This window comes from Sarcophilus harrisii, chromosome 2 (assembly GCF_902635505.1).
Source record: "Sarcophilus harrisii chromosome 2, mSarHar1.11, whole genome shotgun sequence".
NCBI classification, from domain to species: Eukaryota; Metazoa; Chordata; class Mammalia; order Dasyuromorphia; family Dasyuridae; genus Sarcophilus; species Sarcophilus harrisii.
This window is the reverse complement of record NC_045427.1, coordinates 571,376,006-571,520,184: the sequence shown is the minus strand read 5'-3', so window position 1 is coordinate 571,520,184 and position 144,179 is coordinate 571,376,006. Positions and strand designations below refer to the sequence as shown.

The 144,179-nt window shown below is 34.5% G+C and overlaps 1 protein-coding gene across 1 annotated transcript; it reads right to left on the bottom strand.

Moving 5' to 3' along the window:
- Window positions 1-92,834: 92,834 nt before the first annotated feature.
- On the bottom strand, window positions 92,835-122,418 carry TRUB1 (TruB pseudouridine synthase family member 1). Its single transcript, XM_031955916.1, has 8 exons — window positions 122,042-122,418; window positions 117,006-117,104; window positions 107,438-107,493; window positions 103,363-103,444; window positions 98,927-98,999; window positions 97,203-97,342; window positions 94,875-94,931; window positions 92,835-94,233 (listed from the first exon to the last, which is right to left on the bottom strand). Exons 1-8 carry the CDS (start codon window positions 122,355-122,357, stop codon window positions 93,974-93,976), a joined length of 1,083 nt encoding a protein of 360 aa, XP_031811776.1. The 5' UTR covers window positions 122,358-122,418; the 3' UTR covers window positions 92,835-93,973.
- Window positions 122,419-144,179: the final 21,761 nt, after the last annotated feature.

The following is a 144,179-nucleotide window of genomic DNA, read 5'->3' as shown; positions in this document are numbered from 1 at the left end:
AAGGACTGTTCTAGACAATGGGACTATAAAGGAAGGCAAAACCATTCTCTCTGCCCTCAAAGTGTTCAAATTTTAATGGGAAAGACAAGATACAAATAATGACATGTTGTAGGAGTGTCCCAAAAGTCTTAATGTAAGATGTACTATCTTGTATAATAGTGTAAATGGAAATAATCTAAAAAGGACAGCATTAGTAGATGTAAGGACCCAAAAAGTCACTACAGAAAGAAGGCTTTGAGTTATCTTACAGGAAGAAGATGAAAGTAGAAAGGGGTTCCAGCCATAGTACCCAGCAAAAGTTAAGAGTGTTGTACAAAGAACAACTAGTGTAATTGGGTCTTAGAGAATAAGAAGGAAAATAGAAGATGGAAATGAAAAAAAAAAAAAAGCCAGGTTGTGAAAGCCAAAAAGAGGATTTTATATTTGATCCTGTAGAGAATCAGGAACCTCTGAATTTTTATCAAGTAATAGTATGATATGATTAGACCTGCATTTGGGGTGAGAAGGGTTGGGAGGAGAGGCAATCAGAGTTAAATGACTTACCCAAGATCACATAACTACTAAGTGCCTGAGGTCAGATTTGAACTCAGGTCCTCTTGACTCCAAGACCAGTATTCTTTCTGTTGTACCACTTATCTTTTCTCCTCATATGCTATTATAAATCCCATTGTCAGTTCTCATAATATCTGTGCTTGTCTTGTAGACCTGCAATTTAGGAAGATCACTTTGGAAGCTGAGCAGATTAAAGTGGGGAAATATTAAATCAAGATGACCAATTTTTGGAATCATGGATGGTGTGAAATTTAGAAGGAGAATGTCCAAGGTACCAAGTACCAGGACCATCAAAGTGTTTTCCATGGTGTGTTAGCTATTAACTGACACAGTTGGGGTTGGGGTCCAAGTCTCCTGACTTTCAGGTCTTTCCAAAAACTGTGATGAAAGTAGGCACTAAAATTTAATTACTTCATATCATATTATGGGAACTAGATAGTTCTGGATATAAGTAGTCCCATTCAATACTTCTCCAATGCTGTTTACTGACTGTGCTTGGCATAAATCCATCCTGTAAATAGCTTTTTAGTTATATCAAATCTTTAGATAGTCTTACAAATAGCCTTTTAAAAAACTATGGGGGGAGGAGTTGAAAGTCTGAAAATGGAGTGTGGTGGAATATGCATATAATTCCAGATACTGGGGAAGCGAAGGTTAGCAGATCTCTTACACTCAGCAGTTCTGATCTGTAATGGGCCAGGCTGATGGCATGTACATACTGGATTGACACATGCATTACCAAAGCTAATTCAGTGTTTGAGAGGCTCCAAAGGAAAGTGTGTGAGAGAAGAGGTATTAGACTGACTACCAAACTACAAAAGATCTACAGAGGTCTTATGCTGATTTTATTGTTGTATACCTGTGAAACCTGATTATATTGTTGTATACCACATACCAGGAAACTGAATGGCTTCTTTGAATTGTCTTAGGAAGATTCTGAAGATCACCTGGCTGGATAAGATATGAGCCAATGAGGTCCTTTTTCAAACTAAACTGTCAGTCATTCCAACTGTACTGCAGAGAACATAACTCCGTTGGGCTGGTCACATTGTTTAAATGTCAAATATACTTTTGCCAAAAACTTATTTTATGGAGAACCCCACAGGGCAAACACTCACAAGGTGGTCAAAAAAAAAGCAACACAAGGATACTTTCAAGGTATCTCTTAAGAATTTTAGAATCAGTTGTATGACATGGGAAACACTGGCACAGGAACATTCAGCATGGTGTACCCTCACAAGAGAAAGTGTTGTGCATTATGGGAAAAGAAGAATTGAATTAGCTCAAAAGAAACATGAAATACACAAAACTAGAGAAGCTATCCGAAATGTTCATATGGACTGTTTATATCCATCATATTGGTCTGATCAGCCACAGTCAGGCACACTGTAACCTAATTCTAACATAGTGATGTCATTTTGGTGGTCTCAAAAACAAAGGATAACAGCTAACTAATTTTGCTACTAGTAAGGTGAGCCTTCAGGAAAGTGAATGCACTGGTGTTCTAAGGAGAGAGTAAGCCAACTCAGGTTTGAAACTGAGTTGGTCAAAGCTTTTATGTCAATCAGAGTGAAACTGGACTATTAATAACCACTAAGTATAAAGTCTAGATAAAACAGGGAGATCTACACTTTAAAAAAATTAATGAAGTTAAACTAAAAATATTATATATGTTATATAATAAAATTCCTGTACATCTCACATAAAAATTACTTTTTATGAGCTTTTACAGAATTTGAGTAGTTCTTTCTACATTAAGCAGAGCGTGAAATGAATTCTTAATATTAAATGTTTAAGTGAAGAAGAATGAATGAATAAAAATACATTATGGCTTTTAAGGTATTGACTAATTACATTCATTTCTGTATTAAAGTATGTGCTAATATCATACTTCTGTTTGCATACATGAAGGGAGCATTCTACTTTGCAGTCTCTTAAACTCAAATTGCTGTCAATATTCCCAAATTGTTAAGAAATAAAATCCTACCAGTTATAAAAGTTAATTTGAATTCCATAATACATGCTTTTTATTCTTCTAAAACTTAATGGTCTGAGAGGAAATTTTGCTTATGCATGAATGTAATGATTTTACAATTGCCACTCTAGTCAGCTCAGTAATCTGTTTGTTCTTAATAGTCATTAAAGATCCCATGATGGAGCAGATTGCTTTGAAGTTTCTAAAAACTTTCTGCAAAAAGTTTCCCTTGATTTTCTTAAGGGCAAGAATTCCTTGATCCCTAAAGTTCATCTCCTTTGGAAGAGAAGCTATTTGCAAAGCAAATCAAAAAAGCCTTTCAGGTTTCAGGTTAGGGATATCTCACCCCTTCATTTACATTCAAAAAACTGACTGTTGTGACAAGATTCAATAGTTCTTATACTGACATATGTAGGAGAGGAGCCTTATTATCAATTCCAGGTATTTGCTAGTTTTGAAAAGCAATCAAGACACAATATCTGACATCTCTAGTGTTGTTATTCAGACTTGGAAATTCACAATACATTTTTTTAAATACAGAAGGGGAAAAAAACCTGTTATATAGAAATTATACCATTTATGATGTACAGTCATTTGACACTTCTGTAAAGGGAAGGAAACATCAAAAGCCAAATAAAGTTTTTTCTAGTTGGATATGAAACTCCATTCTTTCTATTTTGACATTTCTTTCAATCCAAGAATTTCACTTAAAAAATCGTGAATTAGATAAAGATAATTAAAAAAAAAAAAAAACTTTAACAAGAAACACAATATGCAATTCAGGTTAAAAAAAAAATTTAGCCTGATTCTACAATAGGAGCCTTCCATAGACTGCAGTACTTCTTGAGAAGTCTGAAGTGTTTTAATCTTCCTTCATTTCATCTTGTACATGACAGATTTAAAATACAAGTCAAAACTTTCAATAGAATGCAAAATCACTAAATTTGGCTTCATCATTTGAAGCCAAAATTACTATATTTCTAGTGTTCTCTGATATGTCTAAGATAATATATACATTGAATTCTAATTTCAACATTCCTAATAACTTACACATTAAAAACAAATAAATCAAACAAGAAAAAGGTGCCTTAAAAGGTTTTTTTGTTGTTGTTGCTGGTTTTTTTTTGTTGGGTTTTTTTTTTTTTTTTTTTTGGTTTTCACTTATTGAACCAAAAATCTGGCTATAACAGTGTTCTTCAAAGTCATTTCTCTTTTCATCAGGCATTCCGCTGATCTTTGCCACAAGGACAATTCAGTGGATTTTTTTTAGTTGATTATGAAACTCTATCCTGTGTATTGTGGCATTTCTTTCAATCCAAGAATGACAAGATGAATGACAAACACTTGATGTCACAGTTTATGTTACAATAAGTAACAGATTTGCTATTTAATACAAATATAATGGATAGAAAAGACCAGATGAAACAGGCAACCTATAACCTGGCTATGCTTTTGTTAACGTTCTATTAAACACATCTTTTATAAAAGAAGATCTGTTGAGAAAGAATTACAAAAATTATTTGCTTTTATCTGTCGATGTTCTATGCCTGCTCATATCCTCCATAATTTCATCAGCTTCCCAGAACAGTGGTAAACCAGTGGTTTTATTTACATGCCACCATCAAGACCCAGCATGAGCTATTTCAAGCACAAAATTCAAGTCCCTGTTTTTTGTATAATGGTGCTATACCTTCCAAACTAGGTCCCTACCTTCTCAACTGTGACAGATAAGATTTATGCTAAAGAGAAGCATTTGGTAAACATTTTTTCCCCAAGGAGTTGAAACAGGTATTGATAATACGCCTTCCAGATGTATAAGCAATTAACTGTTTTGTTTACCAAAAAATATATCACTAGATGACAGTCTTCTTGCTAAATAATTTTTATCATCTCTTCACATATAGTTCTAGAAAATGTCTTAGTTCTCAATTTTCCTTCATTTTTATCATTTTATTATTTATAATAATGGCATGGCCATGTAGGATTCCTTATTGGCAACAATCAAAGCTTAGCAGTAAAAGTTGACATGATAATTCTACCAGACTACAACTCATTTAGAACAAATAAGGCTTTCTTCCAGGAAACATCAAAGGGAATGCACTTCATCCCTCTAACAACCATTATTCCTGCACTTTGTTATCCCTGTGTCTTGCCTAGCAATCTATCATCAACCTGGAATGTCATCTCCAGTGTCTCATCATCATGGTTCCTCTGCCACATGGCCCATCTTCCCCTTATTCTTCAATTCCCATAAGGAAAAGGTTGGATTCTCTAGGAGACAGGTGGCCCCCACTCCTAGAACAATTGTATGCAGTCAAACTGTCCTATTTGTCACTACCACCTCATTCCCATTATCTCCCTTGCTTCCATTCAATTGTTTTTTCCAAAGACACAAGAATTTCTAGTAATGCCTCTGAACCCTGCTTAGTTTTTGTAGTTTCCTTAGTTAATTTGTACAAATGGACTCCAAGTAAGGAATTTATAAAATTCCCTAGAGGGTGGGTATTTATGGTCTTTTTTCATTTGTCTATTTTCTTCACTGATTTAGTTCATTCAAGTCCTTTTATGTTTCTCTATATTCATCATATTCATTTTTTTACCACATAGTAATATTGTTATATTCATGTACCACAATTTTAGTCATTCTTCAAGTCAATCGTCATATATTTTTATTTGTCACAAAAAATATTGGAATAAATATATGAACCTTTCTTTTTGTCTACAATCTACCTGACAGTCAAAGATATGAATATTTTCACCAATTAACCTACATAATTCCAAAATACTTTGCAAAATGATTGTACTAAATCATAGTTTGACCAAAAATGCATTAGTGTATCTATCTTTCCACAATCCATGCAACGCTGATAATTTCCATATTTTGTCATTGTTGCCAACTTGCTAAAAGTAGTGTGATTTATATTTCTTGTATTATTTAATTTGCATTTTTCTTATTACTAGTGATTTAGACTATTTCTTATCATTGTTAGTAGTTTGTATTACTTCTTTTGGAAAGATACTCGACCTTTTTATGGTTTTTTATTGAAGCTTTTAATTTTCAAAACATATGCAAGGATATTTTTTCACCATTGACTCTTGTAAAACTTTGTGTTTCAATTTCCCCCTTCCCCCATCCCCTCTTCTAGATGGCAAGTAATCCAATATATGTTAAACATGATTTAAAAATATGTAAATCCAACATAAGCAAAACTATTTATACAATTGTCATGCTGCACAAGAACAATCAGATCAAAAATGAAAAAAAAAAAGAACATAAATAAAATTCAAGCAAACAACAACAAAAGAAGTGAAAATGCTATGTTGTGATCCACACTCAGTTCTCACAGTCCTTTCTCTAGGGAGAGATATTTAATCTTAATAGGATTGAAAGATCTTAGATTTAGAGCCAGATGGCACCTTGGTCATTGAATTTCTCCTCCCCTTTTTTTCAAATGAAAAAAAAGTTAAGTGTACTTGTATAGGTTCACACAGTTAGCAAGTGGCTGAGCTCAAGTCTGAACTAAAGTTTTGTTGAGTCCAAGTCCAACACTACACAATACAGTATTGCAAATGAGTTGTCTACATGACTAATATGGAAATATGTTTAAAGTGATTATACATGTATAACTTATATCATATTGCTTGCTGTCTTAGGGAGGGGAGAAATAAGAGAGGAAGGGAGGAAAATGGAACTCAAAATCTTACAAAAATGAATGTTGAAAACTATCATTCCATGTAATTGGAAAAATAAAATACTACTAAAGATTTGAAAAAGAAAAGAAAATGAGTTGTTCACCTGGCATAAAATATACTTTTAAACTTTACTTCCAAATCTTTGATTTTGATTCATTCAAATATTTATTACAGCATCTCACCAAAGCACTGTTCAAGGTGTGAGAGATTAAAAAGAATTAAAAATATTACATAATATATATTTCTTTCAAGGAATTTACAATCTAAAAGAGAAAAGGTAAATATACAGATAGCTATAATATAAAGATAAGTTATAAGCCAACAGATCAAAGCAAATTGTCATGAAATATTTAAGAAAGAAAAAATGAAAAGATCAGGAAAAGTTCATAGAGGAGATGGAATTAAGAAAGACAAGAAAAATTTCAATAGACTGAAATGGGAGAGTGAAATGGGCCCAGAAGATATCTTGAGCAAAGGCTCAGAAATGGAAGAGGGCAAATAAGAGTGAAGTATGATGGAAAGTATTTCCTTTCAGCTGAAATTTCTTTGAATACATAAAGGGACATAATAAGAAATGTCTGGAAAAGCAGATTCAGTGATACGATTTTTATGTGGTGCACAATAGAAAGCCACTGGAAGTTTATATATATATATATATATATATATATATATATATATATATAGGTGACATGATCAGAGAGAGGGCATAAGGAAGATTGCTTAATAAGAAGGATATATTGGAATAGGAATAGATAGACTACATACCATTGTAAAACTCAGGAAAGAAGAGTGGAAGGTTGATTAGATGAGTGGAAAATTGATTAGAGTAGGACAGGTCTTTAGAAGAAGTTAGTCATGTATATATAGAATTGCAAATCATATTCAAAGAAATGAATGTTCTACCTAGAAATAGGTAGAAATAGAAATAGATGAAATCACCAAAGGTGACTATAAAAGAAGAGAAGAGCATTTCTTCTCAGGACCATGATGCTCAGAATTTGGCATATAGGACAGTAAATCTGTCCAGGAGTTAGGGCTACCACAGAACACAAATATGCTGAGATCATTCTGTGCAGCTCAGTACGGGAGCCAGAGCTCTCCTGGCCATTCAAAGGTGCCTGCCTACTTTACACACACACATACATCTGCACTCACTCAAGGCTACTCTGGCTAAATCCAGACATGATTACTGAAGGTCCACACCCTAAGAGACTCTTCCTTCCCACACCCTTTCACTTATTTAGAAATTCTACAATGAACACTCACCCCTCCTAATTTTCTCTCCACTCCTTACATGTTAGAGCCTCCATTTTCTCAATTCAGCCCCAGCCTCCCAGGGGACTGGCTCACCAGCCTACTCTACCACAAACCATTTACATGCCACTTGAAACTCTTCTATAGCCTAGGATAATTAACCATAGCTTTTCTCTTCCTACCCCACCTCACTACCATCAGGGAATCATTTCCCATCATTTCTGGTCTCCATACCTACATTAAAGATGAAATCATCTCAATTCCCATCCCCCCATGTTTGGTGCATGTTTATCCACACAAATTTTGATGAGCACTTCCTTTACTTATTTCACTTTTTAGTAGTATTGATTAAAAATCATATATGGATATAAGGGAATCCACATGCAAGGCCCTCCACAATTTGATGCCATCTCGCTATTGCTTATTCTGCACCCCTTTAGACACACTTTTGCTAGTACACACACAGAATTTCTTCTTCTCCTCACCATGACCTTTAAGTGGAAAATCAGTGGGAAAGTGGCCACAATGCCAGACTCTTGAGTCAGAAAACCTGGGTTTCAATTCAATATCTGATACTAACTACCTGTATGACCCTAGATATATGTTTTAGGAGTTTTCTTCATTGGGGAAACCCCAGCTTGTTCACATATTCATGAATCTTTCATTAAGCTATTTATTAAGTTTGAAATACATTCTAGCTCTCCACCTACTTAATTCTTGCCCCTTTAAATTTAACCCAACTTTTAAGCCTAACACAAATTTCTCTAGGAAGTTTTTTCTCATCAGCCTCCTTTCCAAATCAGTAATGATATCCCTACTACCGCTTCTCAGATTGTACTTTGCACCTCTATAATGCATTTGTCATATATTCTTTAATTCTGGCATAGATTTCCCTGGCCAACTTCATCAACTATTAGTCATCCCTATAAGAACAAGGTTGGTCCTTGGATAGGATTCAGTCTGTTGCTGAAAATCATGCCAGCTTTTGCTGTAGTCAAAGCCTGCAAGACTCGCACTGAGTTGTTCTGGCCTTGAACAACTCAGAGTCAGGTCCACACCATATGAGGCATCTGACAGGGATTTTTGTATTATAATTTCTTAAGTATGCCTCGTTTCAATATATTGCATTGTAAGTTTCAAAGGATCAGGGACTGATTTCTCCCAGGTCCCAGGACAATTCTCTGCACTAGATAGGTGGTTAATACCTGTTTGTTGAATTGAATTGTACTGAGCCATTAAAAAAAAAAATCCAAGGTTCTGTGTTTGAAGGCCATTCCAATTTAAAGCAACTGAAAGTACTCCAGTTTCATTTTCAATTATATTGATATTTTTCCAAGTGACTTTTTTTTTTATTTTTTTACACAACATCCTTGAAACTGCATGCTTTTCAACATTCTTTACATTCCTTAACTAGGTTCAAGAACTGGCTTCAGGACCAGCTTTCATTAGTATGAGGCTGCCAACAAATAACATTCTTTCTCTTTTTTAAAGCACCAGTATTAGATTCCTTCAATAAGCTCCTCAAGGACAAGGTTCAAGGTGAAAAACATGTTATACTGAGTTTGATGACCTGCTAAAGACACATGTAGAGACCAGGTTATATTAAAATGTAAGCAGGTTATTTATTAAATCACATAATGAAACTGACCTTCCATGTCTAATCCACAGGACCAACATCCTTTTGCTTGAATTTATTCATTTACTTTGACCTTAAAAAGCTGAATACTTTCAAAAAAAATATCCCATCCAAGAATTCTCTGAATACTGTTAGAACGATTTACAAGTAGATTAGTTATAATACTAAAAGACATCTAATTGGCAAATTGAAGTATTTTTATTAAAGATTTTTACTTTCAAAATATATGCATGAATAATTTTTCAACATTGACTCTTGCAAAACCTTGTGTTCTAAATTTCCTTCCCTTCCGCACCCAATCTCCTCCCTTAGATGGAAAGCAATCCGATATATGTTAAACATGTTAAAAATATATGTTAAATCCAATATATGTATACATATTTATACAATTATTTTGCTGCACAAGAAAAATCAGATTAAAAATGAGAAAAAAAACAAAATGCAAGCAAACAACAACAAAAAGAGCGAAAATGCTATGTTATGATCCAGACTTATTTCCCATAATTCTATCTCTGGGTATAGATGGCTTTCTTCATCACAAGATCATTGGAACTGGCCTTAATTATCTCATTGTTGACGAGAGCCATGTCATCAGAATTGATCATTGGTTAATCTTGTTGCTGTGTACAATGATCTCCTGGCATTTCACTAAGCATCAGTTTATATAAGTCTCTCCAGGTCTCTCAAATTGAAGTGTTTTTTCAAAGCACTAGAATGATTTATTAAAATTTTAGAACGTCTTTAGAATATCTTGTGATATATATTCCCTCAATCTGAACAATCCAACTCTTTGATCATAAGTTTATAGAATATTCAAGAAGGGAAAGAGTAACAAGAAAACATTCTGCTGATAGGAAAACTAAGGATCAGTGAAATTAAGTGATTTGTTTTGGTGTTTAAGGGAGATATAAAAACTTTTATTTTACTACTCAGATGGGCTAAATCACCAAATTATACTGGTCTGGCAATTAAAAGTTTACTAAAAATCTTTTCTTTTCATATTTTCCTTTCAGGGGCAACTAGATGGTGCAATAGATAGAGCACCGAAGTCAAGAGGACTGAGTTCAAATCTGGCCTTAGACACTTAATACTTTCTTGCTGTGTGACTCTGGGCAAGTCACATAACCCCCATTACCTTGGGGAAAAAAAGAATTGATCATCATACTTTCCTTTTATATAGATTAGGAGCTGGAAAGGAAATCAGGAGCTATCTATTCCAACATTCTTATTATATAGATGGAGAAATTCAAGATAGTCAAGGTACTCTCACCCAAGCCACACAGATAAGTGTGACCTCCAAGCCAAAGGCTATTTGTATGAGACTCTCCTCAATGTTCAATGCTTGTATGCACAGCAGACTTAAGGAGAACTTGAGGAAAAAGAAAGATCCTAGTTGGGTAGCTTCTAAGTTAGAGAAAGACCTGTAATTGTACATTTTCTTTATAACCTTGAAGAGAGAGAGAGACTTTGGGAAGAAGATGATGTCTCAATCATGACCTCAGCTTGTTATGCTGGAAACTTTGGGGCATTTCCTCTTATGTGAGGGCTGGAATTCTGGGTTGAGTTGAGACATATCATTCCTAAAGAGAGTATTTATTCATTCTGTTTTATCTGGTATGTGCTCATCTGTATACCTTCCTCTGATTTCTGTTTGCTCCTGTATTTGATAAATGAGTTAATTTATGTATTTGCTATGTGTGTTCTATGTGGAGCTAGTATTTTGTGGGAAGATAATCAAGCCTTGGCTAAATAGCCTTGTGCATTTCTACCCTCTTAAGCAATAGTGATCAAGAGCTTAAACCTAGTCAAGCTTGGGTATTTGGTTACTAAGTCACAGCTTGAATCTAGTAATGATGTCCTTAGACTAACAATATGGGGATGGAAGGTAAGGGGAAATATTAGAGATATTTATTCATGCCTTAATGCAAGTCACATTTAGATAGAACCCCCTGTTCAAACATAACATACATGGGCAACATAACCATAGCACATATGCAACCCACCTTACATAAACAGCAGAGGCAGAATTTGAACTGAAGTGAAATCTAGCCTTTTCATTATGCAGATGAGGAAACTGAGACTAATATTATCATAAGCATTATATGAAGAATTTGAGACTAAGTCCTTGACTCCTGACTCAATGCTGCTACATTCAACTGAAATACTTTCTCCTTCAAGGGACTTTTCTCAATGTCCACAAGTTCTCTCCTGCTTAGAGATGCTTAATAAAAATTATTTAACTGAATTTAAATGCCTCATAAGAAATGATATTAATAACAACATGCATTTGTACAAATTATGCCAACGTAGAAACAGAGAGTTACTAGCCTGACTTTGTAGAGACTGAGAAGCTATCTACTAAGTTAAGTTGATACAAAATTATGCCTAACACATTTTTTTTAATAAATAAAGGATCAGAGAATCTGAAAAAGTCTTTAAAGATGAGTGATTATAGACTTAGGTTGAAAGGGAACTTTAAGGTCATCTAGTTCAATTCTAATTTTTTTTAAGATTAGGAAAATAAAGCAAGGACTACTAATTACAATGCCAAATTCTTTTCAATACATCATGCTGTCTCTTGTGATATGTAATTTTCTATAATTCCATTTTACATATAGCTAGCAAGTAGTTGAGGTGGGATTTGAATTCCAGTCTTTCTGACTCCCAAGTCCAGTACTCTCACCTACTGTGCCATCTTGTTGCCTCTAATTATATATATATATTAGTAGAACGATTACTAAACTAGGTTCAGAAGAAACCTACCTTCCAATTCCAGCTCTCACACTAGCCTGGGTTGCTCTGAGCATATTTCAATTTCTTGGACCCTCAGTTTCCCCATCTGTAGAATGGATATACAAACATCATAAGTTCCTACTTTGCAGGGTGATTGTGAGTTGTGTTTTGTAAACTTTAAAATTCCATATAAGTAAATATGAATTATTAATGATCTCTACAAATGATGATATTTTAGAAAATATCCAACTAGAAGTTATTATTATTGTTCTAGATTTTCCTAGAATTGGCTAAGTATTATAAATTCAATTTTAAATTGTTGAAAATATTGGTTTAAAATAAAGTATGAATTGAAATTACCCAAGCTCTCTCTACCCCTCCCCCTATTACCATGGAAAATTGATATAGTGCTAGCTTTTTTTTCTTTCCTTTTTTAAAAAAATTTTAATAGTCTTTTATTTACAGGTTATATGTATGGGTAACTTTACAGCACTGACGATTGCCAAACCTCTTGTTCCAACTTTTCTCCTCTTTTCCCCCATTGCCTCCCTCAGATAGCAGGATGACCAGTAGATGTTAAATATATTAAAATATAAATTAGATACACAATAAGTATACATGATCAAACTGTTATTTTCCTGTACAAAAAGAATCAGACTCTGAAATATTGTACAATTAGCCTGTGAAGGAAATCAAAAATGCAGGTGGGCAAAAATATAGGGATTGGGAATTCAATGTAATGGTTTTTAGTTATCTCCCAGAGTTCTTTCACTGGGCGTAGCTGGTTCAGTTCATTACTGCTCCATTGGAACTGATTTGATTCATCTCATTGCTGAGGATGGCCAAGTCCATCAGAATTAATCATCATATAGTATTGTTGTTGAAGTATATAAGGATCTCCTGCCCCTGCTCGTTTCACTCAGCATCAGTTCGTGTAAGTCTCTCCAGGCTTTTCTGAAATCATCCTGTTGGTCATTTCTTACCAAACAATAATATTCCATAATATTCATATACCACAATTTATTCAGCCATTCTCCAACTGATGGGCATCCACTCAGTTTCCAGTTTCTGGCCACTACAAAGAGGGCAGCCACAAACATTCATGTATAGTGCTAGTTTTTAAAGGCTTATCAAGTCTGACCTGAGTGAACCTATTATAACTACTCATACATGGCATTTTAAAAATAGTATAAGTTTAATATGTAATTGTCACATATCACCAATTAGTAGGGAACTCATACTAAACTAATGGAAGTCTCATCAGAGCCTGTTCAATTAAAATGATAATTAAAATACTTTCATTTGCAGTTTATAATGGTAGGTTAACTATTTGTGATGTCGGGGCTCCTTACCCTCTCCCACTCTCCATTCTTTAAAACACTGCTCTCTTCTTTCTCAGTTTGTCTTCTCTTTAAAACAGCATTTATTTCCTCTGAGTATTTATTTGGCTCTGCTCATGGGTGGCTCATCAATTTATAGTATCTCTCTGGAATGTTCATTTCATGCATGACTGAAAAGAGTGAAACTCATTGTATTTCAGGTACTTTCACCTCTTCCAAGTGCTTAGGGGCCTTACAAGTTACATAACTTTGAATATCTTTATGGTTCAGATAATTACTGTAGTGGGAAAGCCAAGCTCAGATAATATGTTTAAAATTTTATTATTATTTGTTGTATAAATAGGCAACATAGTATAGTGGGTAGGAAGTTACCAGGAGAAGCTGACTTTAAGTCCTATCTTGGTCACATCCTGGCTATATGACCCTTATAGGTCATTTAATCTCTCCATATTCTAAGTGATTTTTTAAAACTATAAATTGTACAGGAAAAACTGATCTGCACTAGTAGAGAGGATTACCTCACCTGGGAATTCCCAATACCAACTGAATCACAGGCTTAGACTTTATCACTATTTCTTGTTATGAATATTGTGACTCATTTATATAGGCCTTTAAAGTTTCAAAAAAACACTTCCTTGACAACATATGCCTATTCTTTCTGTTCTTCATTTTGTATTATTTCAAGAGAATTAAGATGATAGGCTAGTCAAAAAGACTCAATTCACATCTTAGCTTTACTTCTTACAAACTCGGTGATAATGAGCCATCACTTGATACTTCCGAGCCTCAGTTTACTCTGCAAAAAAATGGAGACAATCATATTTGCAATATCTTCCCCATAAAGTTGTTGTAAGAAATCAAGTGAGATAAGGTGTATATACTCTGAAGCCTTATTTGAAAGTAAACCGTTATTTTTATTATGAGGAAGCAGCCAGGCATAGAATAAAGAGCTTAAAAAACTGTGGACCTGATTTAGGCTGTTTTCTTATTCTTACCCTCCTGAATTTGGCATCATTACAAAAAATAATAATAAAAATCTATGCCTTCTAAAAAGCTCCTAGAGCATTTGCAATAGGCACCTTTGAAATTTTACTGGATGACATACATGATTGACTTAATAAGACGATTCTCTCTTTACAAGTGAGGGGCATCTGGAGCCAAATCTCTTCCACTCTCTCAGATCCCTGGAGGAATACTGTCATCTCATTTAAAATATCACAAATGCTGCTGCTGCTGAATTAGACTGCAACTTTGGCAACCCTTTGCACAAACCTTTCTATTCTGTTCTCTCCAGAGGATGCATTATCTTTTTTAGTGGACTAGTTCGATCTAAGGTTTCAGATGCAAAGTAGCAAGAGCAAAAGTATGGGATTGTCTCAAGATGCTAAAATGTTAAGAGAACAAGGTTTATGAATATGGTGTCTACATGGAAGTCCATTTTGAGGGGGAGGGAAGAAAAAGACCCTATCCTTGATGTTCTTTAACAGTCATAAAGGGGGCAAGGATGCACTAAACTCCTTTCATGATTCATCTCTACACTTAAGTAGTATGTTCTCAGTAGAGAGCATTTTCGATTGCTTTGCCCTTCCTTGCTTCAGTCATCGAAGACCTGTCTGCTCAGCAGGAACTTGAAGTACAAAACCTTTTCCAAAGAGCAGGATATAGAGAACTAAGTGGCTCATGGGAGTGTAGTTCAAATCTAAATCAAAAGTCATTACCAATATTTGAAAGCTATTTGGCAGCTTGAAACAAGTTGCTGGAATCCACCTACCCAATTGGTTGACAGATTCACCAGCAACATTGCATTCATAAAGCTGGTAAATGGTTTACACCAAAAGGTCATGGATTAAATTAGCCACAGATCAACTGAAGTCAATTCCGTGGAATAAACAAAACCTGATTCAAGCCATATCCCTCTCCCTCAGTTAGCCATAATACACACAACACTCCATAAATGATTAGATTAGCATCATCACCAAATGATATTTATTAACTATTTATGGTTTTAGGATAAATTCTCCAGAGTTTAATATAGAGAAAATTAATTTCCCTTCTCAGCTGTGTGAAGGATGAACTGAAGAGAGGAGAGATTTAAAGGACAAAGACCAATTATTCTAACGCTCTTATTAAGAGCGAAAGAAGGCCTGAACTAAGATGGTGGTCATGTGAGTGAAGAGAAGGAGAAAGATGCAAGAAATGTTGTAGAAGTAGAATAAAGAAGATATGGTCACTGAATGGATATGGGGAGGAGGAGATGACTCCACAATTGCAAACTTGAGTGAACTTAAGGATAAGTATTTATCTCTATAGAAAGAAAGAAGAATTTTGCAAGAAAAATAACAAGTTCCATTTTGTATATGCTGAGTTTGAAATATCATTGGGACATACAATGTGAAAAGCATATGATAAAGGGGTTTAAATGGGAGATAGAAATAATGGATTACAAAAGGTACATAAAACCACTCTTATTTCACTTTTGTTCTTTATGAAGGAAAATTGTCTTCAGATTGGGAAAATCAGAACAAAAATGATAGATAGGGAATTAAATTGAAAAATAATTAAGGAAGTTGGAAGTGAGCAGCAAGTAGCCTTTAACTTAATTTAATTAAATTCAACATTTATTAGTCATCTAACATGCTCAAGACACAGAATAATAAAAGGTAATAAAAAGACAAAAATGAAATACTCCCTGACCTTAAGGAGCTTATATTTTATTACCTTCAGGTGGATGAACTATATCCAAGAATAATTGTGTGGAAGGAACTTCAAAATTTAGAACCACTATTAGTGATTGAAAAATTGTACAGAGGACAACTAAGTAACACAATAGACATAGTAGAGCACCAGCCCTGGAGTCAGGAGGACTTGAGTTCAAAATCTGGCATCTTATCAGACACTTAACACTTACTAGCTGTGTGAATTGGGCATGTCACTTAAGCCCAATTGCTTTACAAAAAGAAAAAAATTGTGGAGTCTGCTCTTGGTAGAGAGATAAGAAACAAGGGGTTCAGAATGTGTACTAAGGTCAAATGTATTTGATTTTGCTTAATTTTTGTTATTGTTATTGATACTGATATAAAGGAGGGTTCTTAGGTGAAATACATCAGAAATTGTTGTTTAGTCCTTTCAGTTATGTCCAACTTTTCATGACTCCATTTTGGGATTTTTGTGGCAAAAATACTGAAGTGGTTTGTACTTCCACTCATTTTACAGATGAAGAAACTGAGGCAAATAGAGTTGAGTGACTTGCCACTCAAGTATCTGAGGACAGATTTGAACTCAGGAAGATGAGTCTTCTTGAGTTCAAGCCCAGTATTCTATCTACTTCAGTAACTATCTATCCATATCAGAAACTCCTAGGATGCAAAAATAAAAAGGCATTATTAAAACAAATAAAAAGATTCCATATATTATAAACTTCTGCTTTCCAACCTTAATTGGGCCCTCACTACAGCAAGGTAGTCCTTTGATTCCTTCCTAATTAATTTCCTATCTCACTTCCCATACAAACTATTTCAAACCTTATCATCCCTCTTCAAACCCCTCATACTCTCAACTGAGAATCTTGCCTATTAAATTACTGAAAAAAAAATTAGCACCATTTGATGTGTCTCTCTCCTCCCCCTTCTTTTGCCCCAAAACTTCTTGACATCTCCTCCCCTTCTCTCAGAGATCATCAACCTCTGGTTCCTTCCCTACTGGCTACTTCCCCCAAAAAGTGGAAGCAGGAGAAGAATTTATGCAACAACAATATTGTAAAGATAAACAACTTGGAAAGGCTCAAGAACTATGATCATCTTAGTGACCAGCCACAATCTAAAAATTCATTGGTGAAGTATATTACTTGCTTCCTGACAGAGGCAATGGAGTCAGAGTGAAAACAAAGACATATTTTTCAGATATCGCCAACATAGGGAATTATTATTTATTTCACTATGAAAATGTGTTGCAAGCACTTTTTTCTTTTCTTTTTCCTTAAATATAAAAGGGGGAGGGAGAAAGCAAACAGATTTTCATTATTTTTTTTAACAAAATATTTCTGGTATCAAACTGGCATACCCTTTGATCCAACAGTGTTTCTACTGGGATTATATCCCAAAGAGATCTTAAAGGAGGGAAAAGGACCCACATGTGCAAAAATGTTTGTGGCAGCTCTCTTTGTAGTAACAAGAAACTGAAAACTGAATGGATGCCCATCAGTTGGGAAAAGGCTGGATAATTTATGATATATGAATGTTATGGAATATTATTGTTCTATAAGAAATGACCAGCAGGATGATTTCAGAAAAGCGTGGAGAGACTTACATGAACTGATGCTGAGTGAAGTGAGCAGAACCAGGAGATCATTATACACAGTAATAACAAGACTATATGACAATCAATTCTGATGCCCGTGGCTCTCTTCAACAGTGAAATGATTCAGGCCAGTTCCAATGATATTGTGATGAAGAAAACCATCTGCACACAGAGAGAGAACTGTGGGAACTGAGTGTGGAATAAATATAGTAGTCTTATTCTTTCACTTTCACTCTTTCTGTTGTTATTTGCTTGCATTGTTTTCTTTTTCAATTTTTCTTTCTTACTTTCAAACTTAATCTGATTTTTCTTGTGCAACAAGATAACTGTATAAATAAAAAGAAAATAAAAAATAGTAAACAAAAACAAAAAAACAAATAAATGTTTCATGTATGGTGACATAGATACATAATCCCTGCTAGTGAAGTTGGAGAATAAGACAAGGATGAGACTGGTAGATCACTTGAACTCAGCAGTTTTGAGGTTTGACGTTGCTTAAGCAAATCAGTTAGCTATAGTAAATTTGGCACAATTTGGTGAGCTACTGGAAGTGTGTGATTAGAATAGAGTTGGCTGCCTCAGGACGAGACAACCAATTTAGGTCAGAAACAGAGATGGTCAAAACTTCCATACCAGTTAGTAGGGGGAGCTAGCCTGTTTACAAGCCTCCCACTGTACATCTAGCCTGGGCAGAGATCTAATCTCAAAACAAAAATAAAATTTAAAAATTTTAAACTATCACTAACTCAACTATCCCTGAAATTATTATCCTATATGTTTTCCAATTTGCTCAGCGAAATTCCTTTTTTAAAAGCCATCTGTATTTACTGTCTTTATATCTTCTCCTTTTGACTCCTGAATCTTTTGTAATCTGCCTTCTGACCTTATCATATGACCTTAGTCATAGCTGCTCCATCCATGTTACTAATTGCTGAATTTGTTTTCCCCTCTCAATAGTAATCCTTTTCAAACCATCTGCTACATTTGACACTATTGATCACCTCTTTCTGAAAAGTCATTTCTCTTTGCATTTTTCTTCTACTTTTCTTCTCCCTTCTGATCACTCAGTCTCTGTTGCTAGCTCATCATTCATATGTAAAGTAAACTGTTACTCTAAGGGCTTTTTCATATGAAGCAGTTTAATGATAAAAAAAAAAAGGTTAAAAAAAAGCATTTTGTAGAAAGAGAAATATTAACATTAATTTTCAAATAATGTAAGGTATTGTCATGGTTATAGAGGAACATTTTGATAATCAGAATAGAAAAAAGATTGTTTTAATATGTAGCACTAATATATGTATATGAAGAAAAAGTGATTTCAGACAGGATTTGGATGTGTATAGAAGAGAAATTGTTTGAGATATAAATACAAAGATTCAGATTTTCTTGAGAACAAAGAATGATGTCATACTTGTTTGAGAATGGTTTGATATTATAAAGAGGCAGAGAGAAACCTTTTATTTATTAAAAACTAGAAAAATGATTGCAAATAAACAGACTTAAGGGCAGCAAAGAGAAGGATTTCTGAAAGCATGATGGGTATACCTCAGCTCAATAGCATAAAATAGTTTTATGACTACAGAAGATAAAACTAAAATGAGAAAATTATATAAACATTTGAAGCCTGAGATGTGATTTTTAAAAAGACTATCAATTTGATAGGGGAATTTCGAAAGCTGTGACTTTTTAAGTAAAGAGGCTCTCACTCAAGTAATTAAAGGCAATATAAAAGAACCTAACATAAGAACCTAGGGAGAATTGAAGACCCAGCATGAGGCCTGAAGAAATCTGCTCTGTTGGAACTGCTTAAGGTAAAAACAGCCAGCTGATAGAAGGCTTCAGCTGACTGACTCCTTATTAGTTGAACAGAGAATTGACTTCATTGGCCTAGAGCTCCAGAGAGAGCTATTACTCTAGCTTCGGCTCCTGTAGGAGATAAATAAAGTATCCCACAAGGTTCTATTTCTCTCTACTGCCACATCTGGCTAGAAAAGACAAAGCAGAACAGTTTGTTTTTTTTTTGTTTTTTTTTGTTTTTTCTGGTGTGCTAGTTTAATGAGTCAACTTGAACTGGATTGTTGTGAGTTCCATTTTGATAGAATAATATAGTATCTGGATGAGTGCATAAATGACCTGGCTGGTTTATTTAGCCCAAAGATGGTCAGTTTGAAGACCTTTCCTGTTTTGTAGCTTAAAGAGAACTGCTGTTCACATTAAGAACCAACACTTTCTAAATTTTCTAAATTTGTTTCAAAGCTAATGATTAATTGCAAGAGCTTGTGGTTGTTCTTTTTTATTAAAGCTTTTTACTTTCAAAACCTATGCATGGATAATTTTCAACATTCACCCTTGCAAAATCTTGTGTTCCCAATTTTTTCCTTCCTATCCCCTGACAGCAAGTAATCCATTGTAGATTAAACATATGCAATTCTTCTATACATATTTCCACAATTTTCCTGCGGCACAAGAAAAATCAGATCAAAAAGGGAAAAAAAGAGAGAAAGAAAACAAAATGCAAGCAAACAGCATCAAAAAGAGTGAAACTACTATATTGCGGTCTGCACTTAGTTCCCACAGTACTCTTTCTGGTTACAGATAGGCTTTCTTCCCCACAAGACCATGGGAACTGTCCTGAATCTGGATGCTCTTTTTAAGTGTAAAAAAGGGTATTTTCCCAATTGAAGAGTAACAAGGCTCAATAGTCAAGGAGCAAGCAAAGAAGTAGGGTGAAAACATTCTTGAATGGATCAATAATATTGAAACCTAAAGTTCACAGTTGGGTTTTACCCCAAGCACATATGTTGATTTCCCTCATGTGTATCCCTGCCAGATTCCTGCAAATGAATACCCATTCTTCACCATAGATAATTGAGTTCATTGATGGGACAGTGTTAAAAATGAATATCTATAATATTATTATTTAATTTTGCTTTATTTTTAAGTAAATGGTTATATTCAAGATTGAAAGTATTATTGTGAGTACCTCATTATATACTGGACATTGCCTTGTGAGTAGTTATATAGACAGAAAATGCATTGCCATGGTGTTCAAAGCTAGAATGCGTGTCCCCTCGGCAGGGTTACCCCTAGAAACATGAGATAGTTCAATGTAACCATCTGGTTGTAGTCTGTCCCTGGAAACTCAGATCTATGAGTATGAGAGCATGTTGGAGTGACTAAACCCAACCCAGAGAGTGGGTTAACAATCCTAGATGAAAGGGTTAAGGTTCTTTCCTCTAGATTACTGCAATGGCCCTCTAATAGGTCTCCTTGTCTCAAGTATCTCCCTGCTAAAATCCATCTGATACATTGCTGACAAAGTAATTTTCTTTAAGCACAGATCTCACCTTATGACTCCCCTACTCAATCAACTCTAGTGGCTTCCTGGACAAAATAGAATCTCCTCTGGATAGTTCATAAAACCCTTTACAACCTATCTCCAAGCTATCTTCCCACCTTCATTGAATGTTACTCCCCTCCAACATTCTGTGATCCAGTCAAACTGGCTTTCACTTTGTTCCCGCTTATTTCTGTGCCTTTCTACTGACTGTTCCATATGGTTCGAATTCACTTCTTCCAAAGCTCAACTTCATAGAGTTTCTCTCTTCCTTTAAGGTGCATCTCAGGCACTATCCTTGAAAAGGAAGCCTTCCTTGATCCCTCCCTCCCAAATTACTTTCTATTTAACTAATTTGCATTAATGTACATTTGTTTATTTTTACTCATACTGTATATATTTATATAGGTGTTGACTGCCTTCCTTGTTAGAAGGCATGTTCCTTGTGAATATGGATTGTTTGATTTTTTTTGTCCTCATATCCTCAGTTTCCTACATAGTATCTACCACTTTTTTGACTTCATAGTTGGTTAGTTGGTTGTTGTCCTTTGTACTCGAAGAGGACCAAAATGACTTCACTATATTAGAACAGTTTCAGTGTATTCGACTGTGACTGATCAGACCAAAATGAGCTCAGAATGCTCTGCCACAGGATGGACATAAATAGTTTCTATATACATTTTGCGTAGCTTCTCTAATTTTGTGCATCTCATAACTTCCTAAATGCTAGCTGATTGATTGAAAATAAAGAAAAATCTAGGTCCTATGAAACTGAATTACATGGGATAAATGTTCATATTTCCAATAAAGGGGAAAGGATAGCATGTCCAAAGTATAAAATGAGCTTTACTTCAGTGATCTAGGAAAATTCTGGAAGCCTTTATTAAAGGAATGGTTTGTGAACATTTAGAATGTGAAATGATGCTCCCTAAGAACCATCATTACTTTATCAAGTGCAGGTCATGCCAGAATAGCTTCATTTCCTTTTTTGACAGGATAATTATATTGGTAGATCATGGAAATGTCTCTTCCAGTATACTTGGTTTTCAGCAAAGCATTTTACAAAGTTTTCATGATATCCTTTTGGTTAGAAGTGAAAGTTGTAGTCAAGATGATTACACAGTTTGATGGATTTGGAACTGGCTGAATGACCAGACCCAAAGAATAATGAATAATATAATTGATATCAACCTGGAGTGAGGGCTAGGGTAATGATCCAGGATCTGATCTAACCTTGATCCTCTGCTATTCAAAGGTTACTTGGATAAAGGCATAGATGGAATACTTATCAAAACTGAAGATAAAACAAAGTTGGAAAGGATAACAAGCATATTGGACTACGGAGTAAAAATTCAAAATGATCATGACAGAATGGAATGAATGGGCCACATCAAAGAAGGCTGTGTAATGTCCAATTATTTGTGGGTTCTAACAATCAATTACACAAGTACAAAATGGGAAAAACTTAGCTAGAAAACAGCATGAAAGAGTCATCAGTATGGCATGGCAGTCCTGCAAGACCAATGTAATTTGAGGTGGCATTCATAAAATCATAGCGCCAAACAAGGAAAGTGATTATCTTGTACTCTTCTCCAACCAGGCCATATAGAAAATGTGGGTGCTACATTGTCAAGAGAGCTTAGGAAGGATAGTATCGCCTCAAGTCATCACGCAGATGACTCATTGGTTAAGGCTGTGGAAGGGTCTCTGTTCAGGTATGAATTGGAATAGATACTCTCTAAATTCTCTTCCATCTAAGTTTCTATAATTGCTGTGATAATTGAAGTCTGGAAAATCTGAATATATTGACAATATATAGGTGGAACTGTATTTTGGGATAGGCAATTATCATTCTTGCTATCCTAGACAAATGTCATTGTGAAAACATTAGATCATTCATTGTTATTACTTCTAATCTCAAGACATTTTACTAAAAAAAAAAATGAAGAAGGCATGATGTCTCTTCCCAAGAAGATAATAGATTAGTATTTATTTCACTTTAAATACTTCAGGTATGTGGAATCCGGTTGGTGTGAATATTCCTTCCACCAAATCAGATCACAGATTTGTTTTGGTTTAATGGTCTTTAGGAGTTTTTGTGGCCAAAGATTGCATTACCCTACAACTCAGACGGTACATAAAATCAGAGAATATTAGATTCCAATGGAAGTCAGAAATCACCTAGTCCAAATCCTATATGTATGAGAGTTCCCTCTATAAGAGAAACAATTTTTGTTTGAATATTTCCATGGAAGGAGAACCCATTACCTCTCAAGACAGTATATCACACTGTGTAATAATTCCACTTGTTAGGAATTGTTGTCACTTCCTTCTTCAAATATTCCTAGAACACATTTCTCCCAATTTCTCTTTTGTCCTCATTCCTCTCCTATTTTATACATCTTTTTGTTTCTATTTTACCCCTTAATAATCCTTGAAGACAGGAACTATTTTGTTTTTGTGTTTATATCTTTAGTTCCCACTAAAGTGCCCCAAATATTTAATCTAACAAATTTATTAAGTATCTATGATCAATTGATCTACAGGTGTTGTCAAAGTGCCTATTGTTATAATCTCCAAGCATAATACTAGGTATTTGGAATACAAAGACAAAAACAAGTTACAACCTGCAGTAACTTACTTAAGGATAAGGAAACACAGAACAGCTCAAGGAAAGAGAGAGCATTAATAGCTGAATTGAGTGAACGGAAGAGGGTTCCTTTAGGAGAGCATTGAAGGAACCTAGGGACTCTAAAAAGTGGAGATGAAAAACAAATATTCTCAATCAACATTTACCAAAATTATCAAACCTATTAAGAAACTTTTAAAACTTTGATAATAGACAGCATGTTGTTCAATTTTTTTTGGCTTAGTCAAACATGCCAAAGCTTATACTCTAATGGCAAAGTTTTCAAGAATCTAAGATAAGTTTCAGAAGATTATGAAGAATCAGAGATCTTCATGGTCTAAAAGGTTAAACATATACATAAATAAACATAATACAAAATTAAATATGTTAGGTGTTCAAGAGAAGGAATATGAGAATTCAATGGATTAAAAAGAGTGACTTCTGATAGGGTATGTATTACACAATAAAAGAGGTAGTATTTGAGTCGAGCTTTGCAAAATAGGTAGGATGTCAAAGGCAGAGATGAGAGGATATAACATTCAGAAATGGGACCTATTCAAGGAATGATGGGTTGTCCATTGTTACTTTGGCTTTGAGTATCTGAGGAAGAATAGTATGAGATGAGTCTGGAAAGGAAATGTGAAGCCATTACGGTGGGTCTTGAATACAAACTCAAAGAATTTGTACTTTGCACATAGTAGGTACTTAATAAATATTTGTTGACAGGAATTATTGAATTGAACTGCATTCAGTACGTACTAGAAATGATACATTATTCTCTTGTGGAATATAGACAATAAATATCCACTCAATTTAAATTATTTCAATTTAATAAATAATATTCAATAAATTTAAATTTATTTCATGAATAATGAAATAAATATTTAAGTCTGCTAAAAATCCAGGTTCTGCCTTTGATAGATAGCATCACAATTTTATCTCATTTCCAATTTCTTATAAAAGCATGAGGTCCACAAAAGAAAGAAACTTCTATTTCTTATGCTATTATCATTTTCCCCATCTTTTCAATATTTAATTTGAGTGACTTTGACTTTTATCATATGCTATTATTCCATTATGACTATTTCTACTTTATATCAATAGCTCCAAGGCCAATATATGAATCAGTATTGCATGTTTGGTGTTAATGACATTTAATACAAGATTCTCCCATCTAACTACATATATATATATATATATATATATATATATATATATATACATATGTGTGTACATATATGTATATAAGTATGTGAATACATATACATATGTGTATAGTTTATATAAAATTATGAATTATATTATTATATTCCCTAAAATAGTATATAAAAGCAGTATAGTAAGGCTGAAAGAGCTGTAGTTTTGCAATCTGAAGGCCTGGAGTTCAAAACATAGTTTTCTCTCCTACTAGCGATGGAATCTCAACAGAATTACAACATCACTAAATTTCACTTTTCTCCTGTATAAAATGAACACAATAAATTATATGCCTGCTTCACAAAATGGTTGTTACTATCAAATGAATTTATGTGTACAAAGGACTTTGTCATTATAAAATGTTAACTATAATAATCATAGTTATCACTTATATAGAACTTTATGGTTTAAGAAATGCTTTACAAATATTATTTTGTCCTTTCAACAACCTTGGGAAGTAGATACTATTATTAGATTTTAGAGATGAAGAAATTGAGGCAGGTAGTGGTTGAGTGACTTGCTCAGAGTCACACAACTATTAATTATCTGAGAAGGGATTTCAACTCTTGTCTACTGGTTTGATTCCATGATCATCACGCTATCCACTGTGCCACCTAATTGCATTATTATCAAGTATTGTCAACTATCTAGTATAATTATTATTATTATCAGAAGCAGCAGCAGTAGATTCATGAATACTGAGCATTTCTGACCTTTGTGAAAATTCAAGAAGTTGTCCTGAAGAAAATGTCTTAATTGCTTTTAAAATCATATGGTGTGCATTAAAGTGTTGAACACCTGGATTCACAGGTTCAAAGATTTAGAGCTAAGGGAGACTTTGGAGATGTTCTAACCCAACCCTTTCATTTTATAGATAAGAAAACTGAGGACTGAGGTAGGGTCAAACAATAAGCATCTGAGGTGGGATTTGAACCCAAGTTTGACTCAAACTTCAGCATTCCATTCACTACACAATCTGCCATTAATTCATTCTATGACCTTAAAGAAGACACTTACCCTTCTCTGTGCCTCAGTTTCCTTATCTGAAAAATGATCCCACATGAAATTTAAGGTCCATTCCAGTGTTAAGATTCTATAAATCTCCATATGTAGTACAGAAGCAAAATGATTTTCATTCCAAGTGATCATCATTTCTATTTATGCCAATAAAGCATTTTGAGAGTATCCTGTATCCATGGTATTCTCTCGACTATTAGTATTTGCATTTGGACCTTGGTGGGTGTTATGAAATACATCAAATCATCCATCTGCTTATTCCCTCCCTTCCATGGAGGAAGCAGTTGCAGGATAACTATTACACTGAGTCCAGCAATTCTCACTTCATCCACCATTAAAATAAGAACGGGCATTTATTTAGATAGCACTTTCAAGTTTGTTAAGCTCTTTATTAAAAAGATGATCTCATTTAAGTCTCACAAACACCTTGTGTGATATTTTTAAAAAGCATTTATTAAGTGCCTACACTGTGCTAACTGTTTTAAAAATATCAACTCATTTGATCTTTTTTGATAAGTATCACAAGTAATGTTATCCCCACTCTGCAGATGAGGACACTCAGATTCAGAGAGGCTATGTGTTTTACTCATGGTCACACAGCTAGTAGGTGTCAGAGGCAAAATCTGAAGCCAGGTCATCCAACTCCAAATCCAGCACTCTACCTTTTATCCCATTATGCTCCATTAGGGAGCTCCATGTTTAAGGAGGCTAAGTGGAAACACTAACATTTTAAAGAACCATTTACCTTGAGTATCAATGCATTAAAAGTGATGCAGATCCTTATTTGGAAAATGGAGAGCATCCAACAGTGCTGTATTTCTGCACTGCAGCCAAAATGCTCCTCTATTTCAGCCAGCTGTCTGGGAGCCACCTGGAGCTGATAGGAGGCTTTAGCCTTGGTGCTTTGTCCCCTTTAAGTGCAGATGTTTATGATTTTGTTATTCTTGTTTATGGAATTAAAGAAATGCATTTCATCCCCTAATAAAGCATTTGTGTTCAAAAAGTCCTCAAGTAAAGGTTGTTTCCTAATAAAGACTGGCAAAGGACTCTGAGGAGAAAGCTGCCAAATGTGCATTTTTAAAGTAACACACTTCCCATCTCCACAGCCTAGAGCTCACACAAACCTGACTCAGGGAGCTAGTGCTGAGTGGTCTGACTTCTCACTGCCCCTTACCCTCCCTCTAAAAAAAAAACACACAACCTAGCTACTAAAAATAGCATCTATCACAGCAAAGGACCTCAGCCAAGATGGCCACTTCTGAACTTCCTTTATATATGAGATTTTTCTCATCATATTTACCCAAATAGTTATTAGATGATAAGAGACATTTCTAAGTTATATAGTTCCTTTGAGTATTGCTTTTCTCAAATATGTTTTCTATTTTCATCAATGTTGTATTCAACTCGACGGCCAGTTCCTTATTTAGAATACTACGACTCTTTGCCACATAGGGTGCATTTCCCACTGTCTCGTCCCCACTCTATATTCATCCCACTGATACACACACACACAATATCATGAACCTGGAAGTGGTTTGGGTTTTGGTGTTATTCAGAGGGGATACTTTAGAATATGGGAAAACAGCAGTTTAAATTTAGGGCTGGACAGTATCTTAGATATCATTTTGGAATGGACAAAAGCCTGGGCCCCATCCCATGTTCACAAGGCCCTAGATTTTCCGAGAAGTGTTTGTCTAAAAGGTCATGAAGCCCTGGACTTTCCGAGAAGCGTTTGCCTAACAATGTCCAGTCAACATTGCAATGCATGTAGACATGTCCCGTTGTGTGCTCACCCACGTCCTGTCATTTCCCCATTGTAAGGGAGAATCTGTGTCAATGATTAACAAAATTTGTAACCGTAAACTTGGTACTCGGCTGTACCAAGGAGGAGCAAACGTGCTTAAAAGTCTGCCTTGCTGGAGGCTTGGGGCTGATCTCCACTAGTCTGTCTGAAAAGACAGTCGCCTGCTGGCTAATAAACGATGCTTTAAATCGAATGCTCTGGTCTGAGCTATCTATCTCGTGTTGGTCTATTTCAATTTGATAAAATTCCTACATTTTATAGACTAAGAAAATGAGGATCAAAAAACAGTAATTAAAGATGCACACACACACACACACACACACACACACCCCTAGAGAGTGCCGGACTGGGAATTCAAACGGACCTCCTGTCGAGTTCAGCATGCTATCCAATTCTATCATTCTGCTTCTTATTCACTCATCACAATGTGAAGCTCTTCCAAACATTTCCAGGGAATAATGTAATGCTTCCCTTGTTTACCAAACCAACTCAGGAAATGCTAAAACAGATCAGATTCCAGAGGGGATCTTTGGACAATGCTTATTTCAGTACTCTGTGTGACTCCAAGACATTTTTGGAGAACTTATCAGGGTTTTCAGTAATTGAAAGGACAGTAAAGCAATTGTTTTCTATCCATAACAAATTGCAATTTCCATCACAGAATCTTAAGGTTAAAAGTAACCTAAGAGGTTATTGGATTCAATCCTTACAAAAATCCTCTGTATAATTTCTCCCACCTTAAAAGCCTTACTTTTAAAATCCAGTGACAAGGAAATCACTAAACTCTGAAGCATCTCATTTCATTTTTGGAGAGCTCTGATTATCAAGATATTCTTCATTACACTGAAGTAGAATCTGCTTTCCCATAACTTCCTCCCATTGATTTTGTTTCTGCCTTTTGGGTCAAGCAGAGTAAACTAAATCCCTCTTCCATAGGGAAAAAGAACACTCTCTGAATATTCTATTACTTGTCTATAGCTACCAGAAGTCTTGAAAGTAAATAGGTAGAAAGGGTTTTAGTATCCTCTTTGGCAATGTTCCCTGATGACAAAGCAGTCTCTCAAAATAACTATCTTCTGCTTTCACTGTCCCCAACATCCTCATTTCAGGTCCTTCCTTGGAGTTGTGTGAAAGACTCATATTCATGAGTGGGATGGAGTAAAGGAGGGATGAAAGAGTTGGTCCTGTTGGTCACAAGCTCTTCATAGCAGAAGCCTTGAAATCTGAGAAATCAATTTCGTCTTCTGTTGTGTGGAGTGGTTATCCTTGTCCCAGAATTGGCAGCTGTTCGATCACCATGATAATACCCTGAATTGATTACCTGATTCATCTTCACGACCGTCAGGGAGACATAAGACTTTACCATCATCCCCCTTATCTATGAGCAATTGGTAGCACTGAAAATTACATGCACAGGGTCATAATGTTAGTCAATAATATTGAATATTCATCTAGCCCTTACTATGTACCAGGCACTATGCTAAGGACTTTACAATTAATATTTCTTTTGACCCTCTCAAAAATTCTGAAAGGTAGGTCCTATTATTATCCTCATTTTATAGATGAAAAAAAATTGAGACAAGCTGGAATTAAGTGACTTAGGTATCTAAATATTAGTCTAGTGACTAGGATATCTGAGGTTTGATTTGAACTCGGGTGTCCTTGACTCCAGGCTTGGCATTTATCCACTGTACTACCCAGCTAACCCTTAAACTAAGTGATAAAACTGTTATCAAAACCCAGACTTTGTGCCCTTCAGTTCAGTCCTTTGCCCAAACAATATTAATTATTGCTTCAGATTTAGATACTAAGGCCATTTTCTAGACTCTAAATGAGGCTGCCCTATATAGTACCTTGGCATTCTTCTGATCACACTATCATTTCTCTGATTTTCTATACATTTTGCCTTTCAAAAAGTACCTAGGATTCTAGTGCAGCAATTAGTCTCTACCAACCATTCCAGGCCAAGAGGATCTGCAAGGAGGGTCTGCCTCTATTTTCCATGGCTGCAATTATTTATGTGCACAAATAATTGAGTCTATAATTGGCTAATGGAGAGTGCAATCGGCCGCATGTGGGCATAATTAGCCACTTGCCCCTCATTTGGAGGGTACAATTATCAGAGCAGACAATCTTATGTCTGCAGATAATTGTACATGCAGGAGAAAAAGCCTGATAGGAAACACAGTCCTTAATTATTTTTTAACTTAGTTGTTATTTCCAGAAAAGGTATTCAAAGAAAACACATTTAAAAAAAAAAATCAAAGTCTACTTGGTTCATGTAATAAATCAAGAGATTTCTTAATCTCAAGTGAGGATTTAGGTAATAAGGCCAAAGTAAGAATGAGTTAGAGAGCCCATTAGAAAAAATTCAATCAAAATCTCCCAGCCCAGAAAAAAAAGCCACCCTGAAAAAACCAATTAGGCTGGACACTCAAAGGGAGCCCACCTAGTGGTCAGCCATCTGCCTGCACACACAATCATGTTCAATCATATTCTCTGCTACTGTTTAAGTGTTCTTCGGGTTCTCACTCTTTTAAAAAAGTCTCTCTCAGTCTCCTGTGCTGGGGATTGTGTGACCTGGCACAGTCAATTATTTTGTGCTCTATTGGAAGTGGGTCATTGAAGACACTTTAACAATACCTGGAACTAATCATTTATCCGGAAATGTCCCCAGGATCACAAGTTCAGAATACATCTCTCTGTGTTTTTTCAGAAACCTTTGATGACTGAAATTCAACAATCTGGAATCTTTCATTCAATTGTGAACCCTTAATTCTTGTGTGTGTAATGTGTGTTCAGCAACACAAACCTTTTACCACTCTCCCACTCAGTCACACAAAAATACACTTGTCAACAGCAGATCCTAAAAATACATGTCACATGTGAGCATAAGGGATGCTGGGGGGAAAAGAGGAAAAAAAAAACACGAATTTACTTTTTAGGAATAAATATGCTGAGTTATTTGGTTTTTTTTTTAAGCAACTCCCCCACCCACCCCCAATCTCCTGATAACCAAATCTTGCTGTTCAATTAGGGGTTGCTAAACCTCTTACAACACACTAAGGTTTTTACTGTTTGATTCTGCCCCTCAGTTAATTCTTCATATAAACTGGCTTGACTCCCCAGCTAAACTGTGAACTATTCATTGAAAAAAGATGTGGTGGGTATCTAATATTTCTCCATATCCTCCCCACCCAGTGCAATATCTGACACATGGTAGTCACACAATTAGTATGGATATTACCTTACCTATAAAGGGCAAGTGTTAGAAGACCTCAAATGTCCTTTCTAACTCTGAAATTCAGTGAAAGAAAGGAGAGGGGAAAATGTTTTTATGAGTATTCATGTTTTTGCAAACAATAAATCCCATTTTCCTCTTGTACAAGAGGTTCAGACTTGTACTTTAGTTGCAAAAAAGGAGATTCTGATTTGAGCAATGTATATTGGTCATGCTCTGAGAAATTAATATCAGAAAACAGAGTTATCAATAAAGAGGTTGCCAAGCATTACTTTTTACCTCTATGATCTCTCTCAAATCTATCTTTTTCTCCCTTCTCTCAAAGCCAACACCCTATTAATCAAATGCCTAGTTTCTAGTCTCTCCTCCCTCTAATCCAAACTCCAACTGGTTCCAAATCTTCCTAAAACAAAGTTTGATGTCACTCTCACGATGGAAAACCTTTGAGAATCTAGTACCTCTGGAAGAGAGGTCTTAATCTTTGTCATATTTCATGAACTCCTTAAGGCAGTCTGGAAAAAAATTTGGACCTCTTCTTGAAATAACATTTTTCAGTGCATAAAATACATAACATTACACAGGTAACCAATTATGCCAAAGTACAGTTATTAAGATATTAAAACAAACAAGCCAAGTTAAGGTCCCCTGTCCTAGAATTAAAAAGAAACTCCTAGACTTAGCATTTAAAGACTTTCACATTATAATCTCAGCTTTCCTTTCCAGGCCTATCCCATTATTCCCTTTACATACATATATATTACTAACCTAGCTTCTGTACTCAAATACTGCATTCTATCTCCCACCTCCATGTCTTTGTATAGGCTGCCTGTATGCTTGGAAATCAGTCCCTCATCTATATAGCTTAAAATCATTACTTTCCTTCAAGGCTCAGCTCATGTGAAACCTTCTTTGACAAGCCTTTCCTAATCAATTTAGTTAATAAATACTTTCTCCCTCTCAAATAATCATGTATATGCTTAATTGTTTACATATTGTATCCTACCCCCTCTATAAAAATAATTTTTTTAGACCTGAGGCAATTTTTAAATTGTCTTTTTGTTCTCAGTTCTTAGAATAAGGCCTTTCATCTGGTAGGTGATAAATAAATGTTTGTTGGATTAGAAAACATAAAATATTTATTGAACTTCAGTTATGTGTAAAGTATTATGCTGGGAATACAAAGGGATTTAAGGAGAAAAAATATATACAAATTAAAAACTGATTCAAAATACTTCCATGAAAGACTTCCATGAACTGATGCTGAGTGAAGTGAGCAGAACCAGGAGAATACTGCACACAGAAACAAGATTATGTGATGATCAACTATGATAGACTTAGCAATACAGTGATTCAAGACAATTCCAATAGACTTTGGATGGAAAATCCATCTGTATCCAGAGAAAACTACAGAAACTGAATTCAGATAGATGCATACTATTTTCAACTTTTTTTTTTTTGGTTATTTGCTTTTTTCTTTCTCGTGGCTTTTCCTTTTTGTTTTGATTTCTTCTTTCATAATGTAACTATTATGGAAATATGTTTAAGATTACCGTACATGTATAACTTATATGAGATTGTTTGCTACCTTGGGGAGAGAGAAAAGGAGAGAAAATAATTTGGAACTTAAAATCTTAAAAAAAAATTAATGTTGAAAACTATCTTTACATGTAATTAGAAAAATAAAATAGTATTGAGAAGTATTCTGAGAAGATGTTGGAGTAAATCATTTCAAGCTATCTAGATTTTTCCCATAAACAGACCAAATTTGTACCTCATGGTAAACAAAGACTGTTGAAAATTGAAGAAGACTTGGTGCAGTCTTCCTGGTACAACCCAAAAAGATTTGAAGAAAGAACCCAGACTGGAAATTAACCTAGTGTAAGGTGCAAACACCTTCAGGCTAACTCCCCAGAAATACTAAGTAAGTATCCTTGAAGAAAGATAGTTTTGGCTGGAGCCTCAGCAGAACCACGGGAACGTTCATCTCCTGGACAGTGTGTGGAGTTGGGAGTCTGAGTCCAGTAAGACTGAGGAAACTTTAATTGATTAGGAACCCCAAATCCTACTGTGCTGTAGAGACAGGGCCCTAAGGGGGAAGGAACTAGCACACCCAGTGAGTACAGAAGCAGTGGGGTAGGAACATTGATGCCTACATGTACTTGCAAGAGGTAAAGCTCTTGGTTTGGGGTTCCAGGTCAGAGGGGAGAGCTGAAGTGAAGCTAGAAGCACCATCCCCTCTCCTCACCATTAAAGGTATGTACACTAATACTTCTCATTTTAATTAAATGGATTCCTGCCCAGAGAGAATTTATGGAAGAACTCAAAAAAGAATTTAAAATATCAAATGAGAGACATTGAGGAAAAAGTAATTTAAAAACTCCAAGAAACACAAGAAGATCATTTTTAAAAAGTTGGCCAAATAGAAAAGGAGAAATAGAGTCTTAAAGACAAAAATAACTCTTTGAAAATAAGAATTGGACAAGGGAAGTCAGTGAAGCTATAAGCAATTAAGAAATAACAAAAAAGAATATAAAGAATGAAAAAATAAGGCAGAATATGAAACACAAGAGAAACAATAGATCTGGATAACAGATCAAGAAGGGAAAAGAATAAATGGACTACCTGAAAGCTGTGACCAAAAAAAAAAAAAAGAAGAAGAAGAAGAAGAAGAACCTTGACATAATAATGCAGGCAGTAATCCAAGAAAATTGTCCTGGAGTGATAGAATAGGAGGGGAAAGTAGAAACATAAAAAATCCACTGATCACCACCTCAAAGAAATCCTTTGTGGAAAATGCATAGAAATATTATTGCCAAATTTCAAAACCCACAAAAGAAAGGGAAAATTTTGCAAGAAACAATAAAAACATTCAAATATCCTGGAACTAAAATTAGACTTGTATAGAACTTATCAGCAGCCATAATAAAAGACCATAGGTTCTGGAATTATATATACTAGCAATGAAAAGAACTCGGTCTGTGGCCAAAAATGCCGTATTCAGCAAAATTATCCATAATATTGAATGAAAAAATGGACATTCAACGAACTTGCAGAATTTCAGGACTTTCAACCAAATCCAAACTCAGTAGAAAATTTAACATATAAGAACCAATGTCAAAGATCAGTTTCAAGGAACTTAACATGTTTTTTACATGGAAATGTATACCATATGTTTAAAATCGATTTCAGCAATAATCAGCGATTGGTATCTCAAAAAAAAAAAGATTGGGGCAGAGTTAAGATAAAAATAGTAATTATGTTACATATATGAAATGCAGAGGAAGAATAGACAGGCATTAGAGGGGGATTTACAGCTCATAGTTCTGAAAATCTATTCACATTGGGAATTGTTTAAATACATACCATGAAGGGTATAGCTCCCTCCAAAATCTATAAAGAAATAAATGGAGGTTATGGGTGAAAGGCAAAAGCAAAGGATTAGGAAGAAGACAAGGGAGGGATTCATGTGTGGAAGGAGGTTAAGTTCAGAAGCATAATTAAGGCAAAGAGTTAAGAGGGATATGAAAGATATATGTGTGAGAGGAGGTGTGTGTGTGTATGTGTGTATTTATATATGTATACATAAATACATCCTTACTTAACTATAGCCTACTTGGGGAGGAGGGAAATGAAAAGGGGAAAAAAGAACAAAAGAACAACCTCCATGGAAGTAAAGAAAAGATGGCCACTAATGAATATAATTACTTCTACTATTATATATCTTTTCTTGAACTAGTAATTTATTGTTATAAATTTTGAATCTTCCCTGATTTTCTGAGTGCATGACAATGTTGTTTGTTTTCCTTTATTTGGCTTTGTCTTCCTCTTCTGTTTTTCTTTTTTTTTTTTTTAATAAAATAAATAATTTTTTTTAAAGAAAAAGGAAATACTATTGAGAATCAATTAAAAAAATATTTCCATGAATCCAATCTGGTTACTATGGACACATTCTGTTGTCATTCTGACACAAATAGCTCATAAATATCAGATAATGTATAATAATTGATAACTTAAGTGACATAGTTTATCAGTTCTGCTGGAATTCGGAGGTGGGAAAGATTATTGTTGGATAGGGAAGGGTCAGTGAAGGTTTCATAAAAATAAGACATTATGTACCAAAGAATGAATTTAAAGATTAAGAATTTAAATATAACTGAAGAGAAAGAAGAAGGTATGGCAGGTATAGGTAGTGACATGAACAAGAGTGAGGAGGTAGATCAGTACAGTTGGAATGGAGGTTTCCTCAGATAGGAATAGTGTAGTGGCAAACAAAGTTGGAAAGATAAGTTGGGGCTAGATTTTGGAGAATTTTAAAATCCAGACGAAGAACATGGATTTAAAACCACCTACCCCAAGGAAGTAAGGAAATTGGACCTTGCCCTCTTTTAACACCATTAATCAAATATATGAGACCCAAAGGAAAGAGGCTAGTCTTTCTAATGACTCCTACAAGCATTGCCTTTCTAAGAGTCAAAAATACTGGATGTTGCTATTAGTATTGAGATCTTTTAGATTCTGAAATAAACTAGAGTCACCATGTAGGGAAGAGAATTAGACTGGTTATTTATGTACTATATGGATCTTTTGTGTGTTTTCTCTATTGTTCATGGGTTCCCATGAGTCCTTTGCTGCATTTTCCTGGGAGTGAAATAAAGACTATTCTGTACTCATTTGAAAAAAAGAAAAGAAATAAATACAAGGGATTTTATCTAGTAGGCAATGGGGAGCCAAAATTGAAGAATTTTGAGCGGATTGGTGATAGGATGAACTAACATTTTAGTAAACTAAATTTGGCAATTCTTGGTAGAATAGCTTACATGGAGACGAGTTAATAGCAGCTGTTTTATAATGCAAGTGTGAGGTGTAAAGAATGTAAATTTAGTGGAAGGGGAAATAAAGGGAAAGAAGGGATGCCAGAAACATAGGGAAGAAAACAATACTACTATTCTGGCAGCTAATTGATTGTGAAATTTTATGGAAACAGTGAAAGATTAAGATCTTGATCCTGGATAATTAAGTAGGTGAGTGGACTTTACACAGGGTGGGAAAGTTATAGGGATTACAAGGATGTCATCCTTGGAATAATTTAGCTCAAAAGGAAATGATGGCATGGGATGTGGAAGAGTAAGGGAAAATAGGCATAGAACAAAAATTTTTCCCTCTGCAGCCAGAATGGTTTTTAGTCATCCTTCCTGGCTCTCAAAGGATAAAGAGAGATTATAATTTCCTAAAGTGAAGATCTAACTATGTCATTCCACTTTCAAAATACTCTAGTGGTTCCTATTATTTTTGGGAAGAAATATAAACTCATCTGCTAAGCATTGAAAGTCCTTTGTACCTAATCCCAAACTTTCTTCTCAACTTTTACATACACCTTCTTCATGTACTCCTTGTTCCAATGAAACTGGCCTTTTTATATTTCCTCAAAAATTGCATTCAATTTCCCATCTCCCTTTTTATAATGTACTTCCTTCATACCTTCACCTTTCAAAATCTCTAATCTCCTTCATGATTTAGCTCAAGAACCACCCTCTACAAGAGGCCTTTCCCAAACCGCACAGAGGCTAACGTCTTACCCCCTCAAATCAGCAGGTAGGTTTTTTATATGTGGATGTATTGAATCTATCTGTGAGCAAGGACTCCTTCGCTTTTGCCTACAAGTATAGCAGCATGATCCTCAACATAATGATGGCTCCATTTTACTTTCAAGAGTTAAACAGTCAGTGCTTTCTTTATCTTACTCTATAAAAGAAATCTACTTTTCCGATTAAAGCCATTATTGTTCTTGAATATTAATGCCCTGAATGAGCAGTAAATGGCTCATTATTATTTTCTTGATGGCAATTATGAAATCTGTAGACATATTTCATTTGGAAAAACATAGGATTTTAGTATCATAGATATCACATTCATTTTATCCTGTTTTAACAAGAAAGAAATGAAGGCCAAAACTCCAAACAGTTGGTGGTCAAACCAGAACTACAACCTAGACGGTCTGATATGGTAAACCCATAGACATAGTCATAAAGAAAAAAAATGGTACCAGACTAAGTCTGTACTCCTATCTAGCCTATTTCTTAATGGAATATTTTAAGGTATCTAGTATTAGTCTTTATTGTTTTCTAACACCTGAATTCTATCTCACATGTGAAAGCTATAGCAGATTCAAAGGACTATATAGGCAGAATCCACTCAAAACTATTGGTCCTAAGTTCCCACTAATGAGTTTAGTTTTCTTTGGTCAACCAGAAGATACATTAGTTCAAAGCAGAAGATATTCAATCAAACAGCAGAATGAAGTAAGTTGCATAAATTATTTTTTCCAAACAAATAGATGCATTCTCTCTTCGCTACCATAACCACAGTGGAGAAGAAGACATATACAGGGACTGTTCAGGGCCACAGAGCATCCATGGAAGGTCAAGCCAAGTCAACAAGCATTTATTAAATATCTTCTATAAACTGATTAGATCACAAGCATAGGGAATGTGTGTGGATAAGGAAGTGCCAATGCAGCTAGCATCTTAGATATTCCAGAACTTGTGGTGTTCTTTGGCAATATAATTGTGCTGCTCTCTGCAAAGCATGTCAGTGGAACTGCTGCTGCTGCTCTCTGTATGGCATCTCCACTAAGATGCTGCTCTCTACTCCCACCTGGTGCTCATAAAATAGCCATAATTCCCATTAAAATCATTCTGGAACTCTACTTAGCAAAACTACAAAAATTCTAGATGAAGATGAAAGGGATGAGGAAAGTTTACTCAACTCCCATAAAGACCCTGAATACTATGGAGAGTAACTCAGGAGCAAAATTGAAGAGGACTGGGGTAGAGCTTATGAAACTGCCAACTATGACCTCTCTACCATCTTCTATACCAGCTTCCAACAAAATGACTGTATTCCCTACAGTAGTATTATTTGCCTAAAGCATAAAAATAGTAATAATATTTATGTTTGAGGCTTACAAAATACTACGTATTTTAACTATTTTAATACACACAACAACCCTATGAGGTAGGTTCTATTTATTATATTCTTATATATAATATATAATTATATAATGTTTAATATACCATATAATAGAAAAGATATATTATTATAATATGTTTCATATTATATAGCATACTATATTCTATATTATTATATTATGTATTTGTCATTTGTTATTCATCCCTGAATAGCAGATTGTCATTTATGGTTAGTCTGCAGTCCTGGAAGAATTGTACAATTTCTGGTTGGACTTCATATGTGCCATGGCATGTCTTAAAATTAGGACAAAAGGAACCTGGGTAACTTTTAGAGAATGGCATATGTGTCTTTACTTTTTTTTACTGTCTGCTTTCATAGCAAAGCAACTAAGCTTCCTGCAAACCAGAGTTGTGTGTCCATTCCCCAAATCCTAGAATCTCATTCATTACATCTTGTCACAATCATTCTGAATCCCTGGAACTCATCCAACATTTCTACCATGTTCCCTTTTGAGAATCGATCAATAGATATTCCTCTATATACTATCCTCTGTATTTGGTGTTGAAGACACAAAAGCAAGAACCAAATATTCCACCCTCAAAGAGTTTAAGTTCATTGGGGGAGACAAAACATACAAATAAATACAAAGCAATCTTTGGGATGAAAAACCTGCAGAATGGGTGGATGAGAACAATTTGTTCCAGTGGCCTTGAAGGCAGTTGAAGCAAGAGCTGTGGAGTGTTTAGAGCTTGGTCAAGCATCAGACACCAAGGTCATCCACTGCATCCTGGGCCATCACCACTCATACTAACTTTTGTCCTTAGACGACTCAAGGAAGAGAATGAAGCTGATGACAGTACAACTCGCTTAAATTCAATTCACACATGAGTCAAAACACCACCCTTGATGTCACTGGTCCTCTTTGAAAACAAAGGACAAACAATAACAACTAACAACTTGGGAGAAACAAGAAAGGATTCATGTTTAAACTGAGTTTAAGAGGCAGAGATGAGGAGGGAAATCATTCCTGGATGTCATTCATCACTTAGAGTTTATTTCCTCCTATATTTATTTTTTTAAATTAAGATAGTTCTTTCTCCTTAAAAAATATTTTAAAGAAATAGCTTTTTCCTTGTGAATTCAGTCCTCTCTGGGATTGGACTATTTCTTTCCCCTTATAACTTTTCTACCCAATTTGCATAATACATTCTGAAATCTATTGTATTTGCTAATGTTTGGCTTCAGCCAGAGACTTTTTAATGTGGCTTTTGATATGTTCTTCTTTGCTACCAATGGGAATTCTTTATTGTTCAGTCACACCAGTCTCCTAAATCATCTCAGCCTTGAATTGGGTACCAAAACCAATACATCCATTTCTTAAGAAAGGCAAACCATAAATATTACCTGTTTTTAATTAAAAATCTACCCTGAAGTGCTTACTAAAACAGTAATGTATCTTAAGAATGCTTACAATAAAAGACCATTTCATACAAAGTGTTTGGTGTCATTATGTGAGCTAGAATGTTGGGAAGACAAGTGAAATGAAGTAGAAAGAAGGGAAATAGAAATAGATCAGAAGATATGGAAAATAAAAATAATAACAAAAACAACAACACTATTTATATATTTCTTTAAGGTTTGCAAAGCACTTTGTATTTTAACTTATTTGATATTGATTCATTGAATAATAATATTAATAATAGCTAACATTTATATAGTACATACCATGTTCCAGGCACTGTACTAAGTGCTTCACACATAAGTATTTTCTAATTTGAACAATATGTAGTGTCAAAGAAAGAACATTAAATTCAGAGTGAGTGGAATCAGTTTCAAATCTTGGCACAGTTCTCAGAATAACCTTGAATATTGTATTTCATTTTTCTGAACCTCAGTTTCCTGATCTGTAAAAGTTTGGGGTCAGAAGATTTTAAATTCTATGACCCTTTGTCTCAGCTTGGGAAGAAGGTAGTAAAATTCAGTGGAAGAGCCCAGGCTATAGGCAAAAGATTCTCCTGAGTAAAGATCCCAATGCTTAGCATCTGTGTGACATTGGCCAGGTCACTTACTTCCTTGAGTCTCAGCTTCCTCATTTGTAAAATGGACTAGATGACCTCTAAATTGTCTTCCATAGGTCTAAATCTATGATTCCATAGGAAAACCAACAAAAAACCTAAGCCCAGCAGGGCTAAAGTTGCATCTTAGCCATTTGCTAACTGTACCACCATGAACAAGTCACTTTGCTACTATTCAGAACCTGCTTCTTTGTATATAAAATGAAAGTCAACAACAAGCATTTATTTAGTGCCTACTGTATGCAGTTAAACTTACAGCTTCACAATTACTGAAAAGTTTAAAGGGGAAAAAAGTAATATGGAACAATACCCAAAGGGCTAACAAATGTGCATACCCTTTGAGCTAGCATTTTTTTCTTTTCTTTTTAATTAAAACTTTTTTTTTTCAAAACATATGCCTGAATAATTTTTCAACATTAACTGTTGCAAAACCTTGTGTTCCATTTTTCCCCCAGTTTCCCCCACCTCCTCCCCTAAATGGCAAGTAATCTAATCTATGTTAAACATGGTAAAAATGTGTTAAATCCAATATATGCATAGATATTTATACAATTATCTTATTGCACAAGAAAAATCAAATCAAACCAGAAAAAAAATGAGGAAGAAAGTAAAATACAAGCAAACAACAATAAAAAGAGTGAAAATCCTATATTGTGATCCACACTCAATTCCCACAGTCCTCTCTCTAGGTGTAGATGGCTCTCTTCATCACAAGATCATTGGCTTGAATTATCTCACTGATAAAAATAGCTATGTCAATCAGAATTGATCATCACATAATCTTGTTGTTGCCACATATAATGATTTCCTGGTTCTGCTCATTTCACGTAGCATCAGTTCACGTAAGTCTCTCCAGGCCTCTCTGAAATCATCCTGCTGATCGGTTCCTATACAACAATAATATTCCATAATATTTATATATCATAATTTATCTAGCCATTCTCTAACTGATGGGCATTCACTCAGTTTCCAGTTTCTTTTCACTACAAAAAGGGCTGCCACAAACATTTTTGCACATGTGAGTCCCTTTCCCTCCTTTAAGCTTTCTTTGGGATATAAGTCCAGTAGTAACACTGCTGGATCAAAAGGTATACACTGTTTGATAGCCATTTGTATATAGTTCCAAATTGCTCTCCAGAATGGTTGAATCAGTTCACAACTGCACCAACAGTGTATTAGTGTCCCAGTTTTCCCACATCTCCTCCAGCCTTCATTATCTTTTCCCGTCATCTTAGCCAATCCGAGAAATGTGTCTGAGTATCAGAGAGTAGCTCAGAGTTATCTTAATTTGCATTTCTGTGATGAATAGTGATTTAGAGTGCCTTTTTCATATAACTAGAAACAGTTTTAATTCTTCATCTGAAAATCGCCTGTTCATATTCTTTGACCATTTATCAAATGGAGAATGACTTGAATTCTTATAAATTTGAGTCAATTCTCTATATATTTTAGAAATGAGGTTTTTTTCAGAACCTTTGAATGTAAAAATGTTTTCCCAGTTTATTGCTTCCATTTTAATCTTGTCAGCATTTGTTTTGTTTGTACAAAAACTTTTTAACTTAATATAATCAAAATTATCTATTTTGTGTATAATAATGAATTCCAGTTCTTCTTTAGCCACAAATTCCTTCCTTCTCCCCAGATCTGAGAAGTAAACTATTCTTTATTCTTCTAATTTGCTTATAATATCACTCTTTATGTCTAAATCATGAACCCATTTCAACTTTATTTTGATATATGGTGTTAGGTGTAGGTCAATGCCTAGTTTCTGCTATATTAGTTTTCCATTTTCCCAGCAATTTCTGTCAAATAATGAGTTTTTATCCCAAAAGCTGGGATCTTCAGATTTGTCAAACACTAGATTGCCATAGTCACTGGCTGTTTTGTCCTGTGAACCTAATCTATTCCACTAATCATGTACTCTATTTCTTAGCCAGTATTAAACAGTTTTGATGATCGCTGTTTTGTAATATAGTTTTATGTCTCACACAGTCTAGCAATATTTCTACTGGGCCTGTATCCAAAAGAAATCATAGAAAAGGGAAAAGGACCCACATGTGCAAAAATGTTTGTATCAGCCCTTTTTATAGTGGCAAGGAACTGGAAACTGAATTGATGCTCATCAGTTAGAGAATGGATGAATAAGTTATGGTATGTGAATATTATGAAATATTGTTCTGTAAGAAATGACCAGTAGAATGATTTCAGAAAGACCTGGAGAGATTTACATGAACGGTTGCTAAGTGAAACAACAAGATTATATAATGATCAATTCTTATGAACATCGCTCTTTTCAACAGCGAGGTGATTCAGGCCAGTTCCAATGGACTTGTGATAGAGTGAGCCATCTACACCCAGAGAGAGAATTGTGGGGACTAAGTATGGATTATAACATAGTATTTTCACTTTTTTGTCGTTGTTTTCTTAATTTTTGTTTTCTTCCTCATTTTTTTCTTGGATTCTATGGATTATAACATAGTATTTTCACTTTTTTGTTGTTGTTTTCTTAATTTTTGTTTTCTTCCTCATTTTTTTCTTTTTAATCTGATTTTTCTTGTGCAGCCTAATTGTGGAAATATGTATAGAATTGCACATATTTAACATATATTGGATTACTTGCTATCTAAGGAAGGGGGTGGAGGAAAAGGAGGGAGAAAAAAATTGTAACACAAGATTTTTCAAGGATGAATGTTGAAAACTATCCATGTATATATTTTGAAAATAAAAAGTTTTAAAGAAAAAATAAGTTAAAAATGCCTAGAAAAAAGAGTGCACATTCTAAACATGACAGTCTATGGAAGACAGGAGACAGCTAAAGGCAACTAGGAAATATAGTGGGTAAAGTTCTAGACCTAGAGTCAAGAAGAACTAAGTTCAAATTCTTTCACAGATACTTACCAGCTTGTGATCCTGGACAAGTCACTTCATCTCTGTTTGCCTCAGTTTCCTCATCTATAAAATGAAGATAATAATAGTACCTATCTCAGGGTTTTTGTGCAGTTCAAATTGTGAAAAGCTTAGCACATTCACTGACACAGAGTAAATGTTGTATAAGTGTTGTATATTATTAGCTATCTTTATTAACGGCAATGAGGAAACTCCTGAAGCTTCTAGAATACAGCAGTGAGAGTCATATTCATACTTTAGGAATATCAATTTAGCAGCTTCTTTTGCAGAAGATGAATTGGATTCAAGAAATGATGTGGCAAAAGAATGAATGAAATATGACACCTGACTGGATATGACAATAGGAAGATGAGAGAAAGGAAAGGATCAAGAATGATTGTGAATTTGCAAATTTGGATGTTTGAAAGAATAGTATAATCTGTCCCACCCCCACCATAAATAGGGAAATTAGGAAAAGGGGCAATGTTTTTGGGGGGGGTGTTTGTTTATTTTGGGGGAGGGGATAGTGAGTTCTGTTTCTGATATATAGAGATCATTATGACCACTAGACATCCAGGTGAAGACATTAAGAAAGCAGTTGATAATATGGAACTGGAATTCAAGGAAAAAATAAGATTCCAAATAGAGAGATTATTTTAAATAGGAATGAGGTAGAATAGTTTCGGTAAAGCACCTACTATGTGTTGAGCACTGTGCTAAACACTGAAGATTCAGAAACACAAATGAACAATCTCACACTCAAAGTGTATGCGTTCTTCTGGAGCAGATAGGAAGATGTGGAATTTATTGTTATTTAATGGTGTCTAACTCTTTGTGATCCCATGGACCATAGCATGCTGATACTGTGCATGGCATTTTTCTTGGACAAGATGATGGAAAATTTGCTATGTCCTTCATTGGATTCAGGCAAACACAGGTTAAGTGACTTGCCCAGAATCACAGTTAGTAAATATTTGAGGCCACATTTGAATTCTGGTCTTCCTGACTCGAGGCCCAGAATCCTATTTCATTGAGTCATCTACATATCCACAAATAAGTGTAGTATGAGAAAAACTGAAGAGATAATGAGCACTAATAATAAGAGTTGGGGGGTAGGGGGAGAGGGAGTTGGAGGAGATGTTACAGTAAACCAGGGAAGACATCATAGAGGAGGTAGCATCTGATCTGAGCCTTGAAAGAAAATAATGACTCAATGATTCTAAAATGTGGAAGGGGTAGATTCCATGAATAGGAGACAGATAAAGTGAATACATAAAAGCAGGAAATGGAGACCAGAATGGAGCATAGAACAACTAGCTAATAATCCAATTTGCATAGAAGAAAGAGTTTGTGAAATATCAAGGAGTAGCAGAAAAAGTCTGAAAAGTCATGAAAACATGGGTGGAAGACAGACTGTGGAAATCCTAAAATACCAGGCTGAACAATTGATAATATTTTATTCTGTAGACAATGGGAAATTTGAGTACAAGGATGACATGGTCAGACCTGTATCTTATGGGAGATTTTTCTGCCATCTATGTGGAGGATGGATTGGAGAAGTAGGAGACTAAATATAGGGAGATCAAATAAGAATATTATAATAATAAAAGCAAAAGGTGATAGGAAACTGTACTAAATCTCATGAATCCTGACTTCCAGTCGTTTCTGTTATAACAGTGATTTTCTGATCCTTATTACCTGAAGTCCAGATCTATTATATTCCACTCTTCTTTCAAGTCTCTCTGGTTCCTTTATGAGGTTGGGTGGTTTCTGGTGCTAATGGTTCAAACTACTGATAATTATGCAACCCCAATTTTGAGAGTTCAAGTATCCCAAGTTCCATTTAATAATTTAATAGTAAGATTAGCTTTTATAAAAGAATATTTAATTTAAAGATTTTTTTAAGATAGTTTTGTAAGAATATGCAAACATTGCCCCTAATCCCTAGAGAGCTATGATCCTACCATAGCACCTTAGTCCTGGGAAGGGGAAGATTTGGTTTATAACTCAATTCATTTTCTCTATAGCATTAGTCCTACTATTTTCCAAATTCAAATTATGGAAAGCAGCTTGTATCCTGGGACCCATTGCCTGGAATCTTGAGCTCTAAGGTTTTCATTGCTGGAACTCACAGTCTAGGATGCTATTCCCTGCACATAGAATTAAAAATTTCCTGCTCAAACAAACAAATCCAAAACACTAAATCTCTTTCTTGGGGCCCCAGAGAAAAAATAGAGGGGAAAGGTAGCTCTTCCCTACCCAACTTACTACCTGGCATACCTGCTGTGAGTGAAGGAGTCCTTCACTCTTCAACCCACTGGAAAGAGCAACTCTGCCATAGGTAGATTTATGTTGGAATCCTTACAAAGTATTAAGTCATTAGAATTGATAGAGACAATAATTATCTAATTTAGCATGGTTCAGTATGATTGATCTGATCCTACAAGGAGATGTTATACGCCAGAATTTGAAACAAGATACTAAGTGGAATTGAGGAGACAGTGTTTAAATCTAGTTTAGAATTTATTTAATCCTACAACAAATAATGGTTTCCCACTGATATAATTATTGGTGTGTACTCAGTGTACAGCATATAAGCAAGAAGCTCTCAGAGCCAGGGACAGAAGCCCACTCTCGGAGGCGGAGACAGATTCATTCCATATTCCACTTTTGTGCTGGCTGGAGACATTTGGAGGGAGCTAGGGGCTGAAGCTCAAGACTTTGAAGGGCACAATAAAGGACTGGATTTTAACTCCTGGCTGTATTTGGGGTGATTATTACTCTGAACCAAACTAAGGCTTCCTCCAGAAAACCTCCCCAAGAAACTGCTCACAGAGAACCATCATATATTATAAAAAAGAAGAGAACACCACAGATTTAGAAAAACAGCAGCCAGTTCTGGCTACTCAATCAATGAAAAGAGAGAAGTCCTACTCAAGTGGCAGGTCAAGAGAAAAAATCTCCCAGTAAATATTAGTTGTTTTTCCCATGAGTCCCTTTATCATTGGTGATCAGGACATTGCTCAAAACCCCATTTTTCATCTTGATTTATATCTTGCCACTGGATCCAAATGGCTCTTGAGGGGAAAGTAAGGCAAGTGACCTTGCACAGCCCTTCCTCACTTAAATCCAATTGCAAGTCATGGAATCACCTCCCTGAGACCATGGTCCTCTTCAAGAATGAAGGACAAACATTATGCTATTGATTTTCTTTCCCTGAGACTGCACACTTCTTGAGGACAATACTGAGTTTTGTTTGACCGTGTTATTAAAAAAATTCTATAGTTTCATAGTGTATAACACACTTCAGGTGTTACAGCATCATCATATTGGGAAGAGCTCTTGTTTCCTACCCCATGTCTAAAAGAAGAGAAAACATGACTTAAAAGTCTGAGTATACAATGGGAGGCAGGCAGAAATTTTGAATGTTTTGTTCTGATTTAGCTCATCCTTTACTGTGGTTCTTCCTACAAGTCTCCCTAAAATAATTCCTGCTGAAGGAGTGACTGCTCATTGAGTGACCAATTTGACTTGATACCTCATCACCTACATCACTTTCACCGTAATACTTAAGGTTAGCGAAGCACTTTATAAATACATGAAGTAAATGCCGCAGCAGCTGAGTGGTGCAGTGGATAGAGCATCGGCCCTTTAGTCAAGAAGACCTGAGTTCAAATCTGACCTCAGACACTTAACACTTCCTAGCTGTGTGACCCTGGGCAAGTCACTTAATCCCAATTGCTTCAGCAAAAAAAGAAAGTAAATTGTTATGGGCCAGAACTTTGAACTTGAAACAAGGATTCTTACAAGGAGTTAAGTCAGTGGAATTGATAAAGACAATGGTAGTTCAGTACATGTATTTGGTACTTAATATAATTCCACCTATAATAATGGCGTATATTACAGCCAATAAGGATCGGACAGATTCATTCCATCTCTGGTCAGACTCTTGGTGGCTCTCCTGGGGGACCGAGAGGCTTGGATTCAGAGCTAGAGAAGGCAAGCAGACTGCAGGTGGGAGCTCAAGCTCTCGGAGCCAAGGAAAGAGAGATTAATTTCCATTTTCATCAGCCTTATGGTGGCTGGCCTGTCTTCCTGCATTTTCTCCACTGAAATCAACTCCCCTCTGAAGGCCAAGAGAAAGCTAGCTGAGCACCAGGTGAAGGAGACAATAAAGACTTTTGGACTTTAACACCTGGCTATTCTTATGGTGATTATTCAACTGAAACGAAGGCAGCTGCTCCAGAACCCTGGAGAAAACCTACCAAGAACATTACACTAAATGCTATTATTTTCCCCCTTTTTACAAATGAGGAAACCGGCAAACTGAGGTTACATGACTTGCCTAGAGTCACACAGCTAGGAAGTGTCAGGTCTTCCTGACTTCAGGTCCCGAACCAGGTCCAGGTTCTACCTTCTTCACCAATTAGTTGTCTCAACATGTCTGAGGACCCTTTGTGACAAACACTATCAGCACTATATTTCCTATCTCACAAAACATTTATTTAGGAGATTTAGCCATTAGAGGAAAGAAGAAATTCCCTTTGCCCTGGGTGGTTGACAGAATAATTTTAGGAATTTCATTTCAAATCTATCTTAATTAAGCAAGCCATAGGATTATGAGTAAAGCACTGATTCTACATGATATTAGGGTCTCATGAAAGAATCAGGACTAGTTTCACTTCAATTCAACAACTATTTATTAAAAAAAGACTACTACTACACATGTGAGGCATTGAGAATATCAAGATAAAACTGAAGCTTATATTCTAGAGTGTGATGACTGAGTTAGCACCCTGGATACCTTAGAATAAGCCAGAGTCAGGATCAACAAAAGTCCTTGGTCTTTATTCTTGGTCTTCAGGGGTAGAAGTGAAGGGAATGGATACAGGATCTCCATGACCTTCCTTTTCCACCTCCACCACCAAAGTGATTCTGGCTTGTCTTACTCTACCCCCTAATCCTTCCCACAATTCTCTGTATACATCAAAAGATTGAGCCAGCCCAGAATAGTGGGAAGAGCCATTTCCCAAGCATATGCTAATAGCGTATTGTCCAATTGGAAATTAGCCTTAAGTGCTCAGTTGTCCTACCTCAGTGCATCAACTCAGAGTTTCAGCCCTTTACAACAGAGGGTTTCCACAAATATACAGATTATGCAAACACAAGATAGATCATTTGAGGAGAGAAAACTTACATCTTGCTAAGATAGGGAAAGATTTCTTTTTTTTTTCTTTTTTCTTTTAAATAATTATAACTTTTTATTACCAGAACCCATGCCAGGGTAATTTTTTACAACATTATCCCTTGCACTCACTTCTGTTCCAATTTTTCCCTCCCTCCCTCAACCCCCTCCCCCAGATGGCAAGCAGTCCTATACATGTTAAATATGTCACAGTATATCCTAGATACAATATATGTCTGTAGAACCAAACAGTTCTCTTGTTGCACAGGAAGAATTGGATTCAGAAGGTAAAAATAACCTGGGAAGAAAGACAAAAATGCAATCAGTTTACACTCATTTCCCAGTGTTCTTTCTTTGGGTGTAGCGCTTCTGTCCATCATTGATCAATTGAAACTGAGTTAGCTCTTCTCTTTGTCGAAGAAATCCACTTCCATCAGAATACATCCTCATACAGTATCATTACTGAAGTGTATAATGATCTCCTGGTTCTGTTCATTTCACTTAGCATCAGTTCGTGTAAGTCTTTCCAAGCCTCTCTATATTCATCCTGTTGGTCATTTCTTTTTTTTTTTTTTAATTTTAATAGCCTTTTATTTACAAGTTATATGTATGGGTAACTTTATAGCATTGACAATTGCCAAATCTCTTGTTCCAATTTTTCCCCTCCTTCCCCCCATCCCCTCCCCTAGACGGCAGGATGACCAGTAGATGTTAAATATATTAAAATATAAATTAGATACACAATAAGTATACCTGACCAAAACGTTATTTTGCTGTACAAAAAGAATCAGACTCTGAAATATTGTACAATTAGCTTGTGAAGGAAATCAAAAATGCAGGTGTGCATAAATATAAGGATTGGGAATTCAATGTAATGGTTTTCAGTCATCTCCCAGAGTTCTTTCGCTGGGCGTAGCTGGTTCAGTTCATTACTGCTCCATTAGAACTGCTTTGATTTATCTCATTGCTGAGGATGGCGGGTCCATCAGAATTGATCATCATATAGTATTGTTGTTGAAGTATATAATGATCTCCTGGCCCTGCTCATTTCACTCAGCATCAGTTCATGTAAGTCTCTCCAGGCCTTTCTGAAATTATCCTGCTGGTCATTTCTTACAGAGCAATAATATTCCATAACATTCATATACCACAATTTACCCAACCATTCTCTAATTGATGGACATCCATTCATTTTCCAGCTTCTGGCCACTAAAAACAGGGCTGCCGCAAACATTTTGGCACATACAGGTCCCTTTCCAATAGGGAAACATTTCACTGTAGGAGGTCGGTACCTCCTTGAAATTGGCCTTGAAGATAGCTACGAGGTTAAGAGGCCAAAATGATCTCAGAGTTCCTGTACAACTAAAATGAGATAATTAATATATCTTACACCTCTAAGTTCTTAGGGTTCTTGGGACCTTGGATAGAGAGCTGTCCAACCCTGTCACCTTACAGATGGGGAAAAGAGGCCCAGAGAAGTGAGGTGATTTGTTAAGTATCATACAATCAATAAAAATCAGAGCTGAAATTCAAGCTTAGTGTCTTTTCCAAAATACCATGCAAATATACAGAAAGTGGTTTGCAAATGTTAAAATGCTATCAAAATGCTCACTATTCATATCATCATTAGCTTCACTGATCTCTAGTTGTTTTTATTTTTATGTTTTGTCCTGGTTTCCTCTGGAGAAGTTTTAGCCAAATTTAATTCAAGTGCTTCCACACTTAATGTCTTCACAATTCAGCTACTCCATGACATCAGAAGGAAAGTTCTGAATTTGTGAATTCCAATTAAAAAGCCAATCTGGCAGCTGCTGCCTGAGAGACCAGAAGGCAGTGGGAGACTGTAGAAAGCAGAGGGTTTTTTTCCGTTGACCTCATCTTGCCCTTTGGGAAAGCCAGTTTAAGTTGGTTAGAAGCCTTGTGGCTGCTCATCTTCCCCAGCCATTACTTCCCACCCAGAAATGTGTCCTGGACCACATAAGATGAATGAAAATCTACATTGCTCTTCCTTCAAAGCATCTGCCTGCTCTCCAAGTCATGCACTAGCTCTCCTACTAATTAGAGCAGAACAAAATGTGCTGGGGTTTTTTTTTCTCTTTTGGTAGAAAATTGAAAACCCAGAAACTATCCTTCTCTAACTTTCTCCCACCCTTTTGATATGGCCTAAGGAGGGTGTGGGTAGGAAATAAATTTATTCATATTTCAGGGCAAAATAAAGAAAATATCAAGATGTTAATCAGATTCTCAACCTCCTCCTCCCTCCAGAGGCAAAGAGTCCCACTGAAAGGAAGGTAATAGGGGGGGTCCCCAGATCAGAATAATCAATATTATTGTTACCTGCCTCCTTAAGTGAAAATCTTTACACACTCACACACATACACACACACACAATTACACCCACATTTGGGGGTTTCCAAATACATTACAGACAAATGTTTCTTAAGTGTTCATTATCAGTAATGTTATTTTGGCAATTGGATTCATTTTTTCCATCACCTCAGTGCATGTTTTCTAAAAACTCCCAATGGTCTCTGTAAAGGATTAAATCACCATAGCTGGCATTTATTCAACCACTTTAAAATGCCAAATAAAGGGGCTTTCCAATAACTCTGTGAGAGAGAGGAATGATAGGTGTTGTATTCATTATTTTACAAGTGAGGAAACTGAGATTCAGCGTAAAGTAACTTACTGAGAGTCACATAAAGAGTCACATAAGTGTCAGAAACTGGATTTGAACTAAGTCTTCCTGATTCCAAGAACTACTCACTAGCCACTATAGTGCTGCTTACTATAAAGGCCAAATCAACAATGAAGCTGATTTTCTTAAATGAAGCTAAAAGTATTAATTAAGCAATTACAATGTGCCAGGCACTGTGCCAGATGCTGAGGATACAAGAACAAATAATGGGAAAAAAAAATCTCTCTTCTCAAGGTATTTATGTTGTATTGCAAGAGACAAGTAAATATATAAGTGTATATAGAGTAAATATAAAAAGAATAAATACAAATAAATTACTAGATAATTAAAAACATGGTAGTCATAAGGGAAAACATTAACATTGTGGAAGAGGGTTATAAAGCATCTTTCCCCAAAACAACCTGGCAAGATAAGTAATGAAAATATTATTTTCTCCATTTTACAGAAGAAATTGAGTGAGAAGTCAAATAGCTTACTCAAGGACATAGACCTAATAAATGTCAATGCTGAAATGCAAAGCCAGTTCCTCTGATCCCAAGTCCAGGTACTACTCATTCTGCTATACCAGAATGTCTCCTTGAAACAAGTACAATGCCTACTGCTTACTAATTACAGCTCAAGCCAATTAACTTAATTTAGAGAACTACAAGTGAATGGTGAAGACATCTGAATTTGCAACCCTCAATTAATCTTCAAAAGCCACACGCAGACATCTGTCATCTTTCCACCCAAACAAACAAATCTTTCCAGATTTATATGTCTTTCCTATTTTCTCCTAATGAGGAAGGATAGTTATTAGGGGGAGGGGCATTTAATTGAAGGTGGCAAGGTGGTCATCAAGTGATGATAGTAACCTGAGGCAATAAGGAAAGTGGAGTGATTTAACAGAGATTAGTGACATTTATTGAGGGATACTGGAGATTCACTGGAGAAGGAAATGGCAAACCACTTCTTTATTTTGCCAAGAAAACCCCCATGAACAATATGGTCCACCAGGTTACAAAGAGTTAGATAGAATTGAACAATGGAACAATGACATGGAGGAGTAGCCCAGTACCATCAGGATAGTCTCCCCCACTTTCACCCTTCCCCTTTTAAATTCATCAGTCATTCAATTCTGATTCATGCTTAATTAAGAAACATAGCTCTCTATCTCTCGTGTAAATATTGTCAGAGAGGTAGCTATAAAACCAGGTTGATCCAAAGAGGTGTATTTCAATCAATTGTTATTTAAGCCACTCTAGGCTTTCTCTCCAGGAGTAGATTTCCTAGCTTGAAGTCTAAATCAATGAAGAGCAGTTCAGTGGAGAGTGATCGGAAAATGGAAAATATTTCTAAACTTTCCAGGCAGGTCAGGGAAAGCAGAATGGCCTGTTGTGGCAGTGGACACTATAAAACCTTACCAAGTATTCCATGTATACAGTAAGATATCCCAGAGGAATGCAAGATTTGCACTTTCCATACAGCACATGAGGCTTTCATGGGATATCAGATTTTGAGCAGGTGGGGAAGAACCTTAGAGGCCCAGAAAGAAAGTCACTAACCTAAAGTTACTTAAGTAATAACCCACAGCCCTGGGGTTTGAATTTAGCTCCTATGATTCCAAAATCAGCACTTTTCCATTTACAAAAACCTGGGGTAGCACAGAAAAATTGGGAGGCACACCTAGGTCTGAGCATTAACTGCTCTGAGGGTAGCTCCTTATGTGATCTTGGCTAAATCATGGCTTTGGGCCTCAGGTAACTCTTGCAAAATAGGCTCATTATCAGCTCTATGACCCTATTAATGCCTTCTATCCCTCCCTGGATCTGTGAATTCCTTCAAATAATAATTCGGGATTCAGAAAAGCAGTAATCCTGCAAAAGTGAAAATTGCTTGTTTGTGCAGGATTCAATAATAGAGAACAACAAATCTTGTGGGATGGGCTGGAGACTTCCAAATGATCTGAAGCATCTTTTCTTTCTTACTAAAGCAAAATAAATAAATAAATAAATAAAAGGCAATGGGAGCAATGAACAGCATTGCTCTGTTGCATAGTTATCAAAGAGAAATCAGCGTCCAGATTTAAGTTCTATCTGCTTTTTGTTTGTCCTAGAATGAGGTGGGTTTTTTTCCCTTTTAGCATCCTGTCCAATGTGTATGGAAAGAATCATATTAGGTTAAGAGCTTTGAAATTATATGTAAATGCCTTATGTGCTCAATTGAAAGCATTTACAAATTCTCAAAATTTGTCCTATAGGAGCGTGGGAGAGGGAATTCTCTTAGGAAATTGAGGTGGAAAAGGGAAGGGAGGTTGAGTAATAGTTTTTGATGGGATCAGAAATGTTCCTTCTACATATTAGCTGTGGGAGTCATAGCCATGTTTCCTAACCCCTCAGAGCTTCAATTTCTTCTTAAAATGAAAATAATAATATGATAGTACCTGAGGTTTAAATGAGATGATGTTGGTAAAATACTTTGCAAACCTTGAAGGATATATAAATGACTTATCTTTTTTTTTTAATTTAATAGCCTTTTATTTACAGGTTATATGCATGGGTAACTTTACAGCATTAACAATTGCCAAACCTCTTGTTCCAATTTTTCACCTCTTACCCCCCACCCTCTCCCCTAGATGACTTATCTTTCTCCTTAAGATAAGATGCCAATTTAGATCTTTCTCCTCCCCCCATATTAACCCAATGTTTTCTCTTCACTTTCTTGTTGCCCTTTGGTCCGGGTAGAGTATCTACTGCCTCAGGCTTGATAGCATGAGAATTTAGTGCACCAGCTTAAAATTAGAGCTTCAGAGTGGGAGGGGAGGAAGAGGTACCTGGCAAAAATGGTGACAGAAAGAAGCAGTGGAGCCCAGCTCTTTCCCACAACTACTCCAACAAAAGAAGAGCATCAAAAAGCCAAAGGAAATGACAGTGGATCATTTTTCCAGCCCAAAATCATGGGGAGAGAGAAAGTGTATCTCACAAACAAGTGTTCAGCTCTGTCATTCTCACCCCAGAGCAGAATCTCAGACTCAGTCCAAGATTAAGTGACCAGGACATGACTGCAGATCAGAAGTCTTACATTTCTGTCCCTATGAACCTGCAGAGCCTTCCAGGTAGCTAACATCATTTGGTGCTACCAACTATTTTTTTTTTTTTTTTTTTTGGTGCTTCAACCAAGGGCAAGCCTGCGTTTTGCCCAGAGCCAAAGAGGTAGGAGCAGGGCCTGAAAAGCTTAGACTAGGGAAGTGGAGAGTATATTGCAACCTACATCAGAATGCTTAGGATCCAATGAAATTTGCAGCTTTTAGCCTTAATCTCTCCTGAGGTCCTTGAAGAACACAATATGTAATTCCCAGAAAACATCAGGAGCCCAGATAATACAGATTAGGCTCACCCAGTAATCCCTCCAGAAATTCCAACATCTAACCCTAACACTAAAATCTAATTCAGGAATTAAGATTGGGAAATTAAATATACAAACAAACAAACAAACAGCAACAAACATGAGTTGAATAGCTAATAGCTATTATGAAGGTAGAGATTTCTAAAACCCATTATATTTATCTACTTTATCTGTCCAAAGGCTAAATAACCTTCATATATTATGAGTTCATCAAATTTCCAAGATGTTAAGACAAAAGTAAAACACAAGTCATCCACTACTCCCTCCTCAACTTTGGGGAATAAATAAGTAATTATCTTTTATCTCATTAGTATGGCCTGCTCTCCCCACAGGCTCCCTCCTTGTAGATCATCTAGTGATGATCATCTACTACTACTAGTAGTAGTAGATAAGTCTTAGCACCCTTAGGTAAGTGATCTTGTGATCTACCTAGAGTTACATAACTAAGAGGTATCAAAGCTGGAATTAGAACCTAGGTTTCTTGCCTAAATGTATAAGCCTACCACTTTATCCTTTATATTACTTCTTCCCCCAAAGAAAAAGGTCCTGTGTTTCTACTGATGATCAGTTGACTTAGAAATCTATTCAACTCTAATTTCTTAATTTTTTTAAACTACGCTTATCTCTCCTGTCTTGGCTTCTGCTCCAGCTGAAGATAAAACTTATCTTGTATCTCTTTTTCCTCCTCACTCTCATACTTCTAAGTCTTAGTTCAGAACTGAGCTGTTAGACTCAGCCCAAGCGTTGACTACCTAATCAAATCCAAATTCTACAAATCTGACTTATCCGACTCATCACCAAGCAAATAATATCAATACATAATAATCCTGGTCGAACATGAGCCCTAATGCTTATAACCCTAATCCTATTTATTGCAACCACAAACCTTCTTGGTCTCCTCCCTTACTCATTCACCCCGTACTACACAACTCTCAATAAATATCAGTAGGTTCTTCTAGTACCTTAGGAAGCATAACTCTTGGTGGGAATACAACAAATGCCCAGTGATATGTGAGTCTCAGACTACAGAATAGAGAAGATGTAGCTGGCTCCTTGCCCCTAGGAATATATGCTTAAAGGAAGCCATTATAAGTTTCAAAGTGATTTGAAGTCATCCATGACATAACCTTCAAAGATTACAAGAAATCAGGAGGGAGAGAAGAAGCCTTTAAGAAAATGCCTCCAAAGAGGAATACCATTCTGACAGCTTTGCTTTTATAGGTACATTTAAGATGATTCAAACTGTCATCTTTTCCAGTAAGGGTTTGTTTTAATTATACAAGTATTGAATATTTTTCAAGATAAGAATGTAAGTAAAAAATTTACTATGTGTTGTTTATCCTTCAAACTACTACAATATAAAATCATCGTTGAGCTAGGGAGGAAATATGTAAACCTCATGTATTGAGTAACAGGGAATTCTAATGCCCCCATCTGACAATGACTCCTTTAAAGGGCTAACAAAGATGCTTTATGACTTCAAATATTGCAGATCTGGGATTTGTCTGGGGGAAATGAATGATAAATATTAAAGAAATGTCAATGAAGAGAACAAGTGAAAATGGGCAAACCATATGGATGGGTCAATTTTAAAGCTAATGAGGTTTGTTTTGGTTTGGTTTGGTTTTTGGTCGTAAGACCAAAAAGAAATAAAATGGCAGATTCAATTCCATTTGCCTAACATTAATTGATCTCCTACTATGCTATTTAATTTCTCTGGTCTTCAGTTTCCTAATTCGTGAAATGAGAATCTATTAGGTAATCTCTAGGGTCCTTTTGCAGCTCTAAATTAAGATCCTGAGGGCAGGACAGGCTGCTAGGAGATCAAAGAACAAAACCAAAAAGAAGACAATTTCTACCTTCAAATAGCTTACATTCTACCACGGAGACACAGCATGTATATAGGTGAAAGTATCAGATACAAAATAGCAAGGAGACAGGAAATGGAATGCCTTGGTGTGTAACAGCTATTACGTTAAGAGAGAAGAATGAAAACTAGGTAATATTCAGTATTTATATGGCACTTTAAGGTCTGCTTTGCATGTGTTATCTCCTTTGTCCCTTGTAAAACCCTGTGAAATTATTATCCCCGTTTTACAGATAAGGAAACTGAGGATGAGAGATTGAATTATTTTTCCGGGGTCACAGAACTACAACATATTTGAGGCAGGATTAGAACTTACGTTTTTCTAACTCTGAGTCCAACACCCTATCTGTGTCCTGGGTAAATGGAGATATAGTTAGGGAGGGAGGGAGGGAAGGATGGAGGGAGAAAGAAAAAGAAAAAGAGAGAGACAGAGACAGACAGAGAGTCAGAGAGAGACAGAGACAGGGACAGAAAGACAGACTGAGAGAGACAGAGAGAAAAAGACAGAGATAGAGACAGACAGAGACAAAGAGACAGAGATACAGAGACAGAAACAGAGACAGAGAGGGGGAGAAGAGGAGATGACAGGACAAAAGAGGAGAGAGAAGAGAGAGAGAGACACACAGAGACAGAGACAAACAGAGAGACAGAGGAGAGAGAGCCAGAGGCAAAGACAGAGATAGAAAGGAAGGAACTAAGAAAGTTAGAAGAAAGAGATATAAGATGGAGAGAGACAGAGACAGAGAGAATTAGATGGTTGCATGGATAGTTAGAACCAGACAGATAAAAAAAAATGATAAAGCATTTAAATGCCCACTCTATGACTCTGGGGATAAAACAATAAACAAACAAATCAGTCCTTCCCCTCAAAGAACTTAATTTGGCAGATGGTTAGGGTTCATGGAAAATAAATATAAAATATTTGAAAAGGTAGATTGAAGTCAGATTGCAGAGAGTTTGAAATGTCAACCTGAAAAGGTTGTATTTTGCTCTGGATGAATAGGATTCACAATGGAAAAAGAAAGAGGAAGTTATTTCAGGAATATATAATAGCATGGAAATATGAATGAGCCAAGGATGACTATAGAACAGGATGACGTAGCTCCTGCTCTAAGGGTTGCAATTTCTTTGAACAGAGGATATAAAGAAAAAGATATAGCACTGTGTGAGAAACCCCACAGAACATGGAGCCAGGAAGTTTGGATTTAGAACCTTGTTCCGGTACCTGTTAGTTATGTGACCCTAATTCTCAATTTTCTCTACTCTAAAATGAGAATGATAAAATTCCCATTATTTATATCATAAAGTTGTTATTAAGGAGGCCTCCTGTAAATTTTAGGGACCATAGAAATTTGAGTAATTAAAACCTGTGAAAAAAGACGTTTGACATAGTAGATAAAAGGATGAATTTTGAATAAAAAAAAAAGACCCTGGGTCTAAAGATTAAAACATTGATTGACTGAGTGACTCTTTCTCAGCTCCAGTTTTCACATCTGTGTAAAATGGGGATAGCATCCAAAAGAGATAATGCATGTAAAGCACTTTATAAACCTTATTATATGGATTCAAGTCTTGCACATCCAAACTCTGTGACCATGGATAATTTAACCTCTTAGTGCTTCCAGGCAAAGAACAGATGATTTGCTAATCTATATTAATGAAGGGAGTTTCCATACCAGTTTCTCTGCACTGCTTAAATAAAAGATCTAGAACAAAACAAAATAAAACTCAAAAATGTGAAAAAGGGACAAGACTACATATCAATCAATAAGCATTTTTTTAAAGATATATTTTGTGCCAGGAAGTCCCAAGTGCTGGGGGGATAGAAGACAAAAGCAAAAACAATCTCTGCCCTCAAGGAGCTTACATTCTGATATAAACTGTAGGAATAATTATAGATAAGATGGTTTATAATTGTAAGATTCAAATGAGATATTCTGTATGTTCTGTGATTCTGTTGGAATGTCTGATGTTAAATGGAGATTCTCAGTAAGCTTCATATAGGACCACCACTTCGCAAAACTGAGAATGCCTACCCTCAAATAAACTGAGGTAAAAATAAGACAATGGAAATTGGTCAGCTATTGGCTAAATACAGAGAAAAATCCAATCTCTCGACAACAACTTGTTATTATCTATCATTTCTGCTTGGAAAAAGCCCAATGATGATTCATACCTGAATGAGCCACCACTAGACACATTGTAGATGTTCATTACCAAAATAAACAAAAGAGTAGAAATCATGATTAGAGAATTGAGGAATTCACTCTCTCCATTCTCACACCATGGTGTCTGAAATCTACAGGCAACAAAGGGATTAATTCTTGTGATCTCCTTCAACTCTACTCTTGATGGGATGTATGCTCATCCTGAAGCTATAGCTTCTGCCAAAGGTCTGATAGCTAAGATATTAGGGTGCTGGCATCAATACAGTATATAAGAACAAGAGTCATTCCTCAATAAATGAATTGTCAAAGGATATGAACAGGAGAAAAGAAATATAAGCTATTGGCAACCAAAGGAAAACTTCAAATCAGTAGCCATAAGAGAATCTATGGTGTTCCTGTGTTTGAGAGAGAGACAGAGACAGAGAGAGAATGGGGGAGAGAGATAGAAATAGAGAGGGGGGGAAGGGGAAGAAAGGGAGAAAGGAAGGAAAAGACAGAAAGAGACAATGAGAGAGAAAAGAAGAAGAAGAAGAAAAGAAAAAAAGTAGAAGGAAAAGAAGGTAGAAGAAAGAAGAAAAAGAAAAGAAAAATGAAGAAGAAGAAGAAGAAGAAGAAGAAGATCTCATGTGATATAATTTTTTTTTAAATGTGGGACTTGGGAGACCTGAATCCAAACCTATCTTTGCCATTCACTAACTCAACTGAAGTGATCTCAACTGAAGTCCCTTCTAAGCTTTAATTTCCGTACAGTGAGGGAGATGGATTCATGTCCTGTGGGTTCTCTCAGCATAAAAATTCAGCAGTTCCATGATTCTATAAATAGGGAATATGAGTTAAAGGTGAGAGGCACTGGCTAGGAATAAGAAAACTGGGATTGCTTCCCAGAACATAATTTTTTTCCCACTTCCCCATGTGACCTTGGATAAGTCACTGATGTTCCTCAGGTCCTTGTGTCTTCATTGATATAATGAGGTTAATAATATCCTCTACCTATCTCCTAGGGATATTGTCAGAATTAATGAGATAATGTCTCCTGCTGCTAGTTCCTCCAAAGGAAGGCACTATTAAATATCAAGTAAAGCATGACTGTTCACTGTGTCTAGCTTTTCAGATGCTAATTAGCAAAAGAGATAAAGTGGGTTATCTACTTTACATCCCTATCTTCTATTCTCTCCTCTTTTATCTTGTCCTTTACCTTCATATTTTGTTCTTACTAATTCCAATTATGAACAAGAAAATGAATAGATCTAAGATTTTTCTTTTAAATTACAAAGAAGCACACATCCTTTAGGAGTATAATTGGTCATAAGAAAATGAAATTAATTTTTTTCATTCATTTTACAGAGCTCTTACTAGGGGGTCCAATAAAATGCCGACACCTTGAGGGCAAGGACTATTTGGGGGTTTTTAATACTAAATTCCCAGAACTTAGCACAGACATTGAGGAGGAAACAAAAGTGGATAAAATGGCATCCTGCCTCTGATCCCAATAAACCAATAAGCTTTTACTAAGCATCAATTAGATCAGAGGTCCTTGAACTGATTGTCTCTCTGTGTGTGTGTGTGTGTGTGTGTGTGTGTGTGTGTCCATATACAGTTATCCTTCCACATCTTGACTTTCCCCATTGTGCTTCTGATATATCATGAGTTGGCATAAGAAAATAAATGGGAATTTTGGGGAGTTTTACAGAAGCAGCAGACAACATGCAAAGGTCAAAGACTGAGAAGAGACTACAGGATTTGGGGGACCAGAAAAGCATTGGGGTCTTTGGAGAGACAAGTTTCAATAGTGTTAGAGGAGACTTCAAGGGTATGAAAAATAAATGGAAGTCGAAGAACAAGAGACAAGTCAGTGTGGAATACTCCTTAGAGAAATGTGGTCTTGAAAAGGAAAGAACTAAGGGAATAGTTTAGAGGATTACAGGATTCAAAGAAAGTTTCTTAATAGAAGAAACCAGAAGGCATGTTTGAGTACAGAGGAAAGAGCTCATGGAGAGAGAAAGAGTGGACCTTCTTTTAAAAAAAAAAAAAAATGATTGTCAAATTAAATGTTCTCAGTGATTAAAGCCACACTTTGTAAAGTTAAGAGACATATTTGATGAAATGTAAATATAAGGTTCATAATTGGACAATTATCAAGGCTGCAGCTTAAGATTTATCATGAAATATGCTTTACCTGAAAAAATGCTAATGCTTAACCAATTAGTCGTTTGGCAGAAGGCTAAGCAGTGGTTTTTTCAGTGGGTACAGAAAGCAGAAATGTTTATTACATCATAACACTGTTATACCTTAATGCAACAGTGGGAGAAAGGACTGAAAATATTTATCTACCCTATTTTAAAGAAAATAGGCACTGTGAGGAGGGTGATAGGGCACCAACTTCAAATCCATAATGATCAAAATTTAATACCTCCCCACCTCTGATACATCTTGGCTGCGTGACCCTAGGCCAGTCATTTGACCTCTAAATGCACTTTCTAAGATTTTAAATTGCAAGAATATATATCTCTATTGTTAGAGGGTATTTTCTCACCTGTGAGTTTCCTGTATCCTAAGTATACCCCCAGGTATTCCCTATATCTAATCATGGGTACAAACTCTATATATTTCAAGAAAACTGCTAAAATCCCCAGGAGCTGCAGAGCATGATTTAAATATTTAGCCTTCTTCCTAGGACTTTATCAATCACAGCCTAACACCTGAGCATTTTTTTTTGGGTGGGGGAGGGGGGGAATACAATGAAGAAATCACTGATTGTCTAGGAATGAAGAGTTCTTAACTCTTGTGAATTTGTTTTTACAAGTATTTTGATAGCTACATTTCAATATAATTGGGTTTTTTGGTAATGCTACATAGCATCAAAAGCATTGTTCCAAGAAATGTTCCATAGTCTTCAGCAAATTGACAGATGAGTCCATGACAAACACCCCCAAAATGGTTAAAAAAACACCTGCTTTAAAGGAGAACCTGGGTTCAAATCTTATCCCTAGTACTTACTGCCTGTGGGAAGGCCTGACCCTTTACCTCCCTGAGCCTTGGCTTCCTCAACTGTAAAAAGAAGGATTTAGACTACATGGTCTCTTTTCCAGCGCTAATCTATGAACCCATAACCTTTAGAAGCAAGTGACTTTGGAATCAAAAGTACAAATAGAGTCCTCCAGCTTACCAGATGTTTCCTCATACTGACATATTATATCAGTGCTGGCATGTTGTCCATCTATGTATTTGTATCAGGAACTGATAATTGCTTTCCTTATTGGGGAACTTAGATTATCAGCATTGCATGGAAAAAATCAGATTTGAAAGTGCTTTGAAGGAAATAAATACAAGTTCGATGCATTATTTTCCTAAGATACAACTAGCACTATTTTAGTATGGGAAAAACAGAAGTTATCACACTAAACAGGTTTGAAGTTGGAAATGTCAACTGAGACATAATCTATCAATCTGCTGATTTCTGATGAATATTGGAAGTTCAAAGACTCCAATTGTGTCACAGACATAAATACCAATCTCACAGCGATGGCTTCATAGGGATCTATCTTGAGTGAGAATAAGATTACTCGTTCCTAAATATAAGCAATTGCTCTGTGATCCTACTAGGGAACATGGAGATTAAATGCAGTATTTGAGAGGAAGTAATTTAAGAGGTCAAATATATTAATTCTTCTTCTGAGATCTGTATCTTTCTTTTCTTGTATAATTCATGAAAAAGAAAATGTTTTTCAAAAAAGCAAAAATGCTTTGGAAAATTGGCCTATTTCTTAACATTTTTGACTGAAATAGTATCATGGATGGCTTCAGCAGGTGTTCTTGAAAGAAGATTTAAATAATTTTAGGAATTTCCCCCAATGAAAACCACATGAACAATAATGTGTGTGTTCCTGGAACACATAAATCAGACAGTTTTTGTGGATACTTGAAAGTACATAGACTTCAGTACATGAATTGATAAACTTGCCAAATTGAGGATTTAAGTTTCTTTATTTGATCAAAATATCCTCTAGATTTTTAAGGGGAAAAGATGAAGCACTTGGAAAATTAAAACTTTTGCAAAGGAAAAATCTATGGCAATTATTAATTGTTGCTTTATGGCAACCCAAAGGTATTATGTCCAAACCAGCCCAATAGATTAACATATAATTAATAAGGAGATATCAGGAATCATGGAATGGAGAGTTGAAAGGGAGTTCAGGGATCATCCAGATCAGGCACCTAATGGCAGATTAAAATGAAATTGGAAAATATTTAACAAAACAAATACAATGGAACATATATGTAACACATACATATACTAATATATAGTTTTCTAAGTCACTATGTAACAGAGGGAGCCTTATGAATGGTTTGGGGTCGCCCCATGTTTATGAGTTTGAGAGCACTAATCTAGCCCAACCTTCTCATTTCATTGAAGGGGAAGCTGAAGCCCAGATAGGCAAAGTGACTTGACTGATGTTAGACAATTTTTAAGAGACAGAAGCAGAATTTGAAACCAAGTCCTCTTACTCTAAATTCACTATCCTATGCCACATAGCATCTGAGCAGTATAGATAATAAAGGAGTTCAGAGAAGGTAGTCAAAAATCAGCCAAGGTGAGTACATAGAAGAAAGCAGGTTAGATTCAGAGTGAGATTCAATCAAAAGCAGAAGAGTTGCTTGATAAAATAAACAGTATTGATTATATACAATTTTAAAGTTTTTGCATGGACAAAATGAATGCAGCTACAATTAAAAGAAAAGCAGTTAATTGAGGAAAACCACTTCAGTAAATATACTTGACATTTTATTTATATTAGGAATTGATAAAAATATTTAGGAGTGAGAGCAATTTCCTACTGAGTAAGTAGACAAAGCATGTATCAATTTTCAAAAGAAGAAATGAAAAATATCAATTACCATGTTGAAAAATATTCCAGACAACTAATAACAAAAGAAATGGACATTTAGACGGTCACTCAGACCCATTGGATATGCAATGATAAAAAAAGGGGAAAAAATTTAAATGTTAGACATCTGTGGAAAGATAGGCACAGTGCTAATATGCTGTATAGTAGAGCTGTGACTTGGTCTAACTGCTATAGAAAACTCTTTAGAATTATATTAAAAGTGTCATTAAACTGTGTATACTGTTTAATCTAGTGATCCCACTGCTAGGCATATATATCCCAAAGAGGTAAAAATATTGGGGAAGTTTTCATATATTTTAAAAATATTCATAAGTGCCTTTTATACCATCAAAGAACTAGAAGGAAAGTGAGTGACAAGTGAAGGGAAATGGCTGATGGAAACATGATATTTGAATAAAATAGAATGTAACTGAACCATAAGAAATGAAGAACTTGAACAATTCAGAGGCAAAGACTTGTATAAAGCAATGCAGTGTGAATATTCCATAACTAGTAGAACAATTTACAAAATGGCCACAATAATATAAAGGAAAATAACACTGCATGACTTCATAACTCTGATCAAATCCATGAGCAATCTTCAAGCACACTTCAAAGACATCCAAACTAACAGAACTGTTACCTCTCTCTGTGCCCAGCTGCTAGGTATACACAAGGAATAGAAAAGATTGGCCAATAAGAATCTGAGGTTATTTGGAAAAACACATGAATTTGCACTCTTTCTTTTTACAAGTACTCAAAAAGACTTTAAAAATCAAATGAAAAAGATTGAGGGAAAAACTAAAAGAAAAAGGAGAGGAAGAGGAAGAGGAGGTGGCAGAGGAGGAGGAGGACAAGGGGGAGGAGGTGGGAGAGAAGGAGAAGGAGAAGGAGGAAAAGGAAGAGGAGGAGAAAGATGAAGAGGAGGAGGAGGAGGAAGAAGAAGAGGAAGAGGAGAAGAAGAAGGATGAGGAAGAGGAGAAGAAGGATGAGGAGGAGAAGATGGAGGAGAAGAAGGAGAAGAAGAAGGAGAAGAAGGAGGAAGAAAAGGAGGAGGAGGAGGAGGAGGAGGAGGAGGAGGAGGAGGAGGAAGAGGAGAAGGAGGACTAGGAGGCAGGAGATCAAGAATCTTAAAGAAGAAAATTACACCTTGAAAACTAGAATTGGGCAAGGGGAAGCCAGCAAAATTATGAGACAAAGAAATAAAAAAATAAAATATAAAGAATGAAAAAATGGAAGAGCATAAAAGACATCTCATAAAAATAAAACAACAGATCTGGAGAACAGCCCAAGAAGAGAAAACATAAAAATAATCAGGCTGTCTGAAAGCTACAAACAAAAAAGAATCTTAATACAATAATAAAAGAAATAATTAAAGAAAATTGTCCTGAAATGTTTGAACAAGAGGGGAAAGTAGAAATGGAAAAAATTCACCAAATATCACCCAAAAGAGATCCTATAACAAAAACCTGAAGAAACATTATAATCAACTTCCAAACTCCCCACACCACAGAAAAAATATTACAAGCAACAAGAAAAGAAAAAAAATTTTAAATATGATGGAGTCACACTTTGAATCACATAAGAACTTGGAACACGACATCCCAAATACCAAAAGAACTACCATTGTACCTACCCATAAAAGTTAAGCATAAACCTGAATGAAAAAAATAAAAATTCAATAAATTGCCAGGCTTTCAGGATTTTGTTGCAAAAAGACCTAAAACTAATAAAAATTTTGACAATAAGACCCAAAAGAAATATAAACATCAAAGACTAATTTCAAGTGAGTTAATAAGTACAGACTGTTTATATTTTATATGTGACAATACAAACTATGTACCTAAAATTGTCATTAGTAATTGGGTAATTCAAAAGAAATATCGGGGTAGAGCTGTGTGAGTATGATGTGATTCTAAAAAGTAAAGTATGAGGAAAAGGGAAAAAGAGTAATTATGTTATGTGAATGAGGTATGAGAGGAAGAACTGATATAGATAAATTAGATGAGGAATTAGGGCTAGTAGTTCTGGAATCCTAATCACATTGGAAATGGGTTAAAGAGGAAAAAAATTAAAGATATATAGGTATATGTATACATATCTATAACTATATTCACAACCATATATATGATGTATGCATATGTATAAAAGTCTTCTAAATTTATAAAGAGATAAGAGGGGGTAGACATGGGTTATAGAAGAGTGTCTCAATTAATGGGGATGGAATAAGGTGTATAGATTAATAGGAATGAGATAAAGAGGGAGGAAAAGGATTGGTGAAAAAGATAAGTAAGGAATCCATGGCATAGGGTGGGAGAATAGGTTAAATAATAGCGAGGCAAACTAAAGAGTAGAAATAAAGCAGAGAAGTAATCAGGGATAGCAAATAAGAGATACACACAAACATAATAATAATGAACAGAAGTAGAATTTATTAGGAAAAAAAGCTGGGGTAGTAATCATTGATCTCAAAGTCAAAGCTAAAAATAGATTTAATCAAAAGAGAAAATTTAAAAACTACATTATATGTTAATCACATTAATCAATATTGTTTTAAATTATTTAAAATAACTAGATAGTGTAAGGTTGGAACATTAATGTGGTATAAGAAATGATAAGTTGGTAGATTTAGAAAAATATGGACTTATGAAGGATGATATTATCTATCTTCAGAGAAACAGAGAACAAACAAGTATACCATGGAGTTAAATAGACATATCTGAATATATATGTGTATCATATCCATTTGAGAGCCTTGGAGCTAAATCCCACCTAGAAATTGACCTTAGATGAGGCCATGTATAATCTGTATGATTATAGATATGTATTTATATATGTATATGTATGTGCATATACACACATATATCCACGCTTAATTGCAGCCTTCTTAGAGGAAGTAGGGGAGAAAAAAAGGGTGAAAAATAATAAAAGTAAAAAGTACATAGTAGAGAACAAAAGAAAACCTACAAAGAAACAAAGAAAAGAGGAATAGCTCTGAACACAATATCTAATATTTATTACATAAGCTTTCTTGAAATGGAAATTTATTGCTTCATATCTAAAATCTTCTCATGTTCTGCTGTGTACATGGCAATGTTTTCTTTTTCTGTTTAAGTTTTAAATAAATAAATACACTTAAAATAAAAAAAAAAGAATTATGGAAGACATAGACATGCACAGGCACCTATTAAAGGGATATTCTGCCCACAATGATAATGCTGAAGGTGATGGAACTCCAGCTATCAAAAACTCCAGAGGCTAGCTAATTATAATTGTGACATAACATAACAGAGTACTGATATAAACTAAACACGGAAAGGAATGAGTCCAGAAGAGGAATTACAGGGTGAAAGAACATTTGGTGAAAATCAAAGATGCTCTATTTTAAATAATTTCCAAGGAAGAACAACGAATAAGTTTAGAGACATAACCAGTAGACAGTATTTAATAGGCTTTGAAAGAAGCCAGAAAAATCACCATAATACAACCAATTTTTTAAACTATGTTTCCATTTGCTACTTCCTTTGCTAATATAGTAATGCAAAAAGAGAGAAATAGAAGCTTGAAAAATATTTCCAATCTCTGTAACACTAATAAAACATTTCTCAGAGTGGAAGGACACCCTCTGCTGTGGGGTTCTCATCTTTGCCTCATATCTCTGTTCACATGTGATTGCAGAAATCAATATACTTCTTATCAGCATTGCATAGCATCTCCCTAGAGTATGGTTGGAAAAATTCTTCTAATAAAGTTTTACAAGTTTCTGTGCTGAAAGAGATTTTTAAAAACCTGGAGATAAAAATAATTAGATTAACGAGAAAAGAAAGAATAAAAAGTATTTTAAATATATCTATATAAAATGTATACTCTACAAGATATATATTCTTGTTTCATGGAATTGTGCTTCCATTTTCTTTCTCCCTAAAGGATTATATAAGTTATTTTCATATGTTCTCTGGAAAGCATAAGATGAGGTTTTTCATTTGGGTTTTTTTGCCCTACTCTCCAATTTTGGAATACTTCCCCTGTATACAGAATACTTGACTTACAATGAAAAACCTCTTTTATAAAGTGCTCTAAGGTTTTTGAAATACTTTATTCATAATGGTCCGATGAGGAAGGCAGTGAAAAGTATTATCATCCTCATTTTACAGGTGAAGCAACTTTATCTTAGCAAGGTTAAATGAGAAAATCACCATCACCAACTAGGAAGTTTCTAACATAGAAATCAAAGCCACACATTCTAATTTCAATTCAAGTACATTATCCTAGTGCCACATTGCTCCATTATTATAATTTAATTTCTAATAATTTCTTCTTGTTTTTCAATCATGTCTAATTCTTTGTGAGACCATTTGGGGTTTTCTGGGCAGAGAAACTGGAGTGGTTTGCCCTTTCCTTCTCCAACTTATTTTACTGATGAAAAAACTGAGGCAAATAGAGTAAAGTGATCTGCTCAGGGGCACACAGCTAGTGTGTGTTTGAGGTTAGATTTGAACTCAGGAAAATGACATTTCTTCCTGATTCCAAATCTAGTACTCTACCCACTGCAGCAAATAGCTACCTGTAATTTCTAATGATTAAACATTTAATTAAAATTTGCAATAAGTCTCATATCCTCATTGGATGATGATGAGCTGTCATGGATGATGAGCTGTCAATCCTGTGCCTTAGGCTCGAAATGCCCCTAAAGTTTCTGGAGGTAGGTATATCAAAAGATGGGGGAAAAAAAGCAAAGGACTGCAGCAAAAACAATAGAGAGCATGCACACAGTACCTTGGGGAAGATAATAGATTTAAAGATGGAAGGGACCTTAGAGACTACTGAGCCCACTCTCTTCATTTTATATATGGGAAAAAGAAGACTTGGGGAGGTGAAATAACTCTTCTAGGATTACATTGTCAATTAATGTATCAGGATTTGAAAACATCTTCTTAATTTCAAATTCAGTCAAGTGTCATGTATCCACTATACAGAGCAACCTCTATGAGAAAGGCAATATGATCACTACAGAGTACAGTTATCACTACTTCTTATTGGGAGTAATGGATGGAACCTTGGACCAAGGGTCAGGAAGATTTGAGTTGAAATCCACTCTTAGCCACTTACTAGTTGTGTGATTCTGGGCAACTCACTAAATATCTGTTTGCCTCAGTTTCCTCAAATGCAAAATGGAGATAATAACAGCACCTACTTCACAGGGCTGTGTGAGAATGAGACAATATATGTAAAGTACTTAGCACAGTTCATGGCCATAACAGGCACTATAGAAATACTTATTCCTTTTCCTTTCCTTATGATCCAGTAGCAGTTGCTTTTTTGTTTTTGTTTTTTCTTGAAATGAAATGATGAAATAAACTAGGCTTTGCCTAGCAGTGAAGCCAAAAAACAGGAAGGATGGCCAGAGCTGAAAAGCTAATTTCAGATTACCAATTGCCCTTGAGGAATCAGAATCCATTTGCAAGCCTTATAGTTAAATCCTACCTGGGAATTGACCTTATATGAGGCCATGTATACTAACAGTATCCATAAATTGTTAACTGTAATACTAACTAATAAATAGTTTTGTTAAGACCACCACTAAGCAATACTTAACGCCAATATCAAAGCAGGTCTTTCTTCGTCTGATAAATAAGTTTAAGTATCTCAATTGTTTCTGGGACTTCCAGGTTTATATAATATTTAGTTTTATTTCTTTTTTCTTCATTGGTCACAAATAAAGGAGTATATACAGTCAAACCACGTTTGTATGGTCAGTTAGCACCATGTTGCCTGGCTCACGTCGGTAGAATCCAATGTAACAAAGGAAAAAGAAACAATTGCTATGGGACACTCTCTTTATTGATAGAAATTGCAGGAAGGAAGGGGGAGAGGGAGTGACAGTAGAAGAGTGCCAGCCTTCTTTAGTCTTCTTAGAGGGACCTGTCACTTTGGGCATTCCTGTTTTGAGTTTTGAGAAGGAAGATAGAAGAAGCAATCCTACTTCAGATGGATTGGAAAAGACTATTAAAGACATAAAAGAAACATACAGTCTCCATAACAATGCTGTGGCAGATGGGGGGTGGACAAGGGGGAAAGGGCAACCTCTTAGGTAAGATCCAACCAGATTTCTTGGTTGAGCTGAGTTATCTTGTTCACAGTAGGAGAGCTCCTTCACTCTGTTATATAGTATATATCTTCCTATGTATACCTTTTCTGATTTCAGTTTAGCTACTATTTGCATAAATTGGATTCCTTGCAACTTTTTATGTATGGAACTTGTATTAGGCAGGAAAGGGGTCAAATCTTGCATATAAAGCTCTGATCCCAACTCCCTACTCGTCTTCCTAGAAGAAATAAAGTTTTACTTGGAGAAGGACTGGGGAAGAAAAAGCAAAAGAGATATCTATTCTGCCTTCCTTTATAGTTTCATTTTTAAAAAATGCATTCTTATTTCTTCCCAGTAGAATTTAAGTCCTTGAAGGCAAGACTGGATAATTTTTATTCTAAAAGCCTAACATGATGACACATGTAAAAAATACTCGATAAATACATGCTGAATTGAAATGTTTATGCAATTAGGCACCTATATGTTTTGGTGCCCTGGAGAAAAGTCCTGATTGTCCTAGCCAGGTTACAACTCTGAGTGAAATCCAGGTCTTCTGATTCAAAATTCACTGTATTTTCCACTATATTTAGTTGAAGGGGAGAGGTCAGAGAGAGTGGAAAGAAGATTTGATATTTTAGCACATTCAAGATCAAAGTGTACACACACAAAATGGCAAGACTCTCACTTTCCTGCCCTTTCTGGATGTCCTATTTGAATAACACTGCTGATGCCATAATAGGGATTTCAGAGAAGAAACTAGGTTGAAACAGTTAACTGATATAGGAAAAGTGATTTATTGGAAAGGTTAAGAGTCTTACTTTGCCTACTTGTTTAAGGCAAGATAACCCCAATGTGACTATTATCATTTCCCCTCCAGAAGAATGCTTTTGTCCAACTGCCTCAAGACAGATAACTCTGCCAACATCCCCAGATAGATCTCTACACTCAGAAGCTACAAAGCCACCTATACTGCAAGCACTGTGAATAATTGTACTGTCTTGATAGCATTTGCTCTCTCTCCCTTAGTTTAATCAATGTAGTCACAACAGAGGGGAAAGAAACAATTGAAGATGTCTGAACTTTAGAGGTGACAGGAAGGGACTGATAAAAGTATCAACAGAACCTGACAGAGTTCTAAGTTTAGCTTGGATCAGTACAGTCCTGGAATTTTCCACTGATGGGTTTTACCACAATTGGTACTAATGGGTTCAACTGCATTCCTAGAGGGATACATATTATTCTAATACAAGTTCTCTAAAGAACATAGGAGATGAAGTTTTACATATTGGTTTTCTGCCCAACTTTCTAGTTTAATAATTCTAGTTCTCTCTTTGAATGTTCTGCTTACCCCCAACAAGCCCCATTTCCCATCAGTATTGTAGTGTGATTATTTTCCATCAATATTGCACAAAGGTGATTATAATTGCATAGCAGAGTAGGACAACCTATAAAAGAACCTCTTTTCTAAATATTTCAGGAACACCTTTTCTCACAGGAAAGAGAAATGACAGCTAGATTTAAATTCAGAACAAATTACTAGAAAGGACAAGAAAATAGTGGCAGCATCCCATGGCATGCAACAATGGAATCTGACTTTAATAACTGACATCCTTGGTGAATATTTCTGATTCTAGAATCAAAGCCACCAGCATTCCAAATTCCAGCTTTCCCCCAGAGGGTATCGATTTCTGAATCCTCCTAGAAAAGCTAAATTTAGTTGATTTATTAAGGGAGATGTTTAGCCAAGAGCAAAAATCTACTTCTAGCCACTGTAGGTATGTTATTAGGCAAGGTTTATGCATATTATGAAGTCTCTATTGCCTTTTTTTCTGTTACTAATATATCCCTTGATTTTCTACCAATCCTGGCAATTGTGTGCTGCATAATTCATTAGTATTTCTATTACAATGCTTCTGAAACAGAGCTGTGTTAATACCTTAGAATAACCCCCAATAAAGAAGCTTCATACAAGAGCTACAGTGTATGTAGGAGAGAGCAGCCTTTGATGGTAGAGGTAAGCTTCACAGTTCATCCCCCACCTCATTAATTTCCCCATTTAACCATCGTGCTGGTCTTATGGAGACAGTATTTCCATTTCTGTAGCTGGTTCATGCAGTGTACCATGGAATGGATTAAATAAGATAATCATTGATTTGTTATGAGCTTTCCCTATATGGCAGACATCACAAAGGGATTTTTAATCCTGTGGCCAGCTCTCTAAATGTAATACAAAACAGAGGGGGACCATTCACACAGACAGGACATTACAAGGCTCTGTCTCTATGAAACAATTGTGTTTCCCCACTGGGAAAAGACCTATAGTATAGATAAGAAAAGGAAATGGAATCAAACAATTTAAATAACACGGTTTAAAGAAAAGAAAGAAAGAACCAAAGTTAAAAGGCAAGACTCCTTACATTTAATTCAAATCCCACTTAAATTTCTAAAAGAAAATAAAAATCTAGGTCAACTTTAAAAAATTATGAATTGAACTGCTATTTAGAGGTACATTAAAAACACTAAAAGCAAAGCATGCAGTGTTGGGGGAAACTATATTAACATCTTCAATGCTGTCTCTAAATAAATTTTCATTCATAGGGGTCAGCAGCAAGAAACATTATGATTCAGAATTTCCTGGAGTGATTTAAAAATTCAATGAAAATTCAGGGATTTGGGGTTTTATAAGTCATGTTTTCAAAGAAAAAATTAGATCTAACATAAAGAAAATCTAAAGGGATACTCCAAAATGGTTGTTTGAGGTTGTACTTTTTAAGCTTCTATACGCTTTAAATAATTCAAATCAGTGATTCTTATAAATCCTTAGCAGCATATAACCCAATGGGGGAAGCAATCTAGTACTTTATGCATTTTGAGGATTCTATTAGAATAACGTTTAAGCTGGTTTTGCTTTTATTAATGCAAATGTATTCAAAGAAGACAGATTGGAATCTGTACAATTTAGCAATGATCAAAACTAGCATTTTTTTAAATGGGGACAGATGTCCAGGCTACTTACATTAAGGCATTTTTTACTGATATGAAGAAACTAATCCAAACAGATAAGACAAGTCTACCTTCCAAAAAATGGGGGGAAAGATGAAAAGTAGCTATAAACAAGAGCAAGTAGCATTAGACTTTATTTCTTCATAAAATTGTATGAACTTAGAATATGAAGGAATCTTAAGGGTCATCTGGGCCAATATTCACCTGAGGCATACATCTTACTCTGGAATATCTTTGCCACATATTTAGTCAGCCTCTATTTCAACAAATCTAGTAATAGAGAGTTCAATATTTCTTTAACTTCTAAAATTTTCTTCTTTTTTATTATGAGCTTAATGAACATGAACATTTCAATATAAGAGCAGAAATAAGCATATGAAACAGAATTTGTTATGTGTACTTTTTTTAAAAAGAGCATATTAAATTTAACTCAGTAATAATAAAACTGCCCTGCTTTTGTTTCCTCATTTAACTGTCTCTTTTCTCTTTATTTTTAATGTCCCATTGCCTGTCTTTTCTTTCTTTTATTTTCTTTTTTTATACTACTATTGCTACTTACCCACTTACACTCCTTTATTCTCTTTCCCCAAGTAAAATCCTTCTCTTCTACCAAAAATTATAGTCAAGCAAAACAAATTCCCACATTGGTCATGCAATCTCATTCTACACCTCTAGTCCAGCACCTTTCTACCAAAACCATTGACAGTATCCTCCATTATGAATTTCTTAGAGCAATGACTGATCATTACATGTTCCAGATTTTTGTCTTTCACACCTGACTTCCTTTATGTTATTCTAATTTTTGTATAATTTATTCTCCTGGTTCTGCTTACTTCATTGCATTGGATCATACAAGGCCTTCCAGATTTCTCTGAATCTATCTTTTTCATTATTTCGTATAGTCTTGTTGAGATAGCATTTATATGCTATAGTTTGTTTGGATAATCCCCAATTGATGGTTACCCACTTTATTTTCATATCTCTTCGCTCAAACAAAAAAGTGCTGCTATAAATTATTTTGCATATATAGGTTATTTCCCTCTTTCTTTGACTTGATATGGTGTGATTTGTATACAGAGAAATGTTATCTTTCTTTGACTTCTTTGGGATATATGAAAAGTTATACTGTTAAGTCAAAGTGTACATACAGTGCCTCATTTTGTAAAGTAGTAAATTATTTTCCAAAATAAATGGATCAGTTCATAAATCTGCTACTTTCTAAGACAGGTTGTTCTACTGTTAGGTAGAATTGTGGGAAAGTTATTTCTTTGATATTCTAATGGGTCTGACTCAGACTAACTGTTTAGCAAATCCTTGTTTAGTGATTAATGGACATAATCATATCCCTTACTTCTTTTTCTACGAAATTCTGGTCCATGACTTATATTGAGTTCAAATTAGCTCAGATGGAAAAAGTTTTCAAAGTTTGGCCTATGTTTATTCTTAGTTGTTTATTATTTCCTAAGAAACAGAATATTTAGAGTCATTAAAGTTTCAATTATTCTCCAAATGCCCTTCCTTGGAAATTCAGGACAAGATAAATGTTTAATAAATGGTTACCTATCTTTTAAGATGGTTTAAAAGAAGTCTACTTACAGATAATTTTTTTAAATTTTATTGACATCTTATTTTTTGTCTCATTTTCATGTCCATATGTAATACACTATTCCCTTTAGAGATGTTTTTAAGTTAGATTGGCTCGATTTGAAAGAAAAGCAATGGCTGAAGCAGTTACTATCTTACTCAGAATTCTGACATAGTTATGACTGAGTTTGAATGTTATAAGTACCGGAAGTATCACTTGATTATGGGACAAATATAATATTCTGATTACAGACTGAGCCCAGAAAGATAAAAGAGGATGAGGTGAAAGGACAAATTTCAGAACAATATCATCTAAACTAGAAAGTAGATTTGATGGATATTATTCTGGCTTTTGAGGAATAAATCTAACTGAGCAGAAGAACAGTTTAAAAGAAGACAATCAGTAGATCCACTAGTTAGGTTGAGATGTTATGCATTGTGAAGCAGTGAAAATCAACTCAGCTTAGCAATGGAAGCATCTATTCAATACAGAAACTGCATTTATTAAGGAAATTTTATGGTCAGTTACTGAGCCAAAAAGATAATTTCTAAGTACAATCATGAAACCTTGAGCTTGCGGAGTTTTCTCAATCATGTTTTGTTGTTGTTGTTTGTTTTGCTGAGGCAATTGGGGTTAAATGACTTGCCCAGGGTCACACAGCTAGGAAGTGTTAAGTGTCTGAGGCCAGACTTGAACTCAGGTCCCCCTGACTTCAGGGCTGGTGTTCTATCCACTGCACCACCTAGCTGCCCCTCAATCATGTTCTTTCTTGGAAGTTTCCTGTGTGTGTTAACAATCCCCAACAGATGCTGAATGAATGCACTGATGACAGTGTAATCCAGATATATGTGTGCGTATATATATATATATGAATTGTGGTAGATTTTATCATTTATGCATTTGCTTTAATATATAGGTACCTGATGTTATACTTATTTCTTTTTCTTTATTAATAAATGATATTTTGAAGACATAAAAGTATTGTTATCATAAATTATATAAATAGAAATGCATCAGTGGGACATATATTCTCTCCCAACAAGGCTATTCTTAGGATTCCAGAGAATTTGAATGTAACCAAGTATCATAGAACCCTTGTGAGAATGTAAACCTGCCAAAGTGAGAGTAGGATAAAGTGAATGAACCAGCCTAGAGAGTGAGTAAAAAGAGAAGGTTCCCATATGGCCCTGTGAGAGATGTGAGTTGCTACATAATGGCCATCCATGTATTACAAATACCCACACACACATAACGCATGTATCATTGTAGTTGTTTAGCTGTTTCAATTCTTTGTGACTATTTGGCATTTCCTGGAGCAGTTTGCCATTTCCCAGGAATATATTTATAGGAATATGTGTATGTGTATGTGGGTATACATTGATATATAGATATGTCCCTCTTCTTTTTCTTCCCTAGAGAGCCATTCATAATATAACAAAGAAGAAGGAAGAAAAAAGAAAGCCTTTCAAGCCTGGAAAGATTTACATAAACTGATATTAAGTGAAATGGGTAGAACCAAGAGAACATTGTATATATAGCAACAACAAGATTATGCGGTAATCAACTGTGACGGGCTTGGCTTTTTTCAACAACGAGGTGATTCAGGACAATTCCAATAGATTTGTGGTAGAAAGAGCTATCTGTATGTATGTATCCAGAGAGAGAACTATGGAAACTGAATATGGATCAAAGCATAGTATTTTCATCTTTTTTTTTTTCTTTTCATCATCATTTTTCCCCTTTTGATTTGATTTTTCTTGCACAATATGAGAAATATTGAAATATATTTAGAAGAATTGCACATGGATAAGTTATATTGGATTGCTTGCTGTCTAGGGGAGGGAAAAAGAAGGGAGGAAGGGAAAAAAATTTGGATTATAAGGTTTTGCAAAGGTGAATGTTGAAAACTATCTTTTCATGTATTTGGAAAAATAAAAAGTTATTTTAAAAAAGCCTTTCAGCAAAATTTGCCAATACATTAATTAAGACTAATGGTGTAAATAACATTCCATACCCATAGTCCTTCATCTTTGCAAAGAAGGAAGAGTAGACAAGTCCCTGACACCTCATTTTCTTTGGGATCAAGTTTGATCATTCTAATTATACAGCTTTAAGTTTCATTGGTTTTCAATTTATATTATTGTGGTCATTGTATATACTGTTTTCTTAGACTAGATGATATTTAAAGGTCTTCTCCAGGCTTACAAATGTAAACATTATTTTTCAACATAGCTATATAAATGTTCTCAGAGTCCTTACATATTCACCTTGGTCTTAAATAAATACACACACAAAAAAAGAAAACCAAACAAAATGTCATACAACCCAGCATTAATTGACTAAGGATAAGTTTGTTTTTGTTTTTGTTTTTTTAGATAAAGAGCACTTAGACATTTGCTCACTGATCTGCACTATAGCCAGGGACGTGCTGGTGAAAGCTTAACAACTGGCTCTTCATATATATATATGACTCACTTTTTAACTTAATGTATATTATTAACATTTGCTTTGTTGCCTTCTTAAGTCTACACAATCAACAAATCATGACCCGATTTATAGTCTGCCAATTTCTGGTATGAATGCTCATACTGAAAATTTAACAATCAGCTTGTAGGCAGCTAACTTCCTCATATGTGGCTTCAGCCTACACTTCCCATGAAAAACAAGAAAACAATTATGTAATTGCTAAATTTCGCTAACACTGAATCCTTCTAACAGCATCAAACAAGACATCATAATTTTGGAAAGCAATTGTTTCTAGCAGTCCTGCTTCTAAAAGTTCCTCCCTCTCTATAGCAACCCTCTCATGGTCTTGTCATAATGGGAATTTTCCTGTTTGGCAGATAGTAGGAAGATACTCTCACTGTTCTTTTAGCCTACTCTTCAAAGGCAAAACAAAGAAACTGAGATAAGGATCCCATTTTATTAGGAGATCCTAAGTCAATTTTACCTTAACTGTCTTTCTTACCTAAATCATTACATGGTTTGTTACAACATACTAGTTTTGTCTAGTAGTCTGAAATGTAATAAGGAATGGGGTTTCCATAGCTTGCTTGGGGCAAGGGGAGGAGTATGAAAGGAAATTAAACTACAATCTAATAGATTTCTTTGTCAGGAAATTGTTGGGTTTTCATATATATATATATATATATATATATATATATATATATACTCAGCTTAAATTTTCATCCTATTACAGCTTATTATACTGCTTTGGACCATGCTGAATAATTAATCTCCCTCTTTAATGTTTACACATTCAAGATATTTGTAGACATTTAGCTTGTCTCTCCTTGGTCTTTGCTTAGCTAAGCTATACATATTTAATTCTTTTAATCTTCCCTTATAAATCAATTCCTTCAGCCTCTTAATCACATTGTTGCTATTCTTTGAACTTCCTCCAGTTGGTTTTTAAAAGCCTAAAAGAGATGTCCAAATCTGGATGCATTTTTCCAAGTACAGTCTCACCCAAATGAAACAGAACAGGAAAAGGTCACCATTTCTTTATCTTACATGTCCCAAACCATATGAGCCTTACTTTCTGCAATGTCATAATAAAAACAAACATCTTGCTTCCACTCTCATTCCTAGCTCTTTATAGGCATTTCAACTTTTGTTACTGCCTCCCACTGAACATCTGTGCTTCTGATCATTTTTCTCCAGATGTAAGATTACATCTCATTTTTCTGTCTTGCTTATATTTCTAAATTATCCAGCATTCTTTATATAGTTCAGCTGTCCTTAAAAAGTATTTGCAGTACATTCCAATTCTGCTTCAAATACTGATTTTATTAACTTACTCATTAATCCATAGTTTGATTCACTGATAAAGAGAAGTGTGAAATCAAGCCAATCTTCCATTTGGATTTCTGTACACAAAGCATACAATTAGATGCATTAATGATTTTCATTCTTAATCCTTTGTTTGCAGTCCATTCAAAGCTTTCCACTTCCTGCTGGATTCTTAGCCAAATATTTTAAATAAAAAAATTAGATAGTGACAGAGATAGAGACAGAGGCAGAGAAAGAAAGAGTTGGAAAGAGAAAGAGAGACAGAGACAGAGAGACAGAGAGATAGAGAGAGAGATAAAGGGAGGAAGAGAGATAAAAGGATGGAGAGGGAGGGAGGAAAGTGGAGAGGGAAAGTAATGATAGGGAGGATCCCATCTTAGAGCATGCACAATATGTTTGGCCTGCCATCACATAGAAATTTGATGAGTCTGCTTCCTGAAATATGGGAGAATCCCTTTCTGAACACAAACAGGTATTCTCTAACTGCCTCCTTTCAACATACTGTATGGTGATGAAATGCTTTTTAATTGGCTGCTAAAACAGAATTAAGTGTACATTTAAAAGGCCTGAACAAATAAAATTTCCTTTTCTTTCTTCACCCTCTCCCTTTTCCTATTTACCTTACCTTCCCACTCAGTTGAATGAATACATGATATTGCTGTTTCAGCTGTGTTCATTCATTCCTGATCATACATAAATGAATGTTGTTAATGAAACAAACAAGGTTACAACTTTATGAGATTCAAAATACTGGGAAAGCCATCAGATGTTTGGCGATTGAATAAGTCAAGAAAACAATGACAAATATTTACCGATCATTTACTATGTGCTAGACACTGTACTAACTGTTGGGGATAAAAAATATATTTTAAAAAAAAAAAAACAAGAACATTTCCTGTCCTCAAAGAATTTACCTTCTAGTTAGGGGAAGGTAACACATAAAAGAAAGCGACAAAGCAGGGAGAGGGAAGAAGACTGAGAAGATATCTATACTGGGACATGATGGTAAAGTCCAGAGAGTCAGAAGTACAACAACTTTACAAGTAGTGGAAGCAAAAAAGTTATCAAACTGTGCATACCCTTTGACCTAGCAGTGCTACTACTGGGCTTATACCCCAAGGAGATACTAAAGAAGGGAAAGGGACCTGTATGTGCACGAATGTTTGTGGCAGCACTTTTTATAGAGGCTAGACACTGGAAAATGAATGGATACCCATCAATTGGAGAATGGTTGGGTAAATTGTGGTATATGAATGTTATGGAATATTATTGTTCTGTAAGAAATGACCAGCAGGATGAATACAGAGAGACGGAGAGACTTACATGAACTGATGCTGAGTGAAATGAGCAGAATCAGGAGATCATTATATACCTCAACAATGATACTGTATGAGGATGTATTCTGATGGAAGTGGATTTCTTCGACAAAGAGACCTAATTCAGTTTCAATTGATCAATGATGGACAGAAGCAGCTACACCCAAAGAAAAAACACTGGGAAATGAATGTAAACTGTTTGCATTTTTGTTTTTCTTCCCGGGTTATTTTTACCTTCTGAATCCAATTCTCCCTGTGCAACAAGAGAACTATTTGGTTCTGCACACATATATTGTATCTAGGATATACTACGACGTATTCAACATATATAGGACTGTTTGCCATCTAGGGGAGAGGGTGGAGAGTGGGAGGGAAAAATCGGAATAGAAGTGAGTGCAAGGGATAATGTTGTAAAAAAAATTACCCTGGCATGGGTTCTGTCAATAAAAAGTTATTATAATAAAAAAGAAAGAAAGAAATATATGGAATGAAAAGCTTTTAAAATATAGAGACCCACCAGATAAAAAAAAGAAAGAAAGAAAATACAAAGTAGCTCTCAGTCCTGTGTGGCCTGCATCTGTATTTGCGAGGATAGTTAACTGACCATTTAGTGCTCTAAATGTGAAATTTTTGTTAGGGTAGCTTAGTGTATTGTGCTGAGAATGCTAGACTTTGCATCACTAAAACCTGAGTTCAAATCTTATGTCATATGTTTACTAGCTGTGTGACTGCGCCTCTCTCAACCCTAGTTTCCTTATCTATAAAATGGTGTTATTGATAGCATCTACTTCAGAAGGTCATTGTGATTATCAAATAAATTTGTGATCTGAAAATAATAAATAAATAAATGTATATATAAAAGAAAAAAAAAGTAGTGGAAGCAGCTGAGCTGGTGAGGACTGTGATGAGAAGAATGAAAAGTGAAATTAGTTTGACTCAGTCCTGCTGTGAATCAACCCTGTAGCTAAAACTCCATGTACTTCTTACAAGCAATAGAGTGATGGAACCACTGGTTATGCCCAAGTAGAAAAGAACTTGGAAGGAATGTTTTCTAGCAACAACTTTGTTTGAATTCATTCTCCCCAGGAACTAAAATGGTACAGGTGATTGTACTTGAGATGTTGTTATACTAGTCTTGCTATACTTTCTCAGTATCATTTTAAAGAAGCTAATTGGTATTCATTGGGAAGAGCCTAACTGACTTCTGTCATACCATATTATCGTGTTATAGATTTATAAAAATGCCAACCTGAAAAGAGCTAAAAGAAGTCATCTTAGTGTACTTTTCATTTTCATTCACTTGCACCCTCAAACCATCACCAGAAATGAATTCCTTAAAAGAAATGGAAGGAAGGAAGGAAGGAAGGAAGGAAGGAAGGAAGGAAGGAAGGAAGGGAGGAAGGAAGGAGAAGGAGAGGGAGGGAGGGAGGGAGGGAAGGAGGGAAGGAAGGAAGGAAGGAAGGAAGGAAGGAATTTGAAGGGTCTCTAGCAGCCATCTAGTCTAATTTATATTCTAAGTAATTCTTACTGTAAGATACCTTACAAGTAATCATCTACCTCTGCTTGTAGACCTCCAATGTAGGGAGATGGGGAGGGAAAGAACCCCACCCCCAACTCTGAAGACAATCCATTCCATTCTGAGGCATCTCTAATTATTAAGAATTTTTTCTTGATTGCAAGCTTACGTTTTCTTCTTTGCAATTTGCACACATTATTCATGGTTTTGCCCTCTGAGGCCAAACAAACTAAATCTAATCCATTTTCCACATAATAGTTCTTCAAGTAATTAATCATAGCTTTCATGGCCCAAACATTCTTCTCCTCTACAGACCAAATATCCCCAGTTTAACTACTGAATCATACAATATGGACTCAAAGCCCTTTACCATTCTTATTTGTCTCCTCTGAAATCTTTCAGCAAATCATATTACTGGCCTATCTACATTCTTGATCTGTACTTCAACTTCTTTTTCAAATCACCCCCTTTACCATCCCCAATCTCTCACAAGCCTTCAGTGTTTCCATAACTGCTGCCTGTTTCACTTATTGATGTTTATAAACATGTCCATATCTTCCCTATCCTTAGGGGGAAAAAAAGAAAGCCCTCACTTGATCCCACCATTTATCCCATATCTGTTTTTTCCTTTTGTAGCTAAACTCCTTGAGAATGTAATCTATAATGAGTGTTTTCTCTTCTCTCTTTTAAACTAACTTTATCATTCTAGCTCCTCTAACCTTATCATTCTGGTAAAACTGTTCTTTCCAAAGTTATCTGTGATTGATCCTATAATTGCCAAATCTAATAATTTTTTCTCAATTCCCATTCTCTTGACTTCTCTGTAGGCTTTGGCAATTCTAAATACCCTTGTCTTTCTGGAATTTTGTGATTCTTTTCTCCTCTTCCTCTTCTTCCTCCTATCTGCTCCTTCCCTTGTTCCTTTGCTGGACCTTCATCTAGCACACTTCTCTTAAATGTGGGTATTCTTTAAAGGCTTTTTCTGAATCCTCTCCTTTTTTTCCTACATATTATCTTTCTTGTTGACCTCATTGTTCCATGCATTAAGTGACCTCTCTATGCAGATGCATCCCAGATCTACATATCCAGACCAAACTTCTTTCCTGAACTCCAATCTTGCATTACCAGCTGCCTCTTGTACATTTTAAATGGGATGTGCTGGAAACATTTTAAGCCCAAAATTACATTCGAATAAGAGTCAACACAAATAGAAAAGTAGCAGCCAGTTTGGAAATTAAGCTAAATTGACTTGGGAGGAAGGAGCTTGGCAATTCCTTTCAAGGAGCAATGACATTATTGATTTGAATGTGGTTCTAGAACTGAGGAACAAGGGGAGCTAGCAGATAGAAAAGAAAAGGGGACTAATTTGAGGTGGCAAGGCAATTGCAAAAAGATAGTCAGGAAGGAAAGTGTAGGTTGGTTGGAAACAGCCTAGATATAGGATATATGTCAGATCACCTGAGACACTCACCAGTTAGGACAATGAAAACCGGAGTTCAAACATCAGTACTCCGGGTTATGGTCTCGTCTAGGCAGTAAAACAGTGACTGGTGAGTCAAGCCCAGTAGTAGTTACATCTTAGGCTCCCCTAGGGTACATGGCCCTTCCTCTTCCCCTACTTAATTGACTTTGACCGCAGTGCTAGAATTCCTAGCTACATCTCAGAAAAAGCCTTCTCATACCTCCCTTCAGATTTCTTCTAGAACTTCGTTTTCTGCTCTCCAGTAAACTTCTTGGGTCATTTTTTCCTTTTCTTTTTTAAAAAAAATATTTATTTAAAACTAAAGACAAAATAAGAAAAAAAAATAGAAAAAGACAGAAAAGGGAAAAAAAAAACGAACCCCAAAGCATTGTCATGTACCCAGCAAAACATCAGGGAGAATTCAAAATATGTAACAAATTTCCCTTTCAAGAAAGCATATTTAATAATAGAAGAAATTATGTTCATGACTGCTTATCTTTTCTTCGCTTTTTTGTAGGTTATTCTTTTGTTCTTTGCTGTTCAATCTTTACTTTATTATTTTTTCCCCTTTCATTTCTCTCCTCACCTCCCCCAAGCAGGCTACAATTAAGCACAGACACACTCACACGTGTGTGTATATGTATGCATATTCATACATATCCACACACATGCATATTATCTATATATATATATATATACCTACATGCATACATACACATATACACATACATATATACACAAAAGACATTTGTACATATGTAAACATGTATCTAAAACAAAAAATATGGATGATATATAATGTAAGATTTCTCTCTTTAATTTAATCTGTGACTTTGCCTGACATCAATTATTACCCACCCTGCTTTTTAAAATTTCCAATAAATTATACCCTGATCCTTGTTTCAGTGTTTATGTCTATCTCTTATTTCCTATCCCTGCTAACTCTTCTACTTTAATTCTATTCTTTAATTTGCCTTACTATCACTTAACCTCCCCCATTCATGGATCCCTCCCTTATCTTCTTTCTCCATTCTTTTCTTCCTTCTTTATCCCATTCCCATTTATCTATCCCTTTATCCCACTCTAAATATCTAAACCCCCTTCTATATTCACCTTATCCTTTATTCCTTTCCCACTAATCTACATGCATTATCCCACTGCCATAAATCTACATCCCATCTTATTATATTCCCTTCCTCTTTATTTTGGAGGGTACAAAACCCTTCCTGTGCATGTGTGTGTGTGTGCTTATATAACATATATATATATATATATATATACACATATATGTGCATATATATACATGGTATTGTATTCCCTATACAACCTATTCCTCATATGAATAGGTCTTCAGAACTACCAAGCCCAATGCCTCTGTGTCTATTCTTTTTTTGCATCTCATTCATATGACATAATTACTATTTTTACCTTTTCCTAGACAGTTTTGTTTTTTAGACTCAGACCATAGTCAGACCCAATTACTGATGCCAATCTTAAACATATGGTATACATTTCCATGCAAAAAAATATAAACAATTTGTCCATGTTGAGACTCTTGAAATTACTCTTTGATGTTGACTCTTACATGTTGAATTTTCTATTAAGTTCAGATTGGATTGAGACGAAGTCATGAAATCTGCAATTTCATCAAATATCCACTTTTTTCCATTCAATATTATAGTTAGTTTTGCAAGATTTATTTTTGGCCACAGATCTAATTCTTTTGATCGCCCATATATATTATTTCAGGATCTGCAGTCTTTTATTGTAGCTGTTGATAAACCCTATTCAGTTGTATAAGATTTTGTAACTCCAGAATATTTGAATTGGGTTTTTGTTTGTTTCTTTGTTGCAAAATTTTCTCTTAGATTTGGTGGTTTTGAAATTAGCCAATAATATTCCTCTATAGTTTTCCACATAGAATCTCTTTGAGGTTGTGATTGATGAATTTTTTCTATTTCTATCACGTAATTTCTTTTTAATAGATGTTGTACTTGTCTTATCCCCCCTACTAGGCAGGATATTATGTCTTTCCTAAACTTTTACTAGTGCTTAGTGCAGTGCCATGAACAGAATAAGCATCTAATAAATGTTGGTTGATGTATTGTGTTATAGAGTGCACCTAAGGGGGATCAGAAGGAAACTGTTCTGCTCTTTCGAGAAAGCCATCCATTCAGTCCAGGGATACTGACCCAAATGGTCTTCTTTTCTGACACATTTTTGTGTGTGTTTCAGGGAAGCTAACCCTGAACAGGGTTTAATAGCTCACATTCCACAAGAAATTAACTAATTACAATATTACACTAGCATAACACTAAAATTTTAAGTCTTCTAACTGTAGGTGACCACTGTATCAGTACTACTTGGCTGATTCATGGTATATTAATAAGACCTAAATTTGAGCTCTAACCTAAATACTTAGCTCCCTGAAAAAAACTTGAACAAGTACTTTTTAAACAGCCCTGAAACTCAATTTCCTAGCTGAAATAATAATAATTGGATGTTAATAGTGAAAAAAGAAATAGATGTAGAGGCAAAGTCATTGGATTTGAATTCTAATTTTGCTCTTTATTACCTACATGATGTGGGTAAGTCATATAGCTCCTTTGACCTCAGTTTTTCAAATCTGTAAGGGGGGGGGTAAACCGGAAAAAGTGTTGGATTTATGATCAAAGGACCTGACTCACAATCCATGTGACCTTAGGCTATTCAATTAACCTTTCTGAAATAAATATTCTCACTGGTAACATGATCTCTAAGGTCCTTTCTAACACTAACTTTGTAGTTATCACTCTCAGGACTGTTCCACCTTTTCACCAGGAACCTATCCTTGCAAGAAAGTGTATCCTTTCCTTCTCCCTCTTTTTTATATTTTGTCTTCATCTAGTAGAATGTAAGTTTCTTGAGAATAGGAATCATTCTGTTTTATTTTATTTGCATCCTCAGTGCTTAGCACAATGCCTAGAACTTAGTAAGTGCTTAATAAATGCTTTATTTATTTAAATCTGATGGTGGCATAATGAAATAATCTCTAAACTTCCTTTAGCTCTAAAATTTTTAAAAATTGATTATTGCAAATTATGATTTAATCTTTATTACTTTTAATTACAATTATTAATACTCTGAATCTTCCCTTTCCCTGTCCCTCTCAGATCATGTAAGTCACTACATCGTTAATTCTTCTTTAGAAAAGTTTCTTTCATTCTTCTCTTTCCATTGCTAGCCATACTCTTCTATTTTCGGATTTCATCACCTCATGCAAAGACTATTTCCATTAATCTCCTGCATCTAGACACTCCCTACATCAATCTATCTGACATATAACTTCCAGATTATACTTTCTAAAAGATCACTATCCATCATTTTGCTTTTTGTTATTTAGTCATTTCATTTATGTCCAATTCTTCATGACCCCATTTAAGGTTTTCTTGGCAAAAATATTGGAGTGGTTTGCCATTTTCCTCTCCAGCTTTCCCACTCACCTACCCACAGTTGAGAAACTAAGGCAAGCAGAGTTAAATGTCTTGCGCAAGCTCACACAACTAGTGTCTAAGCCCAGATTTGAATTCAGGAAGGGAAGTCTTCCTGACTCCAGGTCCATCACTATTTACTACAGCACCTAGCTGCCCTAATTGTAGTGTGTAGATATATAGAAGTCTCCAACTATATTGTAAGCAATTTGAAATCAGGACCCATTTAATTTTACTAGACCTAGAATGATTGGTACTTTGTAGGTATTTTAATAACCATTTGATTGCAATATCTGAATTTGAATTGCCATATCATAATCTGAATCTGAATATCTGAAGAAAACAACTATTTGTGCTATTCTCATGAGGTATGAGAATTAGAACTTAAGATTTTCTAGGATCCAATTTTAACTCTACTAATTATTTGCTCAGAAATTTTCTATTCTTGAATTTCCTTATCTAAAAACTGAATTTTTAAAAATAAGGTCTACATTAGCTTAGCAGCAGCATTTTTTTAGCCTGAAAAATTAAATATACTTGAATAATTCAACTGTACCAATTGTGTTTATCTACATAACTATGCTTTTTAAATAAAATAGCCTTTACAAAAGGAGTTTTAGTTAGAAGGCGGTAAGAGGCAAGTAGATGGTGCAGAAAATGGAAGACCCGAGTGAATTTTCCATCAGACATTTGCTAACTGTGATCCTGGGGTTGAATGCCCGGTTTTTCACTAGTAAGTTTGGGATAATGATAATTCATACTTCACAGCAATGCATAGATCAAGTGAATATATATAAAGCTCTTTGCAAACCTTAAAATGACATATAAATGGTAACTTATTTTGACATTTGAATACTTGTTTTATATCCGTGGTGTTTTCCAATGGAATGCTTTTGATACAACTTTTTCTCGGGATACTTGGCGCTTAGTGTAGACAAAGAGAGAGACAGAAAGGAAGGGTTGAACATGGCCATGAACATGTGCTTTCCATTTCTGGGGCCATGGTGCAATGGGCAGGGATCTCTCCAGTACTGCAAGATATGACATTCAGGCAGAGCTTCATTCTCATCCTGCTGAGCCAGAGCAATCAATGATCAGTGCAGCATGAGGAGCCAGCATGCCCCAGGAGCTGTTGCCAGCTTCCCTAGCCACTTCCGTGAGAGACTGAGCTATTATTCCCTTTTCTTGCTGCAGTGGCAGACAAGCAAGTTTATAAGGAGATGATAGAATTGCCTACTCTCCACTCCCATGGATGCATGTAACAGAGGTAGGGGGAGATCAGATTCTAGCCTAAGGGTGGATGAGATCATATTTGATTGAAATGAAAGCATTATTGTTTGATAATTTTTGATATTACCACACTTTTCCTAATCTAATTAAACTGTGTCATTTTGTTATGAGATTTAAGATTATTTCAAAAGCTGAATCTAATCAGTTTCCAGGGAGTGGGTACCGAACCAAGAGAACCAACTCACAAATACATAACAATTACACAACCTCCTATATTAAAAAATCTTGAACTTGAAGAAAAAATAAAATGTCAATTTCAGCTATTTCAAATGATATCTATGAGTCATTTGTTTTCAAATAATTTAACTCAGAAAATTAAAATGTGGTTTTCCAAATAAACTTCATGGTTAGCAAGGCAAACTAAATCTGATAAAAATGACATCACTTTTAAAAAGTAACTTCAGTTCAGAGTTGAGCTATACTCTTTATAATCATCTCAATGCATACATTATGTGATAACTTTGATAGACTTTGTTCTTCTAAGCAATACAATGACCTAAGACATTTCCAAAAAACTTATTATGGAAAATGTTAACCACATCTAGAGAAAGAACTTTGGAGTCTAAATGCAGATCAAAGCATAATATTTTCACTTTTTCTTTTTTGTGATTTTTCCCTTTTGTTCTGATTCTTCTTTCATAACATGTCTAATGTAGAAATGTTTATATGATTGTACATGTATAACTTGTATCAGATTGCTTGCCATCTTGGAGAGGGAGGGAGGGAAGGAGAAAGGAAAAAATTTGGAACTCAAAATCTTATATAAGCGAATGTTGAAAAGTATCTTTACATGCAACTGGAAAAAATAAAATAAAAAGTAGAAAAGAATAATTTCAACACATAAAACCCTTAACTAGCTGTAATGTTCTTTTGAAATGGTTGTTCAGTTGTGTCTGACTCTTCATGATTCCATATGGGACTTTCTTGGCAAAGTTACTGGAATGATTTATCATTTCCTTCCCCAGCACATTTTACAAATAAAGAAACTGAGATAGTGTTAAATAACTTGCCCAGTCACTCAGCTAGTATCTTAGGCCAGATTTGAACTCGAAAAGAAGAGTCCTCCTCACTGCCCTGGCACTCTTATCGACTGGCACCATCTAATTGCCCTCTTAATGACTACAAAACAATACAAGACGCACAGTATGCCTGAAATAAAGTACTTTCTGCTTTGCAGTTACTCATTTGTTATTGCTCCCTCTGGCTCAAAAGGCATGCTTATCTGAAAAGAAAATTCAGAACTAGACACTAAATTTTCACTAATTCAGACAAACAGGAGTGATATGAATCAGTGAAAAAAATCTAAATTGGAAAACAAATGTTAAAGAAATAAGTGTATTGATTTATGCAGATTAACTAAAACTGGGTGAACAAACCATTGCCCAGGACAAAATCCTTAGAAACTAGCCAATAGGTCAGAATGATTTGTCATTGACAAAATAGTATATAAATGGGGTATTTCTTTAGTTTTTAACAAGGGTTACTCCCTTAGGCATTTTAAATACTCCAAGTCTCATGGCACAAATACCTATACATGAGCACAAGTAAACTTTTGATTCTGGGATCATAGATCTAAAGAGATTACTCAGGGAGGAATAGTTGTCTTTAAATATTTGAAAACTATCACAAGAGAGAATGATTAGACTTGGCCTCAGAGTGCAGAACATTGAGCCGAGGTTGCAAGAAGCAAATTTAGGCTTGATGTTGGGAAGATTTCTAACAATTAAAGCTTTCCAAAAGTGGAATGGAATGCTTCAAGAGGTGGTAGGTGCTCCATTGTAGTTACAGCAACATTGTGTAGTGACCAACTAAGAATGCCTTAGCTCTTTTCAGAAATACAAAGATCCAAGACCTTCCAAAGAATGCAAGATGGAAAATGCTATCCATATCCAGAGAGAGAACTGATGGAATCTGGAGACCAAAGCATAGTACATTGTTTTGTTTTACTTTTTTTAATGTTTTTTCTTTTACAACATGACTAATATGGAAATGACTTACATAATTGAACATATATCTTTTAAAAATTTGTTTACTGTTTTAGGGAAGGGAATGGATGGGAGAGGAAGAAAATTTTGTAACTCAAAACTTTTTTTTAAGTGAATGTTAACTGTCTTTACACATAACTGAAAAGTTTTAAAACTTTTTAAAATTTTTAATTTTAATTAAATTTACATTTAACTTTAATATTAGTTTAAATAAAATTTTATTTTTTAAAAGGTGGTGAGTCCATTTAGTCTTCACGAAGAGGCTATATAGTTTGTATGGGGGCTGGGCTTCTTTTTATGTGTGGGTTAAATTGGATGGCTGCTCTGATCTTTTCTATGTGATTCTGATTTCACCTATATTTAAATGCTTTCTCATAAATACATGGACGTGGCCTTCAACAATGAGATGAACCAAATCAGTTCCAATAGAACAGTAATAAACTGAACCAGCTACACCCAGGGGAAAAAAACTCTGGGAGATGAATATGAACCACTACACAGATTCCCAATCCTACCTTGGTCTGCCTGCATTTTTGATTTCCCTCACAGGCTAATTATGCACCATTTCAAAGTCCGACTCTTTTTATACAGCAAAATAACTGTTTGGATATGTATACACATATTGTATTTAACTTATACCTTAACATATTTAACATGTATTGGTCAACCTGCCATCTGGGAGGAGGTAAAAAGTTGGAACAAAAGCATTTGCAACTCTCAATGCTGAAAAATTACCTATGCATATTATCTTGTAAGTAAAAAGCTTAATAATTTTTTAAAAAGACAACATGAAAACTAACTAAATAAAAGCTTCATTTATTAATTGGGCCCAGTGAAACAAGGTCACACAGAATAGTTAGTTCCCTAACAACCAACCAATAGATGTTTGAATTGTCAAAATTTAGACCATATAAATTCTAAATGTCTTGGCTATGCTAATTAGTGATTATTAGTGATTAGTAATTAATTAGTGATAATTAGTGATTAGTAATTAGTGGTCATTCAAGTTAAGCAAATCTTTATCCTAAATAAACCCAAAGCTATTGCCCACAGATGAGGAAAGTCCATAGATATGCAAAGGAGTGGGGTGAAAGAAAAATACTTCATGCAATGCATATAAGACTACTGATTAGACCTGTAATTTAGGATTTCCGAAGCCAAATTTCCTTAACTTTTCCTTATGTTCAAATATTCATCAAGCATCTCATATGTTTAAGGTATTATGGTAGGTACCAGAGATGTAAAAAGAAAATGAAAACCAACTACAGGAGGTAATTCAACAGGCAATGACTTTGTACTTACATCTTAAGAGAAGCAGTTTAGGTGGATTAATGAACTTGGTACCTTTCTAGATTTTTGAACAGATAAGGGCAAAACTGATATAAATTATCCATTTGATATAAAGTATTAACCATCTATCATATCAATTCTGACGTTCGTGGCTCTCTTCAACATTTAGATGATTCAGACCAGTTCCACTTGTGCAATGATGAAGAGAACCACTGAGACAGAGAACCATGGGAACAGAAGTTAGAACACAGCATAGCGTTTTCACTCTCTATTATTTGCTTGCATTTTGTTTGTTTTTCATTTTCTTCCTTCTTGATCTGATTTTTCTTGCACAACTGGATGGCTATGTGAATATGTATACACATATTGGATCTGGCATGCATTTGAACCTATTTGGCATGTATTGAACAGCCTTCCCCTGGGGGAGAAAATGAGGGGAAAGGGAAAATTTGCCACAGGGGGTTATGCAGGGGTCAGTATTAATATTATAAATTACCCATGTGTATGCTTTGTGAATAAAAGCTTTAGTAAATTATATTAACCATCTTTCTGTGATATTCAATAACCCAAATGAAGAACCAACTTAACTTTGAGTGATGCTGTTATAAAAACTTTGCCTAGTTTGGATATAATCAGTAACAGTAAAACTTTAACCAGCTTTCTCTTAAAATAATTTGGCATAACTTCAAATACACTTAAATTTATTTATGTATTCTTTAATGGGGGTTAAAGGCAAGGACAATTACATTTTTTTCTTTCTATCCCCAACATTTTACATATAGCGGGAATTAAATGTTAAATTAAGTTTTAAATCAGGGGAGTGCAAATTATTAAAGTTTTACTGTACAATCAATATGAAACATCCTAAGTAGAGATTCTTTGGCAACATTTTTAATAATTTTCAAAACAAGATGAAACTCTTTAGGAAGAACAAAAATGGAAAAATAAAATGATATAGATTATTCCTTTAGCAATGTATTTTAAAAAACCTTGTATTAGAAATATTTTTGTTGGCCACAGAGATCCTAGGGCAATGTCTTTTTAAGATTTCAGAATCTCAATGGTTGGAAAAAAAGAAAAAACCCTTTGAAAAATCTATCACTTCTATGGACAATATGAAAATGCTAAGTGGATTTAGTAACTGGTTGAACTGGACCCAAAAGTGAATCTATATAAATTCAGAAGATTTCTAGTAGTATTCACCTTTAACAGTACCTTTAGACAAAGGCAAGCATAGAGTGCTTATCAAATGTGTGGATAACATAAAGCTGGAAGAATATTTAACAATTCAAATTTGGGATCCCAAAACACTGACAATTTGGGACATTAATCCAAACCTATTCTAAGATGAAATTTAGTTGGGAGAAAGACTTGGTTAAAAAAAAAATGCCTAGTTTGTGAAAAAGGAGTGGAATGCTTTGGTGGACTATAAGCTCAGTGTGAACCAACTGTAACTTGGAAGCCAGAAAAGCTAAAACCACCATTTTCCAGATATGAACACAAGAGAACCCAGATGCTTTTTAACTAAGTAGCTATGGACTATAGATTAATTTAAGGATATCAAAAAAATAGCAACAAAAAAGATAACAAAAAACTTTAAGACTTGAAACTGCATTGCTTTAAGGAACTAAGAATATAGTGACAATCTGGAGGAGACTGGTAATAGTTAAGATAAAATATAGAAGTAGATACATAATAGATGTCTTCAAATATTTGAAAAACTTCAATTTATATAATAATGAATGGGTAGAGTTGCAGGAGGAGATTAAGTTAATGTTAGAAAAACCTTCTTAGTAAGAAAGTTGTCTAAAAATGGAATGCTGAATGGCCAAGCAAGTGAATGTCCAGGATTTAGTCCTACTCACAATATGTGATTTAACTTCTGATACACTTTTCCAACTTTATTTTATGGATTTCATTTTAGTTTATGGATTTAAGATAAACACAGGACGGGGATTTAAGATAAATACTGGGGTAGTGAATTGAGCACCAGCCTTGAAGTCAGGAGGACTCAAATTCAAACTGACATTTAACACTTCCTAGCTGTGTAACCCTAGGCAAGTCATTCATTGGACCCCAAATGCCTCAGAAAAAAAAAAAAAGATAAATACAAAAGACTCCTCTCCCACATTTGCTCAGTATAAATTTAAAATCTTTTCTTAAAAGGAAAGAAGATTGGAAAGAATGTAGTTGAACACACATAATTGCAATACATACATGAGACTCTGGAACTACTGAGTTAGTTTGTTCACTTTTGGAAACTGGTCAAATAAAACAATTGTAATTTTGTACATTGGAATTTGTAAAACAGAAATACCCAATTACCCATTAACCTCAATATTAGGGAAACAAAATTTGAACTGTTAGTCACTACATGAATTGATACTATAATGTTAATATATACTACTAGTTTTCACAAGTTGTAGGCTATTAAATTTGGCTTAAATTCAAATTACAAATTTTTAATTTGAAGATCAAAAATTATTTTGCTATTACAATTAAAAACATCATTAAAAACCATTCTTTTTCATCCTGGATGTGACAATAAAAGGTATAAAGACTTCTCATTAACTGTTCCATGCAATTATTAATCAAGATTCCAGAGAACCAATAAGGAATGCTACCCACTTCCTGACAAAAAGGAATTAAGACAAAATATGTAGAATAAGACACATTTTTTAACATAGCCAACATAAAAATTTTCTTTGAATATGCATACTCGTTAAAAAGAATATGTTTGTTACTTTGTTTCCCCAGTAGACAGTGGGGAGGGAAAAGAATGCTTTATTGAAAAAACTTTTGAAAACTTCAGTGAACATGTGTTCATTTTTTTACTCTTATATATGCTGATATTGCCTACAAAAACATTAATGTCTATTTTATAGTAGATATTAAAGATAATTTGTTTCATATTTTTTAATGTGCAATCATAATATTTTAAAGGATAAAACAACTTAAAATAATTATTTCAAGAAATTTTTAATGGTCTTGCTTTTGAACTATAAGAATGTGAAGAAAAATTATATTAAAGGCAGAATAATACATTATGTTTTCCTATAAAGTAAAACATGAAGCCTCTAGCACCTATAAACTTGAATGTTTGCTAGTAAATACTTTCTAAATTATGCAATTGAAATGGTAGAGTTGGAGACTTTCAAACCCCTAACAAAAACAAAGCAAACCCAACAACCAAAAAAAAAAAAAAAAAAAAAAAAAAAAAAGGCACAAAATAATCAAGGCTATTATTATTTCTAGGTAGAAGTCTACCTAGAAATGTAATGAAGCACTTCGGTCAAAACCAATAAATAACACTTGAGACAATCCTTGAAGTAAACAAGTTTAAAAAAAAAAAAAGCCACAGGTAAAGATAGTGTTTTTTTTAAAAGAGAAAAGATAAATAGCAATAAATAAATAAACAAATAAATATTCTTCCCTACTGCCCCCAATTAAAGGAAAATATGATAGTCTTGTTAGATTAGGTAACATTAAGTCAAAAGTCTACTGTATCATTGATCCAACTACTAACACAAAAGTTCCTTTACTTCCTACAAATTAATAAGCTTTAATTGCTTTATCCTTTATTTTCATGGAATAATCATCTGAGTTGATAAATATAAAAAGTAAATTATTGATTTTAATTCTATTAATATGGGCAGTAGGTGATTATCATTAGAGCCCATTTATATTTATTTATTGCATCTGGTTGGTCCCTAGCCTGAAAATAAAAAATATATGACTAAAGGTAGATATAAATCTTTTCCAAACAATATTTCTTTATAATGATTAATTTCCCAAAATTAGTTTCATAAGAAGCAAATGAATTAACCAAAGGACCATTGTCAAGCTCTGTTTAAAAAAAAAAACTTGGCATGATATTGTCTTAAGCGAATTAACAAAACTTATCTGGGTGGTCCAATAAATAAAATTATATACAGTTTTGAATTTCTGAATTTCAGAAAACAAAGTACAGTACCAATTTTGTTCTCATTAGATTAGAAAATGCATTTAACTTATTTACTGACGTAGATAACTGATGAGTGACTAAATTCAGAAAATTAAGTTTTCTGAAATTTTGATTTAAAATTTTTATTGCCAATATGGTAACACAAAAACAGATACAGAAAACAATTTAGAATCCTGACAAACCCATTTATAATGCAATGTATCAGATGAATAGCATGTTGTAGAAATTATGGACTTTTTCTCCATGCAGAGAGAGAGAGAGAGAGAGAGAGAGAGAGAGAGCGCTCGTGCGCAGAGAATTTTTTTTTTTTTTTAAAAGAATGCAGCTTGTCATTTTGCACATAAAAGGTTATAAATTCAACCAGCAAAACATAACAATCCCAGTCCAATCTTAAGATGTTCCAATCACTCCATCTTTTTCCTTAACCTGACTTATTGTTTTGTCTTCAGAGCTCACAGCTTGTACTTTGGAATCTTCAGTTTTTAATTTTTTAACAGAAGGTTCTACTGAGAGAAGAGGCATGCAATGCTCTAGGGATTGTGCTATTCCATCAATTGTCCATTTGTCTTCACGAAGGGCATGTTCCTCTAGTGTAAATGGTCCCTGTTTAGTTCGGGTCAATTCTTGCACAGTGGCACAGGAAGAGAGTTCTACAGCAGAAAAAAAGAAGGAAAACAATCTATAAGACAGGTTTCTTATTTCACATTTTATATTGTTTTATATAAGATCAAGATTTAAGCTTTATATATATATATATATATATATATATATATATCTCACTTAAAAATAAAAAATAATCCAGAAGAATAAACTACAACAAAATCACTTGGGATTAAAAAGTAAATACTTTTTTTTTCCTTCCTCACTAGAGAAAGGCAGAATATAAATATTATTTCTGCTCGTCCAACAGATTTTCAACCTTTTTAAAATAGAACAAAATTTAAAGGAAATATATATGGATAGGGTTTTTTCCTCTTGAATCTTAACAGTAGTCAGGTACACTTACTTCATACTTTAAAAAAAAAAACTGCCCTTTTCCATTTCCTTCTTTACTTTTGCATTCATTTTTTATCTTTTCCTTATCTTATCACAACATCTCGCTGCCTCTGATGTTCAGAAATTGCAGACCATAAACGTAATAGTACTGTGATAGAAGCAAGTAAGGGAGTCCAGAACATAAGGTGGTACTCAGATATAGAAAAACAAAATGGTAAATCATATATATATATATATATATATCTCATATAATTGCCCAAATACTAATTTACTAATTTTTTTCATCCATCCTTACCTTTGCCAATGTCACTGACCAAGCTTCTGATATAAAAACCTCCTCCACATTCAACATCTGGAATGTTAACAGTGACATGGTAAATTGCAAACTCCCCATGAAATCTACTTTACATAGAAATGATGCCTCTAAACAAATGTAAAAATGCACTATGCATACAATCAAGTGATGAAATATTTATGGGATACAAGATAAATTATTCATTCTGAAGCATATGTGTGTGAGAGATTGCAAAGTACTGAAAAAGCAAACAGAAGCAACCCAATGAACACATTTTAAATTAACTAGCAAAACATGACATTTCAATAAATATTGCAACCTAATTCATTTCAAAGGTTTCATAGGTTAAATATCTCACTTTGCAATGCTGAAAAATAGACATTTTTAATGTAAATATTTTCAGACTTAGACTCCAAAAAGGTCAAGATCTTTTTCCAAACGAACAGTTGTGTTCTGTACAACACACTATATAGCTAAAGACATGACATTTTAAGTTTCTTTTGGTGATTGGTTGATAACTAACAAATAACCATAAAATAATCAGAGACCGTGCGAATTAAGCATATGCCAAAACTTTTTTTTCCTTAACACCGAGGGCTTCATAAGTTGAAAAGAAGGTTATAGGTCAATCTGTATCTCAATACAGAGTTCATAAATTATCCTTACAAACTTCATCTATCAAAAGAATAAATCTTGTAAGTGGTCCCTACATTTCAAATAGAAAAGATTATTTTTTTCCCTCTAGTTTTACCTTACAATATTTCAGTCACGTGGAAGTAAATCAAAACAAGGTGATGTTAATATTTTTATTTTATAATAAATTGACAGTATGTTCTGAAGGCATAAAGGGTCATTTATTTCCATATAATCATTAACCTTTATTACTCCTAGGATCAGAAATGATTCTGAAGACCAAAGAAAGGAAGTGGAATTCTAATATCACATTTGTAACTCAGTATGGTTATATCCTTTTTATATAAAAATCTTTAAAATCTAAGTACAAGTTTTCTTATGTTCAAATGTGATTTTCAAAGATAACATCTTTCTTCAGCCTAACAACTATTACTTTTCCATGGAGTAATTAAAAAAAAAAAAAAAAAACTGGTTCATTTTTATGTTTCTTATCTATTTCTTAAATAGGTTAAGATCAGAGCTTCTTGAACTCAGGTCCTTCTGACTCCAAGGATGATGCTCTGTCCACTCTGCCATCTAGCTGCCCCTAGGATCCAGGCTTCTTAAAAGATAAAAGAAATTTCTAATTGTTAAATACAGTACCCTGTAGGCCCACAAATTACATAATAATGCTAACAGGAAAAGAAAATGACATTTAGAAACAAAAGCCAATTGGGAGAATATTTTTTAAGGCACCTTCTCTAATATGCCCTGTGAACCAACTTACTAAAATTAAAGAAGTCCTTGACACTAACTAAATCCCTGTCTCTTTGAAAATCAAGTATGTTTCAAGTTTCATACATCAATCTCATAGTAAACAAGATGATCATGAAATGTGCATAAATTTCTCTGAAAAAAGATAAACATTATCCATCCTCTCCCCACAAAATCTAAGGTTTAGATTACGTAAATTTTATAAATTATTATTTTTTCAGGGAGAGGCAAACATGGTAAAGAAAAGCTAAAAAAAAAAATTCATAAGCTAAATATAAATCTGTTTATGTTTCTAAGTAGACATACTCCTTTCTATTTATTTTCAGACTACCAAGAATCTTCAATTATTTTAGGACACAACAGAAAAAGAAATTATCTTCATTCTGATGATTCACCACATTGAATCATAATTAATCCAATCCCCTTATTTCCCTGATGAGAAAATTCAGCCCAGAGAAGTGGCCACAGTCACATGGGCAGAATACGGCAGAGTCAGGATTTAAATCCAGTTTTTCAGCAAAAACCAGCAAAAATACTACACTATTCTCAGAAAGCCCTTTTTGCCAAGAGAATGTCATACCAATTAATTCTAATACCATATAGAGAGCTAAATGGGTACCAACAGAAAGAAAAGGTTATAAAACAAAAAATATTATTTAAAAACAAGATGATCATGACCAATAATTCCAACTTTATACATTTAGGTACATAAGAATCACATACTATTTAGAAAAGTACTTGTAAGTTTCCACATAATTGTAGCTTCCTCTTAAACTGTTATCAAGAGAGCAAAGAAATTAGAAAATTTCTGCCTAGTAAAAACCTGTCTAATCATACAAAATGATCTTCATTGTATTCCATGGGTCACTCTGAATTACATCTAAACAATATAATAAAATGCATGAAAACTGAATCACTAGCATTTTAAACTTCCTTCCTTACCTAATGTAAATAAAGGTGGCTGGAATTTTTGAAGGGAGAGGCTATACACTGTGACTGGTCTGGCAGGTTTTGCCTCTACTACTTCACCTTTCTTCATCAAAGTTGAAAGTCTCTGTCCATCTTTCTTTAAAGCAGAATAGCTAGCAAAGGTTGAAAAAAATCTCATCAAATATTAATGTAGTACACAAATAACTACTGCCCTGAATTAAATCTATCATTAATTGAAGCAAATCATTCTACCCTGCCAAACTTAGATTTCACTTTTGATAAAATGGATTAATGTTTTTTACGTCACAATGGTATTCAGAGATCAATGAGATTTCCTTAAACATCTTTTGAATCTAATATATCTCATACTGGCATTTACTGGGCAATGGTGCTACTTCCAATTTTCAGTCAATTCCTGGTGGATTCAATTCAGTTCCCTACAGTCCCTGACATCACTACCCCAAACTTCAGAATTCTGCAGAATGAAATGAAGGAGAATGGGGTGGACTTGAGTGAAAGATCAAGGTAAAATTTTCAGGGAACCATGACCAAATGCAACTAAAATAATGATGTGATTATTTATGATTTCTCATTTTAATTTTCACATGAAAGAAGTTTTATGTTTTAAGAGCTCTGGCTGAATGTTACTAAAAAAAACAATAAATGGCCCATTTGGGAAATCTCTGTGAAGAAGCTTTATGTTCAGAACAGGAAAGTCTTGAAGTAACTACTATAAAGAAAATATTAAAGGCAGCCTTATGTAAATTTTTAAAAATAAATATTTAATTAGGGCCCCAAGTACAATTTATGCTGTCTGTTAAAGCCATTTATATTTCAAGCAATTTTGACTGTTTTAAGTCAAACTGTGGCTCTGAATATTATAATATGTCATAGTTTTCTTTCCCTTCAAATAAGAGAAATTGATTTACTTTCTGCTCATTTCAGGAATAAACCCTGTTTGGGTACATTTTTATTTTGTTATTTATGAACATCTTTGAATGGACCAAATGAAATAAAATACTGTAAGTTATAGTGAATTTAGTATTTAAAAATCATTTGAAATACTTTTCACAGGGATTCAATTATCATCCTGAAATCTAGCCAATACAACAATGAGTAATACAAACAGAAATGTTTGTAAACATAATTAACCAATTCATTCTCCTCATACTTAGAGGCTATCTTTAACAAATATGGAAATATATCTGTGTGACCCAGCAGAAATATCCCTAGTCTTTTTTGTTTTAGAAATATGCGAGAATACAAGCTGCTAGGTGTGGAAAGCAGACTCCATAATCTGTTACTCAGTCACTCTAGTGCACATTAGGCTCTCAAATGCCTCTTGATACATATTCCTGCATCAGTCCAGATTAGACAAAATAGCAACCTCTAGGGCAGTTGCTGCTGAATAAATGATCTAATATTAGAAAAGAAGCTTAGGTGATGGTAAATAATGTAAAAATAATTTCAAAGCTTAATATTCATTCACATAACATACTACTGTAGATACTTGGGCCTGGATAACAGACCACTTCCTGTGTTCTCTATGACATGATAGCATTTCTTAGAGATTATCAGAAGGTTCACAGCATCCCATCTAAATTAATATAGCATGTATCCGATCATTTACTGTCATATTTAATGTATGCTTTTCTGATACTATATTACAGTATAAAACAAGTGAATTTTTTATTATGGAAAGCTTAAAAAGTTTACTATTATTAATGTTAACTTACAGAGGGGGTACTTGCATTATATTTCCAGTAAATTTCTGAAGAATACCTTCAATATCTTCTTGTTTTATCTGATCTGCCAAATGTGAAAGAAAACAATTATATTCTATACATGACAAAAAGAAATGTCATTTTATTAACACTGATATAACTACAAAAATGCATTCACTTTAAAATTAAAACTGCACCAATATGTACATTTTACTAATACTTAATTCTATAAATGTGAAACAGCAAAATAAATCTTGCTATGAGAAACAGGAAGAAAAAGGTATATCTTTTTTTCTAAAGAGAAAAAGACCAAGATATTTTTTTAAAAGATTAAATTTCTCTTGTCCTTTCCATGAAAAAAAAAAAAAAATGGGCCAATGACCTATTTATTTAGTCAATATTTACTAAGGAATTTGCAAGATACTGGAAAAAAAAATCCTACAATTTGTCTTTCAGTGATTAGTATCTCCGAAAATGTGGCATCAAAAACTTTAGGGGACAAATACGTCTCATTAAGGATTATGCTATCTTACCTTATTTGTTACCTGTCAGATTCAGAAACTTATTAAAATGGTATAAATTTTTTTGTTAGATTTAGTTTTCTTTAAATGAATAAGTAGCTTTGTTCTTCCTCCTGATTTTTACCTCACCATCTCCAAACTGACTTAAACAAAAAAATATCTATCTGCTAGGGAACCAAGAAATGTTTTTGACACTGAAAAAAAGAACATATAATTTCTAACATCTTTGATACATTTGTTTTTAATTCTTTTAAGTTCTATTCTTTTCCAAATAAATAATACACACATTATATTTCTGTAACTAAAGAGCTTCAAAAGTTTCATAACTGCTGGGATTGGAGGATTTTGAATTAGTTCCCAAATATTGATTAGCAATCTAAATCACAGAAAGACTATGTAATTTGTAGGCACAATCAGCACCAGTATGTTTATAATACTTCCACTCCTTTCCTACTTTTCTTTTACCTTTTGGGGAATAATTTTTATTCCAGTATAGATTTGTACTAAGATTTATATGGCAAATAACAAAGAAAAGTCCTATGATTTATTTCTATTTAAGTTGTACACAACCTTTTCTCATACCAAGGACTTTCCAGACTGATAAAATCAAAAAAGGAAAAAGGAAAACAAGGTATCCCATGCTCAAATTTTTAACATTAATATAATAAGTCTTTAAGAGGGGGAGGTGGTAAGGGAGAAAGAAAAATTTGAACACAAAGTTTAATAAAAATGAATGCTGAAAATTATCTTTACATATATTTGAAAACAAAATACTGAAAAATAAAATATTTAAAAAGATGAAAAAAAATTAACATAGCAAGAAAAAGACTGATTTTAATTTGACCTCATCCTTGAAAGCTTGATAAAACTGGGTAATTAAAGTCTACTGAATTCAAAAAGGAACAGGAAAAATGGTAAGTATAGATCTATTAAAATCAAGTATTTAAATGCTTCAGAAAAGTTCTATGTCTATAATGCCTACTACTGGAGAAAACCAAGAATGGTAGATCACTTGAATTTGGGAGTTCTGAATTGTAGTAAACCTAAAACCAATTGGGTGTTCACACTAAATCTAGACTAATATGATTATCCCATGGATAATAATGCCATCAGGCTACCATATTGATCAGTATCTGCACTGAACTCATAAATGGTCACTGTACTTCCAGCCTAAGCAAGATAGGGTGACCCAATCTCTAAATAATTAAATTTTTAAAAGGAAGTATTTTTGAGGGGAAGCCCATCACCTGAGAAATGGCTCAATAAGTTATGGTGTACGAATGTAATGGAATATTACTGTTCCATAAGAAATGATCAGCAGGGTGATTTCAGAAAGGTTGGAAGAGCCTTACATGAACTACTGCTAAGTGAAATGAGAATAAGAGAACATTGTACACAGCAACAGCAAGATTTTATGATGATCAACTGTGATGGATGTGGCTGTTTACAAAAATGAGGTGATATAGGACAATTCCAATAGGCTTGTGATGGAGAGACCCATCTGCATATGGGACTATGGGTACTGAACATATGGGTGTAACATAATAGGATGTTCACCTTTTTGTTGTTTGCTTTTACTTTCTCACTTTTCCTTTTTTGTCTGATTTTTCTTGTACAGGCAGCATGATAAATGTGGAAATATGTTTAAAAAACTGCACGTTTGACCTATATTGGATTATATGCTGTCTAGGTAAAGGGGGTAGAGGGAAGGAGGGAGAGAAAAATTTGGGACACTATGTTTTGCAAGGGTGAATGTTTAAAAATATATTTGCATGTATTTTGAAAATGAAAAGCTATTATTAAAAAAATTACAAAAAAAGAAATAGTTTATTATCATCATAAAATGACAAGTTTTACTCAGAATAAACCTTTATTCAACAGCCTTTATTCTGAATTTTAAGTGTCTTCATTCCAATTATTCTCCAACTCATGAGAATTTATTCCACAATGAAATTTTATCTCCACTGCAACATCAAATCATAATTACTATTGATACCTTAGTTATACCAAGTATTTCTAAAACAGATAACAAATGCTTACCAAAATGTCCAGCACCTCTTTAAAGTAGTGTCATTAATATGATAATGCTACAATGATTCATAAAGCAGTCCATACCACAAGGCAAAAAATGCATGTTGGAGGTTGTTATGGCAAAACCTTTCCATGTGAAACATAAAATTGTAAAATAATCCAATTAAAGGGAGCTCTGAAGTACCTTATTATATCAGAAATCTTTTGATAAGTTCAGAAACTTTCAATGTTGCATTAATCCCCATATTATTGGCCTTGTATTCAAAGTCTTGCATAATCTGGCCATTATTTAATTATACTAATGTATGCCCCATTTAATAGAGACTGTTACATAAATACAAATTACAGTAAAGAAAAAAATAATTTTGCAGAAAGAGACAGGTGAATTAAAAATTCTTATTATCCATGAGTTAATTTTAAAACAAAATCTTTTCTGTCTGAATCTTTGTGAAAATCTTTTGAATAAATATCAGTGTTATAGCCAAAGAAAAGCACATCAGTGGCTATAGTGCTTTAGGATCATACTGATGAATATTTGCATATCAACTCTCACTACAGTACTACAGATGTATCTGAAAGAGATGAGCTAAAAATTTACATGGCATTCATTCCTCCTACTTTAAAAAAAATATTTTTAATTGGATTTCAATTATTTGCAATATTAGCATATTTTCAAAATATATGTATAAAAATAACTTTTTAAATACTTGAATTGCAATATAATTCAAAAGCTTTGCTTTAAAAGAAAGTCTAAGAAGATATAAGTGCATTTTAAATTGTGCTGACTGATCAAACTGATCATACAAAAGAAAACTACAGTTCTAATAGCTAAAAAGGCAAATAAGTTCAAGCAGTTACCTAAATTCTCTCCTACTGGGAAAATGGTATAACTCAACACAAGAACACAGTAAGACTAGATAAGCATTCACCTCCTGCAATTGAGTCAACTGGGCAAAATTATTAACCACAGCCAAGAGTTTTAAAAAAAAAAAACCAAAACTCTACAAATAATTCACACTTTGTGACAGGATAATGGGGGTGAACTTACTGTATAAACCTACTGTTGTTATAAATAGAATGAGCACTGTGAAGGTTGCTAGGAGACCATTTCATTTATCTTTTTTTAAAGAATAATGAAAAAAAAGGGATGGTAGATAAATTAAGATGGGCCCCAATTTGTTCTGTTTTACTTCCAAATGAAATTATTCTTTCTCTGCCATGTTTACATGTTCAAAAAACAGGGATAAGAATTAGTTTTAAAACAATGACCTTACATACAAAAACTAATGGGCTCTCTTATTTAAGTAGTACAAAGTGGTCTACAAAAGAGAGATTGTAAGGTGGACCAAAAAACTCTTAAAAGCTCAAAATTGTAACTTTTACGAAAGGATATGGGCAGTAAGTTGGAATGAAGGAAGAAAGGAAATTAGGGGAGTAATTTGGAAATGATCTCCCTCAGGATTTGTTTCAAATGAAGCAATTTCAATGAAAAATGTTAATGAATGTAATCCAAAACACGTGTTCATACATAAAATTATTAAGGGCCTAAATTTATTACTAAGAATAGCTGAAGTTTACATTAGTACAAGGTTTACAAAGATCTTTAGGTGCTATTTCATTTAATTATTGAATACAAGGCACTGAGTTAAGCATTGAAAGAAATAAAAATACATGTTTCTCTATTCTCAAGAAACCAGCAATCTAATACGTAACATCCACAAATCTACTAATTTTGAACTTTTTTTTTTTTAGTTTATATAAATTGTTTGGAAAATTGAAATCACCTGTTAAGACTGATTTAAAATTAAAACAGAGCTTAGTCTCCCTTTGTCTTCTATTTGTTAAAATTAAATTTACTTTTAACTTTGTAAGTAAAATATAAAGTTTACTTCTTACCGTAAGGTTTTTCTTCTGTAATTTTCCCTGTTGAATCCAATGTATCAGTAGCTTTCCCCAATTCTCCAGTAGCAATATACTTCTAGAGAAAGAATAATAAGCAAACCATAAAAGGAAAAGTACTGATGAACATATGACAAAGTTCATACAAAATTTTATTTCAGTTTAAACTAATAAGACTGACCTGGTACAAAATCAGGGAAATAATAGCTACATAATTGGTTTTGTTTTTTTTTTTTTAATAACAGTATTATCAATAAAAAGATATAATAAAAAAATAAATTAAATATAAAGTAGATGAAGGGGAGGGGAAATAACAGTATCCAGAAATATTTCTGAAAATTTTCTGATCCTTAACACGATAAAAGCTGAGTACTTTTAAAATTAAGACCTAAAAATGCACAAAGAAATGTAGAATGCAAAAATAATATAGTAACTTTTAAAATCATTTTCTGATGTCTATTTATGGCAAGGAGCCAGCCTTGAATTGTATTCTTGTGTATTCATGAACACTATATACCAAGAAAGTTCATTATAATTCATTAAGCATTTAATAATTGCAAAACCCCATACCAGGCACAAAAACAAAACTGTCTGTCTCTAAAGAATTCACTAACCTTTACTAAGGGGAAATCACATGCACATAGTTAAGTAAAGATTAATTTTTAGGGGGAAGGTCTGGATGGTCTAGGGAAGCCCTAGTGTAAAAAAACACACATATTGGTATCTCTCTGTAACTTGTAGTATTGCCAAGTTGATTGGGGAAACTGAAAGGTTAACTTGCCCACAACACCAGTTAATCTTTCACAAGAAAGCTTTGAATGAACCTCAAGGCCTTTCTTACTTCAAAGTCAACCGTCTGTCTCTACTCTGCCAAGCTTCCTCTTGAATGAAAACTATATGCAAAGTAAATTTGAGGAATGAGATGGGGGAAAAAAGTAACAAATGGAGTGAACAGGATAAAATAGTTTATAGCAAGGGGCACAAAAAACAGACAGATCCTACTCAGGTGGAAAAACGTTTTTAAGTATAGTTCTAATGACAAACTAATATACAGCTTTCATATGAAAGTCTAGTTATCTTAACAGGGACTAAAGAGTGACATATCACATAATACACCTTTTTTACCATGATAATTCATTAAATTATTTACAATGTGTGAAAGAGTTAGCATCTTCATTGATAAGGAAATGCCCACAGTGACAAAGTCATGGATAATTTGCAGTACTGCAGGATTTTTTAAAATATACCAAAAACTAATTCACTAATCCTAGTGAGAGGTATTAAAAAGACTTAGTTGAAAACATGAATAAAAAACTACATAGAAAAGCAATTTTAATTCATGAACTTTATAGATGTGGTTGTTAAGTCATTTTCAGTCATTTCTGACTGACTCCCTATGAATTTTTCTTCGAGACATGAAATGGCTTGCCATTTCCTTCTCCAGTTCATTTTACAGATGAGGAAACTGAGACAAACAGGATTAAATGACTTGTCCAACATCACACAGCTGATAATATAAGTCTTGAGTCAGATATGAATTCAGTAAGGTGAGTCTTCCTAATTCCAGGCCTAGCACTCTATCCACTGCTATATACTCTTAAAAAAGAGCATATTTTCAGATTTTGAAGAGCTGAGTCTATGCTCCAACTCTACTAAATTTCATTTTTATCAAAATAACTATGTTATTCAGTGAAAAATTAGCTTATTCTCAGTCCATTACTAACCAGACACTGCTTATCATTCCAGAATAACTGAATAACATTTTTTATTCATTCTTTTACTTGCCTCTATCTGAAACAGGTTTTGTTTAGTTCACTGAAGGCAATTAAAAAAAAAAAGCCTAATGAAAATATTTTTATTTTTAAAAAGGAGGAATTGTATTTCTCAGAAACACCTCATTACTATCACTGATAGCAAATGTATGCCAAGAGAAGACATAATGGAAAAATGAAGAAAATTTCTGTGTGTGTGTATGCACGCATATGCCCTTGATCCTCAGATATAATTTCATCCAAATCTTTGAGATAAGGAAACAAAGTTTCCTGAAAATTTTTTCCCAAAGTCACTCATGTAGTAAATATACAAGCTGAGATTTGAGCCCTGGTATTCTGACTCCAAGTTCAGTAATTATTCTGTTGGAATAAAAATGTCTATCTTTTATATAAGAAAAATCTTTGCCCCCTTTGACAGTGTCACTAATTTCATCTAATTTAATTAAATTTCATCAAATAATACTACATATGCAAGGCACTTTGTTCGCAGAGTACACATTACAGAATAGCTCAAGATTTTCTTTTGTGCACCACCATGCAGAAAGATTTAATTAATGGTGTAATTTTTAAAAGGCAATGCCAGTAACAAAAGTAAGCTGTGGGTAACTTTCCTTACTCATGTCCATTTTCTGCTACGATTATATTATCTCCTATTATATAGACTACAAGTTCAAAGAAATGTACAACAAAATTATTTCCATATTATATATGTCTCAAGTTAACAATTAGAATGGTTGCTTTGATTAGAATGAATGGCTAAGAACAAAAGCTTCCATATCTTATCTCTCCTTACTAGAGCTACATGAAGACAAGGAGCATGTCTGATTCATCCATCTTTCCCACACTTAAGTGTTAAACCGTCTCACATATGGTAAACAATAAATGGACAAATGCAAAAACAAGTCCATGATGAGTAGGTCCTAACTTTGTAACAATTTCTTTAAATATACAAGATAAATACAATATGGCTTCTTTTATTCTCCCTGTAATTAGCCAGAGACATTTTAGAAAGAGAATAAATCAATGGATTCTGAGCTTTTAGCAATATCTTATTGTTCATTTAGTTGACTTAAAAAGTTGACTTAAAAAAAAAATCACCTCTTATGTTCTTTGAAAATGTTAATCATCTGTTAGCATTAACACCATTAAGAGCTCCATTGGTCCTGAACTTTCCCTTCTCCTTTTCCTCTATCCCTGTCCCTTCTCATTCTTCCCCAACTCCCTTCCAACCCCAACGACCAACAAAGAACTCAAGATGAGAGCCAAGTATTCATGGATATTACTAGTCTATTTTAATTTATATGTCACATATATTATTCTATAAAATTGGATGGTTGGACTATAGGAGGTTCCTAACTTTTTTTCTCTTTGTGACTAATCCTTTGACAGTTTCATGGACCTCCTTCTTTGAATAATATTTTTAAATGTATAAAATAAAACAAAGAATTAAAAAAGAAAATCATGCTGAACTTTTTAAAAATTCACAGACCCCAGGTTAATTATAACTGAACTAAAGAATTTAAAACAGAAAATAACAGATTTAAGGTGGGAAAAAACTGGAACAAAAGGTTTGACAATTGTCAATGCTGTAAAATTACCCATACATATAACTTGTAAATAAAAAACTATTAAAAAAAAAAAACCAAATTTATTTAAAAATGAAACTATTATCCAACCAAGTTATAAGTTTTCAACTACTACTGATTAAATCTATCTTTATTATATTTAAAAACAAGTTTCAAAAAACATTTCACCAAATTCTAGTGAAACAGTTTAATTATCAGAGATAAAGTTCTATTTTATAATACTAATTTGAAATATTAGCTCTTTTTAAACTATATAGATGTTTTTAACTGGTTATAGCTATGCTTTTCTATATATACTATTCATATGTAAGGAACAGTACCTTACCATCTTGTCCTCCCACACCACCCTCCAGACCACCGCCCTGTACACTATATTTTAAGGACTCCCTCCTTGCAAATGTCTTGCACAGCACCTTAAGTACCACAGGACTTTTCCTTGTAGTAAACCCTCTTAAACGGTTGTCTTCTATTATTAGAATGAGAATGTTTTAAGAGCAAGGTTTGGGGAGAAGGTATGAGAGAAAAACACTTTTTAAAAGCCAGGTTTTTTTTTTTTTAACATATAAAAATTTTTTTGGAAAACAGCAAGGTTTTTTCTGCACTTTTCTATTATTATCCTTCAATATGATCCTAGAATCTTGGCATATTAATCAAAAATTACCAACATAAATAAAGAAAGGATAGTTAAAAACTAATAAAATTCATCATTCTTACCTTGGAACCTGATAACATACTGGTCAACATTTTTGTTCCTTTTCCAATTCCAACCACTGCAAGTCAAAAAAAGATATAATATTCTCTTATGACAATTAGATTTTAAAATCTGCACATTTGTTATTGTATTTTTTCATTTACTATATACTAAGTTAAAAAAAACACTATTTCAGCACAATTTTTGCTATAACTTCTTTTATCAATTAAACTTGTCATTCAACAAAAAGAGAAAGCGACTATTTTCAGAAAATGTACACAATTTTTTTCATCTTTATGTATGTTAAAATGCAGGAGGCTTAAATTTTGACAATTATATTTTACAAAAATAAAAACTTTAATGAAAATCTAAGATTTGCTAGAATTTCTTATGAATATCAAAGAACACTACATAGACTAAATAACAGCCTGTGGTCTAGTTTGATGATGTCTTTTACAGAATTCATTATTAAGCATGCAAAATCATCATCATGGTTAATGGACCACTTAAAAATTGTTAAGTTCCAGAAGAACTTCATTAAGAAAAAAGACAACATTCTGAGGAATCAACATTACACAGAGAAAAATACAACAGAAACTATATGGTAAATCATCTGTCAAACTTTTTCTGCCTCAGAATCTTTTTACATTCTAAAATATGATGTATATCTATCAACATTTATTTTGTTTTGACATTAAAACAGATAAATGTTTTAGAAATTAATTCACTTGGGGCCGCTAGGTGGAACAGTGAATAGAGAACCAGCCCTGAAGTCAGGAGGACCCGAGTTCAAATATGACCTCACTTCCTGACTGTGTGATTCTGGGCAAGTCACTTAACCCCAATTGCTTCAGCAAAAATTAATTAATTAATTTAATTTAATTAAAAATAACAAAAATAAGCTCACATATGAAAATAGTTTTAAAAGCTACTCTACTTAATTTAGCTATTTTCAAGCTATTTTCCAAAACAAAAAACCTTATGTGAGGAGTAGCACTATTTTATAAATTTTTCCAAATTTCTTAAATCTATAGCTTAATTCTAATATTTGATTCTGTATTCAATCTATTACAATATGTTCTTTTGATTCAGGTATGTATCTGAAGAAAATCTGTCCTCCTGCTGATACACAGTTGGAAAAGGGAAGAATATTTAAACAGACAAAAAAAAACAAAAAAACCAATTCTTAGTATTATTATGAAGAGCTCTGATCTCTTGGACACTCCCCTGTAAGGGGTCTTAGGAATGAAACCTCAGAATTCACAGGCTACATTTTGCCAATGACTGTGCTAAATAATAGCAATAAGGATTTCTAGCATTTATGTAGCATTTTAAATTGTGCAAAGTCCTTTTCAAATATTTTTTTCATTTGATCTTATATATAATGCTATATATAATATATAATGCTAGTAAGCCTCTGAAGCCAAATTTAAACTCAGGTCTTCCCCATTCCAGGACTGGCATACTATTCACTGCATCATCTAGTAAATAAATTATTTTTTATAATATTATATATTATACATATATGTGTGTGTATATATATATATATATACACACACACACACACATACACACACACATTTAAAATTATGCTAGAGTTCTTTTGGCTCCTCAACTTGAAGCAACAGCTCATTTTATGCCAGCACATTTCACTAATCATTAGGTGGAATTAGAAAAGGAACTCTGGTAATTTCTACACTACAAGTTTGTTTTTTTTTTTTAATTAACTGAACAAAATTAATGTTTTGGGAATGGGTATGACTATTACATAAGAACGAAAAAGAACAAAAGGGAATATAAGCAAGCAGTATACAAAAGAATTATGAGAAACATGAGGAGAAACAAGTGCACTGAGAAAAGTCTTGCAATTTTTTTTACATAAGATTCAAATATATAGAGAGAGTTGTTGTTAGGTTTAAAAACAAAGCTATCGAGAGCTTGCAATACCAACTTGTTTGACAGAAAACAAATAATGGAAATCACTCTAGCCACTCTATTTCTGTCAGCAACATCTATCATCCTAAATTTGAAACCTTAGAATAATCAATGATTCTTCCATTCTTCTTTCACTTCTCTGAAATTTAGATTACTGTTCATTAATTGATCTGTAAGAATTTTGGTTAATCACTGGAACTAACAACTATGGATCAGATTTGAATTTAATTGTGAAGGTCTCAACAGCAGAGCCTGTAAGACTTTGGTATCCCTCATTTTATAAGCTACAACGTGGTCCTGTCTCAAGAAGAGAAGGGAAATAAGTGGATTATTATTAGTCAACCTGGTCAGATGTTTTGCCTAGCACTATGTACGTGCTAGGTTTTTAAGTGACATCTCTGGCACTAAGTGGCATCAAATATGAGCTTTTCCCAAGAATGTTGTTCAACTCTTTTTCCCTGTTTCTAGAAATTTTATCATGTCATCAACAGAAAGTCACTCAATATTTCTGAGTAGGTTAGACACAATGTTTAAATGGTATTGTAAGAAAATAAATCTGATAACAGTGTATAAAAGAGAATCCAAAACATAGCCAGTTTATATTTTCTCCAATCTAGGAGATAATTTTGAGGGTAAAAGTGTTCATTTCAACCTCACCCAACATCAAATATAACTACTTCTCCCTCCCTTTAATCAATTTAATTACACAGAATTTCCAAATGTGGTCCTTTAAATTAAAAAACCTTTCATTGTCTTTTCCATTTTTCTATTCCAAAATTATATGTTTAAAAAATAAATTGATTAATGAAGTGTCAACTGAAGAGTAGCAAGTAGTATCAGTATCTCATTGGTTATTTTGTGGCCACTATTATTATCACTGGTAGAAAAAAATTAAATAGAATAAAAATTAAATAAAATAAATCTATTTCTTTTAAAATTTAATTAAAATTGTTTCTTTGAAAATGAGAATTTTTTGTGATCTGAGACTTCATAATTAAATCAGGATTCAGAATCATCATCATCATAAACACTGATCTCACATTTTAACAGTATCTTTGCTTTTGACTCTATTAAAACAAGTCAGCAAAAGCAATCCATAAATGTTTTAACATGAAATTTCCATCGCCCTATATACATATTCAACACACTCTTCCACCAAAAAAATTTAATTCAAACATCAGATTTTTTTCTTTTGTTGTAATACTCCCTCTTGAACTATAATATACCAAATTTAAAAATCAATAATTATGCTTATAGTGAATACCATCACCTTAGTTTAAATGACTAACCTTCAATTGTAATAATAGGCACTAGAAACATGATATTATCATACTAAATCACTTAAAAATAACTGATTTCATTTACAGATCAATTTTTATTTTTTCTCTACCAAGTGTATATGCTTTTCACACTAGATTGTAAAGAATTTAAAAAAGATTTAATAGCGGTGTCTTGTTATCAATGACATTAGATATAGCCTTTCCCTAAAGACACTTAAAATTTTGTCAAAGACAAGCCTTAATCAAATACAAATATTAAGCATCTACAGTGCTGTGCAAAGACAAAGTAAATAATTGAATTGAACAGAATAAACCTTACAACTTTATTTACTTTAAAAAATTCAATATCCAAGATGTCTCCTCTTTGTAGCAATCACTGTTGATTTTTTTACATATTTGGCACTGAATTTACAAGATCTTGACAAATATGCTTTAATTGTTCATCATGAGACCTAATTTTTATCATATTGTATAATTAAATCTTTGACAAAGTCAATTTTCCCTAATCAAACCTTGAATATAGTTCACAAGTTTCCTATCGGGTTTAAATCGGACAAGTCCCAGACCACTGAAGTATGTTCCTTTCTATCTCTTAGATAAATTCTTAAAATGTTTTTGACATTATTTGATGCATCTCTGTATTGCAGTCTATTGGTCTAAGCATTTATTAAGCACCTATTATGTCCCAGAAACTGTGCTAAGCACTGGGGACACACACCAAAAAAACCCCTAATGGGGGAAAAAAAAATCAAACAAATTATGTATGAAAAAGCTATACAAAGGATGAGTTAAGAGATAATAAAGAGAAAATATTAGCATTAAAAAGATTTAAGAAAGATTTTTTGAAGCTTGGATTTTAGCTAGTACATGAAAAAAGCCAGGGAAACCAAGAGATAGGAGGGAGATAATTCCAGAGAGAGAATCTGTCAGAAAAAATCCCGAGTTAAGTAATGAAGTGTTTTATGTGAGGAACAAGGAGGCTAGCGTCACTGGATCATGGAACCCAAACTTGGGGGTAAGGTAAAAGAAGATCGGAGAGGTAGAAGACCTAGTTAAGAAGGGTTTTAAACATCAGACATTTCTCTATTTCATTCTGGTGATGATTGGGAACCACTAAAGATGACTCAAGGTGGGAGTGGGGGGTTGACATAGTCAGATCTGCTGTTTAGTAATAAGATTAATTTGACAGATGGGGGTAGATTGGAACCAGGAAGAGACTTGAGGCAGAAAGGCCAACCAAAAGGCTACTGCAATATCCAGGTATGATGAAGAAAATCCTGTAACTTTAAATTCATTCTTCTCTGATTATCAATATATTTACCAGAGTTCATTCTCTCCTTGGGTACAAGACTACCAAGGCTCCCAGTTGGAGGAATGAAGATGGGGTGGATATTTTAGAATTTGATATAGCTATCCAGAACTCACAGATTTATCCTAAATTTCTTCTAACAATGGTTTTGGCATAGATTTGGGAAAAAAAATGTCATCAGTAAAAATTCACCTTTTTCCAATCTTCAGTACTGCAGCCTTTGAATTATCTTGCCCATTAAAAACTTTTTTTTAAATCATAGCAATAGTAAGCAGCTATTATTTTAATGGTCTTCATTTTGTTCTTCCAGTTTCAGAAACTCCGTCCTGCAAAAGAGAGGAATCAGTAGCAATCCTCCCTGTTGCCTGAAGGTCTTTGCTTGTTTTCTGAGAAAACTGAGACATTAGAAAGGTTCTATGATATACCCAAAGTCACAAAATTTGAATTCAGATATTACTGAATCCAAATTTCCCCAATCTCTTTACCATGCCAACAAAGATACCTATTGATTGTGGAATAGCTATCCAAATTATTGTACATAAATGAAACTATCAGTAACATATGCTGTGTATGATGAATACAAAGAAACAAAGAAGAATTTAAAGTTAGCAGAGCCAGTAAAACAATGTACAAAACGACTGCAACAATGTAAAAGCAAAAACCAACAATAGTCACAAATCAACAAAATATAAAGAATAAGCTGAGCTCCATTACCTCGTCTCCCCTTGGACTTTAAGATCAGAGTCCATAGAAGTAAAGCACTGCATATAATGCCAAATATTTTCAAATTTTTGATCCATTTTACAGGATTTTTCTTTTTTTTTAATCTTTGCTATTAGGTGTGTTGGTGCATTCCCTTAATCTCAGCTGCTAGGAAGAAATGGTGTCCTACACTGAATAGGTGTCTCCCAAAGCAATAAATAATAGGGCCACTTGGCTACATTAAAAAATTCAAACTAACTCAGGCAGAAAATGGAGTATGTCAAAGGTCCTCTGCTGGGATCAGCCTAATGGCCATTACACTTCCAGTTGGACAAGATAAAGACATTTAGTCAAAAAAAAATTATGATCATAAAATAAAATTTTTAAAAAATTTTGTTTTAAGAAATGACTCTGGAAGGGGGAAAGGGAATGGATATCAGGGGAGAATCTAGGCAATGTAAAACAAAAGATCAATTTTAAAAATTTTTTGAAAAAAAGAAAATTAGGTATTTAAGGGAACCTGGAATGCTTAGTATTTAAAAAAAAGAAAATGGATGTGGCCAAAAAAAGTCAATACCATCTAAAGCTACAAATACAAAAACCTAGGACAAAAAAAGGTTAGTCACTAAACCCAAGTCTAGTCACTAGGCTGTAAAATCCATGAGAACAGACCTTTTATAGTTAAACACTTTAGTTCCACACAGAACAGGTACTAATTAAACTTACTGAATTAAGCTACATCAGACTTACAGTACTCCTTTCTGGAAACCATATTTAGTTTTTTGGGAAACACTAACAAGTTTCACAGAAACCTTACTTTGATGATTTATCATCAAGGCTTTATGAAGTTTTGAAAGGCTTCAAGTAAGCTTTTAGAAATAAATTGCTGTCTAATCAAATACAAAGGAGTTTATCTCTAATAGGTTCGCCATCAAATGATAAATTCTTGGGCACTATGCATCTGGGGGATACAAAAATGATAAAAAACAGTCTACCCTTTAGAAGTTTACTATTCTATTTGTTTTATATATATACACACACACATATTCTAAATGTCATTCATGTTAACAAATAGCTAGGAATATGCCACATAAACACAGAGTAATAGTTGACAATATGCAGCAGGAAGAAATTTAGAAGAAACTAGAGGCATATATACAGATCTGGGAGTAATCTGTATAAAAATGATTGTTTAACCCATTTGAACACCAACAAAGTGAGGAAAGAGAAAGAAAAAGAGAACCCAGAATGCAGTTTTAGGGGCATCCAAACTTTATGGGCAAAAGAAAGATAATGGACCAAGTAAGGAGATGGAGAAGTAATTAGATGGGAGGAAAATCCAGGAAGAGCAGTGTCACAAATCAGATGAGAAAGTCTCCAGAAGGAGAGGGTAGCTGGCAGTGTCAAAATGCAAGGGAGGTCCAGAAGGATCGGATCAGGAATAAGAAGCAGAAACTCAGCAAGCAAGAGTTTTGTTGATTAAGGATATATGACCTACATATAAAAGGTCATATCATAAACAAATTAAAGGAATATGGAAGAAATCAACTTTATGGACAGGGAAAGAGTTCATAACAAAATAAAGGACAGAAGGAAACACTGGAACAATTTTCATTACATAAAATTGTAAAATTCTTACAACAAACAAATCCAATGCAGCTAAAATTAGAAAGGAAACTGTTGAATGAGAAAAAAAAATACCTGCACCAAGTTTCTCGGATAAAAGTGTTATTTCCAAAATATTCAGGGAACTGACTCAAAAATGTGTAAAAATAAGAACCATCCCTCAATTGATAAATTTTGGTCAAATATAAATAAATAGGCAGTTCCCAAGGAAGAAATAGATATTTATGGTCATTTTTTTTTAAAGCACAAAATTGTGAATAGAGAAATGGAAAGGAAAGCAACTCAGATTATATCTCATGCACTTTAGATTGGCAATGCTGACCAAAAAAATGAAAATGATAAACGTTGGAAGGACTTTGGAAAAACAGAATCAATAATGCATTGCTGCTGAAGCTGTAAATTAATATAGTCATTCTGGAAAGTAATTTTTACCAAGGCTCAAAAATCTATTAAACTGTACATAATCTTTGACCTCCTATGAGGTCTATAACTTACAAGATGAAAGAAAGAAGAAAATGACCCATATGTACAAAAATATTTACTGCAACTCTTTTTTTGGTTGCAAAGTACCAGATGTTAACAAAGTGCCCATCAATTGAGGAATGGCTGAACAAATTATGATATGTGAATGCAACAGCTACATGTTGCTAGAAGACAGAGGAGACAGTTAAAGGGGAATTTAGGAATACGTGAACTAATGCAGTGAAGTGAGCAAAATGAAAGATTCATTTATATTATAACAATACTGCAATAATTAATATTTTTAAAATTCTTAAGAATTCTGATCAACACAGAATAAACTAGCATTCCAGAGGATAAAGTTTGAATGTTACCCACATCCTGACAGGGTTAGGAGATGAATTAATAACAAGACAGACACACTTTTAACACAGCTAATATGGAAATTTTATTTGCTTCACTATGCACATTTGTTACATGGGCTTTTTCCCTTTTTCTTCTGTCAGTAGAGGTGGGAGTAGGAGTAGGAAAAAATATAAATTGAAAAAAAAATTAAAAGTTTGTGGATCATTTGTTTTCGAGAAGGAAATGACAAATCATTTCAGTATCTTTGCCAAGAAAACCCCAAATGGATCATAAAGAATTAGGCTCTAGTGAACAAAAGAAGGATAACTTGTTGGGAATGTAATAAAGAAAATTTCTCCTCAGGTATGAGTTAGACTACATGATATCTAAACTTCCTTCCAACTCTTTTAAGATTCTATAGCTCAAGATTTATAAAGGACAATTATTTTAAAGAAACTTCCTATCACACCTATAATCTTTGGCCAGATGTATTCAATATATTCCTATTGCTACAAGATTAATTCCTTAGCTTTCACTCTTTATATGCTTTGGGACTGATTCTGTTTTTTTTTTGTAACCCTATCACTAAGAACAGATCCTGCCACATAGTAAAAGCCTAATAAATGATTTTTTAATAAATGCTGAAATAAATTGAATCACATTTTCCTATATGAGAGAAGGAACTATAAGCAGAAATAATTTATCTAAGCTGAAACAGGTATATTCATCCACAGACATCTTTTAACTTGGATAGTACAACATCATAGTATGATTTTAAAAAATGATTTTTTAACTTGTGAAGATATATCTACCAAGATTTCCTAATTAAAATTTTCACCTTTCCCAAGTTATTTTTCATAAGATTTGTAAAGATCCAAAAGTATGATTCTAATTCACTTCTCTTTTTAATTGCCATCCTAGCAATCCTCTCATGTTACTGATTAGTAAATTATTTTAATAAACAGAATTACATTTAAAATACATATATAATCTGAAAAGTAAACTTTGAAGTGCGAGGAAAATTGAAAATAACTGACTAATGTAGAGAGGTTAATTTGTTTAAAATGAGAACAAAATTTTCTATTTTTTTTTTTTTTTTTTTGCTGAGGCAACTGGGGTTAAGTGACTTGCCCAGCTTCACACAGCTAAGAACTGTTAAGTGTCTGAGGCCAGATTTGAACTCAGGTCCTCCTGACTTCAGGGCTGGTGCTCTAACCACTGCACCACCTAGCTGCCCCTAAATCTTTTCTATTTCAATGAAAAGTTTTTCCACCATATCTAGTTTTGTTTTTAAAAATTTAAAAAGTGGTGTTTTATCACCGATTTTTTTTTTTTACTGAGAAGTATACATGTGCTTTATTTCTTATGTTATCTTCATTTTGCAATGCAATATGAGTTGGGTTTTTTTAGTTTTAATTGCTATAGTATACATACATTTCAAGCCCAGATATGCAAAGCAAAGCCTAACAAATTCCAATAAACAAAACAGGAAGTAAAAGCATTAATGTTTTCCCCTCTAAAATAAATTCTATCAACTTCTCTAAACAATAATGTTGTCTATGGGAGCATATCTGTAAAAGAAACTATTCTTTAAAAAATTCAAGTAGTTCTTGCTACAGAGTGAGAACTAATTGAAGAAAAAAAAAATTTTTTTAAACTGGACATAGGTAGGAAAAAAGGCCACATTATTCTTTAAAGGCCTATTTGTGCAAACAAGTGGCTAGTTTTTATTTTTTTCATTCTATTTTATTTTCTGTTTTTAAGCTAAGATGGCAACATGTGTCCCATGTAACAAAAAAGTTGTGAAAGATTCTAAAATAAAATTATAAATTAATCTATATTATATCTTAAATGAAACTAAACTTCTTCTCTTCCCAACCTAGGAAAGCCATTGTAAAAATGAAATTGTATTAAAATGCCGCTTATATCTATTACCCAGAACTCCTGTGGCAGCACTGTCCAAAGTTCCTCCATGACCAATTTTTAATGCCTGTTTCTTCCTTTTGTTGCCATCTTGAGGAGGCATACCAGCTTCTATTAAAGAAAAATGAATTAAAAAAGTATTCATCCACTGTGTCTTCAAATAAAGTCAGATAGTACCCCCCAATTAATACAATTTATTTAAAACACACATACACATACATACATACACACACTCACTCTCTCTCCTAATTTATAACAATATAATTAATGCTGCTAGCAAAAGATTTTGACAAATATAATAGAAGCCTACTGAATTAGAACTGAATTATATCCTAAAAGTTCCAACTGTAAAATCAGTTGCTTTTTTAAAAATAACCAATGCTGTAAAGAGTTTTCCAGATCATTCTATATTCATTTTACAGAATATACAATTACAAGCTGAATTTTGTTGATTTCTGAAATAACACGGTTAATATATCACAACATAAGGTCCAAAAGACATATCATCACTGGGGCAATAGCCAATTTATAAATGTCCCTATTAAGTGAATTGTCTATTACATTACCAATTAACAATGACAAAATATGACAAGTTTGTCAAGTTCTACTAGAACTAACTGAGCTTGGAATTCTGAGAGTAGGGGGTCTTCATAACCCAAAGGGAAAGTTTTTGCCAATTCTAGGAGAAAATCTAAGTTTGTCTTTAATAGCCTCCAACTACTTAGTATACTTGCACAGACTTTCAAGTGTAGTATTTTTTCATGCTGACTTAAATCCTCAATCTATTTCTCCTTTAAGTCCCAAATATTCCAGACTCTCATAGTATCCCGCTTCCCTTCCCCAAGTAATAAATTAATCTCAGTACAAAGGATTCAGCTATAAGTTATAATAAAAATTGGACTGGTTTAAATCACATTAGTATGTGAATGATTGTTGACCTTTCTAACACCATGTTTTCTTAAATGTGTATCTTCAGACATGTTGCCTTCAAGATAAAACATAATGTATGGGCAAGTAATATATCTTGTCTTTGTATCCCCAATACTTAGCAAGTGCCGGGCATATAACTTAATTAATACCGATTGTTCGGCCATTCCCCAAATGAGAAGCATCTATTTTGTTTCACAAAGTTCTGCTACAAATATTTTTGGCATATATGGATCTTTCTGCTTTCTGCCTCCATAAGGTATAAATGCTGGAGTGGGACATCTAGATTAAACTATGTGAACAGTTTGGTGATTTTTCTTAAGACTAGATGACTTATGAAGTTCCTTCCTGCTCTAGATCAATAATCTCATTGGACCCAGGAGAATAAATGTATTGGTAAATATAGATGATCTAAAACTAATAAATATCTATAAGAACTTAAAAAAAAAAAGTCACTGGTGAGAGAATTCTTAACCAAACATAACTAGAAGAGTTCCTCGAGACAGAGCTAATAATTTTAACTTCATAAAATTAAAGCAGAAACATTGTAGAGTGGATAGCAAACAAGGCTTAAAATCAGGAAGACGGGTTCAATTCCACCTCTGACACTATTGAGACTCTTAAGGAATTCATTTCCAATAAGAATTCAGTAGACTGAAAGGTTTGGGGGTAACAGAACATATAAATAAGGGATGGAGAATGTGCGGGGGAAAAAAAACACTAGCCTGGGAATCAGAATACCTGGGATCTTTCTAGTACTCTGAATTCACTCTTTTTACTGCTCCAAATCCTTTAACTGTTTTCTCACTGCCTAAAGAATCAAGTCTGAAGTTCTCCCTCTGGCACTTTAGAACCTCCAGATGGCCATTGGGACAAGTAAATAGCAAGTGGACACCACTCAGAACCGCCTAAGAAAAAAATGCAGGAGGTGGAATCAGGAAAATTAATTTTCCCGAGTTCAAATCTGACCTCAGACTCTGTGACCCTGTGTGCCATTACACAATCACTTAACCCTGTATGCCTTAGTTACATCATCTATATGATGAGATAAAGAAAATGATAGACCACGCTAATATCTCTGTCAAGAAAACCTCAAATGGAGTTATGAAGAGCTGGACATAACTGAAATGACTACCTTTTTAACATTTTCCTTTCCCTACTAAAAATATGTTTATATAGCTCTTTAAAAAGTTTACAAATTGTGGTCATCAACAATGCAATGAACAAATCAGTTTCAATAGAGCTGTAATGAATTAAACCAGCTACATCCAGCAAAACAACTCTGGGAGATGACTATGAACCACTACCTAGAATTCCCAATCCCTCCAGTTTTGTCTGCCTGCATTTTTGATTTCCTTCACAGGCTAATTGTACACTATTTCAGAGTCCAATTCTTTTTGTACAGCAAAATAACTGTTTGGACATGTATACTTATATTGTATTTAATTTACATTTTAACATATTTAACATATATTGGTCAACCTGCCATCTGAGGGAGAGGGTGAGGGGAATGAGGAGAAAAATTGGAACAAAAAGTTTGGCAATTGTCAATGCTGTAAAATTATCCATACATATAACTTGCAAATAAAAAACTCTAATTAAAAAAAAAGTTTACAAATTACTTTCCTCAACACATAAGATAGTGATGCTACATAAGTAGCACAAGTATTTACTCCCATTTTTTAGAGGAGGAAGCTAAGGATTAATGAAGTCTAGTAATTTGCCTAGAATCATACATACCAGGGGTAGCTAGGTGGTGTAGTGTTTAGAGCACCAGCCTTGAAGTTGGGAGGACTTAAATTCAAGTCTGGCCTCAGACCCTTAATACTTACTAGCTGTGTGACCCTGGGCAACTCGCTTAACCCCAAGTATACCTACTTACTAAAGGTTGGAGTCAGACTACCACATCATATTTTCTCACTCTTTCCACTGCATCCTCCTACATCTAGCCCACTACCTTCTCTAGTTCAAACCAAATGCTTTCCAAATTCTTTGTCAACCTTCTTCACATTATCTCCCAGGTCTGGAATGCTCTATTTTCGCTTTCTATTAATTATAATCATGTCCATCTTTCAAGATTCAGCTCAAAAGAACTACCCAAGTTCACTCTACTTGTTCCACTGACATTCTAAGACAAGCCACTTAATCTTTGTTCCTCAGCTTCCTCATCTGTAGAATCAAAGGGTTAAACTAGATGATCTCCAAGATCCTTTCCAATTATAAACTTATGATCTTAAGTATCTTCTCTTACATAAAATTTTCCCTGATCCTTTTACTCAAACAAAACTTCTCCCTCTGAACTTTTTTTTTTAACCTTTCATAATTTATCACATTCTATTTTGTTTTGATCTGGACTTGTGCATTCAAATATGTGGGATTTCCACAATTTCCAGTATTGAAACTCTCATCATGGAAGTAGATTGTCAAAACTCATCTATAACAGTTTTAGACAGAGGCAGAATTTGAAAACAGGTCTTTCAGATTCCAAAGCTGATCTGCTAGTCACATTGAAATGCCCTACTTTATGAAATAAGTCCATAAACAACAACTGAATACATAGTATGTACATGGCACTGTGCTAGGTGCTGAAGAGCATGAAAATTAATAACATTTCTGGATCTCAAAAAACTTACTACCTTACAAGAGGAGAAAGTTCTTTAGTAGACACTGAGTCCCATTGTACTAGAAAGCATCCCACTTATCAGGAATACTGGAGAGGGATTCTTGGTCAGATGTGGTTTGAACTAAAGTGGCCTCTTAAGTATTTCCATTCAAAGATTCTATAATTCTGATTCTGAAACTCACACAAATAAATCACAAAGCAGAATGCAAAAGTATATAAAATATTAAATAAAATAAAAAAGTATATAAAATATTAAAAGTGCTAAGATAGCATCTATGACATCTCCATTCTAGTTTATAAAAACCCCGAGACCAAAAATTGGCTTTAATTTCTTGAAACTCTCGCCTTATCTGCACATAGAAATATATTAAGTTATTATCTACTAATCTTTAATATAACTAGAATGGCACTTTGAAAGCAGACTGTAAAGCACCTCACATTTAGACAAAAGCTACTATTAGATGGTAATAAAAGGAAATTTAAGGATTAGAAAAAAAGTCACTACTGATAAATTCATAATGAGCTATATTAAAGGGGATTAAAGGTTATCTACATAGAATACTAACTGCCTATGAAAAAAAATACTGGGATCTAGAGTCAGGGAGACTTAAGTCCAAATCTCACTTTACTATCTGCATGTATCTGAGCAGGTCATAGTAACTTCTCTTGGATTCAAATTCCGTACCTATTAAATAGGGATACGTGGGTCTCAATTGTGGGGTTCAAATGATATATATATGTGATTTGAAGACCATCAAACACCATACAAACGTCAGCTATTATTGGAGTAATTAAGAAAAATTACTATCGTCTTCCAAAGTGCTTTGTAGAGGAACTATACGGGCAGATGGACAATTGTGCAACAGGGGATCGTGAGTTTGATCCATTTATGGAGTTTTTATGGCGTTTGTGTGGCTAGGAAAAAAAATAAGAGTATATGAAAAATAATGGCAGATGCACAATTTTTACATTGTACAACACTGACGCACTACGATAAATTTTTATAGTGTTGAAGGCCAGGAAAAGGACAAAGTTGTGTGACCACTACCAGCTGCACAAGACTCGGTTTTTATCTGTTAGAAATACCTACAACCTAAGCTAAGGAAGGAAACAACCGGAACCAGGTCCGTTTCCTTTAGGCTTGTTTTTTCCGAGCACGTGGCAACAGCAAAGGCCACGGGCTCCACAGGGCTACATTTTTCGCGAGGAGGCAGTAAACAGGTGGTTGAGCCGACCGCGTCTAGCATACAAAGGAGCACTTCCCAAGGGTCCCCCTTCCTGCCTGCCCGAAGGCCCCCGTCCTCCATTTCCATTCATTGCGAGATGTCGCCTTTCACGGTTTTTCCCTTGCTCTGGGGGCCGGGGCCGCCAAGGGGCCCGCCGCGCTGGCAGGAAAGCTTAGCCCAGGGAAAGCCCGGTCCCCACCTCCGCCTTGCCCCCACGCCGCCGCCGCCGCCGCCGCCGCTACCTCGCCTCGCCCGACCGCGGCTTGCGCTACCTGCCAGGAGTTTCTCCTTCAGCTGGTTCAGCAGCTCGGCCGACGTGGGGCCTTTGGGCTTGTACACGGCGAAAACGCCGCTCAGAGACAGCAGCTTGGCGGCCGCCGCCGAGCGGGAGGCCCCCGCTGCCCCCGCCATCGCCGTGGCGGAGGCCCCCGTCGCCGTCTTCCCCACAGCCGACTGTACCGCGACCTTGGCGGAGGCCGCCGCTGACGCCGCCGTCCCCGTGGTGGATGCTTTCGCTGCCTCTTCGGACCGTTCTGTCGCTGTCGCCACTGTTGCCGAGACTGCCACCGCCTTGCAGGCGGCCATCATCCTCCAACCGAAACCTCTTCCTCAAGCGAGAAGCGCAGGCTGATGACGCGTTCCGGGGAGCGCCGCCACCACCACCGCCACCTGAATCGCTGGGGCTTCCACAAAAATGTAGTCCTTGGCCTTTCTCCGGAGGACCGACGGCGCAGAGGCTGCTGGAAGTTGTAGTCCGCGAATCCCCGAGAACTCGCGGCTGGCTTCCTGGGATGGCTCAGGTCGGCCACCGTGAACGCCGGGGTTTGCTGGGAATTGTAGTTTCTTCCTCGGCGTCTGATGCTCTCTTCTCCGCCCGGCTCCACTGAGCAGGAAAATGCCCCCAGCTGCCTGTAGAAAAAGCTTCCTTCACCTTTAAAATGAGCTGTTTGTTTGTTTGTTTTTTTAATTCAAATATGCTTCACGCTTGTCAGTCCACTCATTATTCCTGCTTACACTGCTAGTCAAAGACTACTACAGTCACAAGGAGAAATGAACGAATAATAACATAATAATCATCAAATTATAAAATAAATAAATTAGTAAATAAATAAATTAGTAAATAAAATAAAATTAGTAAAATAATCACTACTCATAAAATAAAAATAGCTGTCTCTCCAAAACAAAAGAAATGGGCATTTTTTCAGATGTCTAGTTTTGGGCGGTTTCAAGTTTTGCCTGAAATGATTTCCCAAGGATAGTTGATACATCACTAGCCTTCTCAGTGGGTATGGGAGGGGGCCGGAAGAAGACAAGGAATCTAGAACAAAAAATATTTAAGAATGTTGAAATTAGTTGTTTTTAACTCAAAAAATAAAATTTGACTCAAAATGTAAAGACTGGAGCAGCAAAGATAACATGCTAAATATTTTGGGGCCCAAAATTCTATGTACTTAAACGATTTTGTGCATTTTTGTTACAAAGATCTTGGGGCAGTTTTCTTTTATAAACACTAATTAAATATGCAGGCTTTACCGAAGACAGAGAAAAGGAAAACGTAGTTTAATGGGTATGACAATACCAATCAATCAATAAACATTTATCAGTCACTACGGCAGGGCAATGTTATTAGAGCTGGAAATACTAAAGAGGCAAAAGAAAATCCCTATGTTTGGAAATACTAAAAAGGCAAAAGAAAATCCCTATGTTTGAGTATCTTACGATCAAATGGGCAAACTATGCTGTATAAACTATAAACAGGATAAATTGAAAATAAACAGCATAGAGAAAGCACTATAATTCAAAGCTATCTCTATAAGGGCTTCTTGTACAGAGCTATATTTTTAATGAGGATTTAAGAAAGCTATTAAAGCTTAAAACTGCACTGAGACTTTTAGAACATTACAATTATTTTTTCAACTAATTTTATTGATGTTTTGGGGAGGTTAGTTTTTTTTTTTCTTTTTACATCACCAAAATTTCTATTTTCTGTTGCCTCTAAGAGACCTATTCCATATATTATTATTGTTATTCCATTGTTACATCTAGTTATTGGTGGATAAAGGGAACTATGTAAGGAGATTAGAATATTTTGATATATATGCAATGCAAATAAAAAGACTTTTCCTCTTTTCTACCTTAATCCTTTTTTTTCTTTTCTTTCCTTTTTTCTTTTTTCTTGAGTTAAAATTGGAATTAGCCATACTGGCAACCCAACAAAAATAAAAAGTTGTGTATTAGTTAAAATTCTCCTTTTATTCTCAGTGAGATTGGAGCTAGACATTGGGAATGATATGGAGATTTACTTCTAGAAATATATCAGACACTAGCTGTGTGACTGGACACACAATTTCCTCAAATGTCAAATGGGGATCCTGGAGAAGGACATGACAAATCACTCCAGTATCTTTTCCAAGAAGATTACATAAAAATGGAGTCACAAAGAGTCAGACAACAAAATAACTTTACAGGATTTAAGATTGTTTTAAGTCATAATTGAACGAGATGAGGTGAGATCTCTCAGGACAGTTGTGAAAATAGAGTAAGGCTTCATCTATTTGAGAGTTGGAGTAGGCCTGAAGGTCCTTGAGCATTGACTCAAGAGCATACCCAAGTCCCCTTCCTGCTATCCTCCCATGACATCATTTTTCCCTACTTCAATCAAATATAGGCAACTATGTTTTATTGGCCAAATTCAATTTCTTGGGTAGTTCCTCCGTTTAGAATGTAAGACCCTCAGCCAATGAGGATGATAGTGGTGTGAGGGGTGTTTGCATTAGGGACTATTTAAAGTGTAAATAAAAATAAAATATAAAATAAATAAAAATAAAATAAAGTGTAAAGTGTCCTAGAAGGTGCCTCCTCCCTTTGATTGCCTGCTCCATGGGTGGGATGTCTGATTCTCCCAAGAACGTATAATAAACTTTTGCTTTGCTCCTAGAGATCTCTCCACTTTTATTAAATGGTGACCCCCTCACCATTCTGAACCACACATAATGTACACCTAATATTGGGGAAAAGAAACAAAACTCAGGGGATCTGGGTAGAAAGAGATTTCTCCTCAATAGTTAGATATAACAGTATATAGAGACTGAAATTTATTGCAATTGTTTAAAATGTTAATACATTTAAGGGATTAATTGAAATAGAGTTGGAAGGAACATCAGAGAAAGAATCAAAATTTAAAGATTATCTTTAAATGTATAACATTTGACAAAGTATATAATCAATATGCTATAAATTAGTAAATTAATTGTCATTGACATTTTCCTAATATGAATGTGATTTCTATTATTCTAACACTTTGTTTCAGGCCCACTTGTCCTGTTGTACCAAAGTTCCTTTTTAATGTCGTGACCCAGTTTCTCCAATTGTCCTATTTAGTTATTCTGCCTCAGGTTATAACCTTTCCCTCTTAATGTTTGATGAGATGAACATTTTATATCTTTAGGTTATAGACATTCCTTCTTAATGTTCCACAGGATAAAGGTTTATCCATTTTAAACGTCATTAGAATATCAGTAACCTCCCTCCATTGTGTCATCCTAGGGGCCTCCCCCACCATTAGGTTATCCCCACCTAGGTAACTCCCCCATTATGTCACTGTTCTTGTTATCCTATAAAAAAGCTTGCTGTCCCAGTACTCAGGGCTGGATTCTTTGAGATGATAGTCTCCTCCAGCCCTGGGGCCAAGATCCATCTGGTCCCAGTATCTCTCCCCATTTAATAAACTATTGAATTGGTCTCTAACCTCTGTCTTGCTCAGTTTCTTTGGCATTACAGTCCTAAGAACAGTTATATGTACTTTGCAATAATAGTGGGGGGGGGGGGAGGAGGTTAAGTTTATTAGTATAATTACAAAAATTAAAAGAGATTGTTGCAATACATAAACAAAGGGATACTGTCCCTATGAGTGAATTAGCTTAACTATTCACATTTCAACAATACACTTTCCCCTCTGCTTGGATCCTCTCTATTTAAGTAGAGATCTCAGCACAGTCTTTTTATTTCCTAATGCTGTTAGCTCTGCTTTTGGACTTCTTTGGCCTTCTCCATCATACCTCTTTCTTGGTATTTTCCACTCCCTACTCTCCAACTTTTCAGCTTCCTTTGATGTATTTGTCTTCTTTTACTAGATTGGAAGCTCCTTCAAGACTGAGACAGTATAGCTTTTAATTTGCTTTTGCATCCCCAGCTAAGTAGGAGCTTAATGTTGTTATTGTTTATCCCTCATGTTTGAAAAATAATGATATCATCGGTAATGTGAATTGTATGTGAATTAGATTTAAGTGAAGCAGAATTGCACAAAATTATCAGGCTCACTCTTCCAAAGTGACAGTGGCAGGGAGGGAGGGACAGTGGCAGGACAAAAGTCAGAATGACTGGCAACAGCCAAGAATTCAGTGGATGACCTTAACTTCTTGATGTTTGATCAAACTCTAAATACACAAAACACCTCTGCCTTCATGGACATTGGAACAAATTGTTTTCATCTACCCCTTCCACTAGGGGAAGTCTTCACTTGCTTGGGGTAGGGTCAATTACAAACTGAAATTGCAATTTTTTTTTAATAACTTTTGATAGTATAACAAAATATGATCAAAATGAATTGTCAAAGAACAAAAAGAGTAACCAAGGTAGAAAAGAAATCTAATTTTATTTTGTTGCTGTGGACATGGGTCCATAAAGAAGTGAATGTGATTACATTCTTATTTTATAGAGGATTCTGACAGATGTGTAGAAAAAGTCCAAATAAATAAAGCTCTGATAGTGAACTACCAGGCACTAGGATAGCAGTTAGAGAGATACTTCTGAGTTGTGGGATTTTTCTGCCACCCCTCAAATGGCATCATGTTGATAAGTACCTGTTACTAACATGATCCTTTGCCTAATAGTAGGTCTAACCAGAATAGAAATTCCGAGTTTTCTTTTCCTTCTCTTCTAGTGAAGACAAAGAGGAATAATTCTCTAAAATTGTTCCTTTACATCAATAAAGAATTTTTTTTCCAAAAGCAAAGGAATTTTTTTTCTTTAACAAAAAAAAAACAATAAAAAAAGATTATATGAAATCACAAATCACTATTACAACTTACTTTTAAAATACATATATATGTATAATTTATATTTAAACCTATCTATCCATATGTAATTCAAGTTGTCATTTTTCAATACAGTCCTAATGATCTATATCACTCTGAAATTCTTTGTCTCTTTCAACAGATTCACACATTTATCTATCCAAAAACATATCCTTCTGTCCTTTGCTATTGTTGAGGTTCAGAAAGGAAACCCTAACAGGCTGGGGTCACAGACTGATGATTAAGCTTACTCTGATGGTTTCAAGAAAACTGGCAAACTTACAAATTAAGGGGAGTTGTCAGAGACTCCAGAGCAAGGGCTGAGCTTGCTGTTGCCCATCCCAACTATTCTTAATGTTTTGTGGGCTGTGCTGCTTGATACCTCTCCCCACTCTATAAAGAGGAAAAAGGTGCTACACAACCTCATACTTAGATATGAACTGATAAGGCTTTCATCTCGTTTCTCTTGTTCCACACACACAGTAATTATCAGTTTTAGGTTTAGCATGATGATAACAACTTCAAATAATCTAGTTAACAATTTAAGAATTTTCCTAAGTAATAGCTAAATAGTCTTAACTATAATTTCCTTCTAGTTTTTTAGCAAATGTGAAAATACCTAATTCCCTAGATTACATTTACAAAGTATTATAAATGAAGATTAGCAAGGCTAAATAAACTTTCTACCTTCTTTCATTTGTTCTGTTTATTCTATCCCCAAGCTGTTGCAGCTTTGGAAGTTCTCAGGGAGGATTTGTATTCCCTTAAATAAGTTTCCCTTTTTGTTTTAGAGAGAAATCAAGATAAGTCTTAAAATTGAGGTAGAACATATTTGAAAATGGATTTAACTTAGTTTATGAGATTCCCTAAGTCCTAATTAAATGTTCCACGCAAACTAAATTGCTATTTGGTTATTTTGGTTATTTTCCAATTGATACAAACCATTTCTCTTTTGTGAGCCAGGAATGATTGAAAGTGACAATTTTTTTTTTAATTGACAGACCCACAGAAGTCTGACTCTCAATAACTCAAAAGCAGGCTGTTTATTACCAGAGTTTTTAAAGCAGTAGCAAACTACTTTTTTTTTTCCTACAATCCCCAAACTCTTAAATCTTCTGTTAATACTATCAATAGTATTACAATTTACATATCCTTTTAATGGGCTTTGATTAGAGCTTCTTTAAAACTGCTTTTGTTATCATATCTCAAATAACAAATTTCACTGAGCTGAATATGTTTTCTTTCTCTCCCTCTCACTCCTTCATCCATATGTCCCTGGGGATAAACTGGAACCATTCCCAATAAGATCAGGAGTAAAACAAGGTTGCCTACTATCACCATTACTATTCAATATTGTACTAGAAATGCTAGCTTTGGCAATAAGAGAAGAAAAAGAGATTAAAGAAATTAGATTAGGTAATGAGGAAACGAAATTATCACTCTTTGCTGATGATATGATTGCATACTTAGAGAATCTCAGAGATTTTACTAAAAAGCTATTAGAAATAATCTATAACTTTAGCAAAGTTGCAGGATACAAAATAAATCCACATATCCCAGTTTTGGGGATAAGAATGCATTACTTGACAAAGATTGCTGGGAAAATTGGAAATTAGTATGGCAGAAACTAGGCATTGACCCACACTTAACACCATACACCAAGATAAGGTCAAAATGGGTTCATGACCTAGGCATAAAGAATGAGATTATAAATAAATTGGAAGAGCATAGGATAGTTTACCTCTCAGACCTGTGGAAGAGCAAAGAATTTATGACCAAAGAAGGACTAGAGATCTCTACTGACTACAAAATAGAAAATTTTGATTATATCAAATTGAAAAGTTTTTATACAAACAAAACTAATGCAGACAAGATTAGAAGGGAAACAATAAACTAGGAAAACATTTTTACAGTCAAAAGTTCTGATAAAGGCCTCATTTCCAAAATATATAGAGAATTGCCTCTAATTTATAAGAAATCAAGCCATTCTCCAATTGATAAATGGTCAAAGGATATGAACAGACAATTCTCAGATGAAGAAATTGAAACTATTTCTAGCCATATGAAAATATGCTCCAAATCATTATTAATCAGAAAAATGCAAATTAAGACAACTCTGAAATACCACTACACACCTGTCAGATTGGCTAGAATGATAGGGAAAGATAATGCAGAATGTTGGAGGGGATGTGGGAAAACAGGGACACTGATACATTGTTGGTGGAATTGTGACTATATCCAGCCATTCTGGAGAGCAATTTGGAACTATGCTCAAAAAGTTATCAAACTGTGCATACTCTTTGATCCAGCAGTGTTTCTACTGGGCTTATACCCCAAAGAGATACTAAAGAAGGGAAAGGGACCTGTATGTGCCAAAATGTTTGTGGCAGCCCTGTTTGTAGTGGCTAGAAACTGGAAAATGAGTGGATGCCCATCAATTGGAGAATGATTGAGTAAATTGTGGTATATGAATATTATGGAATATTATTGTTCTGTAAGAAATGACCAGCAGGATGAATACAGAGAAGATTGGAGAGACTTACATGAACTGATGCTGAGTGAAATGAGCAGAACCAGGAGATCATTACATACCTCAACAATGATACTGTATGAAGATGTATTCTGATGGAAGTGGATTTCTTCAACAAAGAGAAGATCTAACTCAGTTTCAATTGATCAAAGAGGGACAGAAGCAGCTACACCCACAGAAAGAACACTGGGAAATGAATGTAAACTGCTTGCATTTTTGTTTTTCTTCCCAGGTTATTTTTACCTTCTGAATTCAATTCTTCTTGTGCAACAAGAGAACTGTTCGGTTCTGCACACATATATTGTATCCAAGATCTACTGTAATCTATTTAACATGTATAGGACTGCTTGCCATCTGGGGGAGGGGCTGAAGGAAGGGAGGGAAAAATCATAACAGAAGTGAGTGCAAGGGATAATGTAAAAAATTACCCAGGCATGGGCTCTGTCAATAAAAAGTTATAATAAAAATAATAAATAAATAAATAAATAAATCCACATAAATCCTCAGCATTTTTATATATCACCAATAAAATCCAACACCAAGAGATACAAAGAGAAATTCTATTTAAAATAACTGTCAATAGCATAAAATATTTGGGAATCTATCTGCCAAAGGAAAGTCAGGAACTAAATGAGCAAAATTACACAACACTTTCTACACAAATAAAGTCAGACCTAAACAGTTGGAAAAGTATCTTGAATAGGTCGAGTGAATATAATAAAGATGACAATGTTACCTAAACTAATCTATTTATTTAGTGTTATACCAATCAGACTCCCAAGAAACTATTTTACTGACCTAGAAAAAATAACAACAAAATTCATGTGGAAGAACAAAAGGTCAAGAATTTCAAGGGAACTAATAAGAAAAAAAAAATCAAATGAAGGTGGTTTAGCTTTACCTGATCTAAAACTATATTACAAAGCAGTGGTCACCAAAACCATTTGGTATTGGCTAAGAAATAGACTAGTTTATCAATGGAATAGGTTAGGTTCACAGGACAAAATAGTCAATATCTATAGCAATCTAGTGTTTCACAAACTCAAAGATCCCAATTTTTGGGATAAGAATTCACTATTTGACAAAAAGTGCTGGGAAAATTGGAAATTAGTATGGCAGAAACTAGGCATGGACCCATACTTAACACCATACACCAAGATAAGATCAAAATGGGTTCATGATCTAGGCATAAAGAATGAGATTATAAATAAATTAGAAGAAATAGGATAGTTTACCTCTTAGACTTGTGAAGGAGGAATTTGTGACCAAAGAAGAACTGTAGTACATTATTGATCACAAAATAGATATAGTTAAAAAGCTTTTGTACAAACAAAACTAATACAAACAAGATTAGAAGGGAAGCAATAAACTGGGAAAACATTTTTACAATTAAATGTTCTGATAAAGGCCTCATTTCCAAAATATATAGAGAATTGACTCTAATTTTTAAGAAATCAAGCCATTCTCCAATTGATAAATGGTCAAAGGATACGAACAGACAATTTTCAGATGATGAAATTGAAATTATTTCTACTCACGTGAAAAGGTGTTCCAAATCATTTTTTTAAAATTATAACTCATCTCTTTGATTTCCAATTCTTAGCCACCATAAAAAGAGCTGCTATAAATATTTTTGTAAAAATAGATCCTTTCCCCTTTTTTTGGATGTCTTTGGGATATACACCTAGTTGGGGTATTGCTGAATCAAAGAGTATTCATAGTTTTATAATCCTTTATGCATAGTTTCAAATTTCTCTTCAGAATGATTGGATCAGTTCACAACTTCATTAATGCTCCCTGTGTGTTATTTTCTCAGTTTCCCTACATTCTCTCCAACATTCAACATCTTCCCTTTTTGTCATAGTAGTCAACCTGAAAGGTTGATTATCTGGAGTTGTTTTAACTTACAGTTCTCTATTAAATAGTGGTTTAGAGTATTTTTTTTCACATGACCATAGATATAAAAGTAATCATCATTAAATACAGCTTTCATCATCCTTTGCCTCAAAAGCCCTAATAGCCCTCCATTGCTTGTGAGATAAAGCCCAAATTCATTCATATAACATTAAAATGATTTTATAATTTTGCCCCATTCTACTTGCCTGATGTTCTAGCCACCCTAGTGTATAATACATTTAAGTAAGACTTGTATTTTCCTTTCTCCATGCTTTTAATCATATTGTTTGCTCCATTAGGAATACTTTTCCTACTGCATGTCTTCCATGTCTTCCTACTGCAATTCTGTGCCCCTTAAGTCCATCTTGAAACTCTTCTATAACTTCTTTTATTCAAAAGTAGCCTCTTCATCCCCTGTATTTTCTATAATACTTTATATCTCATTTGTGGTTCTTATTTCTTTCTACATTTTAGTAAAACATATTAGTATAGTATGCCACACAAACACCTTTTTCTACATTAAAAAATATTACAGAGACGTATACTTGTCTTCTCTCTTACTATATTCTAAACTCCTTGAGGAATTTTTGTACTCTCTACAAAGATCTAGCCATGACTCACATGACTGAATCTATTATGCCATAGTTAATTAATGAGCAATAACATACCAGAGATCAAAGTTTGTATCATCTATTAGATTTTGTCATTGAGTTGCCAGAATTAACCAAGTATGCCATAGCAGTTTTTTCCTTAAGTATAAGTTTATCAGATTGACCATATGATGATCTGATTGATTAAGCTCTATTACTGCAGTTATTCCTAATATTAAAGGAAAAAAAGAAACAAATCTCAAGTCCATTATAAAATAATAGATTTTTATGGCTAGGGATTGAAACAGCTTGAGAGAAAGCACTAATTTATTTTGATTTTTAAGTTAGCAGAGATAAAGAATTGTTTAAAAGAAATCCTACAATCACTTTCCAAAGGTAAAGACAATTCTTTATTTCTTTAGTAACCCATGTCCTCACTAATAGAAATATATTACTCATAATAAAAAGAAAAATTTTATAAGGAAAACTTACACACACACACACACACACACACACACACACACACACACACATGCCCTTTAAGCTTTAAATAAGATATAACTCTTAAAATTTTAAAGCTATCCAAAAACACAAAACCAATTTATATTTGCTTTTAATGGAAGTGGTTGAAAATTATCTTATTTAGCATGGACTATGTATAGGGGCTAGAAAGCAGAGAGACAATTCTTCAAACTATTATTTGATGTCTCCAAACTGCCAAAGATTTCAACCTTTTGATCATTACTTAATTGAATTTAGAAGAGAGCTTTTAATTTTTTTTTTGTAAACTTAAGTTTTAAAATATAGAATTGAGTCTTGCCTGGGGGTAATTTAGATTCTTTCTTCATTCTGCTTTGTATTATATATCTGTTCAGCAATTTTAGAAATATATGGATGTTTTGTTAAGCTTAAAAACATTTTTTTCCCATTTGAGCTAAAGAATATCTGTAACTTTACTGTTTCTGGCTTAGTCTAATTCTGGGAAAAGGACTTTTGAAGAAAAATAAAGCTTAGACAAGAAATGCTAACATTATCATTATTTACTATTTTATGTTCTGATTACATATTAATTACTACATAGAACCTAGAATTAGAAATATGACTAAGATGTAAGTATTTATTTTTCCTCAAAAATATTATTTTTTTCTTGTGAAAGGGTGGGTAGTCAACTTAGATCAAGGGTTCTTAACCTTTTTTTTTTTCTGGTTAAGACCATATTTCTGAATCAAACAGAAGTGTGAACCATTTCTGAACAAAGCCTAGGTAACAATCTCTCATCAAAAAGAATTTTAGCTAAATAGGATGTGTGGACAATGACCTTTACCCAAATTAAAATCAGAGACTCTCAAGGTAAAAAGCAAAAAAGGATTTATTAGGATCTCACAAGAAAGGGCAACTCCCAACAGACAGAGTTTCAGTTGAGAAGTGCAAAGTACAAACTGAAATACAAGATTAAATGGACCCTAAGGTAGAAGCCTCCACCAACCCCTGACCTTTTCTCCCATTGTCTGGGGGAGTTCAGATTTGCACTCTAAACATGAAAATTTATCCTAGAAACAAAAGAACACTAGTAAATAACATACTCTTTATCCATCAAGCACTTAAATGCTAATTAAGAAGTGAGGGAACAGGTGGGGTACTGTTCATCCAAGACAATAGAACACCTGCAGCTTTTTAGCTATAGTTTAACTTGTAATATTGCAAAATCTCAAGTCACAATTAAGACACAGTTTGAAGGCACATCCTTCTGAGAGTCTTCACTCAGTTTATCTCATTCATTGATCAAGAAGTCTGTTGAGATTGATTGAGGTACTTGGTCATATTCTGTGGATTTTTTTATATAGCACACCAGTTCAGAATCTAAGAATTGATTCTTTACCCCCTTACTGCCTCAAGTTTCTCAAGTTTGACATTTTTGCCTAGATCACCAATCTTGTCCTTATATTCATTTCATTCTCTCTAGGCTTCACCCAATAGACAGCTTTTTTTTTCTATTTTATTTCTATTTATTTATCCTTTCATTCTTTTTCATCATCACTTGGTATCTGCTGTTTTGACTGAGTAAACACCCTGATATAAGTATCCTTGCTTCAAGTATACCTTTCCCAAAGTTCCCCACTATCCACGGCCCTCTACAGAAAAACATTTTGTAAAACTTAAAAAGAAATATAAATGTAAGGTGCACAAATTTCTGAGAGGCTTGTTGCAGGCCACATATACATACTAAAAACATAAATTAAGGCCACCAGAAGAAAGGCAATGACTTTTCTCTTTATTTGTGAAAATATATGTACATGGCCAAATTCAAAGAATTTAGAGGCCCTGGAGAGAATGAGGGGAATGGTGAGAACAAAACAAACAGTGGCTCAGACACTCAGGTTTCTTTGGCAGAATTCCATAAAATAAGTTTAAGGACACAGGATCCTTATAAAGGAATTAAGTTAGAAGCATAAAGACTTTTTAATTGTATGCAGATAGAGGCTTGTATCAACAACATGATACAATAGAAAAGAAAGTTTAGAATTCAGATTAAAACTTATCATAATACTATGGCTGGCTTTTGACTCTTTCCAAAGTATAATAGCTAGTCTTGGCTTTAATTAATGAGTTTTTAGGCCACCCTTATCAAGAAGAGAGTTTCTATTTTCTGTACCCTAAAAAACAGATTAGATGACTAGTATCGTAAAGAGATAAAGCCTAGAGTTAATGAGCTCAAATAACCTTGAAACCAATGGCTGTCAATGTTGACATGTAACAGAAAACATTGCCTGTCAGAGACTATATATTCACCATAATCACTTACTTGTCCAGCAAAGACTGCTTGAGATCATTGAGGAGTAGATGAAGTAGAAACAGCACCATGACATCACTAGAAGAAATAATCAACTCTGCAAAGTTGTGGTTGCTATCTTCATACATGTAAATTGGCCCCACATATTCCTTATATATGTGCCTCTCCATTTCTGTTCCCTAGTTCTACATTCTCTTCCTATAAATGTTAGATGTTTATGGGATCATATATCCCCCACATTTTGGGCAGGAGAAGAATCAAGAATGGATATTTTTGCTCTCTTTCTTAATATGCTATTTCATTAAGTGCCTTTCCTTCAAATAATAAAGCCCTTTTTCTGGCCAGAAAAAGTAAACATATTTGGTGGTAGCTCAAAATCTTTCAGGTTTTTTGAGTAAATGTGGAGCTACAGAGATTTATGAAAATGGAGTAGGAAAGAATGACTGTAAGTTAGATTATTGTCTTTTTTTTATCTACTCTCTCAAATTTTACAGATACAGAATTTGAGAGCCTAAGAGACAAAATGATTTGTCGATGACATACCTAGTTGTGGTATAGCTGAGACTAAAAATCACTTTTTCTACTTATGGTCCAACATTCTTTTCATTATGCTGTGGGTAATTAATTATTTCTCTCTTATATTTGATAATTAATTATTTAATCAGAACCAACTTTTTTTTTTTCTTTTTACTTCTTCATCCAGAAATCAGCTAATGTGGGAAGTCCTTAAAGATTTACCTAATGACAAACAATTGGAAAATTGTTTCCCCTATCAATTGGGGAATGGCTGAATAAGTTATGGTGTGTGTGTGTGTGTGTGTGTGTGTGTGTATATATATATATATATATATATGTGTGTGTGTGTGTGTGTGTGTGTGTGTGTGTAATGGAATACTATTGTTCTATAAGAAATGATGAACAGGCTGATTTTAGAAAAGCTCAGAAAGACTTACATGAACTGATGCTGACAAAAGCAGAACCAGGAAAATATTATACACAGCAACAACAAGATTATATGATAATCAATTAAGCTATTCTCAGCAATTCAGTGATCCAAAGCAATTCCAATAAACTTGGGATGGAAAAAATGCCATCTGCATCCAGAGCGAGAACTATGGAAACTGAATGTAGAGCAAAGCATACTATTTTTTAACTGTGGGATGTTAAATCTTTGAAATGTTCAATCTGTGTGATGCCCTTGGCAGACCCATTGCACTGGCTCTCACAGAGATCATGAAAAGCAAAAGAAAGAAAGAAAAACAGATCCCAGTGCTATCAAGTGAAGAATCAGAATGAAAGTGTGGGTCTTTATTATCATTAACCATACCCTTATATGTTTTCTAATTACAATGTTGCTAATGAAACCAAAAGAAAAAAAAAGTAAATAAATCAGTAAAAAGTAAATAAATCAGTCAATGTATGAAGGGACTATGTGGATACTAGGTAAAAGATTTTAGCATTCTCAAACTGTCTTTCCTCCTAACCATCCTGATATCATATCACTCTGCAATTCTGTTCTCATCTGCTTCAAGCATGTCTGTTCCTAAAACAACCTGTCCTCCACTGGCCAATGGCAAAATTCTTGTGAGGGTATAGTGCCAGGTCAAACTGACATGAATTCCTGCAGCTACGCATAGTATAAGTAAGAATAACTGCCTGGGAAAGCATAACTTGGAATCTTCCAAACTCATGAACAGACTTAAGCAGGTATGATCACCTGGGAGGGCATATTCACCCTTTTTTTGTTGGTGGTGGTGTTTTGTTTTTCTTTTTCATGATTTTTTCCTTCTGCTTTGATTTTCCCCCCAAATTGACTCATATGGAAATATGTTTAAAATAAATGTACACATATAATCTAAAATAAATTTAATTTAAAATTTTAAATACTACATTTAAAAAAAAGATTTATCCAGGCCAAGATCTAAACAAACAGTAAAAGAAATTCTAATTTTAGGCATTTTATGGGTGTATTCCTGCTCATTGTGTTTTGGTTTTTTTTGCCTGTCTGGGAAGTTCAGATTCTCCCTTTTTGTTAGATCAGATAATATGAAAATTGATAAGTCTCTTTAAATCAAAATGTAGGTAATCCAAATCAAGTACCACAAAACCATAATTTTAATATATAGCACAGCTCTTATTATAATATTCATTTTCTTACTGACCAGAGTTGATTTTCACCTTTTTCAAAAGATTTTATAAATATGGAAGGTTCTCTGGCTGCTGAGGGCACAATAAACTTGTTTTTGTTGATTGTTTTCTAGATGTAATCAGTAAAGCATTAAAATTAACCCAGAAATCTGGTCTCTTGAATTTATCTATATGCAAGAAATGACTTTTTCAAAGGATTTATTTATTTTAGAAAGAAAAAAAATTTCCTTTTTTGATAATTACTAGAAGAATATTTGGGATTTGATTTCATAAATGGGGAGACATATTATATTTTACCAAAATTATGGGATACAAAGAATTATGGCATTCAGAGTACATCAGAGCTATACTCACAAAAATAGAACTGATTTGAGTTTTTGGTCTCTACTCATTTCAGAGTTATAGCCAACTTGTGGTTGGGCATCTTATTTATATGGTATTTACATATCTCCTTCCCATAAATTATATTTTCCAGTTATTGAAAAGATGTGCTGAGCTTACTCCCTATCACCTAGCAGGTACAGATGTCAGGAAAGCATTTTTAGATACTATATCATTTTCCTGAAAGATACATTTCTTTTCTGATAAATTACTTGGAAAGCAGTTATAAAATCTTTCCCTTCCCTCCTTTCCTACACAGCAAAATATTAATCATTTTATCTTTGTTACCTGCCTTAAAAGAATTATAATCCACTATCTTGCTTCTCAGTCCATTAATCTTTCCTCTATGGCAGTTTCCTGAAAGAAGATATCTCTAGAGCATGTTTTCCATTCCAGTCATCCTGTTAGGTTCTTTGGTCACTCATTTTAAACAAGAGTTATAGCTCTCGATACCCTTCTCTCAATAGGAATGGTCCTGGGCCAATCTTAATGAAACCGCTTAACTGCCCTGAAGGGTGGGTCCCTGTCAGGAGAGTTTTAGGGCTTACCCCAAAGTCAAGAAGGACAGTTTCACCAGACCCTTCATCACCAGACCCTTCAAACTTCCTCCCCACGCTCTAGGCTCCCTGTTGATATTTGGAGAAAAAGTTAGGAAGATCATTTGCCTCAGTATTCTTTCGTGAAACTGTGGTTACCACCAGTTCATGGAAAATTTACTCTAAAGATTTTTGCTAAAAATGTTACTACGAAGGGGTAGCTGGGTGATGCAGTGGATAGAGCACCCACCAGTCTTGGAGTCTGGATGACCTGAGTTCAACTCTATCCTCAGAAATTGTTGTGTGATCCTGGGCAAGTCACTTAAGCCAATTGCCACAGAAGCCATTATCTCAAATAAGACATGTTTTTGACAAAGAAAAAACACTTTTTTTCTGTAGGCAAGCAGTGCATATTTGCATGCAGCACTCCTTTCCTACATGGGCTCAATTTCTCTCTTTCTGCCTTACCCATCCCTCCTACTACCACCATGGACTTCAAAGATATTAAGACACTAGTGGTCCTTCAGATTTCTTGGTGGACTAGAGCTATATCGAGGCTGACATTGCAATATTTGAAGCTGAATCAGGCCCACCACCCACCTATTTGCACCATGTTCTCAGTTGGTATAACCATAGAAAATCCTCTGAGAAGAAAAAGGCAAGTTTGCCAGGAATTGAGAAGGTTTTGGCTAAGTATGGGTCTGCTGATGTAGAATTTAACTTTTTTGTAGTGACATTTTAAACAAAAATCTTTAGAGTGAATTTTCTTCAGTAAGATCTAAAACCTGCTAATGGGAGAACCCTGAAACTGTCCTTCTTGACTTTGGGGTGAGCTCTAAAACTCTCCTGACAGGGACCCACCCTTCAAGGCAGTTAAGCGGTTTCATTAAGATTGGCCCAGGACCATTCCTATTGAGCTCAAACTTAAGTGATCTCATTTAGCTGGAGATCTAGATTTCTATGGGGTCCTTTTGAGCTGAAAATTGGCTCAAGACCACTCCCAGTGGTAAGTAAGACACCTTCTTCTCAGTGTTAACACCCCTCTTTATCTCTCTCTCTGCCAGGATTTTTCTGCTAGACCTTTATTTCTCTGTCAGGACCTTGGCACTGAGGAAGTCAGCCTCCTAGCAAAAGCTGACTTCTCAGTGCCAATAAACTTCTTTTTGCCAGTCTCACTTTTCTGGTTAGTAAATTCTTTGACGTTGGACCTGCACGGACCAAAAGGGATTCCTACAGCTCTCTGCATTGCCACTAACCTCATCACTACCACCCTCAAAATTGTATTTAAATAAAAAGAGTTTTAAGTTTAAAAAAAAAAAGAAATATTTTATCTTTTGGTTTTGTAAGAGTAAGGTAATTTTTACCATAGTTACCCATCTAGAATGACTAGTTTTTTTTTTTTTATAAAAATGGAAAATTTAAAGGAATCTACTCTAAATTAGTGTGAGAAATGGATGGACATTTGTAGAAATTGAAATCCATAAAGACATCAAAGAATAATCAGAAATGAAAGTTTAAATTTAAATTGGAGTCCCTGGTCTTTGCTCTTCTACTCCTTGGGTAATCTTCCTCCAAAAGAATGAGCTCAAGGTCCCAGAAGAATTGCTCTGGCCACATTTTGCTTAAAATTGGGTATATTACTGTTAGAAATGGGTAAGTATTTGTTTGGTTTACATGGTTATAAAAATTAAATTGGAGAAAGGAAACAAATTAGAAAACAGATCCACAGGGACATCAATGGATGGTCAGAGTGGAGATTAACTCCCTCAAAAGAATGTAAGAATGCAAGCTCCTTAAAATCAGAGACTAGTTTTTTTGCGATGGGGATGGTGGTCTGAGATTTAAAAAAGAACCTTTTGTGCTTTGCACAGTTGAAGATGGGAGAAGAGTGAGACTACAAGTCTCCCTACTGGTTCAGCAAACATTTTTGTTTCTCCATCTTTTGCTTCTGGGGAAAATTCCATGACTGGGGGTGGGATAAGTGGGGGGGAAACTAGTGGAGAAGGGGATTTCCACCTTAGGATCTACAAAAACCTGCTGGAAATTATTCACCCTTGCACTCCCTTGCTGACCCCATTTTGTTCGACACTGGGGGTTTCCTTTTTCATGAGAAAACAATAAATTCCTTTTTGCATCTCATAAGACAAGTCTCTGATCAGTTGGATGGGGGTGGGGACAGTGACCCTTACCATACATCACATACCTCATAAGGGAGAATGGTAACCTGAAAGAATCCTGAAGGAAGAAGTAGGGCTAACTAAAAGGGCTAAAAAGATTTGACTTGGCTTTTGTAGATGTGTGTTCCCATTCTATGAAATTGGGGTACACCCATTTTTGTAAGAATGGAAAATAAATCTTTCCTGCATACATCAATGAGTTGGTGGAGATCGTCGTAAGATATTTTTTCTCACAGTTAGCAAACTGACCGAAAGGTATTATATAAAACTGACCTAAATGGGCAAGAATGATCACCATTGAGCCCCCCAAAAGAGCCACAACAATCTCTTTAGTACAGGTTTTAAACTATTCTTGTATCATATATCTCCTTGGCAGTCTGGTGAAACCTAGACCCATTCTTAGAATAATGTTTTTAAATATATAAAACACACAAGATTATAAAGGAACAAATTAAATTGAAATATAGTTATAAAAGTAAAATTCTTAGACCTCAGATTAAGAATTCTTTCTTACTGTACCATTATCTATTTCTAGTGCAGTTTGCTTATTTCCATAGCATAAGAACAGTTTATGGGTGGTAGTATGATATGATGGAGAAAGCAATGTATTTGGAATTGCCTGAACAAGGTTCAAATCCTGATTTTAATGAGGTCTTCAACATTAGATGTGGTTAGCAGAGAAATTTGAGATAGGCAGGGAGAAGGCATTGATAGAGATCAGTTTTGCAAAAAAAGATTCACAGTTCCAGTCTCCAAGTTAAATTGGCAAAAATGGTTTATTTTGATATAAAATTCTTAACAGGCTAGGTTCCTGATTAGAAAATAGCAAATGACTGAAAGGCACAGTTCAATTTTATATAGTCTTCTATAGCCTGAGGCTAAGGAGTACATGTTGATTCTAGATCGGAGGCTAATCTCCAGATGAATTAAGGGTAGAGAGTAGTGGGCTAAAGAGTAATCTCCAAGTGAAGTAAGGAATTTCCTGAGGCTAAAAGCTAAGGAGTAGCAGAATTAGGAGGATTTCCAAACCAGAAGATTGAGTTTCCTAACCCAGGCCCCCTCCCCCCCGCTAAAAATCAGGGAACCAAAGAATCCTATTACATCAGAGTCAAGAAGATTCATCTTCCTGAATTCAAATCTATCTTCAGACACTTGCTAACTATATAACTCTGGATAAGTAACTTAACTTTTTGTCTTAGTTTTCTAATCTGTAAAATGAACTGGACAAGGGAATGACAAATCATTCCAATATCTTTGCCAAAAAAAAATCCCAAACAGGGTCACAAAAAGTTGGACACTACTGAAACAACTAAACAACAATTATATATATATATGTGAAATCTTAAATATATGCTATTCTTTCAAGATTTGGGAGAGGGCCCTTTAAGGAAGTTCTACAAAGGAACATCTAGTATTTTATCATGGTTTGCCATGACAAATTCCCTACAGGCTGGTTTCCTTAAGTCATGAATAAGCAATTTCTGATTGCTAAACACATAAAATGCTCAAGTGCTCCCCTATAAATAACAAATAATGCAGTTCTTTCTATATTCTTTACATGCAATAGCCCTGAGAAAAATCTTAGAAACATTTTATCACAGAAACATTCTGCTGTTAGATGCTCCACCAAGATATGATAAATTACAAAACTTTCAACAAATAGTAACATATCTTCAGAACTAACCCATGAAGGCCATCAATAACTGTGGTCAAGTTTATGGCAAAGAGAAACATGGCTTAGTCGCTGAATTATTGATGAATATGTTAAGTCTAATTCCAGTTTTAACCAAATATACATTAGAAGTCAGAAAGTTAATAAGATTTATCTGAACACAAGCATCACGATTTCTGAAACTAAAAAGTAGAACTTGCCCTGAGTGAAAGTCACTTATTTCTCAAGATAGGAAAGAATTTCCCAAAAAATTAGAAATGTCCTAAAATAACATGGTCTGCTTTGTAAGGTCCTGAATTCTCCATCACTAACATTATTGGATAGCTTCTTAATTTAGGATATGTTGGAGGGGATTCCAATATTAGGCCGAATTTGAAATAAATTGCATTTTCTATTATATCCTAAGAACCACTGGACTTTTCTGACTTGCACCTGAAAACTTCCATATGTATTGTCTCTTCCATTTGAAAGTGAGCTCTTTGAAAGAGGAAGCTGTCTTCTTTTTTTGTCTGTATCCCCAACACTTAGCATTGTGCTTTTCACATAGTTAGTGCTTAATAAATACTTGATTTAATCATTCATCTTCTATCTCTGCTAGTTCATGATTTTATAAGTCAGTAGAAAAGTATTTTTATTTGGGAAAAGTATAATATAAATATGCACAGTGTATTTCCAATAAGTAAAGAGAATGATTTACAGTTAGAATCCTTACTTTTCTCAAAAATTTTGTGAGTCCTTGGTCCTAGGTAGTTAGATGGGTGTTGACAGGAGAGAGCCTGAATTACTGTCCAAGCTACTCCCTTCAAGAGAAGGGAGAAGCACTAATATGGTTATCAGTGAACCTTTTATTCTTAAGTCGGTCTTTTGTTCCTTGTCAATTCCTTGCCCAGACAAACCCCAAAGTTATTGTTTATAATTAGAAGTCCAAGTAATGATGTCACTCTCCCACTCCCCACTTATTTTTCCCCTTTATATAAAAGAACAAACAGGTACTGTAATTCCTTGTTAAAGTCCTTTTTAAAAAAATAATTTAATCTGCTTTAGGGTTTCTGGATTCATTAGGAAGGAACTACCTTATGGCAGTAAATTCCTTAGGATTTAGTCTACCTAAAGGAGTCTTTGCCCAAGTTAATGGCATGTGGGACAGTGATCCTAATCAGACGTTTTCAAGATAAAAAGAAAAAAAAAAAGATTTAAGCAAAAAAAAAAAAAAAAAAAAAAAGGTTTATTACGATCTTTCGAGAAAGGGCAACTCCCAACAGGCAAGGTATAGGTAGAGGAGTGCAAAGCACAAGATGCAAACACAGGATTATATAGACCCTAACACCAAAGCCCCCAGCCCCTTTCTGACCTTTTCTCCCATTGGCTGGGGGGTTCTAATTTACCCAGAGATTAAATATGTAGCCTAAACACAAAGAATACTAGTCAATAGCATACTCTTTACTGTATTAGGTAATTATTGCTAATGAAAAAGTATGTATTAGGGGGTAGAGGAGGTAATAGAAGAGAAAGTTTATTTACCTAAGATAATCGAACACCAGCAGCTTTTAACTATAGCTCAACTTGCTATTGCAAAGTCTCAAGGCACAATTAGGGCATAAGTGGAGGCTACATTCTTATTGTTGAGGTTGGGAAGCAAGCCCCAAAAGTTTGGGGTCACAAACCAATGGTCTTGAGGTATCTCAAAAGAATTTGAACCCATTTCCTAGTCAAGAGGCAAAGTTTATTGTAATTGTAACGCTGTTAAAGCGGGCTGAATTCTAAAAGAAAGGAGACCCTTTTATCCACCTTTCTATCAGAAACATGCTAATCCTATGGTCCGGAAGAGTGGTCTCTGGAATTTGGTTATCACTGACCCACAGATTATCTATTTGACAGTCAGCAATGAACTGAGGAGTGGGCTCTTCTCTATTATCCCAGGAGTTTGATCTGTGAGACTATCCTGGAGCCAGAAGCTATCTGACTGAGGAGTGGTCTGTTCAGAATCTGAGAGATTGGAGGGGAGAGTTTTCTGAGGCAGACTCCAAAGCCAGAGGATTTAGGAAGACTGACTTATTGTTAGAACAGGACCCCGCCCCCCCTCCCAAATCAGGGGACCACAAAATCATATTTCATCATCATGAGAGGTCTTCATTCAGTTTATCCCATTCAATGGTTAACTCCCTTTGGGAAATTAGCATACCAGTCAATGATGTAATAATAAAATCTTTGCCTCTTGATTTGGAAAAATTCTAAGCCTATAAATTCTTATGAGATACCTCTCAACACTGACCTGAGACATATATTTTGAAGGACCAAACCCCTTCTCCCTAACATTTGGTGAGCTGTATCGGGCAAGTTCTGAAACCTCAATATATTTGGGGGGCTTAGCATCTCTGAATCCTTATGTCCCATCACTTCTATTGTGCCCTTCTACTAACACTCCTCTTCCCCCAACCCCTCAAAAGCCCTCAAAAATTTTAAAGTCCCTTTTAGCGCTAACAGTCTGTGACTCTATCATCCATAATTCACATGGCTAGGTTTATACAAAAAGGGAACAAGAAACTTTTTTACCTTTTCCCCTCACCCCAGAAGTGGCAAATGAATAACAGAATGAATAATTAAGTTTTATTTA

Coding starts and splice junctions, on each gene's coding strand:
- TRUB1 (XM_031955916.1), bottom strand. CDS start 122,357: ATGATGGCCGCCTGCAAGGCGGTGGCAGTCTCGGCAACAGTGGCGACA. Junction 103,445..107,437: donor GTATGTTATCAGGTTCCAAG/GTAAGAATGATG, acceptor TTCTTTCTCTAG/AAGTATATTGCTACTGGAGA. Junction 94,932..97,202: donor GCCACCTTTATTTACATTAG/GTAAGGAAGGAA, acceptor TTAACATTCCAG/ATGTTGAATGTGGAGGAGGT.